The sequence below is a fragment of the Bemisia tabaci genome, chromosome 2, assembly GCF_918797505.1.
Source record: "Bemisia tabaci chromosome 2, PGI_BMITA_v3".
NCBI classification, from domain to species: domain Eukaryota; kingdom Metazoa; phylum Arthropoda; class Insecta; order Hemiptera; family Aleyrodidae; genus Bemisia; species Bemisia tabaci.
In genome coordinates this window covers 75210213-75354391 of record NC_092794.1, presented here as the reverse complement: position 1 = coordinate 75354391, position 144179 = coordinate 75210213, and the positions used below count along the sequence as shown (strand labels likewise).

Below are 144179 nucleotides of genomic sequence, written 5' to 3'. Positions count from 1 at the left end.
CTCAATAAGCTAAGCTCACCGTTACGCGAACGTGATTGTTTACGTCAGAGTTAAGAAATTTCATGAAAGATTATAAAAAGAAATTTCATTAGGAAATTTCAAGAAATTTCATGGGGAAAAAAGAAATTTCATGAAATTTAAATTTCATGGGAAGGAAAGAAATTTCATGAAATTTCTTGTGAAATTTCAAGAAATTTCATTCGATGAAATTTCTTTTAGCAACTCTGGTTTACGTTCAATTTTATAATTGAACATTTTCCAATAATTCTTTCAAACATATGCCGCGATCAGACGCTGAATTTAGCACCTGAATGTTAAAGTCAACAGTCATCGCCCAACGGCTGAAATTTAGCAAATTCGAGTTATTTTCATCCAGATGTGTAATAAATCTACTCGAATAGTTCAGACAAATTCAAAATTGGTCCAATGGTTGCTGAGAATCGTTGCTGAATTTTGCGCGTCACGCGCAAAATTCAGGCATCGGGCCGATGACTTCCACATTCAAGCCACATTCAGCTCCCACATTCAGCGTGTGATTGTGGTGACAGGTGGACAGGGAACTTCGGTTGGTGCAACAAACTCGCTGCAGTTGTTGCACCTAATTCTAGAGTCCCTTTATACCCAGAGTTAAGACAACTCGATTATCAGCTGACTGGCAGCCGGCCTTGGCTGGCCATGGAGGCCGAAATGAGTGCACCCAAACGTACGATATTGAGGATAAGGATCAGGAATCCTGCGATGTCTGAAACACAAAAACAACAACATCAACAAATTGATCAATTAAAAAGAAAATGAGATTGGTTTGTGAATAATTTCTTAATCTATTTTCATTTTGGACCAATGGAAATAACAATTTACTCTTGATAAACCACAATTAGGTAATATTTTCATTATTCTTGTTCACATTCAAGGTACCGCCATCTTGGTGCACTCGTTTCGGCCTCCATGAGCGAGAACCAATCAGAATTGGATTTTTTTTAGGCCACTTTCAGCCCAACCAAAAGTGAGTTGTCTTAACTCTGGGTATAAAGGGACTCTACCTAATTCCAGGGACCAGTTCTTTAGGACCCTGGACTCCCATAAGAGCCAATGTAAAAATTCGTGAGCAGGTACTAGTGCTGCTATCTCGCGTAGGACCCTCGCAACTCATTGCTGTTATCAGTTGTTGGACTTCATTAAAATCCGTAGGATCGCGTATAACTGCAAAAAATCGAATTTTCCGCGCTACGTACGTGTCCGTCGAGCTCCTCCCGGTCGAAAAGGGACGATTAACGCCAAAAATATACTTATTTTTCAAGAATTCAGCAGCCTTATGTAGCCTTATGTGTTATTTTTCAATCTTCGGCTTAACCTCACTTTTGGAGCGGGCGATGGATGAGTCGAGGTTCGGGGGGAAGGATCCTCTGAGTTGACTAGGGTCCTACGCGAGAATGCGCTGCAATCACCCGCTCACAACAGAACGGCGTCCTATAGAACTCGTCCCTGCTACTTCCCTCAACAGTTGAGCGAGTTGAGCCGTCGAGACAAGGCTAGAGTCCCTTTATACCCAGGGTTAAGACAACTCACTTTTGGTTGGGCCAGGGTCAGAGTTAAGAAATTTCATGAAAGATTATAAAAAGAAATTTCATTTAACACGCAGAATTCAGGATTAAACCCTTGAAACTTATGAATCTCCTTAAGTTCATTTATAGGCACGTGGTAAACTGTGAAAGGGAACTTTAGAAATGCCCAGAAAGTTGAGTAAAACAGCAAAAACATAATTTTGAATTTTTTATCTTAAATTTTGGTTGAACACACAGCCGTACCGGTTGAACACCAAAATAAATTTTACGGATAAAGTAAGACGTTAGCTTATATATTTGGAGCAAAACAAATTTCTTGACTATAAAGAATCCTACTACCCCCTAATACCCAAGTAGCAGTGATCGCGATAAATAGCGATTTTATCGTTTGATTATCGAGATTATATCGGTGGCAATTTATCGCAATATTATTGAATAAAAAATTGCGATTTATGGCGATTAATTCGCTATACATCGCAATTTTTTGTTCAATAAAATCGCGATCAATTCTCGTCGATAAAATCGAGATTAAATCGCCATATATCGCGATTTTTGTTGCGACAATATTGCAATAAATTGCCGGGTGATAAAATCGCGATTTTATTGCAACAAGATCGCGGATAATCGCTCAGATGTTGGAGATCTTAGCGATTTTATCGCCGACAAAATCGCGATAAATCGCGATTTTTCCGTTGAAAAATGCTACTTGGGTAGTATATCGTTCTTTTTTGGTACAAAAGGGAGGCATCTTGAACTATCTTTGAAACAATTTAAATGATTTTTTCATTTGCCTCTGATTTTTTCAGAAATTAACAGTTTGAAATTTGAGGTTGCCGGCCAGGTTGGCCTAGTGGTTAGCGCGTCTGACTCTAGGTCAATAGGTCCCGGGTTCGAATCCCGGTGGTGGCGACAAATTTTCATGGAACTGACGAGTGGATCTGTAAGCAGAATTCGCTCGGCCTTAATCCGTGAAAATTTGTAAGCCCGAGCATGGATGTCTACCAAACTCCCTGATGTCTTCGGACAATAAATAGTGCCTATAGATGGCTGTAGATTCCTAAAGGAATAGAAGCCACTAAACTCTCAATAAAAAAAAAAAAAAAAAAAAAAAAAAAAAAATTGAGGTTAGGGTCCCCGGTCCCCCTCCCCATGATGAGCCAGAACTGCCAGAAGAGAAAGAGTAGTAAGAGAAGACCAGAAGTGAAGAGCTGAGAGAAAGACCGCGCTCCAACTGGTCTAATTGACGAATATTATTCTCTTTGAAAATAAAAATAAATTCTGTTAGAAAAAATAAGCATTTTTGACATTTTGTCGGTCGAAAGAAATTTCATTCGATGAAATTTCTTTTAGCAACTCTGGCCAGGGTTGGGCTGAAAGTGGCCTAAAAAAAAATCCAATTCTGATTGGTTCTCGCTAATGGAGGCCGAAACGAGTGCACCAAGATGGCGGTACCTCGAAGTGAACAAGAATAATGAAAACATTACCTAATTGTGGTTTATCAAGAGTAAATTGTTATTTCCATCGGTCCAAAATGAAAATAGATTAAGAAATTATTCACAAACCAATCTCATATTCTTTTTAATTTGTTGATGTTGTTGTTTTAGTGTGACAGACATCGCAGGATTCCTGATCAGAGACAAGAGACCCTCCACTAGTTAAGCCGCAATCACACGTTGAATGTGGGAGCTGAATGAGGCTTGAATGTGGAAGTCATCGGCCCGATGCCTGAATTTTGCGCGTGACGCGCAAAATTCAGCAACGATTCTCAGCAACCATCGGACCAATTTTGAATTTGTCTGAACTATTCGAGTAGATTTGATACACATCTGGATGAAAATAACTCGAATTTGCTAAATTTCAGCCGTTGGGCGATGACTGTTGACTTCCACATTCAGGTGCTAAATTTAGAGTCCCTTTGTACCCAGAGTTAAGACAACTCACTTTTGGTTGGGCCAGGGTTGGGCTGAAAGTGGCGTAAAAAAAAATCCAATTCTGATTGGTTCTCGCTCATGGAGGCCGAAACGAGTGCACCAAGATGGCGGTACCTTGAATGTGAACAAGAATATAATGAAAATATTACCTAATTGTGGTTTATCAAGAGTAAATTGTTATTGCCATCGGTCCAAAATGAAAATAGATTAAGAAATTATTCACAAACCAATCTCATTTTCCTTTTAATTGATCAATTTGTTGATGTTGTTGTTTTTGTTTGACAGACATCGCAGGATTCCTGATCCTTATCCCTCAATATCGTTCGTTTGGGTGCACTCGTTTCGGCCTCCGTGGCCAGCTAAGGCCGGCTGCCAGTCAGCTGATAATCGAGTTGTCTTAACTCTGGGTATGAAGGGACTCTAGCTAAATTCAGCGTCTTATTGCGGCATTAGAGTACCTTAGAGTACCTGTATAGCGAGAGTATAAACAGATGTGAAACTCCGAAAATCCATCAGGCCTTCACCGATGTCTTCGCGAATAAAGTTAGGGCCCAGAAATGCAGCCAACCTATGAATCTCAATTATCCAGAGCGCTTTACTAATACAATTGTTACGAACCATCGTCTATGAAGCACGTATTTGACTTACTTGTTGCATAAATTTACTCATTTTTGCGGAAGAACGCTCATTTATGTACATTCTTAGCCTTCTTGGTTAGAATTGGAATGTGCAGACTGGCAGTGAAATTTTGTGCGCTAGAAGTTGGTTAGAAGGGTGGCTGCACTTTTGGGCCCTAAGCCCTCCATGAAGCGATCTGTCCATACTCTCGCTATATAGGTACTCTAGAGTTCCTTTATAGACAGAGTATGCGAATAGGCTGACACGATGCTCCTAGGGCCGTAAATAAACAAACAAGATGGCTGTTATCAGCAAGCAAGTTTGAGGTTATGCACATCTTACATCCTCCTGTGATATAGGCGCAAGGCGATTTAACATTGTTTTCATGTGTTTTTTATGTGTTATTCGTAGATATGCTAATTTAAATTGTTCCTGCCGTGTAATTGAAATTTTTGTCAAATTTTAGCTTCTAATCGATGTTACGGTGAGCCGCCATCTTGTTTGTTTATTTACGGCCCTAAGAGCATCATGAAGCCTAAAAACTCGTTGACCAATCAAAAAGCGGAACAGTTTTCCTGTAGTAAAAAGATACGAATGGCCATACTCTGTCTATAAAGGTACTCTACCACTAGTATCTTGGTCATGGTGGAAGCTATTACTTTCGGGACTTCAGCATTCTACTGTTGACTAGAGTACCTATATGGCCACTGGAGTTACCACCTCTGATTGGCTCAGCCATCTTAGGCTGAATGGAGCCCTTAGGACCCAAAAATGGCGGACGCCATAAAGTTAATGTAATGCAAAATGATTCAAAATGTAGTTGTCTTTGCTTAATGTAACGAGAACTTTACCCAAATGCACTACTGCGACTTTTTTTACATATATTTAAGGCTAATCGTGTGCAATTTTTGAGAAAAATGATCTTGGATGTAGTAAGGTTGGCAGCAAGTGCGGTTGGTGATAACCGTCAAAAGTTGGCAATGACCCCGCTCCCATCATCAAAAACCAAAACAAAGCACCGCCATTTTTGGGTCCTAAGCCTCTCCATGGGACCCAGTGGCCATACTCTCTCAATATAGGTACTCTACTGTTGACTTACCTACATGGTTGATGTTAAACAACGTGTTGGCAGTTTCGTTTCGCAAACAAGCCGAAAATGGCCGAAGTTTAGGAAACTTGTTTGGCTCATGACGTCACCCGAAGCTCATCATCGACCATGTAGGTAAATTGTTGAAACCCCTAAAGTAAAAGCTTCCACCTGTCGCTAGGAGGCCAGTGGAGGGTCTCTTGATTCTGTTCCTGATCCTTATCCCTCAATATCGTTCGTTCGGGTGCACTCATTTCGGCCTCCATGGCCAGTCAAGGCCGGCTGCCAGTCAGCTGATAATCGAGTTGTCTTATGTCTTAACTCTGGGTATAAAGGGACTCTAGACAAGCTAGACAAGGCCTTATGGCCTTATGCTATGCTCATGCTCAAGGCGGATAAAGAATGGTGGTCGCATTTCGTACCCTCTGGACGTCACTCTAGAGTCCCTTTATACTGAGAGGCAAGACAATTCGGCTCATGGATGTCACAAACGGGAATAAAGATTACAGAAATTGAACGTTTTTCGTAATCTTTGATCGGCCCATTCTCAAATACCTTTCTCCGTTCCTCCTCTCATTCCGTTTGTTCCTTGCCGAACCCGTAATTCCCTGGTCCATTCCAGATTATAATCTTTGCAATTGGTGAAAATGTAATTTTTATTCCCGTTTATGACACTGTGGAGGCCTAAAATACGGGAACCAATCAGAAATGGATTCAAATTGTCTTGACTCTCAGTATAAAGGGACTCTAGACGTCACACGGTATCGGGAACATCGGGTACATGGGCCGGCCGAGGCCGGGGGAGTCGGCTCAACCTCGAATTGCATGGCAAAAGCCGTACCCTCCTGACGTCACAGTGCTTCAAGATGGCAGCCAAAATCGAAATGCGACCACCTATCTTCTTCTATACTATAAGCTCTCAAGCCTCCTAATTTTGCGAAACTGGTAACGCTTAGTTCCAGCGTTCTACCAAGCCGATTTTTATGATTTTTGCGGCTATCGACGGGCAATTGTCTCTAAATAAGCCAACTCTTTTCAGATTTTCAAAATATGGCCTAGGTTTTTTTATATTAAGTGGTAAAGTTGCGAATTCTCCCATTTAAACAATGTAAATTTATATTTTTTGTCATAGTTCGTTTGAGCGTTCTACCGGGCCGATTTCTAAGTTTTTTGCGGTAATCGACGGGTAATTGGCCCTAGATGAGCCCGCTCTATTCAGATTTTGGAAATAGGACCCAGGTTTGTTTACAATCACGTTATAAAAGTGAGTGAATTTTCAGAATGCTCCGAGACTGCTACCGCTATGCGCGGGAGGATGCGCAGTGGTCGAGGAGGTTGCGCAGTAGCTGTGTAGCCTGCGCATCAGCTCTACACTTATCTACACAAGATTCGCCCCTACTTCCTCAATACGAGCTGTGGCCAAGTCGTCAAAGACGTCGGAAGCGTCCACCCAACACATGATGTGGGTTCGATCCCCGACTTATGATACCTTCATTATCGCCTGGCTATCATTATTCATTGTTTTACTGCAATATTTCATCAAGTAGCCATTCCAAAATGCGTCCTTTAGACTTCAAAAAAAAATTTTTGTTTCTTTATTCATCAAAGCCAACAATTATTTCATTCTATAAGTAAAGTATACCTCATATCGTAATTTTTTAGGGGAAAAATAAAACTAACACCGATAGGAGGGTAAAAATAGGGCCGCGAAGCGGCCCATTGATGGCGCGGAGCGCCTTCAGGGGGTTGGGCCGCGTAGCGGCCAGGGGGCGTAGCCCCCTAGTATTCTTTATCCGCCTTGGCTCATGCTCATCCTCATCTACAGCCTCATCAGGCCGTAACTACGATTTTGTGACGTCACACTAGTAGATGAAACTCGGCCGCGGTTTAACACGCGTTCTTATGGGAGAACGCTTGCCGCGCGATGATTTCTCGCCGATATCTCTTTCAGGGTTGATCTGATGCAAAATTTCATAAGAACCGTTTAGAAAGAAGATGAATTTTCACTTTAGAAAACTAACTAGTTCATTTGTGACATTGTCTAAATATCGAGGAAATGAATGCGTAATACCGAAAATCGTTACTCCACTCAGATTCAAACGGGCCGCTCGCGCAACTTCGGCCGATCGAGAGCCACTCTGATTGGTCCACGCAGCGACTGCCTCACTCATCGATGCACTGATGATCTGGAGATGCTTGTTGTTTTCGGTAAATATCTACTAGCTTGACGTCACAGAACTGACTAGTTACGGCCTAACGCCTCATCTAATCTCAAGGCGGATAAAGAATGGTGGTCGCATTACGTACCCTCTGGACGTCACACGGTATCGGGTACATGGGCTGGCCGAGGCCGGGGGGGCCGACTCAACCTCGGATTGCACCAAGGCGGATAAAGAATGGTGGTCGCATTTCGATTTTGGCTGCCATCTTGAAGCGCTGTGACGTCAGGAGGGTACGGGTTTTGCCGTGCAATCCGAGGTTGAGTCGGCCCCCCCGGCCTCGGCCAGCCCATGTACCCGAATGCACCCGATACCGTGTGACGTCCAGAGGGTACGAAATGCGACCACCATTCTTTATCCGCCTTGGGATTGCACGGCAAAACCCGTACCCTCCTGTATGGAACGCCGTTAGTGTCAAAACCCTTTTCTCGCGCGCGCGGAATTTTTTCTGGCGCGCGGAAGTTTTTTTCGACGCGCGGAAAGAAAAAACCCGTTTTCGATGAAAATCTCTGAATTTCCGGATTCCGCGCCGGTTTTCGATATATTTGCGCCGTTTGTGTCAAAACTATTTTTTCCGGCGCGGCGCTCCAAATCTGTTCCGCGCGCGGAATTTTCGATGTATCGATTCCTGCTCGCCGCCGGCGCGGCGCTCCGAAATCTGTTCCGCGCGCAGAATTTTCGATATATCGATTCCTGCTCGCCGACTGTTTTTTCCGGCGCTGCACCAGAAAATAATTCCGACCAGAATCGTCGGCATCTTTACAATTGAAATGATTCTTAGGTGTTTTTGAACAAAGGCATTTTATTAAAATTTTTGTTGGACAGGTTTGATTCACCCTGAATTCTTAAATAGAGAGAAAAAAAAATATTTTCTTCACTCTAGAAAGACATGAAACTGACCAAGCTGTTGGTGAGTAAGTAGTTTTTGATTACTTCATTCCATGAAATGTGATGAGCCTTGTTGCTGCAGGAAACACAACATACTAGCAGGAATCCTCAAATAAATTTTCTATCTTGTACAATATCTGTTGATACTTAAGTATTTGATGATACCTACGAAGTACAAAATTTCTGAAAAGACACTGGGAATACCAGCAGAGTCATCTCAAAATTTTCTCTCAGGAACAAAACTAAAAATTGTGGAAGTTTCCTAAGAATGCTCTGAAGACAAATTTACGTATTATTAATAGATGAAGTGTAGCCTGCTACATATCATGTCGTATTCCTCTTCAATTATACATGCAGGTGAGTAGATTTTGAAATTTTGAGCGCACAATTTGCTTAAGAAAGAAGCGAGCACTACCATGATTTCCACTTACGATTACCACTTCCTCATAAATTTTTATAAGTTGATGCTTTTGAAAGTTGAGTTGTGATGTCGGTTCAGCCGCAGCACTCACCAGAAAATTCCTTCTTCGATCAGACCTTTGATGATTCATTGTCGAAATAGCTTTGAACTGATTAAAGATAAATGACACCGCACGAGTGTCATTTAGTGATGAATCAGAGATCAAAGTATAAATTTGAAGCTGCTAGAGCAGTAATTTTATCAGGCAAGAGTGACCGTCTAAATGCAAAATCCACTTATAACAGATCTCAGAAACTTTGCATCACCGCAAGGAGACATTAACAGAATATCTATACACCAAATTATTTACGCAACTAGGTGAATTTCTTTGGTAAATTATTGCGCTTAAGAGAAAGTCCTGACTGTAAAAAACAAGGAATAATACCTGTACCGATAGCATAACTGTGTATATGCACTACAGTGGTCACTTATAAAGAACAGACACGAACAAACACTTATGACAAACATTGAACAAGAGAGCAGAACTGGATTAAGTAACTGTAGTCTCTGATTTAATTCTACACTGCGAATTTGAAGAGCCATGAGACTCACATCAGATGTGTAAGTAATCACTTGGTTTGGGCCAAAGAAACCTCGAACTACATGAGATCATATCGATAAAGCTTAAGAGGTCAAAAGGCTATAATACTAAATAAATCGTGAACTTCTAACTCTTGAATGAATTCAGGACCACTTACTTAAGATAAAAAAACTGCAAAACATTTGATTTGAGGCGAAAGTGAAAAGAGAATGGTTAAAAAAAAGGGAAAGAAGAAAGTCTGGGTTTGGACATTGGACTTGTAAAACTGATTTTCAGAATGCACCTTAAAATGAGCCGATAGGCCGTGGCTCCAGGTTGTAAAATACGATGAATATTATTGCCAAATGCTTGGTTGAAGTCGAAAATGGATTTAAATTAATTAAAATTAAGAGATTTCGAGTTGTTTGGATCATTTGTGTTATCAATCTGCGTTTGTTTACACGACCCACATACGGCAGGGGCACGCAGAGGATCGATAATGGAAATCGTTCAAAAGAGAGATAATATTCTCGAAAAAACAGTCGGCGAGCAGGAATCGATATATCGAAAATTCTGCGCGCGGAACAGATTTCGGAGCGCCGCGCCGGCGGCGAGCAGGAATCGATACATCGAAAATTCCGCGCGCGGAACAGATTTGGAGCGCCGCGCCGGAAAAAATAGTTTTGACACAAACGGCGCAAATATATCGAAAACCGGCGCGGAATCCGGAAATTCAGAGATTTTCATCGAAAACGGGTTTTTTCTTTCCGCGCGCCAGAAAAAATTCCGCGCGCGCAAGAAAAGGGTTTTGACACTAACGGCGTTCCATAGCAGAGGATCGATAATGGAAATCGTTCAAAAGAGAGATAATATTCTCCGCGCGCAGAAAAATCGATATATCGAAAAAGTGGCGCGCGGAATTATTTTCTGGTGCAGCGCCGGGAAAACCAGTCGGCGAGCAGGAATCGATATATCGAAAATTCTGCGCGCGGAACAGATTTCGGAGCGCCGCGCCGGCGGCGAGCAGGAATCGATATATCGAAAATTCCGCGCGCGGAACAGATTTGGAGCGCTGCGCCGGAAAAAATAGTTTTGACACAAACGGCGCAAATATATCGAAAACCGGCGCGGAATCCGGAAATTCAGAGATTTTCATCGAAAACGGGTTTTTTCTTTCCGCGCGCCAGAAAAAATTCCGCGCGCGCAAGAAAAGGGTTTTGACACTAACGGCGTTCCAGAGTTAAGAGGCTCGCATAAACATAGCTATAGTAATATTCTCTTTTATCACTGCTCCTAGAGTCCCTTTATACTGAGAATCAAAACAACACCCCTCATGGAGTCACAAACGGGAATAGACGCTATTAGTGCAACGTCACGGAAAAGCGATATTTATCGATTTTTTCGCATTGGTAGCATTGAAAGAGGTTATGCCAATGTTATTGTTTGGATCCAATTCGATATAATGGAGAATCCCCAAAGACATAAAGACGGAGGGCTAAAAGTAGAGTCCCCAGAGATGGAAAATTTCATGAAATTTATTCGAGTGAAATTTCACGCGTGAAATTTCACGAAATTTCATGAAATTTATTGAAACTTTTGAGGATACATTCAAGAGGCCAAGAAACGCCTAGAAACGGTGATTCTCGATATTGAGATTTTTCAGCCCCCCCTGACCTAACCTAACCTCACCACCCACTCTTCCAGCAGCTCAGTTTTTTATCACGAAGATTTCGGTGTCATGTCAGATGTCACTTATGTAAGTCATGGGTCCTTAATTTTCGTAAGTAATGCATCATTGACACTTGAGTGCCTCCGCTCCACCACAAGAACAATTTCCTCCACGCATCGGCATGAAAATACTAGTTTTTTTATGAGGGGGGGGGGGGACTTTTATTTGAGAAACGTTGGAGAAATTGATGCTAAAAATATCTTTACCTGTGGGAGTGGGTCCCTTTTTTATACCAAAATGAAGCCGAGCACGGCTTTTCGGCTTTTTCGCCATTATTCACATCTCTGAAAACATAAAAGTACTAAAGTAAAACGTTTCTAAAAGGGTGTGATGTTCTTATAATCTTGTCCACGGCCACGCGATTTGCTGGGTACATGTCTGTTTACATTTGGTTTGGAGGTTAGGTTAGGGCTAACTTTCTCTAAAACCCCCCTTGTGCCCCCTCCTTTGGGTGTAGCATCTCATTAGTGGGCCATATTCTGCTGCATCAGCAGGAGGATCATCTGAACCGTTTCCGAGGCTTAGTAACAATATTTCTTTGAAAAATCAACAAATTTCAATTTTTTTGAAATTTATTCGGGCCTCGTGAAATTTCATGAAATTTCACGTGAAATTTCAAAACGTGAAATTTCACTTTCCATCTCTGCCCTTTATACTGAGAGTCAAGACAATTTGAATCCATTTCTGATTGGTTCCCGTATTTTAGGCCTCCACAGTGTCACAAACGGGAATAAAGATTACATTTTTACCAATTGCAAAGATTATAGTCTGGAATGGACCAGGGAATTACGGGTTCGGCAAGGAACAAACGGAATGAGAGGAGGAACGGAGAAAGGCATTTGAGAATGGGCCGATCAAAGATTACGAAAAACGTTCAATTTCTGTAATCTTTATTCCCGTTTGTGACATCCATGAGCCGAATTGTCTTGACTCTCAGTATAAAGGGACTCTAGCTAAAAGCAAAAAATGAAGCTTCTTTTCAACCACCTCTACTATAGATCGTATTCGATACATCAAACGGCTGAGATTGTATCGATATCGATTGGTTCAAAACATAAACATAGCCTCAAAAGTAAATTCAGAAATCTGAGAGAACGGGTCTTTTGTAACAGATTTTTTATTCTTTTACGTACCAAATGCCAATCTAAAGTGAAATTGTTAGGAATTTTCTCATTTTCAGCTTTTCCAACTTAAATCCTTACAGTTTGGTTTGAGGTTATGTGCTATTGTTTTGAACCAAACGATACATCGAACCGTTATCGAATACGGTCTATTGGCTAGAGGATTGGCGGCGAAATCGGGACAAGTTTGAATTCAAATATAGGGCGGGAACTGAATAAAATAATTGCGGAAACAAAGTATTTTAGGTTGATTTTTGCCCAAATTCAGGTACAAACTCATATTTTTTTAACTCTAGGTTAGTTTCCGTCCGTCGTCGACCGATTAATTTCATTTGGGAGTAACGTTGATCTAGAACTGTAACGGCCTGTTTGAACCTGCAGAACCACCATGAGCAGAAGAAAAACTAACTTTATCTGAGATTACTGCCTGTTACCGAGCAAAAGTAGGTGTATTATGTTAGGACGCAGACCGAACTTTCTTAGTATATTCGTTTTAGGAATTTAAAATACGTTTCGAAGAAGAAATATGCAAAAATCAAGAGGACAAGTTCAAATCAAATTTCCGTTTGCCGCCATGGATTCCCGCGCTCATTTACACACTCACACAAGCGCGCAGCGCCGAACCTAGCTTCACTTTTTCCCCGTGCTTTTAGATACGAGCGCTCCGTCTTTATGTCTTTGAGAATCCCTATGATGACGTCGCCACTAATAGCGTCCATAAAGTACCTGTACCATATTAGGTACTGGCAGGGACCAGTTCTATAGGACCCTGAACTCCCGTAAAGGCCTAGATACACACGGCGATTAATCGCCGCGATTGGGTTGGTTCGGGTCGCATCGCTCAACGCAATACAATCAACAGAGGCCATCAGTGCGATCACGTATACACCTAGCGATTAATCGCCGCGATCAGCGCTAATTTTTAATGTTATTATAACCTTAAAATGATCAGTATCTTATCTAGTTGATCATATTGATAACAGGATAGTCGTAAGTACTGTGCCCAAAAGACTAGTGCCTTTTTTTAATTGAATGAAGATGAAGATTTTCAACTGAATAATGTTTCCTATTTCTGAAGTTCTGGTGCCTCTCTTGAATAATAAGTGGCTAATGAACGGACACACTTCTGCTGCAATTTTAACAATTTTCGCATCAAATGTAAAAATAAACATACTATAAAACTAATTGACGAGCACCTCGAAGACAGAAGAACGTAAACAAAAACACATGCATGTAGACCACATGTACTGGTGGATTTCGCATCCATCAAGAATAAACAGGACTCAACAAATGCATCTACTCGCCCAAAAAGTAGGATTGAATCCTACTTTGGATTCAATCGCGGCGATTGGAGAAATTCCGAGAATTTCACTCGCCCGTCGCGGCGATTGACCGAATACACCTGCGTTTAAACGCCGCGATTGCAATCGCGGCGATTAATCGCCGTGTGTATCTAGGCCTTTAGAGTCAATGTAAAAATTCGTGAGCAGGTACTAGTGCTGCTATCTCGCGTAGGATCCTCGCAACTCACTGCTGTTATCAGTTGTTGGACTTCATTAAAATCCGTAGGATCGCGTATAACTGCAAAAAATCGAATTTTTCATCGTTCCATTGCAGGCGGTAAACCATACCTTATCGAAAGGGGTCGACAAACGCCAAAAATATACTTATTTTTCAAGAATCCAGCCGCCTTATGTGTTATTTTTCAATCTCCGGCTTAACCTCACTTTTGGAGCGGGCGATGGATGAGTCGAGGTTCGGGGGAAGGATCCTCTGAGTTGACTAGGATCCTACGCGAGAATGCGCTGCAATCACCCGCTCACAACAGAACGGCGCACAGTGGATCGAGTCAATGGGAGGGGTCGGTCTATGGAACGTCGTTTGGGACTTTACTAAAACTAGAGTCCCTTTATACCCAGAGTTAAGACAACTCACTTTTGGTTGGGCTAAAGGTGGCCTAAAAAAAAATCCAATTCTGATTGGTTCTCGCTCATGGAGGCCGAAACGAGTGCACCAAGATGGCGGTACCTCGAATGTGAACAAGAATAATGAAAATATTACCTAATTGTGGTTTATCAAGAGTAAATTGTTATTTCCATTGGTCCAAAATGAAAATAGATTAAGAAATTATTCACAAACCAATCTCATTTTCTTTTTAATTGATCAATTTGTTGATGTTGTTGTTTTGGTGTGACAGACATCGCAGGATTCCTGATCCTTTTCCCTCAATATCGTTCATTCGGGTGCACTCGTTTCGGCCTCCATGGCCAGCCAAGGCCGGCTGCCAGTCAGCTGATAATCGAGTTGTCTTAACTCTGGGTATAAAGGGACTCTAACTAAAACAGCACTCTCGCTCGTAAATGTTAATATTACGTCAGGAGGGACTTTAGCCTACGTCACCCAATATCGCGTTGCCAGTTGACATCATTATAATGGAATTATAAATGAATTTGATTCTTTGCAAATTAGTTTATTGATTACATTTAATAATTCACTCATCGGATTTTGTTTCGTATACATTTTCACTCAACGCGTTTTTCCTGATTTGTTTATGTTTGTAATAATGAGAATTATGCTGTTGAAAAATGATATAACGGTATTTTAGTGATCTAAATAACAACTACCCTACTAGCAATGACCTGCTTTTAAAACATTCTTCAAAAACTCTTAAAATTAGTTTTCGGCTATTTTTTTAAATATTTAAGAGAAAAATAGGGTTAAAAAAAACCCCTCTAAATATCAGTGTAGATTTATAACATATTTTGCAAACATTTTTAGCTTTGAAAAACTACGTTGATATTTTAAGAGTTATATATAAGTTATCACATTTTTCTTTACCTAAATTTTACTGCTTGTAAATTTTGCTTAAAAATTAGCCAAGACGGGTCTCATAATAAAGAGAATTTTAACAGGTTTTTTGAGAGTGGTCATTTTTAAATTTAAGAGTTATTTTTTAAAAGTTTTTTTAACGGCCGATTGATACCAGAGTAATGCGATTTTCTGCAGAAACGATGCCTTCGCACCGATTTATCAAAATTACCATAGAATAAGAACAGTATAAACTTTTTAAAATCCCCTGAAAAATTGCTAAAAATCACCAGGAGACATTTCACTGAGGCCCCCCGTTTAACACTCACGTATAAGGCATGGCAGTATATCCAATATCTGTTGTGACTTATAATATCAGTCACAGAAGTGACAATAGTCTTGTCAGTGAGCTGTATGTTCTTTGATTTGCCTCAGAATTTTGGTGTGGATTTTTACGAAAGCTGGGTATGCTGGGTATGTACCTACACAGTCTTCGTGACTGAAATTCAATATTATACGGAGCAAAATACGCGTCCGCTTTTAGAGATTATTGAAAGATCATCAATTAAATCACCGCCCGAACCAATGACGATTATTTATCCACCGGCCGGTCGTAGAACGGAAATAATAATCTGATAGAGAAAATTACATAATACAGCTGGCAACGTAGGAAGAACTTCGAGGCGGGATCAGTAATGTCATAATAAAGTCCCAGACGACGTTCCATAGTCGGTCATCGCGCATCACGCGTCTTATTTTCTCTGATTACAGAGATTTTCCACCCTTAGAATAGAGCAAATTACTCATACCTCGTGTATTTTTCGTCGTAGATTCCATTTTTTATCATATTTCAGCCGAATAACGAGTTTTAATACGACTTTGACACTTTCATAACTATTGAAAATAGGATCCTTGATAGTTTATTTTTCACGTTACTTTCGGCGAATGGGACCGTAAGCATCTTACATAAAGATGAATTTTACAAAACTTGTCTCAAAAACATTACTTGAGGAGTGAGGGAGGGCGGCTTCACAGGCCCCTCACCACGAATGTTGCCATATTTCTTTCAATTTCTGCTAACATCGTTTTTTGTTCATGTTAATTGGTTTCTCGCAATTGCATACTGACACATATACGGAACATTCTGATAATGCTCATTTTTCTTCTCTTTTCTTCCAGCCAGTCAATAGAAGTTTTCATTTTCATGAACCCTCTACTCTTTCAGTTATTCAACAAATATGCATATTTCAAATAATAGATCAATATAGGTATTAAAGAAATAAAAAAAGAGATGTATATACTGTAGCTTCTTTTTATCGAGTCATCCTAGAAGAATATTATGGGTACTTACCACAAGATATAAAAAAAAACCGGCGCTCCGCTTCGCTCCGCGCCGGTTTTTTGGGGGGGCTTCGCCCCCCCAAGCCCCCCCAGGACGCGCGCTTAGCGCGCGCTTTTTAGTTTGAGTGTCCATTCCAGTTGTTCTGTCTTCTTAAGCGACCCGCGCGTCCACCGCGGGAAGAGTGTATTTTCCGAAGGGGGGGGGGGGATCAATCTGTAAGGGAATGAATTAAGAATTGAAACAGAAGTTGAGTTGTGAGCAGGTGAGCACGTTGTGAGCAAGAAGTTGCGTACCTTGTCGCGAGAGTGCGCGGCGAGCGGGAATCCCACTACTGCGCTGATTGACCAGAGGCGAGAGTTGCGGACGGACGATGTACGAGAAATTGCCTACGTGGAGGCGGTCCGGCAGCAACATACCCACCGGCAGTCACCAGAAAGCAATAGCACAAAATAGTAGTTGCGTGCGTTGCCAGCGAACGCGCTGCGAAAGGTTGTGACGGTTAAATGGTGAGATTTTGTTCAAGAACAGATCATTTAACCTGACCCACTGTGCGACGAACAATTTGTCCAGAATCTTCCTTCCCCTGACCCACTGTGCGACGAAAAGTTTGTCCAAAAACTTCTCTCCCCTGACCCACTGTGCGACGATCAGCTTGCCAAAAAACTTTCTCCCCCGACCCACTGTGCGGCCCTGCTCCGGCCGGCTCCCCTCATGCCGCGCACCCCTCGCCTAAAACTTTCAAAGCTCGCCATTTTTAAACGGCTCGGCCGATTTAGCTCAAATTTGATACCAAACCAGTCCTAGGGGAGAACTACCACCCGTAAAAATTTCAGCTCAAAATATTCATTTTCGCTCGAGTTATCGAGTGGACAAGATTTCACCTCCCCCCACTTTCGAGCCCCACCCCTCAAAATCTATTGCCTCAAATTTCAATTTTTTTTCGCAGAATAGTAGTCCTAATGAGTCTCTACAAAATGCAAAAAAATTGGTCAAAATATCTATCAACGTAAGAGAGATATAACCACTCAAAAATCGAAAAATCTTCAAAAGGCGGAAATACATATATACATATATACATACATACATACATACATATATATATACACATGAATTTGAATAGCATATATTTTCGTGATCTACGACCCGTGATCGGTGCTCTTCACAATGTCTCAGGTCTGGGTCCGACATCATGGGAGAATGCAATAGTGTATTTCCTTCGGAAAATACACTAAAAATTGAATGTGCAGTAAAAAAAAATAAAAAAAAATAAAAAAAATTATATCATCTTAAATTATTTCGTTTTGTTACTCGAAGGTTGGAGTGAAGTTTGAAACATTTTTATTGAAAAAATATTAAAATAGGAGGAAATTTATTTTTCATGCTTTTCAAGTTCTGATCCCTTGAACTCCTTGAGGAACCTCTGAGAAGGACCAATGTCTTTTGAAGAAATTTCTTGTATTTATTCTTTTTCAACCCACAACCGATTTTTATTTGTATGGAGCTCATGGAAGAGTTCTAGGTATGTTGAAGACATTTTGGAAAAAACGGGACTTGTGAAATATACAGTGCGCAAAACATACACCTTCAACTTTGTCGCACTGTATAACACTGATCAAGTTAGCTTCATAGACTAACAGGAGGTTAATGTCTCGTCCAAAAACATCAACAAATCAGCCAAAATCAGTAATCAGTAGAAAAATTACCGAGATTGAAGGATATCGTGTGATGCACGATTTTATTGATGACATTAGAGCAAGATCAGTTCCCAGCAGGCGCGACTTCCTATCATTCAAATGGACCGTTTTCGCAGATTAGCGGATATTAGCGGCTAATTATTACATAATATCATTCCTGATAGTGTACTGGAAGCAACCCAACAAAGGATTTTGCGGACACTTGTGGACATTTTTTATCGAGCTATCTAAACATTTTTTGGGCGTTTTTTTTAAAGCAAGTTTTGGAGGTGGTTTTGATAATCCTAAAAATATGCCAATGTACATTAATGATATACCAAAATGTTCCTTAAAGGGAGGAGAATAAGCATGTTTAATTGACATTTTGATTCATCTGCCACAGAACTCATGCAAAAGCGAAATAAAACCTTGAGAATCAGACGGCAAATTTGATACCACCTGCAATGTCAGCTTTAGGCAACCCGCACGTCAAAGCGGAAGGATTCAAAGACCCTTGAACCATGGATACATTCATTTTGGAAGCTTAACTACTAGAAAACCAAGAAAAAATATTTAAAATCCGACTTTTTTTTTGGCCCATGACCGACCTCTACCATTGACTCGATCCACCGTGCGGCGTCCTATAGAACTCGTCCCTGGTACTGGTATCAATAATTTTTCCAACTTCGTAAGTGGGATTTTTCCCTGGGACTCTACTCAGGGGCGGACTGGTAGTCGAAAAGTTAGGAGGCGACCTAAATGCGGGGGCCCCTCCTGTCGTTCGGTGGCCCTTCCCCGGAAAATTTTGAAAATTTCACACTTTTTAACGCAATTTTAAGCATTATTGGCGTTGGATTCGACAGTACTTGAACTTCAAAATATCCCATTCTCAGGATTCTTCGGGGGTCCCCTCATCACATAAGCTTTAGGCGACCTTTCATGTCTCTTAGAGACAAATTTTCAAGGAGCTCGGGCCTTTAAGTGACTGAGAAGGATAGGAAAATTACAACATTACGGGGAAAAAACGATGACTCGAAAAAAATTCGCCGCGGGGGCCCCTTCGGGACCTCCGCGGCAAATTGTTAGGAGGCGATCGCCTCCCCGCCCCCATGGCCAGTCCGACAGGTATGGAAACGGAACGCGTAGATTTGGCAGCGTCTAATGGTACGACTGCGACGCCATATTGAAAACTGGTTTTAAGAGTGGGTCTCGTCAATTTCGTGTTATTTTTTCGTGCTCTTAGTTGAGGTTTTCGTTATTTTGAGTTCTATCAATTTTTCAAAGTCATCTGATGGCTTATCGAAGCTAACGGATCTACCAGAACCTCATTTTGAACTGCGCGGCAAAGACGGTACGACTTACGATGTCACTCGATAGCCTATAATCTCAGCGCTGCCACTTCGGCACCCCGTTTGTCCATACCTAGTCATTAGTCATTGCGCATCAGAGCGGGGTGAATGTAGCTAGTACCTGGAAATCAAAGACACAAAGACGGAGTGCTCGCATAGAGAAAAAAAGGAGGTGTTTCAGGGGCGTAGCTAGGAAATTTCTCTGGGGGGGGGGGGGGCATGGGGCATGGGACCACTCTCGTGGTGAAGAGAGCGGGGGGGGGTGAGGAATGGAGGATCCCGTTTTTCTGGGGGGGGGGGGGCACGAGATTTTCTGGGGGGGCAGGCCCCCCCAGGACCCCCTGGCTACGCCTATGAGGTGTTTGCATTTCGGGCATCTTGGAAATTTTTGATGATTTGATGACGTAGGTCGGTACAGCGACGTTTATCCTGTCGGTTTTCTTGGAAATGATGTAATTTAAGGAAAAAAGTCATCCTATGAAAAGTGCTTGAAATTATATAATGAGTTGATTTAAGTGAAAAAATCGGACATTATGGTCCGGCTGGCCAGGTTGTACCGACCTACGTCACAGCGTAAAGAGACCTCAAGATGCAAACACCTCCTTTTTTTCCTCTATGGGTGGCAAGGCAGCCAGCTTGAAGATTTGTTGGGACGTAGAAAAGTACACGGACTGGCGTTAAAAAAAAAGTACACTTTTATGATGGAACAGAAGCGTATTTTATTTGTGGATGCGGCGTACCGCATCTATTTTTGGCCAAACGCATCCACCAAAGGCAGACGCGGGAAAACGTTCCGTCAAAATATCACGTGACTAGTCATGTGATACGCGGGAACCGGGAATTCCAAAAAATTGCACATGGGCGACCTGTTGTTGTGTGCCGTGTTGCAAGTGAAGTGTCGTGTAGCTAATAAAATAAAAGAGAAACAAATTTAACTTGATTCTTATACTATAAATAAACCAGCAAACAGTAATTATAGAACTATAACCTATCATTTTTTTAATAACACCATCCTATAAACCTCCCAAAAACTGTTGAACTAACCCTAGCAAAGAATAATCTTGAAATAGAAAATAAATAATATAGTAGGATCAAGGGAATTAAATTGATTAAAGTAGATAAAATAAAAAACCTTATTCATTCAAGTTTTCCAGAAATTAAAACAGACCAAAAATGGAAAGGAAATATCCCCATCTTAATTATTAACCCTAGAATTAAAATAATCCTATACAAATGACCCAAATAAAATACAGGGTGTTTCAGACCACCCGTACCAGGCCTTTTTCTCGGTTGGTTTAGGTCGTACGAAGTCGGAGACCGCGGGGTTGAATAGGGAATCGACCCCAAGGAATCCGAATTTCGTGGTCCCGAACCCCCCCCCCCCTCCCTTGGAGGGTAAGGGGGGGGGGGGGGGTCACAATGCTAAAAGTCACGGTTCCCGACCGAATTGCGGATAGATCGCATCAGAATTGAATAGCACGGAAAATTTCACGTGGAAGTGACCCCTAAAAATCCAAAATTGGACCATCCAAGGCCCAAAAATGACCCCCTAAAGAGGGAGACAGTACCCCCCTCCATAATTTTTCTTTGGTCTCAAAATTGACGTAGATTCTCCAGGAAAAGACAGTTTCCCAGGTAATCGACCTCGAGAAATCCAAATTGCATGGTCCGGAAGCTCCTCTAGCCCCCCTTGGGGGGTAAACGGGGGGGGGGGCAATTTTAAAAATCGGGGCTCCTTCCGAATCGCAAATTGATTGCATCCAAATTGAGGAGCAGAACACATACATCTTAAGTGACTCCTAAGAGTTCTAATAGACCCCCTGAACGGCAGAAAATAACTTCCTGAGGAGGGGGGCTTCGCTCCCGCCAAAAATGTCTCAAGATTCCTCTTTGGTCGCAAAATTGACGTCGATTCTCCAGAAAAGGACGGTCTCCCATGTAATCGACCCCGAGGACTCTAAAGTTCATGTTCGCTGAGCTATTCAACCCCGCGGTCTGCGACTTCGTGCGACCTAACCCAACCGAAAAAAAGGCCTGGTACGGGTGGTCTGAAACACCCTGTACATAAAATAAAATAAATACAAGTATCATTAAAGAAAATCTCACTTGAACAAGATAATATCTTGTTATTATTTCTGTAACTCTTCATCCTTTTCCTGATGTACACATGCCTAAAAATAAAATAAGACATACTTCTGTAAGATATCAAATTATTAATCAATTATTTATAGTCCAGCTTATAAAGCTAAACGTAGCTACTAGATAAATTAATAAGACTTTTATATACTTCACCATATAAGAGATTTTATTAATCTATGATTGAAATATGAATCCAATAACTTAGATTAGCTCACATATCCTTAGAAATAATTTCGAAATTACATAAATTATTATACCATAATAACCCTTTTATCAGGCATTCTAAAATATACAGCACTTAAATATTACTAACTATATTCTTCTATGTATATATTATTCTACCTCTCCTTCTCTATTGCTAATGATTAATATATACATATAACTCTGGGCGAACTGAGCGATAGCGCGATAGCCAAGAACCGAACGTGTAATGGCGTCCCCCCTGTTGACAGACCACGAGATTCTCCGCAACGTAACCAAAATTTGAATTCCCGCCTCTAATGGATGCGGGATGCGCTACTGGAAGCGGGTCTTGGGCCTGCGTGACCAGCTTCCATTTTTCGGTTGCGTATCCACTTTTACGTCATCAGCCAAACCAATTGCTAAACTCCCAAACGCATCGGCAAACTCATTACCCAACTAGGAACTGGATCCGAGAAATAAAATACGGAAAATGCCGCATTCATCACCAATTTTGGATGCGCATCCACAAATAAAATACGTCTCTGATCGACTTCAAATGCTACTTCCTGGTGGGCAATCCCCGCGATCGGCAACATGGCGGATTTGTAATCACAACGTTCGTGAACAACTGGTGCTTTTCCCACGATTTTGCTGTAATTTTGCCATTATTTAACATTATTTATAATCATAATTTTAGTAATTGTTTAAACTGTAAAAAAATTAGTAAATATCCACTGTCATTTTTCCAACTAAGTATTCCTCAGAAAGTCAGTAAAGGCTTATAGTGAAGATGAAGCCTCCGCCTATATATTGTGGAACATACACGGAATAAAAGAGTAATAATATATTATCGAATCAATTCATATTGGAAAAATGTAGTACAGCTTGTAAAAAAGGGGCAAATATGAAATTCAATTTCAATCGAAAATATGATGCGCATAAACAACGCCAAAATCGGAAAGTTTGAGTTCCCGCGAAAGTCGGGTTACAGCGCCCGCATAAACCCAACGGAAGAAACTCGCATTACGAATTCGGGTTTCGTGAAACCTCGGTTTCTAGCCTCGCATAAACGTAGCATTGAAAGTCAAAAGTATAATTGAACATTAGTGACCATGACTCTCCAATTTCTGCTTTTTTGACGCACAGAACGTACTTAATTTAACATGGTTATACATTCAAAACGGGATGCGTCGAGATAAAAGTTGTTATTATATGAAATATATATTTTTAACTTACAAATTATTTTCAGCTACAGTCGAACATTGATAGAGAAACATATAGAAACATAAAAAGTCATAGTTACGAGTTTTTAGAGCCAAAATAAGTGGGAACCTCACGACCTTTCCCGCTCCTTTTTAAATTTCAAAGAGGTCTCGGTTTTTCCGCGATCCTATTGACCAATCAGAAGGGCGGCTTCATTTTTAGCTGTAAAAGCGCAAAATTTTAAAATTCCAGATTTTGACGGATTTGGGTCCTCCGTTATCTAGGCTACTCAGAGTTGCGAAATGAAATTTCACCAGAAATAGTTTCACATGAAATTTCATTTTGGCCAGAAAGTTTCACAATTAGTGAAATATTCCTATTTTAATAGAAAAAATGTATTTAAACCTATAGAATCACTGCCAGAGCTATAATGAGACATATTTTACCTTAAATGTACTCATTCGAAGGCTTCACTCATTGCGAATTTCATTTTTTTACTGTTTCCGCTCAGGCAGGACTGTCGGGAGTACCTAAACTAAAAATTGAAAATATTTGTTGTGATGATTATGTTGGTGCTTAATTGTTTACAGTCGTCAAAAAGTGAGGGGTGTTCAAAGTTGCCCTAATCTAGGGGGTAATTTTGAACACCTCTCATTCTTTTAAAGATAGAGTGTGGCAAGAGCCTCCCTAAATTTTTGACATAAGAAGGTTCTATTTGTTTTAAAAAAAAAGAAGCAAGTTCCCGTATTGTTTGTCAACTATTTATTAATAAAATCCTTCAAATGATAGTGAAAAAAACCAATACCAACCCACACAAGTCAGTCATTATTGTCATTGCATATCTTTTTGGAATCCACCTCCCTTCTCCGGCCGACATCGGTCTTCACTCGGCCGCAGCCAAAGGAAATGCATTGCACTTGAATTTCACGCCGCAATGTGCAGTAATACGATGGGAAACACGAATTTTTAGTTAGATTGTCAAAATTCCAAAATAAAAAAGTATTCTATAGTGCTATGTCGGCTCCTCTTCCATCGCTTTTTGAGGAATTTGGAGTCGGGGGGGGGGGATGATTTTTGACAGGAGAACAGGTGTCCGTTTTCCACATTCTACTTATCTCGATTTTTAAATCTTTATACTTGAGTCTTTTTTCGGCTTCCTTCGATGTTATGTTCCTATCCGCTGGGATTGACACGTCGATAAGCAAACAAGTTTGCCCCCTCTTTCGCAGTATGATGTCAGGTCTGCTGTTTGGCACCGTCCTATCAGTTCTGACAGGAACATTCCGTATGATAGTTTATTATTATTATTATTATTATTATTATTATTTCTTTTTTTTTAACTCGGAAGAGGGGACACTTCCGGTACAAGTATTACTGACGGGCCACAGGCCAAAGTCAGAAACACATACTATCTTGCTTGAATAAAAAGTGAATGTTATTTTAAAGTAAAATTAAAAAATTAAAAAAAAAAAAAAAAAAAAAAAAAATTAAATTTTAGGTGAAATCAAAAAATTACTCGATATTAAGGAACGACCTGACAATACTTGACGTGCTTATGATGACGGACTTCTGCATTGAATGAAGCAGGTAACTATCTATTCCAAGGTCTCGAAGATGTTGAACTAAACTTTTTGGAACTATCCCCGTTACTGACATTATAAGGGGCTTGATGCAAACAATGTTCAGGTTCCATAATCGCTTCATTTCTGCAGCTAAGGGCAGATATTTTACCATCTTTTCTTGATACTTCAGTTCCAAGTTATGATAATTAGGGATGCTAATATCAATGATGTAAGCGGTGCGATCTCGCTTATCTACAAGCACTATGTCCGGCCTGTTTGCCATAATGGTTTTATCGGTTAAGATCGGGTTATCCCAATAGAGCCGGAAGCGCTGATTCTCCAGGACTGTGGCTGGGCAATATTTGTAGTAGGGTTCAGCAGTATCACATAGTTCTCGATCCTTGCCCAGCGCTAAATGTATAGTTTTTTTTATTATTATCATTATCATTATTATTATTACGAGGGGCGTTCAATAAGTAAGTATCCCCCCTCTCTAAAATCAATAGAAATGGACCAATTTTAAGAAACTTGGGCTCAAAATCTTTCTTAGGATATACTGAGTTCAACAAAACAAACCGCAACAAAATCGGACCATGTGCGGCCGAACGCGAGCCGTTTGAACGCGCCGAGGTGTACGCCGCTCCCACCAAATCCGCGGAGATTTAAAGTCCGCGACAAGAGATGAGCTTCTCTGCCAACGCTTCAGTCGTTCATCACTGACGAAAAATCAAAGAAGTTTTTGTAGAATAAGGGGCTTACCTCACCTCTCCACATAACCAGCTTGATCCGAGCAGGTCTGATACTGATTGTGAGACTAAGAGAACAGCGTTTGGATACTACGCGTGTAGAGGTCTTTCAACTGGCTGGGGATGAAAGTGTTGACGGCTTGTTTGACCTCTTCCACTGATTCAAAATGAACTCCCCCGAGTTCAAATTTTAGATACGGCAGTAAATGGCAAAAAAGACCACCATTTATTCCCCTTTTTGAAATCTGAACTCATGGGAGTTCATTTTGAATCAGTGGAAGAGGTCAAACAAGCCGTCAACACTTTCATCCCCAGCCAGTTGAAAGACTTCTACACGCGTAGTATCCAAAAGCTGTTCTCTTAGTCTCACAATCAGTATCAGACCTGCTTGGATCGAGCTGGTTATGTGGAGAGGTGAGGTAAGCCCCTTATTCTACAAAAACTTCTTTGATTTTTCGTCAGTGATGAACGACTGAAGCGTTGGCAGAGAAGCTTTTCTCTTGTCGCGGACTTTAAATCTCCGCGGATTTGGCGGGAGCGGCGTGCACCTCGGCGCGTTCAAACGGCTCGCGTTCGGCCGCACATGGTCCGATTTTGTTGCGGTTTGTTTTGTTGAACTCAGTATATCCTAAGAAAGATTTTGAGCCCAAGTTTCTTAAAATTGGTCCATTTCTATTGATTTTAGAGAGGGGGGATACTTACTTATTGAACGCCCCTCGTATTAATAGGTATGAGGGCGGCTCGCAAAGCGAGTCGCATGTTCATCGCGAAGCGAAGAACCGGGGGTCCAGGAGCACTCCCCAGCTAGGCGCGACAGGCCGCATAGGGAGCTAATCACGGCTAGTATCATGGCCTAACAACCGCCCCTCGCACAACAGACGCGTTGGTAAAGTTAAAAATTGAAGTCAGCGAAATGACGTGAGTCCGCCATTTATAGTTATCCACTCAGCGATGATGGAAACTTGTTAGTAAACAAAGACCGCCATCTTCTGAGCAAAACTGGTAAGCGCCCTGGGAACCAGGCTGAGCGCTGAGCGATTTTGCTGAGAAGATGGCGGCCTTTGATTACCTCAGCGGGTAACTCAGAAAACGTTTAACAACACTTCGGCTCACTCAGCGAATAACTCAGCGTTGCTTTTCTGACTTTAACAACGCGTCTAGCGGAGTTTTGCCGTGACGTCAGCAGGAGCCCATTCTGATTCCCGGAATGAGGATCATGGCCTAATGAGCCCTATGAGACTCCTCATGCGTTTTCAAACTTCCCGCTCGTATGGGCTCCTGCTAATGCAGAGACAAGAGACCCTCCACTAGTATCTTGGCCATGGTGGAAGCTTTTACTTTCGGGACTTCAGCATTCTACTGTTGACTTACCTACATGGTTGATGTTCAACAACGTGTTGGCAGTTTCGTTTTGCAAACAAGCCGAAAATGGCCGACGTTTGGGAAAGTTGTTTGGCTCATGACGTCATCCGAAGCTCATCATCGACCATGTAGGTAAGTCAACAGCCGAAACTAGGGTGATGACTGTTGCTCCCTAATAATTGTCCATAAGGAATTGTTGAAACCCCAAAAGTAAAAGCTTCCACCTAGACATTCCTAAAAAAAAACTATCTGATCACATTTCAATCCAAATGAACTTTAACGAATTAATGAGATTAAAATTTAGGAACTTTACCCAGTATTATACTGATGGCGCCAAGACGGCTGAATACACCACGTCAGCCTTTCTCTCTAATGAATTCTATAAAGTCTATTCTCTATCGGAATATAATTCTATATTTGAAGCCGAAACGTGGGCTATTCTCCAAGCTGTTGAACACAGTATTAGCCTTAATCTTTCCAATGTTGCAATTTGTACAGACTCTCATAGCGTATTAGTTAACCTGATTAATCAACAACCGGACCTCCACCCCCTCATTGAAGAAACTAAAGAAATCTTGTTTAGATACCGAGAAAGGAATATTTGGCTGATCTGGATCCCTAGTCACTCAGGAATATTAGGTAACGAAAGAGTTGATCAATTGACTAAATCTATTCATTTAGCTCAGCCAATTGATAATAAAATCTTTTTTAAACAATTGTTCCCCCTTATCTCCCAACAAAACTTTAACGATTGGAACTCTGATTGGATAGCTTGTACGTGGAAAGGCCAAAGACTAAAATCTCTTCTCCCTACTCTCTCTCGTAAACCTTGGTTTTATAGACTTGACTGGAAACGCTCCCTTATCACGAATCTAATTAGACTTAGAATTGGTCATGGCCTGTACCCCACTCACTTGTTTAGAATTAACTTAACAACCTCTAATTTGTGTGAATGTGGTTCCATTGGAAACCTAGAACATATCCTTTTCCAATGTGATAAACTTAAAAATAGAAATACCCTTTTTTCTGAACTTATAAATAAATTTGAAATCTTCCCACCCTATTCAACCCTATATCTTCTTTCGGTCGGCGACCTCAATACCCTTAAATCCATAGCCCTTTTTCTAGATAAAAATGATATCCACCTCTAATCTACCAAATCTTCATTCTTACACTAATAATTTCCCTATATTTTTTTTTCACTCCCACCAACCGTCTTACCCTCTGTTTTATTCAATCTACCTTTTGTCCAAACAAATCATTCTCTCTAACACATTCAATCCCTACCGTATGTTCACTTTGTTTGTTTTCCATTACCCAGTCTCTGGTCATAGGAAGTCGCTCTGCCGGGTATCAGAGCGTGAAAATGGTGAAGGGTTCTCACCCTCTCTCTACTCAACTCCTCTTTTTTTTCAATCCCTCACCTTTTTCTATGTTTTTAGTTTTTTCTTTTTCACACCTCTAAAGTCGGTAACTAGTCACCTGTAACCTTCTCTCTACACTATCACACTAGTCTAAAGTTGGCTGCAGGTGCTTAGACACAAAGCCATAAAACAACAGAAAAAAAAAAAAAAAAAAAAAAAAGCTTCCACCTGTCGCTAGGAGGCTAGTGGAGGGTCTCTTGTCTCTGTGCTAATGTCATGCGCAGTAGAGGTTATATTTTCGTTTTCGGAACGACTGACCTAGTCTCATTAGGCCATGGGCTAGGGGCCCATGGCCCTAGCCCATGGGAGGGGAGAGAGGAAGGGAGTGAGAGGGGGGTGAACATTTTTAAAAGCAGGGTGTCCACTGGTACGTATATATATATATATATATATATATATATATATATATATATACATACATACACTTACACACATATACACACACACGGGTTGGTGCGTAAAATGCGTAAAAAAATACGTATTTTTTTCCAGAAAGTATATACGTAATTTATGTATGGTGCGCATACGTCTGCGCGCGGCGGACGGAGCGTGCTCGTTTGAATTATGTAGATTTAGTTCCGCTTTACGCCGCCAGAGTGCGTTGCATGATACCGTGAGTGATGAGCTGTGATTGGTCCGCGACGATGCACGGTATGCCGCGTTGGGTGGGCTCGATGCTCGGTGAAGTGTATCATGTTCATTTGTTACCCGCGTCACAACATAACCTACTTATTCTTTTTCATGCTTCAAAAAAATCAGGGATTATATTCGCTTTCCCAACTATTTTTTCTTCTCTTTTACTAAAAGCGGGATTTGTTTGGATTTTGTAAATTTCTTAAAGTATAATCTTAAAAGTTAAGATATTTGGACCCTCCTCCCCCTATTTTTCTGCCAAAATAACTGCATTTTATCTACAACATAAGTAGTTTTTAGGGAAGCCTGTTTCTAGCCCTCATAATGAACTCATGATCAATTTGAAAAAATTAATCGTCTTAAAAGAGCGACAAGTTAGCAGTAAACGCTGAGCAATTTTGTAATCGCACGAACTTTTTTAAAAAATACATAATTCTTGATCTTATCGTACTTAAAAAAAACATAAAATGTGTATAATTTTTTTAAGTGCCAGTAGACACCCTGTAAAAGCGGAAAACACTGTTTTTTGTTGTTTCAAGACCATTTGAATGCATCCCACAAGTTTCAAAAATTTCATGGTTTTTTCCATTTCTGGCCAAGGAATCTCATTTTCTCACGTGTGATGAAAAAATGTGGGGCTCCTCACCTCTAATATTTGAATCAACGTGCAGTTCGTTGTAGTTCGGTTGGAGGATAGGTTGGTGCCGGCACGAGCTAGAGCTGTAAATTTCAAGTGAAATTTCGAGAATTCCGTGGTCCATTTTGCTGAAAACTGACATATTCCATTTTCCATGAAATTTCAATTATTTTCAGAGTGCGTGGCACATGCGGGCTGCGTATGCACCTCGCAACAATTATCCAAAAATTTGTTATGTAACTTTAAATTTTAACACTTGATGTTTCTTTTTCAAAATTACGAAACTAGGACCATACGGTTTCTACTATTTTTGAGGCATACATATTAAGTCCATTGCAAAAGTTTTAAAGCAATTGATTAAATTTACTTTTATAAAGCTTCATGCAATTTTGCATCGCTGGCCAGAACCACCAGAACTATTCCTTCTTCCTCCCTTCCCATTTTCGTACACAGCACCTCATCAGCATAGCATATAGGTACCTACCGCGGGTGTTCCAAAGCACCCGTCCACTATCTTTATCGCGGAAACAGCCGAGAATCGAGCTTCGGGACGAAAACCTTCGGGGTAAAATCAACCTCAAAGAATTCAATTAAAATATTTTCAGCCCCCCCAAAATCCCATGGGGGGGTGTGTTTAAGTGGGGTACCCCCGTTTCTCGCATATTTCAATAGGAAGGGTATGAGTTGACTTCGGATTCAGGGTTTATCGCCAAAAATAAGAACTTTTTGTTTAATGCAGTTTCTCCCTAAACCCCTATTTTTTGGAGTTACAGGGCATTTCAGAGCATTTTTTGGGAAAATTTCAATTGGATACTGTACGCGTCAAAATTATCCAATTCTCAAAATCTGAAAGTTTCCTAAGAAAAGAGATCAACACCTTTTTAAGGATGTGCCACATGACCCCTGTTGACTCAAAATTATGCAGGCCACGACTCCCTGAAAGGTTTGGGGCTTTGAAGGGCCATGAGTCGAACAGCAAGGGTATGTTTTTACTTCAAATGTGGATCCTCTGCGAAATGTTACGTAGAATTGATATGGCATATTCGCCCCAAATTACTTAGGACCCCCTTTCCCCATAAGGAGCTGCGTATTTTTGGAGGAAATAAGGGGCAAATAGACCACATGCCATATCACTTCTATGTAACATCGCATAGAACCCTTCTTATTTTTGATCACTAAATTCGAATTCGAAGTCAAACCATTCCTATTTGAAATATAAGAGAATCGGAGGGTAACTCCCCCCCCCCCCCCCCCCCCCGAAATGGGGTTTCCAGGGGCTGAAAATATTTTCATTGAATTCTTTTGGATCGATTCACCTCGTCCCGAAACTCAATTCTGGGCCATTCTCAGAAAAAGAAAATGGCCAGGTGCTCTGGATATACTGGAGTACTTCAACAAGTACGGGCAAAAATCATTAGATGTCAATATTATAATTCGACGGCATAAGTCTGCAATCACATATCTCGTTTGTGGTGTCTGAAAATCTCCGCCTCTATCTTATTTTTTTAAAGGAGAACAAATTGACATCATTCCTTGAAGTTTAGGCAGAATTTTCTTCACACAGAGAGGAAAAGTCAATGCAGTTTCAAAGAATTGCCGTTGAGTAGTTTTCTGTTTAAAATATAAAGTCTGACAGAAAGTCTGCGATGTTGCAAACCGAGTTATGTGATTGCTGACTTACACCGTCGAATTGCAGTTTTTTACTTACGGAAGTCTTTTAAGCATGGCTTCATTAGGCTGGCACCAGCTTGATAGAACCACACATGTTCTGCACTTATGTTGAAGCATGGCTCAGTGATAGTGCGAAATACGAAGCAAGGGTGTGAACTGCGCATATGTGCTTGTGATTGGAGACAAGTATTTTTTTCAAACACATATACGTGTTCTCGGTAGTGCAAGGGTTAAATGCATGTCTCTAAGTACCAGTTAAAAAGTAAAAGTACACGCATAGAATGTTGCCAAAAACGATTGTTTCTGATGCAGTTTTTTGGTCTGTTTGAATTTTGAAGGTGGTTTGAAGGAATTTAATTTCGGTAGTGAAAGTGCTTAAGAACTCATTTTAAATCTAATTTCTAAAATCTTGACTCTTGTTTCTTTTTTGATAAGGAATTCAGACCTTTATCGTTTTAAATTTTACAAAATTCTTCTTCTTTTTGCTACGAGGTATAAGCATGAGACAAGGGTGCAGATCTTGGCAAAAAAATCTACTTGCATCAAATGACCCATGGATCAGATGAAATGCTACACCAACAGATCCAATTGAAATAATAAACATAAAGTTGACAATTTTGCTTTCAGTGCTCTTTGCTTTGGAGGAAAAAGTTTGAAAACTTTGGTGCAATTCCCTAGTGCAGTGGGAAGAGGGCTTGCAGCAAAAGGAGGTCGTCTCAGTAAAATTGATATTTCGCACTGACAAGGGTCTTGACCAATTTTCGAAAATTTTGGATTATTTTAGCTGAAAGTGTGCTTAGCAAGTGCATTTATATCACTTTCATTCATTTCTTCTCACTCAAAAGTTATAAAAAGGAGAAGCTCACTTTACAGAAGAACTTACTAAATTCAGGAACTTGTAGTTCTAAAATTGTTTGGTGAGTACGTTGCAGACAATTAGCAGTCTTCAGCACTTTGCAAGCGGTTTACATGTATTTTCTATAAACCCCAATGAAGCGAATCAGCCTAATGAAGATTCTGATGGGTTAAGGCCCTCAAAAGCATGAATCCGTTTTGGAGCGCCTTCAGTTTTGTAAAAATTTATGCTTTGTTACTGAGTTAGTTCAATAGCCTATCCAATCTAAACCCAAATAAGGTCACGGATTTCACGACGCGCTCTCATGAGTTTACCAGTTCCTACCACGTTTTTCAGGAGGAAAAAATGTGTATTGATATTAAAAACAAAATAATCAGTACTGTAATCTTATTCCTATAATCTATTTATTATTCCTATCAATTTACTTATTTCACTTGATATCTTTACTTATGGCTTGCAATTGCATTGATTGGTGACAGTAAAAATAAAAAAACAACTGGATTAGTTTGTGACGTTAGTAAATTGATTAAAGTATTTATGTACAATGTGGAGAACACAAAAAATTGACAGACCAGTTGACAGAAAGAAGAAGGTATCTGCTTGTAGAAGAGAACATTCTACTTTCTTCCCCAAGCACGTAAGATTGCAAGAGCTTTGTTGAGAATATCACACCACTCAATTCTCTCTTCTTTTGTATCTGCGGACAGCAAATGTCGGACAAGGGTGTGAGTGGGGTACCTCACAAGTGCAAGGGAATCTGTGTCATCCTCTTCAGTTGGCCTGATAGTTTCCAATAAAAATGTATTTGGTCTTGCGCAAATGTCCCTGCTAACAACATTGACCGTATTTGTGGTGCAAGAGTTTAAGTCAATTGTATCAATTGGTACCTAAAACAAGAAGTTAATATAACTTGTTCTATAAATATGTAGGACAGAACTTGGATGCTTTATGGTAGCCGGACACATACATAACAAGGACAAAAAGACAAAATTCATTGGGAAACAAGGCTATGGGACGTTTCGACTTGGTTTCCAAGGCCTAAACGAACAAACCACCCCCCCCCCCCCCACCCAACTGAAAAACTAAAACATTTTAAAAAATAAAGCAAATAAGTTAAATCATGAAAACCTGTTAGTGATCAAGATGATCAAGTACATAAGAGATAAAATCGATGACCAGAAAACGTCCGTCAACTATTGGTTAGTGCCACCAATTGCCACAGATGGCAAAACCTCACGGCAAAAACTAAGAATGCATAGTCTCCATTCACAAATTCAACGACCAGTCGGGTAGTACTGCCACTTTGCCACCGATGGCAGTACCTCACAGAAAGATCGAAATAAGCAAGTGAAGCTTCCTTACGATGAATTTCCCATTGAAATGTAATGTTACAAAAACAACCCAACTCAAAAAACTGAAAGTTCCATTTTATTGTGGAAATGGTAAAACTTCCTATTACTGTTACGAGTTTCCTCTTTTTATTTTAAATTTTTGCTTCATTCATTCATTTAAGAGTTTCGAGCATAGTGTCTAGAATTTTTGACAGAGCTCATTCCCTAATTTTTCCCTCACTTTCAACTCATTCCAAAAGCATTCTCGATGTTTATATTATCTGGTCAATGAAAGCTTCATTTGGAGATTCAAATAAGTCTTTCAAGAATAACCCTTAATAACAATAGATATTTAAAATTTCTACAAAATTTGAAAACGAAACGGCTCAAAGCAGTGGAAGAAAAGATTCCTCGTTTCTGGAGCAGATTCCCTGATTTTTCCCTGAACTTTTCCATTCCCTTATGAACCCTGGGTTTCCCTGGTTATTCCCGGTTTTAGACGCCATGGTTTCAGAAGCTCGTAGTAATTTTTATGGCCTCACCTTCATCCACTCAATAACGACCTAATATGGACCCCCAAATTCCTCTAAAACATTTTATGGTTTGAGAAAATTTAAACAACATGTTGTATTTTAACAAAAAACTTTCTCTCTCACTTCTCTGAAAAGTTTGATAAAACCAAGATTCACAAAACCTGCTGTTAAATTATAACGGAATCGGGAGGATTTTTACAGGGTTGCCACAAAAATTTGGAAATGATTTTCCCTGACTTTTCCAGGTTCTCCCTGACGAAAAATGGAGAAATTCCCTGACCTTTGAGAACGCGGGCCATGATCGCACAGCCAAATTTACACCTTGCTAGCTACCATCGCACTAATAGAGCATCCCATTTGGAAACGCGCTTAAGCTACGGAGTCAGAAATTAATTGTAGAACATTTGGGAATACAAAAAGGGTTGTTAACTTTTTCTTTTAATTTTGATGCTTTTGACTTTCTTGAGCAACCCAATAATTGTTTTAGAAATGAAAACTTTTGAACGATTGTTCTTTTGAAGAAACACTCTAAAAAAATGGTCTTCCCTGGTGTTCGTTTCTCTATTTATCTCTCCCTTCCCAGGATTTTTCAAAAACCTATTTTTAAAGTGAGCTTCAAATGGTTTATTTTTTCAAGAACTTTGATGCTTTGCGTTTGCAATAATCCTAGACACTCAAATTACTTTAAAGAAGAAAATAAAACGGTTAGTGGTTAGTCATCGGTAGTAGTTGAAATTTCAAAAATACACATGGGCGTAGCTAGGTCATTTTGCTGGGGGAGGGCCTGGCCCCCCACCACCGGGGGTCTGGGGGGTATGGAATACCCCCCCAGGTCAGTGGGGGGTCCAGGGAAAATTTTGGAAATTTTAACTCTATTTGAGCGCATCTCGAGGCACTTGTGGCGCTAATCTTCCTTCAATTTCCGCCTGAAAATCACAGTTTTACGCAATTTAAGGTGAAAATACTTTGAAATTGTTACATTCAACAGGTTATTCTATTTAAAGGCATCGTCTCATGGGCCACGGCGACAAAAACTTACCGTAGAAGAAGGTGTTTTTGCAGCATCCAGAATTTCTGGGGGGGCCAGATGATACTATTTTCAATTCTGAGGGGGCCAGGCCCCCCCTGGCTCCCCCTTCCTATGCCTCTGAAAATACACACAAAAAATGGGCATTCCAATTTGCGTTGCTTGTTGCGTTGGCGACCAAATACGGCTGCATAATTTAACTCTTGAATGCATCGCGAGATATGCCACTTCATCGCAATTTATATTGCGTTCAAAACCGAAAAAAGAAAGATTTTAAGCAACTCGTGAAAATTGTCAATTTTTCCCTGACTTTTAGCTGTTTTGGGTCAAATTCCCTGACGATTCCAGGTTTTCCAGAGCACTTTTTTCCCCCTGACTTTTCCAGGTTTTCCCTGAATTCCCTGACCATGGCAACCCTGCTTTTACCAAAAATTTCCCTAGACTTATTTTAAAGTGTAAAAAAAAAGAAAGAAAAAAAATTTCCCCAAATAGAAGGAAAGAACCAAAAAGCTATTTGAGCTTCATAAATTCCTCAAATGAACCTGAAATCACCATGTCGGTCGAGCTCTACTTGCTCTGTCTCAGTCAAATTTGTCCTTCAATCATGAGTTCTAAAACAAGCAAAACTTTCATGGACCTTGCCGTACCTTATTCCAACAAAATTAAATGCCTTTCAATAAGAACGCGAACAAAAATAGTTTCCCAACATAAATATGGATAGTCACTTTCGTGTTAACAGAAACTCTCTCATCAAGGAATATGCATGAGCACTCTCAGCATAAACACTTAATTTCGTCAGAATAAAGAACAAAAAGGTCCATGCCAGTTGCGCTTGCAGCAGAAATCATGCTTGAAGGAAAGATTTGACTGATATCAGAGCAAGCAAGGCTAGATTGATACTACGATTTCAAGTTCATTTATAAGTGTATAAAGCTCAAATCGGTTTTTTGGTTTTTTCACCTCCAGTTTTCGTTCAGAACATACTTCTTTAATACTTCAGAATAAGTTTTTGGACATTTTTAGTGAATATCTTACTGAGTCTCTTAAAATTCAACAAAAGACAACGGTCCAACCCTATGGGAAAGTTGACCCGGTGAAATCAGCTGGTTTCTTGATATGTTGCAGGTCTTAACCTACTGATCAAAAGTGTCAATGGGCGTTTCTTCCTATCTCGAAGTTTTACCCTCCATTTTGGGGGTCAAAGTTCACAATTCAGCGTGTGCTTTGCTGCAGGTTCATTCGTCGCATTTGAGATTCTCTACCTGTCATTGTATAGGCGGGAGAAGGGGGGAAAAGGACGGCACACAGAGAATAACGCCAGTAAAATCGGCTTTTCATACTAACAAACTTTATTCACAAAACAGATACGTATATACAGGTAATTGTCCTCCGTCAACGCTCGCAGGCGAGGTGCATTCGGCAATATTGAAGAGTAAACATTAAACATAGAAAGGTCATTCAACACTTATCAGTTGTTGCCATATTTCATGACACCCCGACTTAATGTTTGCGCTTTAATTATACTAAGCCTAGTTTCTCTCTCAAAAAACAAAAATGTACCCTGGGTAGGCCTTTGGTTAAAATACCAGCTAACTGTTTTTTACTCTCAACATACTCAAGAGAAATTCTTCCTTTCTTCCATGAATCTGAAATATAGTTATATTTTATGTCCATATGTTTGACTCGTTTATTATTTGAAGGATTCTTAATAATATTTATACACCCTTGATTGTTTTCATGCACTCTGATTGACTCTGATTTGAAAATCTGCCAACAGTTTTTCCAACCCAATCCCTTCCTGGATCGAACTGCAAAGGGATATTATTTCAGCCTCAGTACTCGATGGGGCAACAAAATTTTGTTTTCTCGTACTCCTCCAAGACACTGTGTTCCCAAATACTTGAAATAGGTTTCCTGAAACAGATTTTCTGTCATTTATATCTCCCCCCAGTCAGAGTCCACGAAGCAATCAAGTACCTGGTCTTTACTATGATTTTGATAAATTAATTCCAGGTTCATTGTTTCCTTTAAATAACTCAGAACTCGTTTTAAATAGGCCAAAAGTTCATGCGTAGCTTTATCTTGAAATCTACTAAAGTTATTTATGACAAAACTTAAATCCGGGCGTGTTCCCAACATTAAATACATAATACGTCCTACCATTTCCCTCACCTCTTTTACAATAACATTGGATTCTGGTCGGGCTGATAAATCTAGTTTCAATTGTTCATCTATTGGAGTAAAAATTGGTTTACATTCCGACATATTATACTTTTTTCAACACCTTTAAGATATCCTCTTTTGGACTCAATTTGATTTTTTGTTGTTTAGGATCAATCTCGATTTCTAATCCGAGAAAATGTTTCAATGTTCCTAAATCTACAATATCAAAGGACCCTACAACAAAACGGCCAAATCGGCCCAAACACGGAATCGTACGATTTTCTCAGGGATGATAGAGGGTCTTCCCAGACACTCAAAACTGGTCATATTTTTTGCCTAACCCCCAAGGAAAAGGGGGGAGAGGGGATCAAAGTCAAAACCTTTAAATTAGCATAACTTCTCAACGGTTTGTCATAGAAAGATGATCTTGGTGTCAAGATTTCCAAAAAAATGAGAGCTTTCAGAATATATGTATGAAATTAATTAAATTTTAAAATTTGACCCACTTTTGGGGCATTTTACAAGGTCCCCCTTTTGTAAATTTTCGTTTTTTTGAGATTTTCGGTTGTTCGGTTCGCACGGATCAAAACAAAAACAATTTCAAATGAAAGTAGAGCGTTTAAGCTTTAAAACAAGCCCAAGATGATCTTGGGGAAACGATTAGAAGCGGAGTTATGAGTTTTCAAAGTTGACGTGGCGCGCGGGAACCTTGTCTGTTCCGAGTCTCAAGGCCACCTGCGCGCCCCGGATTGCCTGCAGGTCGCAAGTTTTGGTGTTTTTATGCTTCTGTAGGTCATTTTTAATGTAAATCATTCAATGAAGATAGTTTAATCAGAATTTTTTAATTTTACACAATGGGCCTTCGGCGAGGTACACCACATTAACGTCAAAAAATTTTAACTGCATTTCAAATAGCCCCCTCAAGAATAACTGAGACTTGTTTTGAAGCTCAAAGCTCGTCTGCTTCTACGAGAAACTATTTGGCTTTACCAAGTGAGTTCCGTCAGACGCTGTAGCTTATAGCTCAATTAAAAAATTTTAAAATTAGGGGTCCCCCAAAATTTGGCATCAATGGGTTATAATTTCTAAATGTTTCAGTTCTGTATGGAGCATATGTATATTTGAACTGAGGGTCCATGGTTTCTTCTAAATTATAAGAGCAGAATCGTCATCGTCAGCAAATGTTTAATGAGGTATGATGGACATAATGGTTGATACTCTAAGCCCCCTCTCGCTCCTCCCGTAAAATTAAAAAATTTCGTTTACTCTATCTTCATTGAATGATTTACATTAAAAATGACCTACAGAAGCATAAAAACACAGAAACTTGCGACCTGCAGGCAATCCGGGGCGCGCAGGTGACCTTGAGACTCGGAACAGACAAGGTTCCCGCGCGCCGCGTCAACTTTGAAAACTCATAACTCCGCTTCTAATCGTTTCCCCAAGATCATCTTGGGCTTGTTTTAAAGCTTAAACGCTCTACTTTCATTTGAAATTGTTTTTGTTTTGATCCGTGCGAACCGAACAACCGAAAATCTCAAAAAAACGAAAATTTACAAAAGGGGGACCTTGTAAAATGCCCCAAAAGTGGGTCAAATTTTAAAATTTAATTAATTTCATACACATATTCTGAAAGCTCTCATTTTTCTGGAAATTTTGACACCAAGATCATCTTTCTACGACAAACCGTTGAGAAGTTATGCTAATTTAAAGGTTTTGACTTTGACCCCCTCCCCCCCCCTTTTCCCTGGAGGTAAGGCAAAAAATATGACCAGTTTTGAGTGTCTGGGAAGACCCTCTATCATCCCTGAGAAAATCGTACGATTCCGTGTTTAGGCCGATTTGGCCGTTTTGTTGTAGGGTCCTTTCTTGATTAGCTCAGATTTATATCTTTTAATTAGTTCATGGCGAGGAGCACTTATAATTATGTCAACAACAAAAATCAAAATCAAAATCAATCCTTCCCCACATTCTTTTGTGTATTAACAGTAATCGTTTTCAGATTGGATAAAACCTAGTTTCATTAAAAACTCATTGAACTCTGAATTCCAGACCTTTGCTGATTGTCTTAGTCCATATAATGCCTTATTCAATTTTAATACAAATCCACTCCTACATTTTACACCTTCAGGGGGGTAAATGTACACATTTTCATTCAATTTTCCGTTCAGGAAGGCAGTTTTTATATCTAATTGAGCAAATTCATAACCATACTGGTTTCTTACGGCTAAAAGGGTTCGTATGGTAGCCATTGAAGCAACAGGAGAATATATTTCTTCATAGCAAAAACTGTCTTTTTGAACCCCGAGCTACTAAACGACTTTAGTATTTTTCTTCTGCATGAGGTTTATATGTAAAGACCCATTTTGTATCAATGATCTCGGCATTACTGGGTTTCGGCACCTCAGTCCAGACTTTCTTTTTGTTGATTGATTCTAACTCCTGATTCACTGCCTGATACCATTCTTTCTTGTCCTCTTTAGAATCCAACTCAGAAAAATTTCTTGGAATATCATCGACTAAAGCAATGGCATCGTATGCAGAATAGAGTACAAAATCCTTAAGATGTGCTGGTAATTTTACCTCACGTGTGGGCAAAACCCCTGGGTTGCTCTCCTTTCGGAAGTTTCGAAATCCGAATCAGGTTCTTCTTTTGAGCTATTGAATTGAGAATCACTTTTCTCATCGATTCACTTGAAGAGTCACTTTCAGTTTCGCTGATCACATTATCTTTAGTAAATGTATTCTCTTTATCATCTTTTTCTTTTACTGGAAATGTTCTTCAAAGTCCGGTAAAACAGCATGATTCCCGAAATACGACTCATTTTCATTGAAAATTACATCTCTTGAAACAACCACTTTTTCTTTTTCTGGACTCCATAGTCTATACCCATTGTTGCAATACCCTATCATAATGCCTTTCTCGGTCTTCGAGTCTAACTTTTTACGCAACTTTTTCGGAATATGGCGGTATGCAATCGAACCAAAAATTCTCAAATTGCTTACGACAGGTTTTTTACCATACCATACTTCCACAGGTGTCATGTCATTGAAGTTTACCATCGGACTTCTATTTATCAAATAAGCTGAACTTAAAACTGCTGCTGGCCAAAATTCTTGGGCATGTTAGAATCAATCAACATTGCCCTAGCTTTCTCTACAATTGTTTGCATAAAACGCTCTGCTTTACCACTTTGTTCTTGTGAATATAGAAAAGCATAATCGATCGTAGTCCCGTCTTCTTTACAATAAATTTTAAATTCATTTGAAATATATTCTCGTCCGTTATCACACCTGAGCACAGAAATTTTCTTTTCAAACTTGGCCTGAGCCATTTATGAGAATTCTTTGAAGCAACCAAATACTTCGATCTTGTTTTTGATTACATATACCCGAACAAAATTCGAGTAATCATCAACAAAAATCACGAAATATTTTTCGCCGTTTATGCCCTGAGGTGATATTGGCCCCCCTACGTCAGAGTGTACTATTTGTAAAACTCGTGTACTCTTACTCCGTGTTTTGAAAACTGATCTCGTTTGTTTACTAGCTACGCAAGATTCACAGAATGCGACCTTGCTGACTCGGAATTTTTCAAAGCCACTGACCGGATTGTTATGAATCAGTTTCTCGAAGTACGAGTTGCTGATATGGCCAAGTTTTTTATGCCATTTCATAGCTAATTCATTGTCAACTTCTACGACCAGAGCGTGATTTATAACAACCTCGAAATGATTTTATAAAAAATTTTCCCATATCCCCCACCAATTATCTCATTTTCACAGGATAGAGTTACTTCCTCATTTTCAAAAATTACTTTTATACTCGCCAAGTTCAGTTTTCTTGCGGATAGAAGATTTTTCTTATTGTTAGTTTTGGGACTAGCAGAACGTTTTTTATGCAGCAATCGATTTTTTTATTCCCTACTTCGCTCAAAACATTTATATTTCCAATACCCACAGCCTCAATGAACTCATTTTCTTATGCTATGGCAATATGTATAGGTTCCTTTAGTAATGTTAGTTCACTAAATAAATCCTTTTGAAACACTAGATGATCAGAACAACCAGAATCGACATAGAATTCAATGCAATTTTCATTTTCACTCACTGCGTTTTCTGTTAGAAAGCAAATGCTGCCAAGCAAACGCGTCCTTGTCTGCATGGTAGCCTGATTTTTGATCTGAATTCTTTTTGTCACCTTTTCCTTTGTTTGGTCCACTCCTTCTATTGTTGTTCTGCTGCTTGGGTGGTTTCTTACATTCTTGTTTCCAGGGTCCAGGGATGCCGCAGTTGTGACACTTTCCCTTCCGTAAGGGTGTGTCTTATTTTTGGGTTTTTCGAAATCCGAAAAGCGCTACCTCTAAAAAGTTTCTCTCTGGTGTAAAAATAAACATACTCTTTGAAAAATTCCAAAATTTTAATTTTAACCCACCTCTCACGGGGCAAAAAGGGCCTAAATGCAAAGTTTGAATTTATGAATTTTTAAAGTGTCATTCTGCGGTAGAAATGAAAGGTCACGGTCCTTTTGACGGAAATTTCGTCCGTTCGGCCGTATCGTGCATTTTAAAGGCATAAATAAATAGCCTCTGGAACATATTTGCTGCGCTCCGCGCGCAGTACCGGGCCGCGCGCTTGCGCGCAGCGCACACACCTTCACTTACCTGACACCAGAACCCGACGCGACGTCGGTCCGCGGAAACCCCTATTGGACTTTTTGTTCCTTTAATAAGTAAAACGACAGCAACTTACAGCGGTACCGCTGTAACGTTAGCCTTAAGAAAACTATCAAAACATTTATGGTCACCTGGTGAGACGCTAATTCCTTTAACTCTATTTGATATGCGACTTTTCACAGAAGAAAGAGAAACTAGCATCCTCACTTTGACGAAAAACCATGGTCTTCCTGATCCTCCGAATCGATTACCTACCAATTTATACCAAGGAATGTCCCAGCCTACCCAATCTTTTTGCAACGAATAGCAAAACACTCTTCAGTATTTTACAAATTCCTTTTTTCGGAAATTGTAAAAAGTTTGCGTGTGGTCAACGATTCCGCGGGATGGGCAGTTCGACGTATGCAAACATGAAGTCGATCGATACTACGATTCGATACGAACTTCTCAATATGTCAAAAAGAAAGTGAACTTTAAAAAGAAAATCAAAAGCCTGTAAATTTTCGAGGTGTTTGTGATACTTTCATGTATGAATAAACCCAAATATTTCGGCTAAATGTGTTTTACCTCCGTAGCATACCCTTCATTAATCTGGTTAGCATAATGGATTTTGATGTGCCTCACTTTATTTATAGGTCGTTTTACTTATTAAAGGAACAAAAAGTTCAATAGGGGTTTCCGCGAACCGACGTCGCGTCGCGTTTTGGCGTCAGGTAAGTAAGGTGTGTGCGCTGCGCGCAAGCGCGCGGCCCGGTACTGCGCGCGGGGCGCAGCAAATATGTTCCAGAGGCTATTTGTGCCTTTAAAATGCACTATACGGCCGAACGGACGAAAGGACGACGGACCGGTCTTATGGGAAAAGTGGGCCCGGTTTATTCGGCTGCGCTTTTGATATGTTGTAGGTCTTAACCTACTGATCAAAAGTGTCAATGGACGTTTCTTCCCATCTCGAAGTTTTACCCCCCATTTTGGGGGTCAAAGTTGCCAATTCGGCGTATAATTGGTAGTGTTGACACCCGGGTTTGTTGGTCGCCTATAAGATCCTTTAATGGTTTCTTGAGTCTATTGTATCCTCTGAATAGGCAAGAGACCATCCGAATTAAAAAACTGAACAATTTTGCCTTATGGGGAGGGGGGGGGGGGTATTTACGCCACCGATTTCAGCGTCGGCGAGTCGCATTAAACTGATCAATTGCTGATTCGGGGATAATCTCATTGCTGATTGTAAAATGGATCGATATGGATCAAAAAAGTGCCACCACTATACTACGTGCCAGTGCCACACTGACCTACGCTGAGAGATCCTATTGCGACGGAGGGTGCGGATTGAGAGGCCTCCTTTTTCTTACAGCGTACTCCGTGCTTCATCTCAGTCGACCTTTCGAAATTCAGTCGGCCTCATTGGGATAAGAAAGTCTCCAAAACATGACGAAACCATCGGTTCAATGCAACTCGCGGAAGCCAGTTTTATAGTCCGAGTTCGGTCGCGCACTTTCCGCCCCCCCCCCTCCAGGGGGTATGTTCTGAGCTGCATCTCAGTCGACCTTTCAAGATGCAGTCGAAATCATTTGCATAAAAAATTCTCCAAAACATGGCGAAAGAATCGGTTTAATGCGACTCTCCGACGCTGAAATCGGTGGCGTAAATACCCCCCCCCCTCCCCATAAGGCAAAATTGTTCAGTTTTTTAATTCAGATGGTCTCTAGCCTATTCAGAGGATACAATAGACTCAAGAAACCATTAAAGAATCTTATAGGCGACCAACAAACCCGGGTGTCAAAACATGGCGAAAGAATCGGTTTGATGCGACTCTCCGACGCTGAAATCGGTGGCGTAAATACCCCCCCCCCCCTCCCCATAAGGCAAAATTGTTCAGTTCACACTACCAATTATACGCCGAATTGGCAACTTTACCCCCAAAATGGGGGGTAAAACTTCGAGATGGGAAGAAACGCCCATTGACACTTTTGATCAGTAGGTTAAGACCTACAACATATCAAAAGCGCAGCCGAATTAACCGGGCCCACTTTTCCCATAAGACCGGTCCGTCGTCCTTTCCGCCAAAAGGACCGTAACCTTTCATTTCTACCGCAGAATGACACTTTAAAAATGCATACATTCAAACTTTGCACTTGGGCCCTTTTTCCCCGTGAGAGGTGGGTTAAAATTAAAATTTTGGAATTTTTCAAAAAGTATGTTTATTTTTACACCAGAGAGAAACTTTTTAGAGGTAGCGCTTTTCGGATTTCGAAAACCCAAAAATAAGACACACCCTACCTTGTTGCCTGAAATGCTGTTGTCCCAGATTCGTCCTTCGTGCCCGAAGTCTTCACGCCACCTCATGATTCTTCTGCCGCGAGTCTCGCCACCAAATTCTGAAGAGTCTTCTCCCTCGCTTCCGTTGATTCCCAAGACGTGGCAAAGTACCTGAAACTTTCCGGGAGAGATACGAGCACTTTAGAGATCAACATGTCGTCGCTAATCTTGCATTCTGTCTGAGCCAGTTGATACGCCAGGTTCTGCAGTTTCCCGATTTGATCCACCAGTTTTCCTTTCGTCATCCTGAACCCATAGAACTCCTGAAGTAGGTTGCATCTCCTTTGTGCCGTATTTCTCTCGTAAAGCTCAAGCAACTTTGTCCACATCTGGAAACTCGTTGTCGCTGTCATGATGTGCGTCAAGATTCCCGTCTCCACAGTTTGGATGAGAATCTTCTGTGCCTGCATGTCCTTAAGATCCCATTGGTGCGCTTCCTCTGCATTCGTTGATGATCTCGCTTGCCTCCCTTCTACAGTGCTGAAGGCTTCCTTATCCTTAAGCAAGATCGTCACCTGAAACTTCCATATATGTAAGTTGTCTTCACCCCTAAGTTTCTCGATTTTGATGAATGTGTTCTCCATCTTGGCTGCTATCTTGAGTTTGGCGCCCGCTCTCTGCTCCTGGACCTCACATCAGATGTCCACCTGCTAGAACCGCCCAAAACTCCCTCTGGATGCCGGCTGCCTCAGAGACGCTGTCCTGGAATGGTAGATGTAACCCTTTTGAGTTCTTGTACCTCTGCTCGTAGCCTTTTCTGAGTCCTATAGTTCAATTTGCACCGCTAAACCAAAAGTAAGCCAGTACTAGTGCGATGATCAGTCCGTACAAGATGTAGTTGTGATGGTCCACTGCAACCTCCTGCCCCACGATTTGAGTCTGAGTGTTGATGTTCTCCTTGGATTCTTCACTAGACGAGTCGAACCAGCCCATTGGATAAGTGGCTTATAATTTCGGTTCGGTGCAAACTTGAACGAAGACAAAGATACCAGCTATCTGCAGAGTTACTTACTCATGATGACTGTAGGGACTGCTGTAGTGACTGGGCCCATAACCTGTCATTATGTATAGGCGGGAGAAGGGGGAAAAGGACGGCACACAAAGAATAACGCCAGTAAAATCGGCTTTTCGTACGAACAAACTTTCTTCACAAAACAGATACTTATATACAGGTAATTGTCCTCGGTCAACACTCGCAGGCGAGGTGCATGCGCTAATATTGAAGAGAAAACATTAAACATAGAAAGGTCCTTCAACACTTATCAGTTGTTGCCATATTTCATGACAATTTTTTTTAGTCTATTCTATCCTCTGAATAGGCTAGGAACCCTCCGAATTAAAAAAATTGAACCATGTTGCCATATGCGGGAGAGGGGGGGGGGGTTGTTGACGCTACCAATTTCAGCGTTAGCAAGTCGCATTAAACCGATTCTTTCGCCATGTTTTGGAGAATATTTTATGCAAATCATTCCGACTACATCTTGGAAGGTTGACCAAGATGCACCTCAGAATATTCCCGTAGGGAGGGGGGTGGAAGCGGCGAAGCGCGCGACCGAATTTGAGCAGCGAAACTGGCTTGCATCAAACCGACACTGCTACCATGTTTTGGGGACTTTTTAAAGCAAATTATTCTAACTGCATCTTGAAAGATTGACGGAGATGCATCTTAGAATATACCCTCACAAAGAGGGGGGAGGGGGCGAAGCGCGTGACAGAACTCGCCATGTTTTTGGATACTTTTTTATGGCAATGAGGCCGACTGCATCTCGGTAGGTCGACTGAGATGCAGTAGATACAGAATATTCTGCAAGGGTAAGGAGGCCTCTCAATCCGCACGCTCCGTCGCAATGTAGGATTTCTCAGCATAAGTCAGTGTGGCACTCACATTATTATAGTGGCACTTTTACCGAGACTAGTACGACTGAAACTTAATACCATTTAATGCCTTCAATTTCAGCATTTCCTCGTGCAATTCAGAATTTTGGTAAAGGGAGGGGTTAGTTCCTTTTGGAAAGAAAACAATGTTAAAAAGAAAGAAAAAAAAATCACCGTTTGTCCCCTTAATTTTTCCGATTAAGTGAAAAATCACAACAAGCTCGCCTCACTCAATCCAATGAGAACTTCCAGGATTTGATCAATTACTCAAGGACTGCCAGTAGGAAGCATCTCGGTGGACCTACCGAGATACAGTCGGCCTTATTAGCATAAGAAAGTTTCCAAAAACGTGTATGGTGTCAGCATCAGTTTGATACGATTCGCGCAAGCGTGTTTCACTGCTCGAGTTCTGTCACACGCTTCGCCCCCCCCCCCCCTTGGAGTATTTTCTGAGCTGCATCTCAGTCGACCTCTCAAGAAGCAGCCAGAGTAATTTGCATAAAAAGTTCTTCAAAGTATGGCAGAAGCATCAGTTGGATCCGACCCCCGCAAGCCAGTTTTTCTGCTCCAGTTTGGTCGCCCCACCCTCCTCCCGGGGTATATTCTGAGCTGCATCCTAGTCAACCTTCCAAGATGCAGTCCGAATCATCCGCATAAAAATTCTCCACAACATGGCGAAAGAATCGGTTTAACGCGACTTGCTAACGCTGTAATTGGTGGCATCAACAACCCCCCCCTCCTCCCGCATGTGGCAACATGGTTCTGTTTTTTTAATTCGGAGGGTCCCTAGCCTATTCAGAGGATAGCATAGACTCAACAAAACAGTAAAGAATCTCAAATGCGACGAATGAACCTGGGTGTCATAACTACAAAGCACACGCTGAATTGTGAACTTTGACCCCCAAAATGGAGGGTAAAACTTCAAGATAGGAAGAAAAAGCCCATTGACACTTTGGATCAGTAGGTTAGGACCTACAACATATCAAGGAACCAGCTGATTTAACCGGGCCCACTTTTCCCATAAGGTTGGACCATCGTCTTTTCTTTGCATATCTTGGTTTTATCAAACTTTCTGCAGAAGTTAGAGTCCAAAATGTGACGGTCCAAACGGTGAAAGCTTTTGATTAAGATACACCATGTTTTTTGAATCGACTTTATCGGGAAAATGTTCTTGAGGGTTTTCCAGATATATCAGTGTAAGATGATACAGATAATCTCAGAGTTGAACATGCACTTTTTTCAAGTTTGAAAAATTATCATGCAAGCATGGCCTATGAATTTCCACACACTAAGCAGGAGTGCAATGCCCCAGCAATTTCAATGTCCTTCACCATAACGTCTAATTGCTCTTGAACTAGTTATGACGGATGATTAAAAAATTTCAAATATACCTTTGTAGTTTCATCATCTGGATACTTCCAATACGATATTTTATCTCCTTCCAACGCACACCATCGACGGTGCCACGCTCCAAAACCAGATACGTCTTCAAACATGGTTAAAAAACCATGATATTCGATGGAGGGTGACAGCTCACAGCTAATTTTAAGTTGTACAACTCCTTCCAGAGGACTTATATATGTGACCTTTAAAAAAACCAGATTAAAGAATAATTTAGCAAGGACTGGTAGTAAGAGTTCTGTTCCTTGACAGTCACACTAAAAACTAGGGCTTTACAACTCTCTTTCATTTTAAAAGTGTTTGAAAAGGAATCAAAAAAGACTTTGTCATATATTATGCTAATGCTCAAACAGGGTGTCCCAAAAGTCCGTCCCACCCCTGCTAACTTTTGAACGGATTCAGCTAGGGTAATGAAACTTTGGGAATGATTGAATTTGACCGTTTAAATTTCGTTTTTTTTTAACTTTTCCCGAAATTTGGGGACTTGCCATGTAATTTTGAACTGATTTTGACCTTTTTCGGCAAATCTAGGGGAAATTGGCTTATTTCGCGGGAAAATTGAATGACCTTTGAATTGACGTATTTGGGGGTCCGAGCCCCCCCCCCCCCTTAAAATTAAAACGAAGTGACTTCTGCTATTTTTACTTAAAAGCGGACACAATTTGGTAAATTTTCCCGTTTTATTTTTTTCTTTACGATAATTTGAACCGGAGTTATGATTTTTTGAAAATAGGTCAAATTTGACCTTTGACCTATCATCACTCGGTCAAAAATTAAGATATTGATCTGCGGTTTGCGCCAAAATTCTTAGTTTTTTATGTTCTTTCGAATGAGGTATCACAAGATAGGGGTTGCCGTTTGAAAAAAAAAAGTTGGGGGCCCCCTTTACGCGCCTCTACCGCGCAAGTTCTGATGCCGCGTCGCGACGACGTCGACCGCGGCCAGCCTCGGCGGCGCTCCCCGAGAGAGCGCTCGCGTCGCCAAGGTGGTTTATGTTTTATTAAGGTCCTTTTATTTTGTTTACGGAAGGAAAGTAATGATTAGTCTGGTTCCCAGAGTTGTATATAAATGTAAATAAAGCAAAGAAGGTTTCAAGGTTAAAGGTGTTTAAGTTCTTTTCTCAGTATTACTTTTTGTTCTTCAGCGTCCTATGCCGGGCGCGGGATACCGATTTACCCACGTCCTAGGTGCACGCCGATACAAGCGCTATTTCATCGCCACTCACCGAGCAGCTACCAACCGCTACACATCTCCAAGGTCCGCCCGGCATTGCAGCGTTTTTAATGTAAGGTTTCCCCGGCACGCCCGGTGTCAATGCAGGTAAATCCCCGGTACGCCCGGTGTTTTAGTTCCTAAGCCCCGGTTAGCCCGGTGTTTTAGTTCCTAAGCCCCGGTTAGCTTGGAGAGTTAAGATAGGGACCCCGGTTCGCCCGGAGAGTAGTTTAGGGACCCCGGCTAGCCCGGTGAACTGCAGCATAGGGACCCCGGCTCGAGCCGTACTCCAACTCAAACCGTGAACAAAAAACTCCAACACAATGTGTTGATAACGCGCGTCATTAACTCGCACAAATCGACCCCTTTAGTTTTCATTTACAGAGATTTCAAAATAGGCAAGCAGCACAACAAGAGAATTCATACGATCCAACACTTCAACGACGCACTTTGACGAGACCCTGTATTGTGAATGTAGAAAGCTACTCGAACGAATTTAAGTTTTTTGATCTGCCTGAAGCAAAATCTTATCAGATTCTTGAAGAAAAGTGCTGCGGGATAATTTAAGCTAAGAAAGGAAAAATTCTGTCGAACTCCTGAAAGATAAAGTCAATTTAAAGGTATTTTGGGGCTAAAATACCCAAGTCACCGGCATTATAAATCCAGTTACATTATTGAAAAGAAATTGACTCGATATAAATGCAATTGCATTAGATATGTCTTGATTTTGTTACTTTAAACGTATTTCCATGCAAAGAAGTTCAACCATGTCCATGCTTTATTCATTCATGAATTGAAAGTAAGCAATCTACATCCCGAAAATCTACCGATCTGCCGTAAAAAATTGCAGAAACTTGATGTACCAAGTCGATGCACCCACTCGTTGAATTTACCAACCAATTTCGTGAGTGCAAATATGTAAAAATCAATATGCTATAGTCATTTTGGGTGCATTTACTTTTCATGAAACAATAATAAATTCAATCCCGAAAAACCATCAATTTTCCGTATAAATTCGAAAAAATCGAAATGTGTCGACTCCCTGACGTAAACATTAGATTCTACGTGTTAAAATACTTACGTGCCGATGTGCTGAACAGAAACCATGTGTTGACACAGTTAGCAGTCCTCGGCAACATCGATTCAACAGAATAATGGCAAAAATTAGATCGGATTTTAGCCGCTTTGCCCGCCTCTCCTCGTTATTTAAAAACCGTTCCTATACTCATCTCAAAATTTTTCTCAGAGCTTTGTGTTATTATCAGCTTCCATTTAAATCCCGGTTCGATGACCGAATCGGCTGCCCAAAAAGCAAGCCATTTTTGAAAGGTTCTATGAGAAATTCGTGATATTATCGGCTCTCAGGAAATCAGCCCATGGCTAAAATTGGTGGTATAAATATTTGAGTGCTTAAAATAATCGTATTGAAGAAACTAAGGCATTAGACTATGAAGTCAATTTCGTTTTAATAATATAACGGGATTTACTACCGGTGAGTTAGCTATTATAGCCCCAGAATACTTTTAAAGCGCCTTTTCTTTCCAGAATCTTGACGGAATTTTTTTTTGGCTTAAACGACTCAAAAGACAATGTAGGTAAAAATTTAAAGAATTCTCGATTTTGACAAAAAAAATGTTCGTTCAGGCACACCGTGTATTGTATGGAGTACTGCTGCTATTCAAACCTTGTCTTCAGGTCAAAATTCTTACAAGGAAGCCCCTTGCAAAAGGCGAATTTTTTGTAATTTCTCCCAATTTTTTCTCCATTATATAATTGAATTGCTTGTCAAATTCTGAGGTCAATTATATTTAATTGTAATTTATACATTTCTTTTTTTCCCTTCATTTTATTTTTTGTCTGGAGAAGTTACATTGATTTCCTCGGATTTCGAATACTGTAACTTTTCTTCTACGAAGGGCGTTCAATAAGTAAATATCCCCCCTCTCTAAAATCCATTAGAATGGACCAATTTTAAAAAAACTTGGGCTCAAAATCTTCCTTAGGATATTTTGAGTTCAACAAAACAAACCGCAACAAAATCGGACTATATGCGGCCGAAGGCGAGCCGTTTGAACGCGCCGAGGTACTCAACGCTCCCGCCGAATCCGCGGGGATTTGAAGTTCGCTACAGGAGAAGAGCTTCTCTGCCTAAGCCTCAGTCGTTCATCACTGACGAAAAGTCAAAGAAATTTTTGTAGAATAAGGGGTTTACCTCACTTCTCCACAGAACCAGCTCGATCCAAGCAGGTCTGATACTGAGACCAAGAGAATAGCTTCTGGATGCCACGCGCGTGGAAGTCTTTCAGCTGACCGGGGATGAAAGAGTGGACGGCTTGTTTGACCTCTTCCACTGATTCAAAATTAACTCCTCCGAGTTCAGATTTCAGGAACGGGAATAAATGGTGGTCTGGTTTGCCATTTATTATCGTATCTGAAATCTGAACTCGGAGGAGTTAATGTTGAATCAGTGGAAGAGGTCAAACAAGCCGTCCACTCTTTCATCCCCGGTCAGCTGAAAGACTTCCATGCGCGTGGCATCCAGAAGCTATTCTCTTGGTCTCAGTATCAGACCTGCTTGGATCGAGCTGGTTATGTGGAGAAGTGAGGTGAACCCCTTATTCTACAAAAATTTCTTTGATTTTTCGTCAGTGATGAACGACTGAGGCTTAGGCAGAGAAGCTCTTCTCCTGTAGCGAACTTCAAATCCCCGCGGATTCGGCGGGAGCGTCGAGCACCTCGGCGCGTTCAAACGGCTCGCGTTCGGCCGCACATAGTCCGATTTTGTTGCGGTTTGTTTTGTTGAACTCAAAATATCCTAAGGAAGATTTTGAGCCCAAGTTTTTTAAAATTGGTCTATTCTAATGGATTTTTGAGAGGGGGGATACTTACTTGTTGAACGCCCCTCGTATTTGGCCGATTTTTATGAAGGAGACCTCTTTTAATTCGTCTTTTAACGGAGAGTAAGGAAAAAATTGCTAAGTACACGCGAAACAATTTTTTTGAAAATTGGACGAATCCTAGCGTGACGGTGAAATGGTTGATCAAGCGTAAAATCAAGGGTGAGGGTCCGGGTCGGGTCGCTCGGGAGGACAAAAGAAACTGCCTCGGTGTCGGGACAGAGATCCGTGTGCGGGGAGGAGAAGGGTAAGTGGATTTCTGTAGAGGCAAACTGATTTCTGTATGTGTTATGGTTAGCACATAGTCTAATGAGTTTTGAGGCTCATCACAGATTGCACTTACGGTTGTCTTGGCTGGCCCTCACTATCAGAGCAGTGGTACCAAATTTTGAAAAGCATAACAGGGGTGTAGATATCTGTCTATGCAACGTTTTAAACGAAATGAAGGAGTGAAATTCTCATTCGAAGAGGTCTACTCAGCAATCCTCGAATCAGTTCTTCTGCTTCTGCTTATATATGCATATTTTAAATCAGCGCTGAGCATTCTTAGGCTTTTTTTAAAAAAACCAAGTAATGTAGACTCTTGGTATTCATTGCACATAAACTAGAAATCCCCAGAATGAGAAACAACTTTAAATCATAATTATTGACGAATAAATAAACTTTTTACACGCTTTGGAAAATCTCAGAAGTTCGCGGTTGTCACTTTTCGGTAAGGAACTAAGGGACTCGGTTATTGTATCGAGTGGGGGGTCGAAACGATCGCAAAGGCGGTATACTATGTATACGTGCCAATACAAATACAAATAAACAAGTAGAATATTAGACTTAAAAATTTAAATTTTTTAAAATTCCCAGTATAAAAACTTAGCAATACATTTAACAATTGTCAAAATGTTGAAAAGTTAAAGGAATTTTAAATTTAAAATTATAAAAATTTCTTTGAAAAAAGAATATCTTGGTGCTCTCTAAGCTTGGAATTTCAACTTTGCAATTAAAAAATTAACGCAAAAATTAAATTCTGAAATCAAGAAGAACCTGTACTGCCACAGATGCTTACAATATTTCACTGAGCTTTTCCAATCTGCCCCCTTTAACAAGTTTATGAACTCTTCTTTATCTTTACTTAGATTCCTTTTCTGCAACCATCTAATCCTAAATTCAACCAGCACAGGACACTCAGTTACGAAGTAATATACAGCTTTTTCTCGGTTAATATTACATAGGGAGCAGGTGTTATTTTTTCCCTTTCTAAACAGGTGCTTGTTCAAATACAAAAGTTCTCCCTTCCTTTAAACCTGTTCAGCCCTGGATTAGGGCCGGCAGAGTGTGCACCCACGGCCTAGGTTAGGAAAGGGAAATCTAAGAAAATGCTATAGTCTCACTAAATTGTCTGTATCTCACTTATTTTTGCATGAAATGGCTTGAAATTTTCAGGAGTTGTACTCAAGGGATGCAGAATTGATATTCTTTCATAACTTTTTTTTAGGTGTGTTGAAAAAAGAAAAATTAGCTAAATTTTAAAAGAAAATTGAAAATGTGTGAGAAAAAAAAAATGGAAAATCGTTGTGTAGTCTTTTTGTTGACGCCCTTGCGTCTCGAAAAATATCGAACATCGATAATGCTCCGCCACCTATCGCCCTTTTTGACAATTAGCGATTTTGGTTGTCGAGTTCCCCGATAGATCGCGCATGCTTGTCAATTAGCACCTACTCATCTGTCACCCCTTCCCTTTCTCAATAATGGACTCTTCCATTTTTTGCATGCTACGATACCGCGTTGCCGGCGCTCTCTCTAAGGTTCCACCCCTTTTTTCTCAACTTGTGGAATCTTGTTGGGCTGATTCTTCTGTTCGTGTGTGTCGATACTTGTGTCTTTTTACGGTTCTCTCGAGTTTCCCTGGACCCTTTGTGGAAAAGCTTTTCCTCTCAGACTTCTGCTGCACCAGCTTCTTCGAGCTTCAGCTGACGATCTTTCACATACTTTTCTGGTTAATTCAGGTAGAATTCATGAATTACACCTCTTTAGGAATCTAGCATCTAGGACCTCAGCCCCCCTTAGGCTTTACCTCGTGGTTGCTAATTTCAACCCTGACGAATACCAATGTAATTTTCACCCTTTGTTCCCTATTTGCCCTGAATACCCTTTATTAGAGCTCAAAGTGAACGATCCCTTTCCTTTACTCCCTTAAACCCTCTCTTTAATTTCCCTAATCCTCTGGAGACCCCAAGTTCAAGGTCATGTTCGGATCTCTCATGGCCATGAAAGGCTAAAGTTTCAATTATGACTTCATGAGCAAGTCTTGTCACCCAGGAATCCCAAACACTTTTTGACATTCAAATATAGAAAGTTATGCACACAATTCAAGAGCTAATCGTATAAACTTGTTAAAAACAAAATATGAACACAATAGGAGGTAGAGAGCAAAATGTATAGCCTTTTAAAACAAAGTAAATTAAAGAGCTAAAGTTACCAACTTCTGGGCAAATGCTGTTGTTCTACTTAATTGCTTGTATCTCACTAATTAATGCATGAAATGAGTTGAAATTTTTAGGAATTTTACTTAGAGGATAAAGAATTGATAATTTGCTGGTAACATTCATTCAGCTGTGCTAGAAAAAAAATTTTGCTAAATTTAAGAATTTTTTTCAAATAATTGGAAAGGAAAAAAAGGTAAAAACCATTTTTAGGTCTTCTGGTTTTCAAATGCAGGAATTTATTAACACAATTTAAGTAGTTGACACTGACACATTTAAATTAAAGATACTAACACAAAGGCAGGACAGAATAAAATTTACAGGCTTTACAATACAATGTTTGTTGATGATAGGCAGATGCTTCCGACCGTGTTAGAACTTTTCGTTTGTGTGGTAAACTTCAAAGCAGGGTACAACACATAGGGATTTTTGGCATTGGTTGCACTCATACCTAGTCTCCTTCCTTTTGGTTGCCCTCATTTTAGTATGCGCACACACATGACACTGACGCGTAAAATTTTTTTTCTTCTCATTTTCAGGGATTAGAGAGGGAAAATGACGACCAGTTAATCGAATAGGAGATTCATTTTTACATGGTTTTCCACCCTTGCTTCTCCTAACACCTGTTTAGTTCTCTTCAATGAGTTGCTCAATTAAATTTTCTATAAAATTTTTCAGAGGCAATTTTTTACCCGTCACTTGTTTGAATAAAATATGCGAATTCAGAACTGACAAATCTAATAGATGAAAAAATACTTTTTTATACCATTTTATGGTTTTTCTAACACTCTCAGTACTACTTAGTAGCATGTCTGTAAGGTCCACTCCTCCCATATTTTTATTATGATTAAGAATTACAATGGGCTTTACATCTCCCTCTTTCCTTCCCTTCCTTTTTGGAACAGTTGCCATTCCAAACTCGTCAATAGTGGAAAGCATTATTACATCTCTTTTATCCGTATACTTTAAAACCATCATTCCATCACAAAATTGTCAAGTCATTTCCCCTTTAGCCAACTTAGGAAATGCTGGCATACCTTTCCTATTTGACTTTACTGTGCCACATACCTTTGTGCCTTTCTGTCTCAATAACATTGCAAGAGTTGGGCTCGAGTACCAGTTCTCAACAAATACATTATAACCTTTAAAAAACAAAGGGTCCATCAGAGTTATAACAACTGCTCCTGACTTGCCAATTTTATATTGATCTGGAGTCTCAGTCTTTGCCCCAAGATACAAAATTAAATCATAAACATAACCGGTAACGCTATCGCAAAGTTTAAAAAATTTAATGCCAAATCGTGCTCTTTTTGTTTTAATGTATTGACGAAATGATAGGCGTCCTTTAAACAGTAGTAAGCTTTCATCAATGCTTAAGTTTTGAAAAGGAGTAAAAATTTGTTGAAATTTAATCCTTGGACTATCAAAAACTGGTCGAATTTTGAACATTCGATCGTCTTTCTGCTGATGCTCATTAGGTGAAAAATGAAGGAATTTCAGTATCGCAAAAAATCTATCTCGAGCCATTATTTTCGAAAATTAGGGTACATGTAAAATATCCCTAGTAGACCAACAATCTTTCATTTTATTTAGACCATGAATGCCTACTAAAAGCCATGTGGCAAGGAATAAATAAAGCTCACCTGGTGAGACATTTTTCCATTTGTTGATAGCAGAAAACTCTCCGCAACGGAATAAATTATCACCAACGTACTCTTGGTAGTTATTAGTTTGTAACACTATTGAGTCCACTAAAGCACTATCAAATATATCTTTGGAGAAATCCACTTCACGATATTCAGCAGTGAGGGTTGATTGGTAGCCAGCATTTGTCACAGAAAAGGGATGCGGAGTTGGTCTCTTCCTGATGTGACTCCACTTGAGATTTCCAGGATCAAAATTAAAAACATTGTTCAAGTCAGGGTTTGAGGAATCATGATTACTATCATCCACATCCATCGGTGAAGAATTTATCGTGGTTTCGTCGTCACTATCATCGTCCATGGCATGGTTACTGGGGAAACCACTGAAGGTAGAACCGACAGTTATATCATCGTTCTCATGTTCTGAGTCCGACTCATCTTGAGTAATAATTTCGCAAATTTCGGCGTCTTTCAACACGTTTGAAGCCATTATAGAGTCACAAGATGATAATCTGATCACTAAACATTGAAGTTAGTCGAAAAAGGCGAGTTAGCAACCAAAAACTTGACAAAACCGGACGTGATTCACGAGCAGCAAACAAACAGATGGGATTTCCCGAGCACATGAAAATCATATGATCATTATGTTTACTTGTTGACAACCGATTGACACGCACTCTTGTGACAACTGGTGGAAGTTGTAGTTCATATCCTCCCCAACAGATAGCACTATCTATGTGATATGATGCGAGTTGATACGGGCGCGTTATCGCAGAAAGTATACGGCAAGGTCTGAACCCGAGAATACTCGGGAGTAGGTCCTGGAGGTGCGCGCGCGTAGCCCGAGAATACTCGGGTGTAGGGCCCAACAGGTTAAAAATCCAACTAATTTCAGTTGCTTTCAGATTTGGATCTAGAACATATATTGTCTCCTCTTTGATATTAAAACTCCTTGCACAGACCCCCGCTCTCACACATTTTTTGCCAGTATTGAAGTTTAAGTTGCCGTTTTACTTCCGTTATTATCTCCATCACATTACATTCCGTGGAGAGGAGATGAAGTTCTCAATTTGAATCCTGTATAATTTAGCCAAGTTCTGCCACTCAGAATACGGGAACACTTTCTTTTTGATGAGCTCGTTTGCCAATAATCTAAGGTATCTTGCCTCCGGTGATCTTAAGTACCAGTTTTTGAAGTCCAAATGAAGTTTAAGAAAGAAGGTTATAATAGGAAATATATTTGTTTCCGAATAGATCATATAATCTGGAGTAAATACCGGGAGTCTTAGAATCTTTTTGATAAAACCTTTGTGAAAAACTTCTAATTTCAGTTGAGAGCCTAAAAATCATGCATGAAAAAACATAATAATAATCTAATAATCAACTGCTGTACTTACTTTATTCAGAGTAAATTGGTTGCGCTGAATTTCACGTAAGGAGAATACAGCGTAGCCAACTATTGAGAAACTAGATGTTCTAACTGCTGATGGACCTGCAGGTGATTGCATTGGTGGTCGTATTAGCCTGGAATCAACTTTATGTTTTTTAGGCGTGATTCTCAACTTATGAGTTTCCTGAAAAAATGTACATAAGAGATGAGACACATGGTAAAATTCATTCATTTCAGCAGCTCACTAAATAGCTGAGTTTAAAGTTTTCATGAGGTGAATGAGGATCCCATAAAAAATAATATGAGGTTCATACCTGTTTTCTAATTTTGGCATGATTACCTTTCAGAAAATTTCCTCATGGAAATGGCATCCATCCTAGCAAAAAAAAAGAGAAAGAAAGAAAAAAATTGAACCTTCATGCAGTCCTGAGATGTTACTTAGAATAACGGATCATATTAATTTGAAACGACAAAATTCTCCTTCCTGCAACTATCCAGACGTCAGGGCATTCTTGCTTGAAAAATGTGACAGGCTGCAAAAAGAAACATCCTACACCGAGGGGTAACTCATTGCAATTTACTCATAATACAGGCATTAGAGACTTAAAAGTAGCTATTGTTGAAAAAGCACTGCGGAGTACTATTCCTCTTATTTTTGCGTCTTAGAATTCAAATTTTAAGTTTGCTGCCTTGTATCCACGAGGCATTTTCTGAAAAATTGAAAAAAACGTAGCCAAAATTTTGTTACCTAGTTTTTGGTACCAATTAAAAAAGAAACATATTTGAAGACATTTACCTTACTTGAATGTCATCATTAAGTCCTTTTAAATAGCATATACAAATTTACGCACAGTTCTACACCTTTACCCGCCTCAAAATGCCCGAAATTCAAACTTGCAGCCAATGATAAAGCCATTTAGATTTCGAAATTCAGTGATTTATAATCTACCCACAGTGCCATGTGATGTATGGATTCTTATGTAACATCCTAGATCAAACATGAAATGAAGAATAATCCTAAGTTATTTTCCACTTCATATTTAAAATCTACAATCAAAATTATATGAGTATCAATGCACGACATGCCACAGAGGGTAGATTTAAAACACTGAAGTTCTAAATGGCCAGATTATTGGCCACAATTTTGAATTTTAGGCATTGTAAAGGGGATAATGGAGTGGGACCATGAGAAACTTTTCATTCTTTGTTTATGAGGACCTAATGATGGAATGTACGAGGGGTATTCGTAAAGTAAGTTAATATGTATCATATCTTCTGGAAGCTAATGAAGATAATTTAAATAAGTAAAAAGCGTTTGAATTGTCGTACTCTCAGCTTTTTAAAACGCTTCAGTTTTTGGAATTCGGTCTTCTAAGCGGCGAGTGACATAAGTTTTCTCCCACCCATCTTCCGCCACCGCGTGTCCAAAATTTACGCGCGCTCAGGAGGTGGCAGGATGGTAGCATGCAACTTTATTCTGCAAAACTTTCAAAATGCGATTTTTTGTTCAAAATTGAATAGTTTCGTGTTTGAGAAGACTTTAGCTTACTTTCTCAAGTAATTCCTATCTCGATGAACACATTTTACATACCGAGACACGAGCCTTTTAATTCCATCGATGGAAAACTATTGATCTTGTTTTTGCAATCACTTTTGTACAGCTTCTTTCAGCTCATTGGCGTCTGCGGACGCTTTCGTCAAAACCCTTCTTTAGCTCAGGAAATAAGTGGTAAGTAATTCACTCGGGGCGAGATCCTGGGAATAAAGGGAATGGGGAGAAAAGTCCCTTTTAAAGGAGATCAACAACTAATTCAAAATTAGCGAACATTGAAATGCAATGTCTGAAGGTAGTAGCACTGAATATATTGGAGTTTGGATTGTAGCTGAACGCTAGAAATAATGTAGAATTTCTTTGAAAAACTTACATTTTATTAACAAATTTATACCGAAGCTTTTCAAAGCAAACGCTTCATCGTCAGGGTCACAAAATCAATATCACAAAGGCCATAATTTAAATTTCAAACAAGGTAACATATTTCATTGATGGTAACAATTGATAACAAGCTATTAGATCAAATCACTCTTAATAATCAAAACATTGTCAATGTATGCTTAGTACCTGATTCTCATCAGAGATGGCAGCACATTTTATGTACAGGGGATTAGTTGCCAGATCTACCTCTTTTTGTACATTTAATAATTCTTCCCCTCCTTTTACTGCCTTAGTTATTTCATATTTTTCTAGGACTCTAAGCATTTTTCTGTCCCTGTTTTTGTGTAGAATTTTAATTTCTTTCATCTGATGATTTTCTGCTTTGATGTGCTTAAATACGTTCGAGGATGGTAGTGTCATGTCTTCATTAACTCTACAGTTGATTGAGCGCTCAGTTTCTTCGATATATATTTTCTTGCATGAATTACAATATAAACGGTAAACGCCAGTTACATTCTTACTATTACCAATATTGCCTTTACCTTTTTTGATTTTGTCGGTTACCTTCCTTATATTGTCTAGTATGCTGTTTTTAGTCTTAAAAGCTGTTCTGTACTCAGTTTTTTTTAAACAATTGCTAATTTTTGAGCTAACAGGGCCAAAATAATCAATTTATACATATTTGTCATTATTTTTGGGTTTTTTAGCCTCATTGCTGTTAGCATCAGAGCACTGTTTTTCATGTCTCCTTAAAATTTTGTTGACAATATATTTAGGGAATCCATTAATTTAAGCAATACTCTGGATAATACCGATTTCCTCTTGTCTATGTTTGTGGCTAAGTGGAATGGAAAACACTCTATGTGCCATTGCATGAATTGCAGCGTGTTTATGGCTGTTAGGGTTATTAGAATGGAAGGGAATTCTACTATGGGAATAAAAATTGATTATTTTGGCCCTGTTAGCTCAAAAATTAGCGATTGTTTAAACCAAACTGAGTACAGAACAGCTTTTAAGACTAATTACAGCATACTAGACAATATAAGGAAGGTAACCGACAAAATCAAAAAAGGTAAAGGCAATATTGGTAATAGTAAGAATGTAACTGGCGTTTACCGTTTATATTGTAATTCATGCAAGAAAATATATATCGAAGAAACTGAGCGCTCAATCAACTGTAGAGTTAATGAAGACATGACACTACCATCCTCGAACGTATTTAAGCACATCAAAGCAGAAAATCATCAGATGAAAGAAATTAAAATTCTACACAAAAACAGGGACAGAAAAATGCTTAGAGTCCTAGAAAAATATGAAATAACTAAGGCAGTAAAAGGAGGGGAAGAATTATTAAATGTACAAAAAGAGGTAGATCTGGCAACTAATCCCCTGTACATAAAATGTGCTGCCATCTCTGATGAGAATCAGGTACTAAGCATACATTGACAATGTTTTGATTATTAAGAGTGATTTGATCTAATAGCTTGTTATCAATTGTTACCATCAATGAAATATGTTACCTTGTTTGAAATTTAAATTATGGCCTTTGTGATATTGATTTTGAGACCCTGACGATGAAGCGTTTGCTTTGAAAAGCTTTGGTATAAATTTGTCAATAAAATGTAAGTTTTTTAAAGAAATTCTACATTATTTCAAGCGTTCAGCTACAATCCAAACTCCAACAACTGATTGGTCACATGAGCTGTATGTGGCCTAGCGTTGTTATGAAGTAGGAACACATGACGGGACGAAAACCAGGGTGTTTTCTTTAGATTGCTGATTTGAGCCTTTTCAGGACATCACAGTTTCTGTCAGCCTCAATAGTTGTTCCTCCTTCTAAGAAATCAATGAGTAACACTCACAGAGCACCCCAAAAGACGAGCGCAAATTTTGGACACGCAGTGGCGAGAGACTGGTGTGGGAAAACTGATGTTACTCAGCACTTAGAAAACTAAATTTAAAAAATTGAAGCTTTTTAAAAGCTGAGAGTATGATAATTTAAACGTTTTTTACAGATTTTAATTACGAGGTCTGTTCCATAAGAAACCGGATTTTGGTGATAACTAGCCCAAAATGCGTCCGAATTAGGTTTTCTTGAACTTTCTTGATAGCTGAAAATACACTTAAGAACGGTACGTTCACAAATTTGAAAAATCTTAACTAGTTTAGTTGATATGTGGCTTGAAAAGAGGCAACCTCATGGGTGTTCTGCAATTTTTATGTTCGACCGAACTTGTCTCTCTCCTTTTGGGCTTGCACTGCCTTTCTCAACTCACAAGGATGATTGGAGTTTCGTCCCCATATCGTAGCCGTACACTTATGTCTTGTCACCGAAAATTATCCTATCCAAAAATGTAGGATCATTGTTAGAACGTTCAAGCTATAACGATCGGATCATGGGGCGATGGCGATTTCGGCGAGGGCGATAGCCGCGGAGCGGGGGCATTGCCCCGGCTTGCTGAAGTCCCCGGATTTCCCACGAAAACTCCGCCTGAGCATAGTGTGAACGGCCACTAACTCAAAACATCAGGCCAGCGCGCCGCGCTACCGCGCCGGATTTCGGACAAAACAGCGATTTCCAACACCCTGCAAGCGGGCAAATCTACCGTTTTGTCAGAGGTCCGGCGCGATAGCATGGTTTTCCGCTGAACGTGGAAATCCGTAAACATACAGCGCCGGAAACGAGAAACAACAGCTAAGGACTTTCAGGAGGGTCCCATGGTAAGCTCGACCGCGATTCCACCTTCAAAGTTTAGTAGTCTCCGAGGTGTCACCCAAGCTGCTCCTCACTGCGTCGAGCCCAAAACTCAGTGCGACCCTCGCCTTGTCGAGAACCCCCTCCCCCCCCTTTTGTTGAGTGATTGTTGTCGAGTTTAGAGTTGAGAGTTTAGATTAGAGTGTTGAGTAATAAGTAGTTATCAGATCATTTGAGTTGTAGAGTCTGTCAAATAAAATCATCCATTTTAGTAGTCCATCCATCGTATCTTAGTCCTTTCATCTATCCTGAGTCGTCGACCTGTGTAGGTGGTAAGACCCCCATATCTACTAAAACGAGTCCCGTGGAACTCATCCATCAATCCACGGTGGTGGAGGCAAAAGATCGCCCCAAAGGAGAGAGGTAGTTGGGAGTAGAGTGCCCTTTTGGCCCTACCCGCTGCGACCGTTATAAGTGTTGGAGGCTAGCCGGGTAGTAAGCTAAACTCCCTGGAGTGCTTTCAGTCCGGTTACCCCTTGCACTAAGCCAAGCGAGACTCTCCAAAAAAAAAATTTTTCTTTAATTTTTTAGTGTGTGTTTAGGGTAAAATTCAAAATTTAAATTTTATCACAATTGTCGAAATTTTCTTTCAAAGTGTTCAAATTTGGTTTATTGAATAACTTTAAAATTCACTTTGGTTCATTCAGTTTTTTCTTATAAAAATTTTCGCAATTTCTTTCAAAGTTTAACCATTTCTTACGAACGATTTTCATTCCATTTCTTTGAAAACCCTTTTGAAATTTTTTTTATCATTATCTTCCTTTTTCACCGATTTTAGTTTTCTCTTTAGATTTTAATTTAGTTTTTTTTTTCTCTTTCTTTCTTAGTTCTATCTTGATATTGTTCCATCGAGTAACTCCGAATTCAGTTTTGATTTTTATCGGTTCTCTCATTTCCCATTTAATCACGGTACTTAAATACCCACGGAACGCTAGAGAACAATTTTTTAAAAAAAAAGGAAGATTAAGTTTAAAGTTAAAAATTATAGTGTTGCCCGTACCCCTTTATCAATCTTGATATTAATCAATTTTTGCCTGCTCTTTTTTTGTTCCCCGTGTTAACCCTAATCAAAATTTCCACTTTCAGACTTTTTTTAAAAACTGTTTTTCAGACTTTTTTTAAAAATTAACGAAAATTTATTTATTTATTTTTTACTCATTTACAGGTCTTTTTTTAAATCTTTTTTTTGAGTGCTAAAATAAACCTCACCTCGCTAGTTGACAATTGTAATCTCGAGCCGGGCGAGCGCTTACAACCGTCAACTAGGGACGTTTAAATAATCATAGCTTAAGCGTCGTTTTTTTTTATCTAACGAGTTAAAATAATTTTTTTTTCTTTTCATTTTTTTTACTTTCCACCTTTTTCGGCCATTTGTGCAAAATTAATTTTGGTAATCACTTACCTCCCAGCATCTGCATCCTCCCGCAGTATTCCAGAATCAACTCTATTCTATGAGGAGGCATGTAGAAAATGAATAAGAATCCTCCATGCATACCTTCACCCTTGTAATCGGTGCTATCACTTTCAAACTCTCTTACGTAGAAATCCTACCATTCTTGCGGACGGAAAGAAGAGTGAAGATAGACGAGGATATACAATTTGAGGACGTACTGAAGTTCACAAAATCCTACCCAGCAGCAACTCTGCTTGAGTTCCTACGAGTCCGGCTAGGAGAGGATACCGACGAGGCATCCAGGCAACCGTTGAAGAAGCCATACGTCTACACATACGTCAGAGAGTACAAATCAGTGGAAGAATACGAAGAACGCCTGAAGGGAACGGAACCTAACTACCGTGCAATCAAGACCGACGAAAGGGGAGACCCAGCAGAAATATTCAAGCTTACAAAAGAGAGGATCGAGTGGGAACTAGCAAAGAAACACTATTGCTACAACTACGGAACCGTTGAAAAGGCCAGGGCTGCACTGAAGTGGATAATCGACAGACACCAGCACAAATCCAGCACATCAGCAGAAACCCCGAGAAGTTCAAACGACGCACAAGGATACGGCACTTCCACCCTCAGAGATTCTGGAATCTCAACAGCAAACAGCCCCGAGGGGACGCGATTCGGAGGAAACAAGCCCATATCTTCTGAAACATCCGACAGCCAGTCCGCGGATTCAAATCGCACAAACGAGCTACAAAACCCGAAAAATCTTCGAATAGCAGAAGCAGAGATCAACCACGAAGAAGCGGAAGTAAGCGAGGAAGAAGAAGAAGAAGCGGAAGTAAGCGAGGAAGAAGAGGAAGAAGAAGAAGCGGAAGTAAGCGAGGAAGAAGAGGAAGAAGAAGACGACGACATGGTGCGGATATACTTTGAAAAGTTGAAACTACCCTTCTTCAGCGGAAAATGGAATGAAGACCTTACAGACCATTTTCGTCGCCTGGAAACTGAGGGAAAAGCGTACGGATGGGATGAAGCTGACATGAAAAGAGTGCTCGCCTTCTTCTTAGCAGGAGCGGCAAGGGATTGGTATGACAGAAGAGAAGCAGAACTGGAACCCAAAACGCTAAATGAAATCAAGGAAGAATTCAAAAAAAGGTTCGAGTCGAAAAGCAACCAATCTCCGTACGCAACCCTCTCGGCGAGAAAACAGAAGTGGAGTGAAAGGCCGATGGACTACTTCGACGCGATGGCGCACTTGCGAAAGAAAATACCACGTAGGCGCATACCGTGAAGGCGCGCAATGAACGCGGCAAACTATACCAAGTAAATTCGCACAACCCGTTCCGAGGGAACCCATGGGGATCCCGCATGAGTATACCACGACACAGTCACCTCAAAAGTTCACAAGTTCCAAAAGTTAAAGCCGGACGCACAGCGCGACAGTTCGAGACGAGCGACCGCGAGATGAAAAAGCGAACTGGGACCCCGTTCACTTGGGAAAAATCTTCAAGATCACGGCAGACAGCAGGAAATCAAAGTCAGCGCTTTCATCCGCGCTGCAGGGCAGACCGACTGCACCCCGCTTCCCCGCTCCTCTCTGCCACAGGAGCCAGGGAGATCTGGAACATGAGACCAAAAAACGCAGGCGAAGCAAAAGACGCGGAAGCCGTGAGAACGCTCAGCAGCCGGAGCGATGCAGCCAGCCACGAACCCCCCCCCCCCCCCCCCCAAGAGGAGAATAAAATATATGATAAATTATATAATAAAAATGATCATCTTTCTGTGCGCAGGGTGAAAAGGAGAACCTGGACTAAACGGCAAATCCCGAATCGCAGAAGGAAAATCTAATTCATAGTACAGCGCAAGCCACGCAGTAACCAAAGCACGATGAAAGCACCAGGGTTGCCAATTCTCGCAGCCGTAATGGCACTGTGGCAGGGCGGACTGGCATGCACTACGATCAAGAACTCAACGGTAATATCCTTTAATAGCACCAAACAAGCGCTCTTTAAAAACGGAGTAGTAACAATACCACTGGTCATTGACCTCATATACCCCTACAAGGTATGCAACGAGGTATACCACAGCTCAGTACTCGCCGGGATGTTTAGATCTGCGGGAACCCCACCTCCAAGCAGAAATTACGAGGCGAAAAGCCGCCAAAAACGCGCACTTCCCTTACTAATAACAGGCGCGGTGGCAACGTCATCATCAGTGGCGACCCTTGCTACCATGCTTTGGGCAAAGTTAAAATATGCGGAGCTGAACGGAGAAATCGAAAAATTGCGACAAGATCTCGGAAGAAGGACCAGCTACCTCGAAAAACTAACGGTCGAAAACAAAGAGGCAAATATCAAAAATTACATAGCGATAAGAAGGGATCTGAAGCAAATAACAACCTTGATGTCCGAAAATTTATGTAAACTAGAAAATTATACCAGGATCATTCTATTAGAGTCTCAAATGCTGAACGAATTCGACGAAATTATGGCAGCCCTCCGGACTAAAACTCTCAGCGCAAAACTCCTACCTCCGTCGCAATTACACGCATTCATCGAGAACTCCCCTCCCTTGCACAACACCCTGTATACCCAAGCACCCTACCTGCTGTATTTGCTCGCCGAAGTAAGTTTCGACCTAGAAGAAATCAAGATGTCCGATGGCTCCATCCTCCGTGGAGTTATCACGGTGCCATTGATCGTCAGAAACGAAAAGGTAACTACTGAGATTGCAGCCAAACGATACGATGACACTATTAAAGTATTCAGGCCAGTGCAAGTAGCGCAAGAGTCACTGCGCTCAGTAGAACACTGTGACGAACAACCGGACTTTTTTGTGTGCACAGAAGCCGACCTGACGGATGTCCTCTTCAAGGAAGTAACAGACAAAATGATATTTGACAAGGGAATTGTAGTAGTGACACAGAACAACACAGCAATGGTGAATAAAGAGGAAAACGGCGCTAAAACTCAGATACTTGGACCAGCGATTTGCTCCCAAGAAAATGCACACTCGGTGACGTTCGAAAACAAGTTGATCTTCACGCATTCAAACATGTTCCACGTGAAACACATTGAATACGAGTTACATCAAGTACCATACGATGTTACCCTCCAACTGAATGACGACGAATTGAAGGAATTGAAAGAGAAGCTCGAAACTCTAGCGGACAACTCCGAGCCACAAAAACTGGCACATTACACGGTCACGATCATACTAGCTATCACAACAACTTTAGCACTAGCATACATCTGTAAGAAGCAACGGAGTCAAACAAGGGTCGTCAAGCAGTTGGAGCAGAGAGGACTCGAACTGAACGAGATTCTGGTCGTGCAGGAGGGGAACGAGGGAAGTAGAAGAGGGCGCCTAGTCAGAGCCTAGCGCCGATCAACCCCGAAAAGCCGAATGCACCCGGAACTTCACAGGACAAAAAGCTTAAAAAGCCATAGAAATCCTACCTTACACAAAAAATATGGATTGCATTTTGCGGAAGGGGGAGCCGCTGGCGTTGCGGTTATGCAGGGATTGTGCAACCTCATCCTTCGCAATAAAATTTCGAAAATTGTGAAAAACTCCGAAATTTAGTTGGTAAATTTTGTCTAAAAATTACAATGTTTTGCGAGAAAAATAGCAGCTATTAATGATTAATGGTATTTTCTTTTCACCCAAGGCAAAAGAAGTCGCGCAATCGCGGCAGCATTGCGGCGCTAGTGGGCCCCTTCTTTGCGAAATGCAATCCATATTGCCCTCCATTGCTGTGTTAAAATTCCCTTTCTCGAAGCCACCTTAGTTTTTAATAAAATTCCGCGGTAATATGTCAGTTCAACTCTCCAGATAACCACACGGCCGAAACGCGGCTCTTGTGAGACTAGCGGACGAAACGGTGGGAGTCGAAAATCCCGGATTCTGAATTTTGCAGGGCCCGGCGAAAGACGGGGGCTGAACGGCCATAGGACCCCGGAATTAGTGTTGGCGATATCAAATCGATTGTTTCGGTAAATCGATTTTTTTTTAAAAAAAAAATAATCGGTAAAATCGAATCAATTTTTTCTGTTGCCAAATTTAAATCGAAATTTTCCACGTTAAATTCTGTTAAACCCGAAGTTCATTTCAAGATTCAGATTTGTTTTTGGCGTTGAAGGTGGATTTTTAAGTGTTTTGGAATCGGATGGGAAAAAATCGATTTTACCTTAAATCGGTTTTTTCCCATCCGATTTTAGAATCGAATCGATATTCTGCCGAAAAGCAAATCGATTTCCCGAAATCCATTTATTCGAAAACATCGCCAACCCTACCCGGAATGTAAATGTAAATGTAATGTTGATGTAGCCCCTGTCTGTTAACGGGGATATGTAAATGATATGTTCGGGGATATGGTCCCTTTAATCAGAAAATTTTAGAGAAAAATTTAAAGTTATGTTTCAATCGTATCAATGTAGGAGATCAATTGTAAATATGCGCGAAATCGCACAGCCAGTATAGATTTAAGTTATCGCAAGAATGCGAGAAGCAGTCAAATTTTGACGGCCTACAAAGGTTTAGGGATTTATGGCGAAGAGCCCTCGATTTCCCCCAAATTTTGGTAGAATAATTAATCAAATTTCAAACTTACGAAGTCCTTTTGTCCATCCCTCATTGCTCCTTATATTTTTAAATGTTGAAATGTTATGTGTTTTTTTTTTTTTTTTTTTTTTTTTTTTTTATGTTGAATGAAATGCCTCTTCAGGGCAACAAAACTTGACCAAAATACTATTGTGGGAGCAAATTTATACTGGAATTTTTTGTTGCAGGAGCAATAAATTATTTTGTCTAAAATTAGGGACAAAATCAGGCATTAAAAAATAATTAAACAATAAAAACATCTATTTATATTAGACTAGTTGCCTAGTCATGTGGCAAGATGCCTGATTTCGCTAATTGCCTACGGCATATCCATTAAATATTTCACGAAACCTGAAAAAGGCATTGCAGAAATACTGCCGCGTCAGGCAAAAACGCCGTACGGCCAGTCGAGAGTTGCCGTCGCCGAGAAACTCATGCTCATTTTTTTTTTTAACAAGCTCCCCGGTAAATTCGTTACTAATTGACGAAGATAGCTGGCAACGACGGGGGAACCGTGCGACGTTCTTCCTTAGCACGGCAGAATAAGAAGCACAGAATTCAGTATTGACGTGGTAAATTTTTTTTGCAAATGGGCTAGCTTATAAGTAAAAAATTGTGGCACTCTAGTCCGAAAATCTGCTTAACTGATAAGTCAACTGTATGACTACCGAAGCGAATAACAGTATGAGAGTTACGCGATTTGGCGATAAATGGACTGCATTCTGCAATAGGAAGTGTAAATTCTGGCCCTTCAGGAAAAACACCTATGTGCATAGGTAATATACCGACAGACATGTTGTTTATAATCCAGGCTAGAATCTGTAGTTCTAACTTGCAGGGTGAAGTCCAATTACACCTCACGCAGAGAGCGGTACAAGTAATTGTAAATAAAATTAATTTAATGTATTGTAAGGTAATGTGTGGTATTGTGTAAATAGTAAGTTCCACGCATCAATGTGAGCCGCAGACGGGCAGTATAGCGCGGCCGAGGATTGCACTATAGACAGGATCCAGGTCTCTCGAGCATCGCGGAACAGAGAGAGACGCACTTATGGGACATTACCGAGTGCAACAGCAGCGTCCAATTGGATGCAGAATTCGCTGATCCACCAGTTTGTCCACTCGCAGCGGAGACCACGCTGGGAGCCACACCTCGCCTCCCCCCCTGCCAAGCCCTGTCGGCCCTGTCAGTGCAAGCCGCAGTTGAACAGTATAGCTAATCCAAAATCTCTATATGACAGCTCAAACCATTAATAGCCTAAATTTAGGCAATTAACAGTTTTTTAGGCAAAAAAACATAGTTGTTTTTTTTCTTTTTGACAATTTAGGTTTAATGTATTACCACCGCATTCACATCCATGCAATAGACCGCCGATCTCGCCGCACACTGGTCAAAGAAAGCAGGAGGAGTCCACCAATACTATTAATTATTTTTTAGATTAGTATTAAATGATATTGAAGACAATGATAGATGATATTATTACGTACTTCTACAATCACTACTGCTAATAATAGTAACCAATTAAAAATTACTCAACCAGCAATGTAGTAACCGACCTTTCCCGCTCGCTCCCACCACTGTGCGACGAATATCGTGGTCCGCGTGAGTGGAGAGATGCGAGAAACAGACTCTTGATTTTAACCCATGTTGGTCTCACAGCCTAGCAGACAACTGTGAAAACGCGTATCAGCGCATTCCGCGCGACAGCACCTGCACAGGCGCGCTAAAGTACGCGGAATAGCCTCTTTCTGGAAGCACAATTCGTCATAAATTTGTTGCAAGACGCACTAACTTGGATACTTGTAACTCTCACCAGAATACGAGGTCTGTTAGATTAGAAACCGGATTTTGGTCATAACTAGCCCACAATGCGTTCGAATTAAGTTTTCTTGAGCTTTTCTGATAGCTGAAAATAAACTTAAGAACGCTACGTTCACAGATTTTGTTTGTTTTGATCAGTGTTTATTCTGTGTCATCTTGAATACGAGTAAGTCAGGTGCGTTTTGCGATTTTCATCATGCGATCACTGATAGAGCAAAGATTCAACATTAAATTTTGTTTTAAACTCGGTATACCTTGTACCGAAAATTTTGGTATATGCTAGGTAAAGTTTAACATGATCATTGTATGAGATGTTCCCACTGTTTTGAATCGGTTTAAACGATTCAAAACTGGTCAGGAGTTCGTCAAAGATGAGGAGCATGGGAATCGACCCTCAACGGCAACTGACATTTGTCACGTGGAAGAAGTGCGGGCAAAAGTGCTCGAAAATGGTCGTTTCGAGCTTGTTGAACAGAGTAATATTTCTGAAGGCTCTGTACATACAATTTTGATAGGATATGTAGACACGCATCGAGTTTCAGGTACACTTGCACCTTGTTTGTTGTCCGTTGAACGAAAATCCAGCCAAATGTCAATTTCCCTTTGATGTTCCCTATTCAGCTGCTTGAACGTTCTAACAATGATCCTACATTTTTTGATAGGATAATTTTCGGTGACAATACTTTAGTGTACGGCTACGATATGGAGACGAAACTCCAATCGTCCTTGTGGGTTGAAAAATGTAGTGCAAGACCGAAAAAAGAAAGACAAGTTCGGTCAAACATAAAAATCGCAAAACACCCTTGAGGTTGCCTTACTTCAAGCCACATACCAACGGCGCTAATTAGGATTTGTCACATTTGTGAACGTAGCGTTCTTAAATATATTTTCAGCTATCAGAAAAGCTCAAGAAAACATAATTTGGACGCATTGTGGGCTACCTATGACCAAAATCCGGTTTCTAATCTAACAGACCTCGTATAGCACTATTGCTTCTCGAATCTGGTGCGATATTTTTCTTTGTAAATAATGCTACTCTTAATCGAAATTTTCCCATTTCAGTGTATTTTCTCCCTTGGTAAATCATACTTTCAATTTTAGCTAATTTAATTTGCTAGTTTTACTTACTAATTTTAAATTAATTTCATTTACTAGTACTCCATGCTCATGGACCCAATAATCCTGTAGGGATAATTACGTGTCATGATAAAATCCCGCAACCTTCATGTGACAAACCAAATGACAAATTTTTTGATCCTGTTTTATTTCATTCGTGACGTCATTGCAATTCATTGCTTACGCTGCTTATGCGAATTCATATGAATTCCAGCAATTAAAATGTGTAAATTTTCGTAAAAAAAAAAAAAAAATTTTTGGATCGAACTCCCCATTAAATGGTAGAAAGCACGACTTAACAAGCTTCTTTCTTATGTTACATGCACAATGATAATTCGAGAGGACGACCAAATCCGTGAAACCAGGGCAGCTCCAGGCGCAAGTGAATCCTTCAGCGGGACACGCAGTCAGCTCCAAATCCCTATCCAGCCACGACGGGCACACAGGCGCCATAACTACTCGCAGGCCGCCGACGACAACCTGGCCAAGCGGCAACACAGCTCACAGGTCCGGCCCCATAACCGACACCGTCTCTGTTGGTGCAACACTGTCATTCTGGCCGACTTATCACGCGAGATGTCCGCGTCTCACGCATGTCACAGTCTACAGAGCCCAGTTCACACCGCCGGCTAGCGACGCCGTCCAACGATGTCATTCCAACGCCGACCGCGCGGTCTGCGCCACCCTCTCCAATTTGCGCAGCACCGGTCGATGACCACCCGTTGACGGCAAGCGGCAGCATCCACTACGAGCAAGCACACGTCCGCACGCCCAGCCTGGTGTTGACAGACCGACGGCCATAAACCACAGGAACGAGCCACCCACAGCGGAAGCGGTGCCACCCTAGCCCTTGGCTCTCAAGTCGACGACATCACCAAGAAGACCTATGCCCTAGCTGACTGCAACCCCAAGGAGGACCACAAGCGCCGAGAGCAGCCCCCGCACACGGACGAGGAAGTCCGATCACGAGCAGAAAACTTAATTTTTTTTTGCAAAAATCAACCGCCCAATCAATGTAACCCCCCCCCCCCCTCTTCAATGACCCCTTTTAGAATAAGCAGAGAACTACGAGCAGACAACGGAGGGAGGGTTCTCGACAGGGCGAAAGTGAAGTAAGAGAGTAAACAGAGCCCCAACACCTAGCGGGCGAGCGGACCACGGGGACCGCCATGCCACCGGCGCGCGGCACCCGTGCCGCGCCCGTCGCCTTCGCCGAAAGTTGCCATCCCCCTTTTACGAGCGCCGCAAGCGCCGCTCTGGTTAAGGCGGGCGGGGTATAACGATCGGATCATGGGGCGATGGCGATTTCGGCGAGGGCGATAGCCGCGGAGCGGGGGCATTGCCCCGGCTTGCTGAAGTCCCCGGATTTCCCACGAAAACTCCGCCTGAGCATAGTGTGAACGGCCACTAACTCAAAACATCAGGCCAGCGCGCCGCGCTACCGCGCCGGATTTCGGACAAAACAGCGATTTCCAACACCCTGCAAGCGGGCAAATCTACCGTTTTGTCAGAGGTCCGGCGCGATAGCATGGTTTTCCGCTGAACGTGGAAATCCGTAAACATACAGCGCCGGAAACGAGAAACAACAGCTAAGGACTTTCAGGAGGGTCCCATGGTAAGCTCGACCGCGATTCCACCTTCAAAGTTTAGTAGTCTCCGAGGTGTCACCCAAGCTGCTCCTCACTGCGTCGAGCCCAAAACTCAGTGCGACCCTCGCCTTGTCGAGAACCCCTCCCCCCCCTTTTGTTGAGTGATTGTTGTCGAGTTTAGAGTTGAGAGTTTAGATTAGAGTGTTGAGTAATAAGTAGTTATCAGATCATTTGAGTTGTAGAGTCTGTCAAATAAAATCATCCATTTTAGTAGTCCATCCATCGTATCTTAGTCCTTTCATCTATCCTGAGTCGTCGACCTGTGTAGGTGGTAAGACCCCCATATCTACTAAAACGAGTCCCGTGGAACTCATCCATCAATCCACGGTGGTGGAGGCAAAAGATCGCCCCAAAGGAGAGAGGTAGTTGGGAGTAGAGTGCCCTTTTGGCCCTACCCGCTGCGACCGTTATACAAGCAGCTAAAGGGAAATTGGCATTCGGTTGAATTTTTATTCACCGGACAACAATCACAGGACAAGTTTACCAGAAACTCGATGCATGTCGACATATTCTATCAAAATTGTATGTACAGAGCCTTCAGAAGTATCACGCTGTTCAGCAAGCTCGAAACGACCATTTTCGAGCACTTAAGCCTGCGTTTTATCCACGTGACAAATGTCAGTTGCTGTTGATGGTCGTTTTCCGTGTTCCTCATTTTCGACAAACTTCTGACCAGTTTTGAATCGTTTAACCCACTCAAAACAGTGAGAACAACTCATAAAATGATCTTGTTAGACTTTTCTTAGCACACCAAAAGTTTCGGTACAAGGTATACCGAGTTCAGAACAAAATTTAATGTTAAATCTTTGATCTATCAGTGATCCCATAATGAAAATCGCTTAACGCACTTGACTTACTCGTATTAAAGATGACACATAATAAACACTGATCAAAATAAACAAAATCTGTGAATCTAGCGTTCTTCAGCATGTTATCAGCTATCAGGAAAGTCCAAGAAAACCTAATTTGGACGCATGGTGGGTTAGTTATCACCAAAATCCGGTTTCTTATTGAACAGACCTCGTATCTTCATTGGTTTAGAAGATATGACAAATATTAACTTACTTTACGAATGCCCCTCGTAAGTAAGGTAATAGGAGTAAAGCACGTTTGTTTTCTAATCAGATGAGAGGTTATTATCAAACAACTGGAAAACGGAAATTTGATAACGTTTTACAATTTTGCCTAAAGCGCCTCATAGATACAAGGCAGCAAACTTCAAATTTAGATTTCATGATCCCAAAAATAGGGGGAAGAGCACTCGTGGCTAGTCTACGAGGTTTGTTAGTTTAGAAACCGGATTTTGGTGATACCTAGCCCAGTGTGCGTCCGAACTAGGTTTCCTTGGACTTTCCTGATAGCTGATAACATACTGAAGAACACTAGATTCACAGATTTTGTTTATTTTGATCAGTGTTTATTCTGTGTCATCTTTAATACGAGTAAGTCAAGTGCGTTAAGCGATTTTCATCATGCGATCACTGAAAGATCAAAGATTTAACATTAAATTTTGTTCTAAACTCGGTATACCTTGTACCGAAACTTTTGGTATGCTAAGAAAAGTTTAACAAGATCATTTTATGAGTTGTTCTCACTATTTTGAGTGGGTTTAAACGATTCAAAACTGGTCAGAAGTTCGTCGAAGATGAGGAGCACGGGAATCAACCATCAACGGCAACTGACATTTGTCATGTGGATAAAACGCAGGCAAAAGTGCTCGAAAATGGTCATTTCAAGCTTGCTGAACAGTGTAATATTTCTGAAGGCTCTGTACATACAATTTTGATAGAATATGTCGACATGCATCGAGTTTCAGGTACACTTGCCCCTTCATCGTTGTCCGTTGAACATAAATCCAACCGAATGTCAATTTTCCGTTAGCTGCTTCAACATTCTAACAATGATCCTACATTTTGGATGGGATAATTATTTTCGGTGACAATACTTGAGTGTACGGCTACGATATGGAGACGAAACTTCAATCATCCTTATGGGTTGAAAAATGTAGCGCAAGACTGAAGAAAGAGAGACAAGTTCGGTCAAACATAAAAATCACAAAACACCTATGAGGTTGCCTTACTTCAAGCCACGTATCAACTAAACTAGTTAAGATTTTTCAAATTTGTGAACGCAGCATTCTTAAGGATATTTTCAGCTATCAGTAAAAATCAAGGAAACCTAATTTGGACGCATTGTGGGCTAGTTATCACCAAAATCCGGTTTCTAATCTAACAGACCTTGTATCACGTTAACCTTTCAAGTCTGAAACGCCAATGTGATGAGTAAATTTTAAAAAGTTCCTACTAGGTATAAGATAGATCTTTTTTTTTCAAAGCCTTGACGAATTCCTAATAATGTTTCAGCATCATTAAGTTTAAAAATTAAAATTTCATAGTTCGGAATGAAATGAATATCGAGATGCAGCCAGAATGCAGCCTTGGGCTCTATTTTTCTTTAAATGCAAAAAAATTATAATATCAGAATACATGAAGAGAAGTTGCCACGCAATTTAAAGTTGCGATAATTGACACCATGCAACATATTCCCTGGCTAAAAACTGGAGAGCAAAATACACACAAATCATTTCTTGACACGGAAGAAGAGAATTTTTAGCATACCTTCTTGTTTGAAATATGATACTTGATATCGTGTGGTAAAACTTCCTTGCTCCTGGCAATTAAATCATATACTTCCAGGGTTATTTTAAAATCCGAGTACAGCTCCGGAAATGTGAGTTTGTCGGGAAACCGAAGATACATGGCTCCTCTGGAGTTTTGCAGCAGACTTTTACCAGCAGCTGTGACCAAAGACGTCCCCAATACATGCTCATCACATTTGAGTAGACAAACAAAATTATGACATTTCTCCTCTGAAAAAAGGATAAAAACAGAAAATGAAAAAAACTTTTAATTAACAATTCTGAAAAGATTTTTGCATGTTTGGCTTTAAAATCAGACAACAGACAATGAGAAATACAAACGAGCAAATGATCAGAGTGACAAGAAATGTTAAAATTACAGGGTTCCCAGCATTATTTTTAATTTCACAATGAGAAAAAAAAAATTAAAAAAGTGAGTTGGTAAGAAATTGAGAGGTGAAACAGAGACAGGTGAGTGGTGAGGTGACAGTGTACGCTTCAATTTTAACCAGATCATTGCCATCAACAAGTGATAAAACATCCATCACTTAGCTAAATGATCACTGTGTATGGTTTTCTCAAATCAGATGTAAAATTTCAGTGAAGGCATTCTTGAACTTTAATGAGTACTTACATTATTTCAATGATAATGATAGTGATCAGAGCATCCTTTGCAGGTGAATAATAACCCACTGAATGTGATGGGACTTGAAAAAATAATTTGTCGGCTGTTCCACACCCAGCCTTCATCAAATTAATAAGCCGTTGAAGCATTTGGTAACTTGACATTGAATAACACTGGTGATAGGAGTGTCAAATTACACTGATAAAATGAGTCAGGGCATCGGTCTTTCCTCATGGGAAAAGTGGTCCCGGTAGAATCAGTTGATTTTTTGATAAGTTGCAGGTCTTGATCTACTAATCAAATGTGTCAGTGATTGTTTTCCCATATCTTTTACAAATTCCATCCGCAAGGGAGATTGTAAGTTGCTCAATTGGGACAACACAAGTCCACAAAAAACATTTTTTACACACACACTGAGGATAAGATGGTGGATTCTCACATAATTTTGTGCGCTGAGTCCGAAAGTGATTTTAGTTCCTTGCTCTTTAATGCACCTATTTTCTAAAGTGCCTGAGATTTTCCTTCAAAACGTACCTCTCCCGGAAAATTCACTTCTTTGGGAAATTGGTGCAAGACAGAGAAAAACCAAGGCCATGTACACACAGCATTTGACAATGTGTGTATTAGTCCCATTTCGCCTGATAAAGTCATGTAACCAAGTTCCCCAGAAGTAACCCCAAAGGACCCCGCACACCTTTCATGGGAAGCTGCATCATGAAGGAACCTTAACTTATTTATGTCATTTGATTCTCCTCAAGATGCTGATCAAAAGTTATAATTGCGCCAACTTTCTACGATGCACCCTTTTTCGCAAAAAACGGCCGAGAAGATTCAATTATTGGACGATAAAAGGCCAGAAAGATTCCTCATTTCAGTACTCGATTGAAAAGCAGCTGTGTGTCGACAAGGAAATAAGGGGAACTTCGACGAACGCGTCGAGAGCGGGAGGAGGGGGGTAGCCCCAGAGTCGGCAAGTACAGATTAGAAGATGGACACTCGCTGCGTTTTTTCCTAATTTACATCGGGCCTATACTCAAATGCTTTGTTCTTTTTTATTCATTGTCGCCGAATAATTGAACCTTCTTGGCCGTTTTTTGAGAAAACGGTGCTTCGTAGAAAGTTGGTGCAATTATATCTTTAGATCAGCATCTTGAGGAGAATCGAATGACATAGATAAATTAACGTTCCTTCATGGTGCAGCTTCCCAGAAGGGGTGTGTGGGGTCCTTTCAAGCCCAAAAAACGGCGGAGGCTGAGTTTTTTTTATTATTTGTTTATTAATTTTTTTTGTTTAAAGACTTTCAGATTTTTAACATGAGTGGAACTTTGGCACATATCCAGAAATAATAAAAAGATTCAACAAAATTTGGATCAGTGCTTTATGTTGACCTTTTTTCAAAACACCGCAGATTGCAGAAAATTGCTGAGGCCTAAAACAATCTGCGCGCCTGCTAGAGGTTAGGGTATCTCGATAATGAATAGATCCCTGTAATTACAGTATGCAAGAGGAGCGTTTTGAAATGTATAAAACAAATTTAAATTATAATTCTTCGACAGAACCGGTATTTTCATACTTTAGTTTTGTCAATGATAGGCAAGTTCAATGCAAGATAATGGAACAGCTTTGACATTGTTTTTGAGCTTCCGTCATTCAGTAATTCACTTTTTGAGTTTAAATAACAGTATTTTCTGTAACATCAAAGCTGAAATGAGCAACCCATATGATGACAATGGAGAATTTGCACGCAATTTTTTTATTTTTTCATCTGAGAGAGCTTAAAGAGCTAATTTCCCAGTATTTTTCTCTTTTCTGATATGGAAAATAGTAATGAAGTAGATTTTAAAGTGAAGAAATGCACCGCTTAGTGACATCCCTGGCGGCATTTCCAACTCGTAGAACAACTGTGGCGGCATTTCCAACTCGTAGAACAACTATGGCGGCCAATCATTGCTCACCTCTGGCGATGCATCTCACGCTCACTCCTGATTGGTTGACGCAGCCTCAACCACGGCTATAATAGCCGTGGGCTCACCATCTCAAGTCACTCCGCACCCGTCAGTCACGCGGGACCTATCTCACATCCAGCACGCGAACTTCATGCAGCCGGCCGACTTGCCCCCTTCCAACGGCCCTGTTTCGGGCCACCACAATAGGCACCTGTTCTAGTCTTTGGCCATACAACCATGTCCAAAAAGAGAAAAATGGATTCAAATGCCAACGAGTGCATGCGAAAGAGAGCGTACCTATTTATCTCTGATTGCAAAGTTTATGCACATTTTTTACATCTCATTTTTAATCAATGTTTTAAAAAGCTACCCACAATTTATTTGAGGAGTTTCCAGCTAGCGGCAATACGCTTACACCCATTGTTGAATATTTATCTCTTAACACTTGCCGTGAATGAATTTAAACATAGACGGCTGCACTTACGGATTATTTCCCAACTCACGATTCAGTTGCATTTGTTTTGTTTTGTTTTTTTTTCATTTTTTTACAATTTGCTACCGTTGAGAGACAGGTCGATGGCGGAAGGCCTACATTACATGCTAAAGAAACAGAAAATCTTTTCCACCACAAGCACCACTGGCAAGAGCAAGATGGCCCAGACTCAGTTGGAACGTATCTGTGTTCCTGGCACATAGTCTCGTTCTACATCGGTCCGGCTCATTCCTGGTCTCTGTCCATTTCTTGCTGCCTCTCCTTGTCCTCTCTCCGCTTGAAAATCTGCTGGACCACCTGCCTTAGTAGGGACCAGCCCGCCTCCTCTAACGCACAGAGCTCAATCAGATTCTCCGGTGTGATTTCGAAGCCCAGTTTGTAAGCAAGCTCGCACGCTCCTCTCTCGCTTTGGAGCAGTGAAAGAGCGTGTGCTCCGCGTCGTCCATTAGCTGTTCCCCGCAAAGAATGGAAAGCTCGCTCGTACATTTGCCGATTCTCTTACGGAATGCCCTGAAAGAGCCGTGGCCAGTCAGCATTTGTGTCAGGTGGTAGTTGACTTCCAAACCCTTTCTTCTTATCCACTTCTCCACCCGTGGGATCAACCATTTGGTCCAGTTGGCTTTTCCGCTGTCAGCTTCCTACTTACGTTGCCATTCGGCCGAGGATCGTGCTCGCTCCTCGTTGGCAATTCTGCGGTATAACTGCTTGGTCTCCGTGTCCGTTCTTAGCCCACCCTTTTTTGCAGCCTGTTTTCTTGGATAAATTTTTGTTCTTTCCTTGAGAGGCAGATCGATCGGTAACGATCTGGAAATAACCTACATCGCCTCCGTTAACACAGTGCAATAGCCACTGATGGCCTGCAGTGCTTTCTTGAGCTCTTCCATCACAGTAACTTTACTGGTAGCTTCGGTCGCCCACACTGGAGCAGCGTATGTAACGTGTTCACGCTTTGCAGTAGTTTCCTCTTGGCAGCTTTTGGTCCATTTAAGTTGGGCATCAGACCAGCTAGACTTCTATTGGTTCTCGCCGTTTTCTCCACTACATTTTTGATGTGTACCGTGAAGCTAGTTGCATTTCCTCATCACAAACATCGACCTGACGCCGCTCGATGCGCCGCGCGGAGGGGTCGCGAAAAACATGCCAATGCCTTGCCGGACGCCCAAGCTTTACACACAGATTCTCCATGAATGAAAACATCCAAATCACGCCAAGACAACGACGATGCACTACGCTTCCGCCGTTCAGCTCAAGTTCGTCATGCGAATTTCGGCGGGCGAAATTCGTGAGCGATTTCTACGCCGACGCAAGGAATTTCAAGGACGTGGCGAATTCGTCAAGACCGTTGCCACTGAAAACACCTCGTCGCGGACGAAACGACGGAAGCTTTATGCTTAGGGGTCTCATGTTAAAAACTTTGTATACAAAGCATAGTCAAAAGTTGCTAAGCTGACTTCAAAACAATAAGAAAGACAAACAAATTGTTGAAATGTACAGTAGTACAATACTTCTCCAACTTTTCAGATACTGTACGCCAGGCGACTTCACGTTAAATGTTGATCTTGTGCTTCGAAAAACCGGCATTGTAGATGATTCTGTACTTGTGTATCTCATTGATCAGAACTTCTACCTCGAGAAGTGTATAGTATCAAGAGCATTAGCCATAATGATAGTATAAACACAAAACAAGTACCAAGGTCAGAGCGCCCATGACGCATGCGAGCATGCTGAGCATTTTGCATTTCAAGCGAGAAATCTTCATTTGAAGTTGATGCTTTATTCCCGTGTATCTCTTATGGACCAGTGATTCTCGACCCATTTTCTGCCCACATTCTACCTAAATTTGAACTAGTTATGGGCAAAAATTCGAAAATGAACCATCATTGTGAGTCAGGGATATCATGAAGATGACAAATATCCGAAAAAAATATTTAAATGTAGAGTTTAGAATCTTGGATTTTTGTCCACAGAGGGCTGCACTGTGCGGCGATCCCCGCTGAATTTTGACCCGAAGGATTGGGCTTACTAGAATACCTGTATACGGGAGAGTATTGCCATCTCTGTGCCGCAACCTGATTGGTTAATCAGTTATAGGCTATCATGGAGCTCCAAAGTTGGCCCAAAGTAAACAAACCCGACTCAGAGGAACACGCATTATCGGCTGAGAAATGAATGATAATCACACTCAAAAGTTCATTTTCGGCAAAAATATTTATCTACGTTCGATCCAGACTCAATTCAGAAGTTGGATGTAAAAAAATTCTATCACACCAAAAATCACGTCTAGAACTTTGTAGAACTTTGTAGAACTTTTTCGTCATCTTGTTTGTTTACATTCAGCCAAACTAGGAACGGAGGCTGGGGTTTGTTACATTGGGCCAACTTTGGGGCTCCATGATAGTCAACCAATCAGAAAGCGGTACACTTTTTCTGTAGTATAAAGATTGAGATGGCAATACTCTCCCGTATACAGGTCCTCTAGGGCTTACAGCATTATATATTATAATGATAGATCACCTCGAGCTGCACTCTTGATGGCGTCCATCTTGATCGGCAATGTGATCTCGGAAACAGTCAAAGAGCCTCGTTCTTTCAAGTAACATGAGTCAACTACATTAGGGCGTAGTGAGCGTTCAATTTTCAGCCTTTGTAATTCGTTCAGGGCAGCCTGCCTCCTGTGCGCTGTAAAAATGAGAAGCAAGTAGTTAATGCAGGTGAAGAAACCAGGAAAATTTTGTCGACATAGATGCCGCCAATAGAGAGGTAAATATGGGACTGTAGAATCATAAGTCTAATTATTCATTCGTTATTATGACTTCATACTTCCACAAAACATCTAGAGAATATATTTTTCAGTTCTAGTATACATCACTTCTAACTCCACTTCCAAATTTAGTCTGTCATTCCATTCCAAATCAACCAAAAAAATGACAAAAGTTCACCATTCATCTCTGATTAGCAAGATATCTGTTTTTACTAATTTGGTAGGTCAAAGTAAAAAAAAGTCCAACTTTTTAGCCCAAAATACCCAGTAAGTCTTAAGAAAAAATTATCAAAATTTTGATAAATGCATGAAAAAATGCATTTCTAGGATCACTAATAAAGCTGTGCCTGTCCTTCGAAAAATCTCAGTAAAAATTTGAGTTTTAAAGGTATCTGGCTAAAAATTTGTTCACAGGTCGCCGAGAGTATGAATAATATGAGAAAAAATGTTTCGTGGACCCAAACTATGAGTGAGTGGAACAGCGGTCAAATATATATTTATTTTATTCATTTGTCAAGTTCAAAGTTCATTTTATTGATTTTCCATTTTTGCGGTAATAACTAGGTTCAGTAAAATGAGAGTAGCAAAGAAGGCGCGGAGGATGTACAATTTTTTTCTTATAATAATCCTTAAAGTATAATCTTAACGGCTACGAATAAAATTGATGACTGTCCGGCATTTTGTGGGTTCAAATGTCAATTTTCAGTGGAAATTGCTTGAAAAAGCCGGAAAAATCAAACTTTTTGACTATTTTCCATCGGAGCGGATGGGAGGGTCGGTCGGACAGTAAAAATTTCCTGAACCTCTTTCAAAGATCATTCAATGTTGCATCTTTTTGACGTGGCTCAACTATCTCAAGTCGTTTGTGAGGGCCTGCAACGGTATCTTGACTTCAGAAAACTCAAGTTGCATGCATTTTTTCAAAAATCATCAAAACTTTGATAATTTTTTTCTTAAGACCTCCTGGGTATTATGGGCTAAAAATTTGAACTTTTTCTTACGTTGACCTACTGAATGAGAAAAAAAAAAAAAAATCGTACAATTCCGAGACGGGTGGTGAACTGGTCCGGTTGATCTGGCATGGAATGACTCCCATAACACCTTGACTTGGCATCTGACAGTTCCACATTGTTTGTTGGAACATACCCATGTTATAAATATGTTAGTCATATAGGATGTAAGAAGGATGGTGAGTATTCTCTTTAAAGTAATGAACCAGGAGTTTGACAATGTCGCAAATCGTGCACATCCTGAGATAGAATAGGTCAAGAAAAACACAAGCAGTTGCAGAAGGAATAGCTTTTGGGAGAAAACGAATTTTTCCGTTCTGAACCTCCCCCTCCCCTTTTTTAAACACTCGATTTTCCAACCGTGTTGAAAAAAGTTGGGGTAATTTTCAGCTTCAGCAGCAAAACCTAGATGAACAAGGGCATGGATTCTTCAGAAAGGTAAGGCAATTATTCTTCTCCAAAAAACATTCAGATGAGCTTCATATGTTGGTAAATACTATTAGGGTGTTCCGTTTTTAGACAACCATCTCAAAACCTTGCTCCCCGGGCTTTTTCCCATTCCTTTTGGTCCCCAAAAGACAATTCTGAAGTTTCAGAACCATAGCTGAAGTCTACACTTTCCCCCAAAGCGATGAAAATTTTGGGAGCAATTACATTGGTTTAAATGGGGAGAAAATAGGCCGATTCGCGGAACTACGTTTCTCGGTCGTAAAATGCGCCAAAATGATTTCAAACCTGACCATCTCTTGAGAAGTCGTCCAGAGGCCTATTTTGAATGAGAAAATTCCACTTTTGACCCAGAGATGGGGGAGGGGGGGTCACGGTGCAGTTAGTTTGGAGGCGCTGCGCGCAGCAAAATGATAGCATTTGACAGTTTTTGATCAACCTCAAAACAGGCCCTCCGAAGCTGAGGAGGCTAATATATCTCATAAATTGTAATAAAATAATGTACAAGAGTTGTTTTCATCCCTTCAGAACTATTTTCGACCATTTACACTGTTGCCAAAATTTACTCGAAACTGGAAGGAAATTAGTGTATATCATGTTCTGCACTTGAGTGATTTTGGCAACAAAGTAAATGGTCGAAAATAGTTCTGAAGGGATGAAAACAACTCTTGTACATTATTTTATTACAATTTATGAGATACATAGGCTGTTCCAAAACAACTGAGAGTAAGTCTGTATTTCAAAAACAATAATAGTTATTGAAACGCGGTTTACGGGAGGTTGTAGCTCATATTCTTAGCTATCTAACGAGCCCAAGATTTGCTATTTTGGTCAAAATTTCGCTGAGTTACAACAATTTTTTGGAGCCGTGTAAAATATAACCCTACAGGATTTTTGAGTATTTTTTTCCTTGTCTGAACTGTTGTTCCGAGATCGCAACTTTGCGGATCACGTTGGCACTGGTCTAGATGCAAGTTCTAACATGTTTGCATGTGCTTTCATTGCATATCAGAGTTTTCTTCAACTTCCCAGCTCAGGGAAGCCAACATTGTCCAGCGTTAATGACACTTTCTTCCTCCGCCGCAGAAGTTGACGGCCGGCCGCCATGCGGAAACAAAGCTGCCGACTCGCGACCCTCGGAAAAAGCTGCATGCCACCGATAAATGGTGCTCTCCCCAAGTCGATTTTCTCCATAAGCAACTAATATCTCTTTCACGGTATCAGAGACAGTTAAACCTTGGTAAACACAGTAACGGATGGCATAGCGTTGCTCTTGTTTCAGCTCCGCGGGCGAACTCATTGCACCAAACGAGAACACGTGTCATTAACGCTAGACAATGTTGGCTTCACTGAGCCGGGAAGTTGAAGAAAACTCTGATATGCAATGAAAGCAAATGCAAACATGTTAGAACTTGCATCTAGACCAGTGCCAACGTGATCCGCAAAGTTGCGATCTCGACCAAGAAACGTAGTTCCGCGAATCAGCCTATTTTCTCCCCATTTAAACCAATGTAATTGCTCCCAAAATTTTCATAGCTTTGGGGGAAACTGTAGACTTCAGCTATGGTGCTGAAACTTCAGGATTGTCTTTTGGGGACCAGAAGGAATGGGAAAAAGCCCGGGAGTAAGGTTTTGAGATGGTTGTCTAAAAACGAAACACCCTAATATACTACGTAGGCAAACGGGGCTACTTGACCAAAAAATTTTGATCCTTGGAACAGAGTGGATAAGAGGTTAGTTGTTCCTTTCATCTGCCATTAAAACTGGGCCTGGAATGAAATTGCCTCATCTTTTCAGGCATCGAACGGCATGGTCTGAGTCACCCAAAAATTATTTAATTTTTTTTAAAATTTCCCCCTCTGGAGATAGTACAGGCAAATGTTCATTTGTAGGGTCCCGTGGCACTAATAGTGATAGAAGTGTGGGAGATGTCTTAATCTCTTTCTCTTGATGTACAGAAACAGAATTCCGATGTTGTCATTCTCAATTTTCAAAAAGTCGCCCCCTATCCAGGATGGCGACCAAAATAATCCCTGTGGGGATAACCCTATTGGCCGACTGAGGTGACGATTGTATTTTTGGTCGTAGAACTCAAACCTGCAGTCATAGATTCACTTAGACCATTTTCGAGACCCCAAATTCCATGATGGCGGCCTTTGGGCCAAAAACGGTGTAAGGGACAAGTGCTCCTCTAAGTGCCGAGTAGGGTGTCTACCTTTATAGTATTTGGGTCGTAAAATCCGAAAATGAAGTTAAATTTACATTATTGGGGCACGGAGGGGCTCCAGGCCCAAAAATGGCGGCAAAAATGGCCAACACTGAGGGTCAACAACTTGTAATAATCAAGTTACGTCATGATAGGTATCGACTTCCATGTACTTTTGGTTGTAGAATTCAGAGTCATGTTGTTCAAAATTATCTGTGATCTCTTAGGGAGCCCGAAATCCAAGATGGCGTGTTAGGTATCTTTTCCTAGGTTTACTGGGTCAAAAAAGCGAAATATGAGGATAAAATAACTGTTCCTACTCCATGAAAGACATCTAGGTACAATAAGGCGGCTGAAATAGCGGAACGATGTGACAAACATTTAAAAAACGCGCGGTATAGTAAGTCAAGTATCGATTTATACAGGGTGTCTCACGAAAAACGAGCCACCTTGGATATCTGCCGAACGCGTCGGAATTTCGAAAAACGGTAAAAGACGTGTTTGTTTATATCGAAGGGGACACCTTTTGGCGTATTCGACATTTTCCCAAACCGCGGGAGGGGCGCGGGGCGGGGGGTGCCCCACCCGTAAGTAGAACTTTTCAAATTGCACCCCTACTTTTTTATTCAGGAATCAATTCTACGCAAAAAAACAAGCCACCCTGTCCAAACCGAATGTAAATCGGACAATTTTTCAGTGATTGACAGAGTTTGAAACATTTTTTTCATGCTCTTTTCAAAAATTTTCCACGCCCAATGGAATTGCTGTATCAAACCAAACTCTCCGCCAAAAAAATTCTTAAACATCGCACTTTCGATAAAAAAATAAAAAAAAATATGCTGCACTCGAAATCTGGAGCACGCGGAGCCCTTCTTTGCGACATTAAAATTCGTTATACCGAACATTTCCGAGGATCGCTCATCGGGAGGGAGTAGTAAGTTTTAGGCAAGAAATATTAATCTTCTTTCTGAAGCATAACAAACCGTGTCCACGAAGAAGCAGATAAGTGGGGAAAAAAAAATGGATTAGCTTTTTTTTTTTGGGGGGGGGGGGGGGGCATTGATTTGAGCCGGACCTTAATACTTCTGAGGACGCTATTTTTCCGCGGTGCGTTGTTTTTCTACTTAACTGCTTCTTCATGGACACGGTTTCTTATGCTTCAGAAAAAAAAAAAGGTCAGTCGCGTAATCGGCGTGATCCGTGACGGTCGTTCCTGCGCTCGTCTGCTCTCTCTAATCTCAACTCCTATCTAATCTAGTACTGAGTGTATCCTAAAATCATTGTGCCAAATCGTGCTCCAAGCAACTTTAGGACATGTGATAAGTGTATTGTGACCAACTCCCTGGTGCCCACGTCGGTGTGGCACCATGGACAAACACGTGATAAGGCTACAATCAGGTGAAATTCCTCAGCCTCACCTTGAAAACATCACAAGTGAACAAACTTTAAATCAAATTCCATCTACTAACTCTAATTGTAAAAACTATAATGAGGTACTTTTAGAAGCAAACAAAGCTATTGCTACCCTTATACCTACAGATAACTTAGGAAATGACACTGTAAAAGCACTTCTTGATTATAAAAATCTCACAAACAAACTATCTAATGCTCTTCAGAAATCAATTGATGAGACAAATAATTTTAGACACGAACTTATATCAGTTAAAGCTGATCAAGCTAAAAAAGATGAAGAAACAGATGCTAAATTTAGAATTCTGGAAGAAAAAATTAACCTACTTCAAACTAATCTCAACTCAAATATTAATGCTAATAATTCCAATAATAGCAATCCTATGAACAGTGAATCAACCTTAAAACCTACGTTAAATGATGAGGAGAATATGGACACAACTACATTTGTATTACCCGATTCGGATGAGGAAGAACGCATAGTTGACATTGAAACTCTGGCCTGGAAAACCAAGGTGAAAAGGAACAAAGGCGCCTCCAACCAGTCCAGGAAGGACAAACGTAAGAGGGAAGATTCCGCATCCCCTAACTCTAAACCTATCACCAACAATAATTCTACCCCTGGTAAGAAAGTCAAAATTATTACCCAGCATGATTCAGAACCGAACAAGAAGAAACAGTCAACTTTAATTCCTGGCTCAACACCTAAGGACGCACAAGCAGCTTTAAAGGAAAACCCGCCTCCGCCCATTAAAATCTGTAATGTCGAGGATGTCAACAATTTACGTACTTTAATTCAAAATGTAATTAAGGATGACTCACAGTTTTCGCTGAAGGCGATTACAACTGTGGGTACTAAAGCTGTATGGAAAGTGAATGTTATGAAAGAAGAACATTATCGTGTATTAACTAAAGAATTAAATAATAACAAAGAAATTTATTGGTATACTCACGAAAATAAAAATACACGTGACTTTAGAGTTATGTGCAAAGGCATGTCTCCTCAGACTTCGGAGGAGGATATTTTAGATTCACTTAAGGGAAAAAATTTCAATGTTATCAGTGTAGTCAATATTTTTAAGAAAATCCAACCCGAAAATGGCAAGGGAGGTCCCGTAAAAAAAGAACCTTTATTTTTACATCAAATCACCTTTGCTCAAGGGGAAGACCCCGAAAGAGTATTTAACTTAAAAACTATATGTAATCAAGTGGTTAAAATTGAAGCTTGTAAATCCAAACCTAAGTTAATTATGCAGTGCTACAGATGTCAGGGATTTTCGCATTCGAAAAGCTACTGTCATAAGCCCTGGGCTTGCGTCAAATGCGCAGGTAATCATCCATCCTCTCAATGCACTATTCCTGGATATAACTCGAACCCAAAATGCGCTAACTGCAACGCTGGCCACGTAGCCAGTTTTAGGGATTGCCCTGCTAGGAAAGCTGCTCTTGAGGAGAGATTCCAGAAAAAAACTGAAATAACTTCACAAGAGAATGCTAAACCTATTAATAAACCCACTGGCGCCAATAACGCCAACAATTCTTATAAATCTCCAAAGAATTGTAACTTAAAATCCTATGCATCAGTTGCTTCCACCCCTCAAAATGACTTAACACAGGTCATGGACTTATTAAATCAAATTTTTAGTCGTATGACCACTCTTGAAACCAAATTAAATGCTCATGATATTGCTTTGGGCGGATCCTCAACTTCGCACACAAGATGACAAATCCGACTCAGATTTCCTGTAAAGCCAGTAAAAATTTCTTTTTAGATGTTTCAAATGTATCTTTATTAAATAATGCATCTACACTCCGAATAGTTGCGTGGAATGCTAATGGCATTATAAATCATAGAGCACAGATCATACAATTTCTTAATGATTATAATGTTGACGTCATGCTTATCTCTGAAACAAGGCTCACAAAAGAATCGTATGTCTCTATTCCTAATTACATTTTTTATCATGCATTGCACCCTGACAGCACAGCGCACGCTGGCGCAGGCGTGCTGATAAAACGTAGAATTAAGCATTTCTTAAACGACTCAATTGTAAAGGAAATGTTTCAGTCCGTATCAATCACCATTAGTTTACAACAACAGGATCTAACAATCGCAGTTATATATTCTCCACCTCATCATAATCCCCAAGAGATAGATTACGCTAATCTTATTGATCGACTAGGCACGCGTTTCCTGATAGCCGGAGACTGGAATGCGAAGCACTTTGCCTGGGGATCAAAATCTGTGTATACCAAAGGCAGACATTTATTGAAAGCAATTGACTCGCTTCACGCGAGCATTGCATCACAAGGACGCCCTACGCATTACCCTACAGACCCACTTAAGAACCCCGATGTATTAGATTTTGGAATTTATAGAGGCTTTTCCAAGCAAAATATACATACGTCATTAATAGAAGATGAACTTTCGTCTGACCACATCCCCGTCCACTTTCATTTAGCAGCCTCTCCAATTTTTACAACACCTCCTACTGGACTTATAAATAAAGCCACTGATTGGGAATGTTTTAAGGATTACATTAATGAAAGAATTAAACTTTATGCAGACCCTAAATTAGACACTCCGCAAAAAATCGACTCTGAACTAGAAAATCTTGTTAAAATCATACAGGATGCGGCGAAAAATGCCACCCCTCCCCCTATTCAACACATTAAAGCCGGATATAAACCCCCCCCCTACATCCTCAAAATCATAAAGGAAAAAAGAAAAGCTAGGAAAAGATGGCTGCGCTCCAGAGACCCCGAAGATAAAGCCTATTTTAACTCCATCTCAAAAGAACTAACAAATGAGCTTTGGACTATTAGAAATAATCAACTTGAAAAATTTATTAAAACATTAGATGCCTCACCTGCAACCGACTACTCCCTTTGGAGAGCGATCAGTTACATAAAACGTCCACCACTACATAATGCCCCTTTATTTAATGATAATACAAGGAAATGGGCCAAAACTGACCTCCATAAAGCAAATTTACACGCAACCCACCTCGAAAAAGTATTTAAACCCAATTCACTACCCAATGCTACGAAACGCGATATTCTCCTGCATCTAAATGAAACAGATCTGATAGAAACAGAGCACGAAATACCCCATTTCTCTTTTGGGGAAGTTACCAAATTAATAAGCAAATGCAAAACAAAAAAAGCCCCAGGAAAAGACCAACTTACTGGCCTCATCCTTAAAAAATTACCTGATAAAGCAATTCATAAATTAGTCCAAATTTTTAATGCAATAATCAATCTACAATATGTCCCTAGCAAATTTAAAGAAGCAATAATAATAGTTTTTCATAAAAAAGGCAAACCCGAAAGAAATCCCTCTTCTTATCGTCCAATATCTTTGCTCTCATCCATAGCAAAACTATGGGAAAGACTTTATCTTCCTAGACTATTAAAAGTAATCAATATTAAAAACATACTGCCAGATATTCAATTCGGTTTTAGAGCTAAACACTCTACCATTGAACAAATACAAAGAGTAACCAATTTTATTGAAAAAGCCCTTGAAAAAGGAGAATATTGCGTCTCTGCATTCTTAGACGTTGCACAAGCATTTGATAAAGTCTCTCATAAACTCCTTATTAAAATGTTAGCAAATCTTCTCCCTGCTTGTCATGTTAGATTAATCCAATCGTATCTCTCTGACAGAACTTTCCGAGTTAGAGTAGGTGAGGCACTGTCGGACGAAAAACCAATTCTGGCAGGAGTCCCGCAAGGCTCAGTTCTAGGCCCATTGCTATATTTACTGTTTACCTCAGATATTCCCGCTCCAACCAGAAAATCCCTCTTAGGAAAGTATGCTGATGATACTACGTATTTGTCTAGCAATAAAAGTCAGGAATTAGCTACACTTGAACTTGAAGATAACCTTCAAAATTTCTATAACTAGACGAGTGAAAAAGACATCAAACTTAATTGTGCAAAAACTATTTATAAGATATTCTCTAACCGTAGTATCAAGGACATTAACATTATATTCAATAAAGTCCTATTAAAACCTTCAGAGGTGGCCAAGTATTTAGGTATACACCTAGATACTAAGTTAAAGTGGAAGGAACACATAAAAATCAAAAGAGAAGAATGCTTGTTCAAACTTAAAAAATTGTATTGGTTAATAGGTAAAAAATCTAAGTTAAGTATTAGTAATAAGCTTCTATTATATAAACAAATTGTACGACCCACATGGGCATATGGAGCTCAAATCTGGGGGTGTGCAGCACGGTCCAATATAGAAATTTTACAAAGAGTCCAAAATCGTGCTCTGAGACAGATAGTCGGAGCATGATGGTATGAACGTAACTCTGATATCCATAGAGACCTGGGGATGGAGACCGTCTCGCAATTTATAACTAAAGTTGCAACCAACTATGAGAGACGGCTCCATCACCATCCTAACACCGAGGCTTTACTATTACTTGACAACTCAAATGAGTTTAGACGCCTCAAACGGGTGAAACCGTGGGAACTGGCCAGCCCCTTGGTTTGAACCATTAATTTTAGTAACCAATTATTTCTAACCATTTAGATAAGTTACAGACTACCCGGTCGTTTGTACTCACACATTTATTTTGAATTTAGAAACAAAGTGTATAATTTCATTGTGAAAGTTCGCTTAACACTAATAAAAAAAAAAAAAAAAAAAAGAAAAAAGATTAATAATTCTTGCCTAAAACTTACTACTCCCTCCCGATGAGCGCCTCTCGGAAATGTTCGGTGTAACGAATTTTGATGTCGCAAAGAAGGGCTCCGCGTGCTCCAGATTTCGAGTGCAGCATATTTTTTTTTTTTTTTTTATCGAAAAAGCAATGTTTAAGAATTTTTTTTGGCGGAGAGTTTGGTTTGATACAGCAATTCCATTGGGCGTGGGAAATTTTTGAAAAGAGCATGAAAAAAATGTTTCAAACTCTGTCAATCACTGAAAAATTGTCCGATTTACATTCCGTTTGGACAGGGTGGCTTGTTTTTTTGCGTAGAATTGATTTCTGAATAAAAAAGTAGGGGTGCTATTTGAAAAGTTCTACTTACGGGTGGGGCATCCCCCGCCCCGCGCTCCTCCCGCGATTTGGGAAAATGTCGAATACGCCAAAAGGTGTCCCCTCGATATAAACGAACACGTCTTTAACCGTTTTTCGAAATTCCGACGCGTTCGGCAGATATTTAAGGTGGCTCGTTTTTCGTGAGACACCCTGTATAATACTTGGGTCTCAGGTAATTCACCTCCGAGCTTCAAAACTTACCATTCTCTACACTTTAACAAACTACAAGGATTGACCGTTACCACTTCATGAGGGACCTCCAACCCTAAAGTGACCAATACAAACAAGAAAAAATGTGACCAACACTAAATATGGATCTATTTTTTCTATCAACTCTGTAAAATAAAATATTTTTTTAATCATAATCCCATGATCTTCTTTAGCTTGTATCATATCAATCTTATCATCAACCAATTCCAGCACTTTTTAAATTATTCTCTATACAATGAATGCCTTCGTATGCATATGAATACAAAAGGTGTCCCAAAGAAACGGAGAGTCGTCAGCCTGCTGTGAATGGATCATTGAAGATATTGAAGTACGGTTTGCAGAATTTTGTAGCTTTATTCTTTAGCTTTTTATCAAGATCTTATTAAGTTGTTGAGTTCATCGAGTGAAAAATTCACATTTTTACAGCAATTTATCGGTGGCATATTAAAAAAAAAACCTCCGAAATTTGTGAAGCAACTGTCATTCTACAGCTACACTCTGGACATACAAATGAACATTGGAAATAAAGTTTGCAACCTTTTTGTTCAAAGATAAGACTAATCGATCTCAGTTCTCATGAATGAAAGTCAAAGTTTATGGACTCAAAAGCGTAGCCTATTAAAGATTGCCATCCACACCAGTACGTGTTTGCAGATGGGAGTTTTCTCCAATGAGTTTCCCTTGAAATTTTAAACTGCGGCCGGTATTTCTGTTTTACCCTCAGTCTAATGTGCCATAGTATACCTACCTCTTATATGTTGAGATGGATGATAGTTAGTAGGTGGATAATATGGATTAGGTAGCGTAAGCACATTTCGGGTGATTCTGGGGTACAGAATGATTTTGATCACGTGATCATGATCGCGTAGCCGCTCTCGTGAGAATTGCGGGGAGGGCTGTTAAAATTTGTAAAAATTAGGGAAGATTCCTCCTCCCTACCCTTGTTTTCGGGGAACAAACAGGGAAGCGCACTTTCATTTGTGCTAGATGTCGCTCAAGCGTTTGGGGAAGGAAACTATCAAGCAAGTTGTTTTATTTTCTGGAAGTCTTTCAAACGCGCCACTTTTGGAGAAGGAAGCTGTTATGCGCATTGTATTACGTAGAGGCGCAATTGTAGCAAAACAGCAAATTTTGGGAAAGGCTAAGAACTTTCTGCACCCCTTGGTGGTCCAAAGACTTCAAAGAGGCACAAAAAGTCAGCTTGTAAGCAACTTTGCGCTTTAAAGATCGGGCTTGGCCGTCAATTTCTCGACGATACTGTATTTACTGAGCGCCTAATGGAAGAAAATGTTAATTTTTCATGAACACTGGAGAAGATTAGGCTCGTAAAAGGCTCTAGACCATCTGGAACTTGTGTTTTGACATAATAAATGTTATCTAAAACTATTATCCTTCCCAACACTTTTAAGGTGAGTATTCCATGGCATATAGGGTTGAGGGTTAAACAGTATACACCGCAGTTTAAATTTTCAAGGGAAGCTCATTGGGGGAAACACTAATCTGTAAAATTTTAAGGTGCAATGGAACACCTACCTTAAAATAATGGTAGTAGTTGTAGAAAAATTGAGGTCACGAGACTCTCACAAGACTAATCTTTTTGAATTATCATTGGAACTTAACATTTCCTTCCATTAGGCGCTCAGAAAATACAATGTTGCCAAGAAAATGACGGCCAAGTGAGATATTCTCAGCTCGAAGATGCTGACAAGCTTATTTTCTGGACCTCTTAGAAGACTTCGGACCACCTGGAAGTTGTGCTTACACTACCTAATCAATATTATCCACCTAAAATCTATCATCTCTCTCAACACTTTAGAGGTAGGTATTCTAGGGCACATGGGGTTAAGGTTAAAACAGTAATGTGCCTTCCACAGGATTTTTTAAATTTTTGAGGAAAAATCACTAGAAAAAACACAAATCTGAAAACGCAGTGTGGATGTTGCAATAAAGTTAAAAGTGTTTCTAAGAAAATATCCTCGATTAGAACAGCTTCCATATTCTATATATCCGTTTTATTAATTTCAAGAGATTACCTTCCTTGTTCACGACCGAAACAAACACAGAACAGTCCTGTTTCCTACCAGCTTTCCCTTTAAAAAGTCTCTTTGATGATCCATGATCCAAGATCAATAATTTCTTGTTGGTTAAGATACAGAGAATGGTAAGTTTTGAAGCTCGTATATGAATTACCAGAGGTCCAAGTATTATATAAATCGATACTTGACTTACTATACCGTGCGTATTTTAAATTTTTGTTACATTGTTCCGCTATTTCAGCCGCCATATTGTACCTAGATGTCTTTCATGGAGTACGAACTGTTATTTTAGTCTCATATTTCGCTTTTTTGACCCAGTAACTAGGAAAAGATACCCAACACGCCATTGTGACTACTTTATGCCTTTCCATCCTCAAATATAGAGCCAAAGGGCGCCATCTTGGATTTCAGGCTCCCTAAGAGATCAGGGATGATTTCGAACAACATATTTGAATTCTACAACCAAAAGTACATGAAAATCGATACCTATCATGACATAACTTGACTATTCATTGCTCTTACGCTACGCCCTACCCCAAAAGTCAGTGAGATGCCACTCTTTATTATATTAACAAGTTTAATCACACTTATACATCATAATAGCGCATGTTTGGTGTATTTATTTATTCAAATGATCATCAAAGGAAGTCTTTCTCCGTTAAGGTCGCGTAGCATGGCGGGAGAGGGGGGGGTTGCGAGTGGACTCCCGTATTTCAGAGCGATGCCCCGCAAAAGCGGACCCCGCCGCGCCAACTTTGAAAAATCATAACTCAGAGACAAATCGTTCCCCCAAGATGATCTTGGCCTGGTGGGTACAAGAATCGTCAACACACGTCGATCGAAAAATGAAAACGCAATTCAATCGACATAGGTTCGATCGACATTGATTCGTTCAAAAATTTCAATTTAAAATCCTTGAAAAAAAAAATTTTTATGTCCACATCGTTTTGTTCGACGTCCGCTCACTCGACACAGTTCAGTCATCACAGTTCAGACATAGATTCGATCGACACTCTTTCGATCGACATAGTTTCGATCGACATGTATGCCATTAACATTGTTTATATCGACACTTTTTTGCTAGAAAAATGCTCATTGAAAAAGAACCATCATTTCGACGACACTTTTTCAATCAAAAATTGCATGTAATAATCTCGCAGGAAGCTTATGTGAGTCAATCGAATTCATCAACATCTGTTCGATCGACAAATGAATTTGTATGCCTCACGGGAATGCCTAATAGCTGTCTTCAAATTTAGAATGGGAATATCCGGGGGGGGGGGGGGGGTGCGTTTTGCATAACTCCCAGGCGCATTTGCTGATTTCATGCTAGGTAACTGTTGCAGACTGCACTTAGACCATGTGCCATAGAAGGGAATCAAATTAGCGTCTTAACTTAAATCTTACGGAGTCGTAGGTATCCAGAATCCTTAACGGCATTGCCAGCCTTATTTGTTCCAGTTATGATTCGTCTACTGCCCAACGAAACGGGCCGAAAGGTTAAAATGGTGTGAACACATGGTAGTAATGTGAGAATGCTGCGTCTACAGATCCGGCGATCTTATAGCGCGGGATCTTTAAATGGAAAATTGGCCCTGATCGTTTTTGAGCTGTTGGGCTTTGGTGAGCGCCACATTGGTAATAGTAATGCTGCTGATGGTTCCCATCAATTATCATGTGTTTAGCTCAATGAATAGACTTGATGCGCATTTGAATTCCCGATTACAATTTATCTTAAAAGTTATTTTAAAAGTGCCAGAACATTTCAGCGTTCAGGCATCCCAAACGTTTATTTCTCTATAAAAGTCATTAAATCACCACTGAAAAGGTGCATTACTGGCTTTTCAGCGTTTTTTATTCTTCGTTGCATAAACAAAGACAAATACTCAATTTAATTTGAATTGGGCCGAGTATTCCGATTCCAAGTATGCATTACTGTTGGAGGGTTTTTACTATCCCTTGGCTAATTTAATTTTTTAAGCAAAAAACAGTAATTATTCTAATATTTGTGAGGAAAATTTAAAATAATATTTTTGAGCATCAAAATTAAAAAGCAAACATTTCAAGTATGCATGAGTTTCTCATGAGGCCTCATCAGACTACTGTTCAACTAATAATTTCCCTGGGCACAATTGGGTTCAATTTCTTTGAATTTTTGAAGTCTTCTTGTTATTTGATGCAAACTCTTTGAAATTTTTAGGGTATGCCTTGTCAATTTATAAAGAAATACACTGTCCAGTAAAGTTTGAACCGTTGCAATGCAATGTAACCCCTGGATCTCACCTTCTTAGGTATCCAATTCCTCTCTAAGAGGGGGGGTGGGTGCACGCCGCATTGGCTCCCATCTCATAATGGACCACTAGACAAGGTACGAATTTCAGCATTCTGATACATGATTCGTAACGAAAATTTCACGTAGAATACGACGCGCACAACGAAAATTACCGAATTCAACTCCTTCCAAAGATATTTAACGATTCTTGATACGTGAATTCAAACCACCCGCTCATGAAAACTCAATTCTCTACGTGATTCACATCACGCGCTGAATGTTATTATGACAGTCTCTGCTGTATAAAAATCTGGCAACCTCAATCTTGACGCTTTGGCTCAGCTATAGCAAATTGCTTACCTATAGTTTGAACAACACATGGTGGAAAATGAACATTGCTCGATTGAGAAGCTTTCTGAAACCGTTGTAGTGAGCGATTTGACTCACGTAGAGCTTTGAGTTTCTTGAGAGCGGGCAGTTCAAATTCCTCGTAACCAATGTGAAATAAAAACGATAATATCTTCGTTAGGAGTTAGTATCAGTAATTTTCGTAGCGCGAATCGTGTTTTACGTGAAATTCCGGTTAAGAAACATGTATCAGATTGCTTAAATTTGTACCTTGTCTAGTGGTCCATTCGAATCATATGAATATATTTCTTCAATGTGACGGGTTAAAATGTGCAAGACAAATTTTTTAAGAAAGCAAGGAGGTTGTTATCCATTGTGTAGGTCGATACCGCTTCAGCTATGAACTGTTTCTTATTTTGCTGCCGTTTGTCTAGGGGACGAGGTATTGTGAAGTTAAGTCTGACATACTCATCTGATTGTAACGGCGTTGCCAGTTCATTCTTTAGGCGGTAGCCAACTCGGCACACAATCAAAGTCACGACGCTACTTGAGTCAACTTGGCACACCTAAAAAATCACGACGGGAGCCAAATGCGCAGGTTTGGGAGGCAACTCGATTTTTACCCTAGGAGGACCCTTTCATGAAGAAAAAAATAAATAAATAAAAACTGCGAATACACTGTGCCGATGTATTTAAATCGACGCGAAAATTGTCTTCTTCTTCTGAGTTTATTCATTTATTTATCTATTGCGTAATGGGGTTTATTTACATATTTATTTGCTTGTAGACTTCAAGAATATGAGTAATTCCTGAGAGGATAAATGAAAGGGCATAGTACAGACTGTGCCCCATTAGAGGAGCTTCTGGGGATGACAGGACCCTCAAATTCAGATTCCTTTTGGTCAACTACCAATGTATACGTACTTTTCTCGAGTCTCTACGTCAATTTGACAAAATTGAATTTTTATCAGGGGTTACGATCTCCACCTTTAGAGGTCAGTATTTTCGATAAGGATGGGTTGATTTTGGATATCTTGGTGGCGATTTTAGTTGAACAATTCTGAACTTTCTGATTCTGATGAAATAACTTCAAAATTTTGACAAAAACCCCAACTTCTGAAGTACGGACCCCCCCCCCCTTTTTAACGCCCCAAGGGCGACCAAGGGGCTCATGAAATTTGGACTCCTGGGGGTCGATTGTATTATCTATACGCCCTCAGGGTCCCAGGCTTTGTCCCACCTAAATTAACTGAAAAAAGGCCTGATAGGTACGGTGAGCTTCCCTGTGTGTTGCAGACAAATCTGGACAGATCGCAAAGTGTCTACTTAAATCGCGATGTATCCAACGCCTATTTAACAAATCCAAAATGAAAATGAAATTTGGGATTTGTCTAACATCATTTTGGACAAATCTCAAAAAAAATTTAAATTAAATTTAATGAAAAGTTAAAATTATTCCTCATCTTAGAGAATGGCATGAGATAGGCGTCGGGCTACAAATCGTTGCTAGTTCAATACATTCCTTTGGATTTCAAGAACTTAATTTGAAGATTTGACTAATTACTATAACTAATTCACTAATTTAATTTAGTGGTATACTATTTTAATTTCATGAATTTAATATGACTAAGAAAATAAGTTATTCAATTAATTTTTTTTGATAATTACTTTTCACATTAAATTAAGTTAAAATAAAACAGATAACGCGTCACTTATTTTTGCAAGGGAGGGAGGCATGACACTTTGAATTGCAAAGATCTCCAGCGGCTTTACATTTGTATTTTTTGGACACACTTAGTTTTGCAGTTACACTTAAAAAATCCCTGTCCACCTGTAATGGAGATTGGAAGAGGGGATATTTATTTCTTTTCCTTCTGGAACATCCTCTGCCTGTAAAAATATTTTCTTGCGCTTGAAAATTTGATTTCGTGAGAAAATTGACATACCAACAACTGGTAGGCATTGCCGCGATAGGCAGTTCGAATTAATAACTTATTTTCCTGGTCATATTATATTCATGTAAATAAATTAGCGTACTGTTAAAATTAAATTAGTGATTTAGTTACAGGTATTGAATAAATAAATAAATCGCGATTTGCTTGGACAAGTCAACCCAGAAATAATTTATTTCGAGATTTGTCCAAATCAGTGTTGGTCAAGGCGCCATTTGTCTAGACAAATCCAGAATTTTATTTTCATGTTGGGATTTGTTAAAGAGGCGTTGGACACATTCCGATTTGTCTAGACACTTCGCTATTTGTCCAGATTTCAGGATTAGTCTATAACATACGGCTTGTTGCATATTTTTCTAAATTCGGTTCGAATAAAACAATTCAAACAAGATGATTGTAGTAGTTCTTCAACTAATGTTTGTGTTCGCATTACGAAATAGCTTCTGAACCATCTTTAGTATAGGTGTATGAATACATAACAGCAGGTTTTAATTAATTACTAGTTCAATATCTTCATTCCGCCATTAAATATGAATAGAATAGTCTTATTTGAATGGCACAAATATATTGTTGCTCAGTTTGCTACAGTAAAAGGTGGAAGGACATACTGCTTCAATGATTACCTTCAAAATCATAGAACGAATCACGCAGAGTTCAACCACTGCGCCACCAAATAAAGCAGTTCGAATCACAAGGCAGGAATGCAACCATCATAAAGTAACTGCGTTGCATTTTAGGAGGAGTGGATGAAACAGCTATCGAAACTATGTCGACTGCACCGCTGTCGACCGAAACAACATATGTCAGCCAAATCAATGTCGATTGGAATAATGTCGAATGAATCGCTGTAAAGATACTAACTTTGTCGTTTGAAACTTTGTTGATAGAAATGACGTTGACTGTATTGCATTTCTATTTTTTGATTGAACTGTGCCGAGTAAACCAACGTTGATCGAAATTATGTCGACGTACAAATAGTTTTATTTCAAGGATTTCAAATTTATATTTTCAAGCGAAAATGTGTCAATGTAAACATTGTCGATCGAATATATATGCCGATCAAAAATATATCAATAAAAACTATGCCAATGAAAAAATTTTCCACGGAAAGTATGTTGATGAAAAACATGTCCATCTATTTGTGTCGATTGAATCTATGTTGTTTATCGACATACGATCCGGACTGCTGTAAACTACAAAAATCTAATTTTTGGACTCATGGAAAATTTTTAATAGGCCATAAATTGGTCTAAAATTGACCAAACTATTAATCATTATAAACCAAAACAAAGCTTTTTTGACGACCTTTAATTTAAGAAAAGTTCAAATCGATATCTTAATCGTTCAATAGTTATAAGCAAAAAAAACTGTTTTTCGTTTGACCCCCCTTCCCCCCTCCAGAAGGGGGGATTTGAAAAAGTTCAACCATTTTTGAGTGTTTCAGACCATGCTCTTCAATGCCTGAAAAGATGAGGAGCTTTCATTCTGGGCCCGGTTTCAATGGCAGATGGAACGACCTCTATGATTGACATGCAATGTAACTCCCTCTGCACTTTTGGTTGATATATCAAAAAATGACTTTCTCTGTTCTTCACATATTTTCCAGAAAATTGAATTTTATCTGAAAATGTTTCATTTTGAGAGAAAATTCAAATTTTTCAAGAAGAACAGAACTGGCTCCGAAAAACTAGGGCCATTGTGGTAAAAATGCTAAAAATCGGCCTCTAATTAGTTTTAAAATTTTTGGCAATTTTAAAAACAAAATTTTCATTGACCGGTGCGATTAGAAAATTAAAATTTAGAAGACACATTGGGAACCAGAGTCAGTTAAAACACAAGAAGGATAAATATCAGTTTTGGTAAATCTGATGGACTTTAGATGAGTCTCTAAGTAAGAGGATTACTGGAGAGTGCTTTTCGCAAATATTCAAAGGACGGACGTACTTGCAAAAAGTAGGAGACGCTCTGCTTCAACCTGCTCTGCAGAGTCAGAGAACTCAACAGTGTGAAAACATAGATTTAAGGCTTGAGTTGCCTGAGAGATCACTGTTTGTTGGGTTGATATCCTTTGCTGCAGCTCAATTATTTTTTTTTCCACATGTCCTCTTTCTGCCTCAGCATCACTTCTTCCGCTGCTTGGAAAATCAGAGCTAGTACTTTGATGAACAAACTTCTTGACGGGTGTTTCAGACAAACTCTGAAAATGATGAATGAAAACTTTAGTGCTGATTATTCAAAAAAATTTTCAGGCTGTAAGATTATTGCTAGTAATTGGTAAAATCATAAGCAGTGTCAGATTTTAGGTATTAGCATTCTTGGTATTTTGATAAAAAATTAGCATTTACAGTAATACAGAGACTTGATATTACGGCCTTGAACACAACAACTATTTTCATTAGAATTAACGTTAATAACGCTACCAATGAAAGCCTTGATTCTTGATAGTAATTTTGTACTGGAGATAGAAAGAGTAAGTTAGCAGACTTTAGAAAAAATTCCAGATCCCATGTTGTTATAATAATGATAGGATTCAAACAAGGTGTTATACTTTAATTACTCATAGAATTCAAAATTAAACTCACCAGACTCCAGTACAGAGCATAGATCGAAAAAATGTATAATTAATTGTTTGGCAATTAAAAATATTTAGACAATGGTCAAGCCACTTAAAATAACCTTACAAGTAATAATTTTGAAACAAAAACAAAACCCACGAAAATAAGTTAGTGAGATGACAATTCCTGTTGCAAAAAGTATAAATGCCAAGTAAGCAGTAAAATACATTATCAACAAATGCAAAAAGAATTTTCAACACAATTTAAATTAAAATAAAAATAGTATTAGAACAGAAATTTAAAGGGGTCAATATTTTGACACTGATAATGATTGACTGGCATTGTTCATGGATTAAAATTTAAAGTCTAGACAAACTGATAATTTTCAAATTTCAATTAGGAGGTTCAGCCACTTTCTCTTAAATCTACAGTTTAGTCCTTTTATCAGATTATTGAAATTTTTACTTTAACAGGCTGCGAACCATTCCAAAATGATTACCTTAGTCGCGATCAGATGTTTATGCCTCACAGTCAAATTTCAGTTTCCTTCATGGAAAAATGTTTGATATATTGCAAAATGTCCGATTTCAAAGTAAATTGTCCAATTTTCCAAACTTTTTTTTGTAGGTTAAAAAATGAGAAATTTCGAACACAGATTTTTTCAAGGTTGGATGAGACCCAACAATAATCATTTAGACTTGAAATGGAGATGTTGCATGTTAGTCCAGGCATTATAGGAAAAATAGAAAAAAAAAATTTTTATATATGGTTTTGTGTGCCCAAGTTGCTCATTGGGGTGACTCCCAGCAAAAAGTCCCCAAGAATCCCACGTACGCTCGACCCCCCGCCCCCCCCCCCAAAACCCCCGAAAAATCGACCTTTCCTCGGTTTTTCGTAAATATCTCAAAAAGAATTGGTTTTAGCGAAAAATGAGTTACGTAGTGAATAAAAGTTCATAAAATTTCCAATAAAAATGACTTCTATGAATTTTTTTGAAAAACGACTTTGAACCCCTCAAAATGGCCGCTGAAAAAACGGGCATTTACGGAAATTTCAGTTTTTTCCCGTAAATGCCCATTTTTCTTGGAAACGGCTGCTCTTTCGTAAAAGTTAATGGCGGATTCTAAAAGAGCGTTGAATTTCACATCAGAACTGATTAACATCGATCATTTTAGACGCACGGTCGATCAACGGAAATACGATGTATCGAAGCTCTTCCACCCGGGCCTAACAAATCAAGTGCTGGTTAGTTACTCATTTAAGTTTACGGTTCTGCTGGAGCAAGGAAGCGTTCAATTATCACGTAATGCATCTGAAGAGGGAGGAGAGGCGAGATTCTTCCATCCAGAAAACACAAATTGTGCATTGAGAGTTGGGAGGGGGGGGCGGCTGAAAGGTAGAAATAGAGCATTACTTTATAATTGAATGATCCCTATTTTTCACTTCGATTCGTCTCTAGTAAAGCAATAAAACACATTTTTTAATGTTCACTTTTTCACTTCCATACCTCCAGCTCCAGTACAGGTGGTTGTAAGCGGGGAGGGGGGGGACTCAGATTTTTTGAATGATTATCTTTTCAAGTGTAAGGTGTTCAGGTACTACTTTGAGCTTGAATAGAGTCAATTATAAAACCGTGCTAAAGAACAAATGATCAGTATATTAATCACAAATAATATTTTCAATTTGTTTCACTTAATAATCATTGTAAAGCACTAAATTCTAATTAACTACAATTACTTATTCGATAGCAAGTGGTTGCCCAATAACTTTTTTGAAGGAATGTCCAGCTGTAAAACTTAGAGAATAGTCTTAGAATAATCGTCGTCTTTTTGGCCTAAGTGCGTAATTGCTTACAACTTTTTCTCTCTTCTTCTTGTTTATCTTCTTCTCCTTCTTCTTCCGCCTCATTGCCGCTCAATTCTGGTGTTGCCCTCGCGTCATCCATATCCATATTGGCTTCTTCTTCTTCTCACTCGTCTGTATTAAGCACAAGCGAGTTATCACATGAGATGCCGTTGCAATGCAAGCAAACGTTTGAACATTTCAGGCCTGTTTTTCTACAACCGCACAATTTTCTGCAACCCTTAACACAGCCACAGAAAATTGCGTCCAAAACTTGTTTAGGTGCAGGCCCTAAAGTGGTTTGTTCAGGAGTAAGCTGCGGATCCAATTTCCATCCCCAATTTAAAGGCGAGAGTGCATTACCGAGCCACGTTTGAATTTGAAGGCATACTCTAAAACAGTGCAATTTGGCAGCATCTTCCGTCAGCGGTAGAATTTCGAGACTACTTTTTTTAGCCGTGACTGCACCTTTTTTAAACCTGATGAAACGATGTTCGTTCAAACTTTCGATATTTTTATTTGCATGATGATAAAGTCCGATATATATTAATCGGACGCTGCATATTAATAATATGATAATAAATATGCAGAAATATATAATATGCTTGGAATAAGAATGACACAGCCACAACGCGGATCGAGGGTGGAAGTCCGTGCAACTGCTTGAGATCAGTTCTCGAACTAATCGCAAATCGCAAAACATAGGAAGGAGCCCCACGGGATAAATTCGATGGGGGCAACGAGAGGCGAGAGGGGAATTTTTATCAAACCGAAGCCCCTAAACGAGCTACATAAGCCCCCCGAGTTCTAGATAAGAAGGGCTCGTCCAGCCTTGCTAGGTATAATGTCCCTCCACTCTTTGGGCCATGTATTTCAGCATTCATCATTTTTCTGTCATTTGGCAACTACGATTCCTCCAAAATGCGAAAATGCGAAGACAAAACAAAAAACGTGGCCTCATCTTTTCACATCGACTTCTTCGCGGGCATGGACCATGCTTATCGTTCCGGTATGTTAAACCGTTGCGCGGCTAAGCGGAGGAAGGGTAATGGGAGCCCCCCCCCCCACAATCACTACTCCCTTCCCTCCAATGATGGCCTTAAGAGGGAGTAAAAGGCTAATATACAAATGACCCCAGAGTGAAAAAAGTATGATTTTAGTGTCATTAGATCCCCGGCCGCAAATGTTTAACTACTCAGCACTTGATTTGTTACGCTCGTGCGGAAGAGCTTCGATATATGGTATTTCCGTTGATCGACCGTGAGTCTAAAATGATCGATGTTAATCATTTTTTATGTGAAATTCAACGCTCTTTTAGAATCCGCCATTAACTTTTACGAAAGAGCAGCCGTTTCAAAGAAAAATGGGCATTTTCGGGAGAAACTGAAATTTCCGTAAATGCCCGTTTTTTCAGCGGCCATTTTGAGGGGTTCCGAGTCGTTTTACAAAAAATTCATAGTAGTCATTTTTATTGGAAATTTTATGAACTTTTATTCACTAAATAACTCATTTTTCGCTAAAACCAATTCTTTTTGAGATATTTACGAAAAACCGAGGAAAGGTCGATTTTTGGGGGGTTTTGGGGGGGGGGGGGGCGGGGGGTCGAGCGTACAAGGGATTCTTGGGGACTTTTTGCTGGGAGTTCCTGACACCCCGATGAACAACTTGGGCACATAAAACCTTATATATAAATTTTTTTTTCTAATCGCCGATTTTTGATCTAATATGCCTGGACTTTGTGTGAGGAATTTGCGATTTGACTAATGATTCCTACGTAAAAGTTCACGAGCAACACGATGGTGCCACTGGTTTTCTCTGAAATCAAATCTCAAGCTCAAAAAAAGCTCTCTAGTTGAGGCCAAAATGGAGGGGATATCCCACGTTATCCTGAGAGTCCACCTCAACACCAAGACAAACTCTCCATGCAAAGATAGGGAGCAAATACATTGACAGGGCTGCCACTTTATTTGAGGACTCTAAAACTGAAAACACAGCATCACTGCTAATGTATTTGCTCCCTATCTTTTCATGGAGAGTTTATCTTGATGTAGACGTGGACCCTCGAGATAGCGTGAGATATACCCTCCATTTTGGCCTCAACTTGAGAGCTCTTCATGAGCTTGGGAGTTGATTTCAGAGAAAACCAGTGGCACAATCGTGTTTCTCGCGAACTTTTACATTAGATTCAATAGTCAAAACGCAAATTCCTCACACATGCAAAATCCCCATTGGGCTCTGTGTGTTGGGTCAAATATTTCATAAGTATAATAAGGGGTGTTGGCCTAATTTTTTTTTTTTTTTTTTGACAGTTCATTCTGATATAAACACTTCTTCACTTCTTCTATTACAGACATTACACAGTATCTATAATAAGTTTAAGTATTCAGATAATATAAAAAACTGCTCTCATTCCTGATTTCATTGAAGAACTTATCCAATGAAGCCAATGAAACTTGAGTTTGTTTGAGCAAAATATTGGTGTACTTACTGAATTCTGATTCTGCAATTTTCTGTAAAAGCTAACAGTGTGAAGAAGAGGCAAGCAAACAGGATTTTTCTCCTCCTTTGAGAAACGAATGTGAGAAGCTGGGGAGGAATCCAACTGAGCCATCGCATGACCGTTACGTGGTTGTTTTGTTGGCGATGGACATGAAGACTCATCGGACAAAGCTTCTTCCAGGAAGTTGTCCACAGAGTTGACAGCCTTCTGATCATAACCTGATATATCACTACTGCTACTGCTCCTCTATGAGAGAAACAAACCAAAAAATGATAGGGCATTATTTTTGTCTTTCACTATTAACAGAATGTTCTGTCAATGGGCCTGTTGCAAACTTCAGCTAGAGTAAAAAAGAGGAGTCCTCATAGAAATTAGCTTGGAAATCACGATGAACGCATCAAGAGGGTCTGAAAAGCACTTAAAAAAAAGAAAAAGAAAAAAATCCGACTTAATTTTAAAGATTTCCGCAAATTAGGCTGCATAAACGCAAAAAAGAAATATCCAACCTTGTTTGAGTCTTTCCCCGCAAGTAAACCAAATTGAGGCAAATTTTTTATTTTAAAAAAACTGACCTCAAATTTTGCGCTATTGCTGTAAAAAATCTGATATTTCGACCAACCGGATAGCTTGCTTTACCGGATTTGCCGGCGGTTCCCCGCGAATTCGGTGAAACAAACTTTTACTATCTTTTACATCATTTCATTTTAATGCAACCTACGCACAGCTTGTCTGAATTAACTTTAGATGAAAAGTCGATGACACCAAAAAGTCTCATCGGGAGCTTGAAGCAGGATGTAAGTGCTGTCGTTTAAGCCAAAAACGAGAATAATCTGTCGGACTCTTCGATAATAAAAGGGATTTTTATGTTGACAAACGTGGTTTTTTTCAAAAATTTAAGTTTCTCTAATTTTCGGGGAGGATAACAGCAACAATAAAGTTAATATTACAACATCATATTGTTTTACAAAATTGTAGCTTTCTAACGAGCTATAGATTTTTATTTTTGGACCACTGGTTTGGGAGATAATCGATTTTTACTGAGACAACTTCATTCCGTTGTGGGTCCACCGACATCAGTGGACCCTAGGGTGTCCCACTTTGAGGGTCACCTCCGAATTTTGATGACGGTACCCTCTAAACTAAATTGTTGACCCCACTTATAAAAATAAGATCTCACTGAAGGAAAACAATTCTAAAAAGTTATTTAAGGGTTGCACAAGGCCAAAAATCCCGCCCCGCCTTGGGCAAAATTCTGCATTTTGCCAACTTTGCCGAATTTTTTTCACAACATTACAATTGAGCTAGAGCCTCAAATATTTCACAGAGAGAGCATATGTTAGAGTGCTTTAAAGAAAAATTATTGTTGACGTCATCATAAGTTTCAGTTTTTTGCTATGAACCCTCAAAATTGGCTAAAAAATGCAAAAATTTCAAGATTTTGTATTTGTCTTGTTACGATTTTTTCAGCTGACATATTTGAATGAAACGTACCATTAATTGCATCTTGATACTCATTTTGACCAAAATTCAGACTTCACTTTATTTCCCCCCCCCCCCCCCCCCCCGGGGCCTTATTTTTAACCGTAAATTCAGCAGTTCCTAAGTTGCGATAGGTGTATGGGATTTTGTTTTATTTTTTCCATTAAAGGTTATATTTTTATTCATATTCTTACATTTTAAATGTCGATGTAATGTTTCATTAAAGTTGTACTAACTTATGAAAAATTGGAGAATATGAATAAAAACATAACCTTTAACAGAAAAATCGATTATCTCGCAAACCAGTGGTCCAAAAATAAAAATCTTTAGCTCGTTAGAAAGCTACAATTTTGTAGAACAATATGATGTTGTAATATTAACTTTTTTGTCGCTGTTATCCTCCCTGAAAATTAGAGAAACTTAATTTTCAAAAAAAACCACGTAAGTCAACATAAAAATCCCTTTTATTTTCGAAGAGCCCGACAGTTTATTTTCGTTTTTGGCTTAAATGACAGCACTTACATCCTACTTCAAGCTCCCTATGAGACTTTTTGGTGTCATCGACTTTTCATGTAAAGTAGTTCAGACAAGCCGTGTACGGATCCTTCATCGTACAGCTCTATCTTTGGTATATCCAAGTTAATTCACCTTCAAAATGTTAAAACTGAAGATGAGACCAAAGTCTTTCACAATACCTTACGATTGGAGCCTATTAGAATTTTTTCATTGGCCATGTGTATAATTTCACGCCCAAAACTGGTAGTGCCATCGCTGGAGGATACAGTGTAATCAGAATCATTCTGCCCTTGACTGTCCATGGAAGCATCATTCTTTTCATCCGCTACTTCAGACCCTGTCTTTGCCTCAATATCTGATAGACTTGGATATAGCTGTCCAGGTTTTGGAGGTGATACAACAATCGGTGACACATTAGGCATCGCTGAAATTTCATAAAACATGTAAGAATGAATAAAAATTTCACTATGAAAAGCTGTAAGAGGAAACAGTAAGATATACTACTGTACTTTAAAGTGAATTTTATAGCTATCAGGATACCCTGAATTTGTTGATTCCTCAGGAAAACTGCTGGTTTTAGCTATCCATTAGGGTACAAAGCATTTATCACAATCTAAAACGCAAAAGTATTGCACTTTCGCTCAGTTTTTCACTTTGGCCATCATTATTTTCCTCTAAAATTGAGAATTTTACTTCATAAAATGAAGCCTTTAAAAGTTAAAGATCCACCTCTGTTATTCTCTGCATGATCCTTCAGGAAAATTCACAAATTACGACAATTTTATTAAAATTTGATATTTGGTTTGTTAAACGCAATCCACAAAGCAACAAGTCAGCATTTTATATCCAAAAGACTTTAAAACTATTTCAATCTTTGATTTGACGGGTCATGATTTCCCTTTTCCAACAAGATCTCAATGATTTTTTTGGCTGATATGACTGCAACAGCATAATATTTTTAGAGGTTCTTCCATAATTTTCACAAGAAAATAAAACCAAGTAACTACGGTTAAAAAGCAGGTGAATAAGGCAAGAGCATCAATTTAAATTGCACACCACAGCATCACCATACATCACTTACATGAGAGTTGCCAGATGATTGTGAAATTGGCATCTGCATTGCTGAGGGGTATTATTTGATCACAAGCAGAGCGCGATCAAGTATCTATGTAACTGTGTGAATAAGGTAATGCAGATAATAATGACCCCCCCTCCCTCTCTTTCTATACACGTGGTAAATAATACCAATTAGAACGAGCTTTGTTCGTTAGAAATATGAGAAGAAAGAATACTCACAAACTCTAGGTTTAATTTCTTTTCCTTCCTTAACCTCATTTTCAGGCGATATAGGACAGCGAACAGGGGACTGTGAGTTAGGTGGCTGCTCAGGCGTTGAAGGAGAGTCACTTATGGGTAAGCTTGGTCGTTTCTTTGGATGTACTGTTGTAACAAAACATTTGTTCACTTTTGGTGAGACTACTTTCTCTTTGACAGTGCTGCCTTTGATGTATTTAAACTTTTCCCATCGATTGCAGAGCATTTCCAATTCTTTTCCTCTTTCATCGTCATATTTCTTTTCACACAGAATTTTTTCTTTCGATTCAAAAACTGTTAATCTGGACTGAAGCTTGCTTACTTTTCCAGGCTCTGAAGTAAAAATTAGAGCATAGTTGCATGTTAAAATATTTAATTCACAAATAAAGAAATTCCATCCAAAACATATACATGTAAGCTGCCGTGCTAAGGAAAAACGCCATATGAGCAAAAAAAATTTTTTTGGTTTAGATACGAAATTATACTGAGTAAAGCATGCTCTATTCAATGGTGAAGTCAACAAAGGCGTATCTTCATTGGTTTCAGAGATATGGAGGGGGTGCCTGCAGTATGTCCCGCATAGAGGCGAGGTTGCAACAATAGACTGCCGTATTTTATTTTTTATTGGAATCAGGAAACTACTAACCACTAAGATTGTTTTTTCTGCGCAGAACTTACTTTTTTCCTTTATGGCCAACTTTCGATGTAACATGCACCCTATTCAGATAAGAAACATACAAATAAAACAAAAAAATATGAAGCTTTCAATTCATTTGCAGTTACTTTCGTAATGATTATTCTTCCTTATTAGTTTTTACTTGAAATTTAAAATAGTTCTACCTTAGAAACACGCAAGGTCAATGATTTTCGTTATAGGTGAAATGATTCCTGCTAAAATGAATCCAACAGAAACGAAAAGAGGTGAGACCCTTAAACCAGCCGGCGGCTTTGGAAGCTCGTCCTCGGTGCTAGGATAGAAACACAGCAAAATCGGTACAGTGAAAGGACCCTGTCTGCACGGGCAGTTTGCCGTAAGTCCGACATACCCTCATTCTTTTGTGATTTTCCGGGATGTCAGTATCTTATTGCAAATTATCTAAGCGCTAGTGAACAGCCAAGGGATTAAGCTGTTAATGGGAGAAAACGAAAACTTAAAATTTGCAAATCTCGCAGAGAGGCATGCCTTAGACTTTGAACATAAACATCTCAGTTTGAATCTGATGGTTCGTACAGCACGGCACTTCTTCCTACTTCCTTAGCACGACAGTACGATTGTGCCACCAAGTTAGAAATATGAGAGATGATTTGTGATATGGGGCCGGTATTGGCTTATTGGCTGGAGCCCAGCAAAGTTACGGCCCGATTACAACATCATAACTGTTGGCTTTTGGTTGGTCAAATTATGATTAGTTTATTCTTCCCTCATCAAACTTTTTGACAAATTTTTGGTTTTTTAAAGAGGGCCTTCCCTAAGGAATGGGAGCGGGGGATTCTTGACCAAGTTTTTTAATGTAACGAACCGAAAGTAACAAAAACTAAACAAAACAAACGGGAAATCAAGATAACAAACTGTGAGCTAAATAATGAAAATAAAGAAAGCCGAAACTAAAAAATTCAAACTCACAAAAATTAATTAAAATTGCTGACGCGTTTCGGAGCTACAGGGCAGCCCTGAAACACATCGGCAATTTTAATTAATTTTTGTGAGTTTGAGTTTTTTAGTTTCGGCTTTCTTTTTTTCAAGCTTTTTAATACCTGAAAAGATGAGAAGATTTCATTCTGGGCTCAGTTCCAATGGCAGATGAAACAACCTTTTCCACATAAAGACAGGCTAGTAAATATTCTGCTAAAATGATATGCCACCAATATTGCACTGACCCATTTGCATGTTTTTTAAACCTTGTATCCCTTTTGGTAGTTTTTGCAAAAACATCTGCCACCAAGAAAGCACACCCTTTAAACTAAAGGAGTTATCGCACCAAACTTCAACTTGGTCATGTACGTAATTTTCTGCTACAGGTGGTCAAACATTGAAATGCCGTATAAAACACTAAAATTGGTCCATTTTAGTATCTTAAAACGTTCTGTCTCCTATCATAGATGACACTGCTGGGCTTTTCATCAATAAGGACTTCAAACAGGTTATAAAAATTGGACTTTACTGTTCGAAAATACTATCCTTTACATAATTGCTCCTTCAAAATTGTGCTATTAATGGATTGAAGGTGATGGTAGGAAAAATATATTTTTACTTGTGATTAAGATACAATGAATTAAGTACGTACCCATGAATCTGGAAGTAAAAAACGAACAAATTTTCAGGCTCATACTTTTAAAAGACTATTTTGGAAGAAAAAATATCAATAAAATTGGCTGTCTGTTTAGTTACCAAAAATCAGATTATAATCCTTCAAGAATCGGTCTTTAAGTTCATGGCTTCAGCTTTCTCTTGGAACAGAGCTAGATTGAAGTGCAAAAAAGAAATTAACAGATCCTGGCGATTGCTAAAATTGCAGCGGATAAATAATTTTGTGAGTACTTAATTATCGATTGGATAAATCGTTTTTCCAAGTTAAATGAGAAGTTCACAAGACAAATATTTTGTTGAGTCTATTACCTGCCGAGTGCACTGGATTCTTCTTGGATGAGTTAGACGAATCATCAGTTTCCATAGTCATATTTGCCGGCAATTTGTCCTTGATTGGAGAGTAAGGTAAATTATTTCCTTTTTTTGTTGAATTTACTATGACTTCTTGCTTGAGAGACCAAGGTAAATTATTTACCTTCATTGTTGAAGTTGCGCAAGCTTCCATAATGTGAGTATTTGTTCGCTTATTATTGACGGGAAGTGGTTGACCAAAAGGTACCTTAGGGAGAATAGGTTTGCTGTTATTTTTTTCGAAGAGTGCCTTTCTCTCCGCTAAAGACAATTCAGCAGGGTCCTGAACAATATTTTTGGTGGGACTTACAGCTTGTTCATATGCGATGGCTTTTTGAAGGACGAAGCCTGGGTTAGGAGTGTTCTTTGATGGTCTTTTTGGACTTAAAAGATTGATTCGGCGAGGTGAGGCTGACTTGAGAGGGCTAGTATGAGAAGTAACTGGGCAGGATTCACTTGGATTTGTGGAACTTAGCTGACTGAATGGTTGTAGCCACGTGGTTTTTTGAGGATTGATCTGTTTCATAGGCGATGTCTTGTTTGGAGAATATGAGGCTGACTTGGAAGGGCTGGTGTGGGAAGTAACTGGGGAAAATTGACTTGGGTTTTTCAAACGTGGTGAACTAAATGGTTGTGGCCATGCTGTTTTTTGAGGACTTAACTGTTTTGTGGGCGATGTCCTGTTTGGAGAATATGTCTGTAATGGATTTTTCCGAATTTCAGGCGTGGCTGGAGATCTCTGAAAATAGAGAATTTGAGCTATTAAAAAATGCTTTTCATAGAATAAATTATTAATTTTTTATGGTAACAACTTTGAAAATTTTATCTAATTTTAAGTCAGGTCACAATCTTCCCTTTCTGGCGAGACCTCAATCTTTTTTGTGACTTAAATGTTTGCGGCAGAACACTCTTGGGAGTGACTCCTTTGGTTTTTAGCAGAAAATGAGCCTGTACAGTCACTGTCAAATGGTAAATGATACAAGAGTACCAATTCGAATTGCACACCATGTCAACACCAACCATCGTTAACGTAGCACTTCTTTGGTCTTAACGTAGCCAGATGATAAACCAGTCTCAGCATAATAGGGTTACCTCAAGAAAAAGCATAATTGAGGCGGTGGCTGCAATAATGGCATATGCGGGAAAAACACGTGGAGAACGAATGCAATGTTTACAGGGGTGATACTTCTCAAGTGGTCCATTTAATTTAGCTATTGGGCATTAAAACTACATGTATGCGCACATACCATTATTACTGCGGCTTCCTTCATTTAGTCAGAAGGCTTGACCTTTTTCTTGTATTTCTTCATCCCCGTTTCCGCAGTTATAACCCCTATCTAAGCAGGTACCAATAGGCATACAAGAACTTTGTGATGAGATGCGAAAGTTTCCATGATCAGGATCGGTCATGATCGGAAATGACCGGTCAAGTTCGCTGGATGACGATTACAGCGTCGAATCAGAGCGGCCAGGGAGTGCGCACGCGCAATCGAATCGAATTTCAATACGAAGCCTCAGGAAGTGAAGAAAACGAAGAAACCGCAGCTATGACGAATACGGTAGAAGAAGGACCCACGAGAGCCAAAAACTCAAATGAAGCTAATTCAAAATCAAGCTCAGAAAAAACTCGCCTCTCTGAAATCGAATGTAACAAGGAACTAAGTAAGATACAAAAAGACCAACTGGAAAACCTCATTCTGAAATATCAAGATGTTTTTGCCTGGTCCGATACACAATTTATCGGAGGGCAAGCAAACTTTGAACCTCAAAAATTAATTTTGAAAGATTCGACGCCGGTCCACAAACCCCCTTTTAGAACCGGGAAACAACAACGCGTTTTGATTAAGAAATACATCGACGAAATGCTACGTGCGCAAATCATCCGTCCGTCAACCTCAGCATATGCATCACCTCTTATGCTGGTTTCAAAACGAGAGGTCGGGAAATACAGACCAGTGGTTGATTTGCGTAAACTCAACGAGAAAATCCACGCGGAGACTTTTCCTCTGGTGTGGGTCGATGATGTATTAAGCTGCCTAAATGGGGCATAATACATCAGCTGCTTCGACTTGGAGCAAGGATACTCCCAAATTAAACTTGATAAGGAGTCATCATCTTATTGCGCGTTCAGCACCTTTGACAATCATTACGAATTCTGCGTTCTACCACAGGGTCTGTCCATCTCTCCGCTTCGATTCGGCCAGCTGATGGCAAAAGCTTTCAGTCCAATGTTGTACAGGGGTGTTTTGAATTACATGGACGACTTTTACGTCTACAACACCGAAGGAGGTTTTGCGGGTCATCTACAAAAATTGGAGGAATTTTTCGAATTTTGTAGACAAGCTAAACTTTTACTAAAACTAAAAAAAAGTCGCCTGGCCATGAGAGAATGTGACGCACTCGGTTTTCACATTAGTCAAAACGGAATATCTGTTTCAAAGGAGAAGACCCTGGCAATAGCAAATGCTCCACCTCCGAAAGACGTGAAAGGAGTTCGATCATTTCTAGCCGCCGCAAGCTATTATCGAACTCATATTCCTAGAATGGCTTTTTATGCAGAACCTTTAGTACAGCTAACGCGCAAAAATGCCAAGTTTCATTGGGACGCCGAAAAACAAACAGCTTTTGACAACATAAAACAAGCTTTAGTTTCATCTGAAGTGTTGGCTTTTTACGAACCAGAAAATACGACCCTGCAGCTCCACGAAGACGTATCAAAAGTAGCAATAGGAAGTTGCCTGAATCAACGTTACGCAGATGGATCGGTGCGACCTTTAGGATATTTCTCGCGAGTGCTACCGAACAACGAATCACACTGGGGAAGCCGCGAGAGAGAAATCCTGGCAATCACTTTCGGAATTGAGAAAAATAAACATTATCTGTGGAACATGCCGTTCAAAATAGACACGGACAATCAAGCTCTGGTATACGTCAAAAATATGGAAACTTCATCAGCACGCATGCTAAAACTAATTCTCAAACTGTCAGAATACAATTACACATTGAATGGAGGAAAGGCTCGAAAAACGTAATACCAGACTATCTGTCTCGCTACCCTCCCAATACCGAAACCATTGCTCAAGTACATGCTGTAACACGGTCAAAAGCTCAAGAAGAGACCGGAAAAGTGGAACCAAAACGACTAAAGGCAGAACAGAAAAAGGATTATAAACTAAACACCCTGTATGAAGCTATCAAGAAACCCAAAAATACAGATGCAAAAACAAAAAAGGAAACGGAGGCATTTTACATCGAAGAAGGCATTCTGTGGAAAAAATGCTACATCAATAGTAAAGTGGCTGTGATTCCATCACACATGAAAAAAGAAGTACTCCAGAGTATTCACGACGATCCTTTCTCAGGCCACTCCGGCATATTTAAGACCATTGAATGCGCCAGGAAAAGATTCTATTGGAAAGGAATGCATGCCGATATTAGAAAGTAAGTGCTATCTTGCAAAAAATGCCAGTTCGCGAAAAAACTTCAGAACCACGAAAAATATGGGAAAATCAAATCACACAAGATTCCAAATAGTGTGATGACAAAACTTGGCATCGATGCGTGGGGTCCGGTCACGAAGGGATTTGACGCAGAAGGCAACGAGAAAAGATATATAATCGGCATCTGTGACTATTTTTCCAAATTTCTATGGCTGAAAAGTGTCAAAAACATAACAGCAAAATCGCTGGAAGCAGTTTTGACCGAATTTTTTGGACTTTTTGGCATACCAGTAGAGCTGGTGATGGATAATGGTAAAAATTTAGCATCGGACCTAAATAATGAATTCCTTGACCAATATGAAGTCAAAAAATCATTTACACTACCCTATTCTCCAAGAGCTAACGGGTTAATAGAAAACACTTGGAAACGTGTTAGAAATTACTTGAGAAGTTTCACACAGGAAAATCAGCAAAGTTGGCCAGAATATTTACCTGCCATCGCCGCTGCGCACAACTCGAGCACACACAAAACAACTAATCAGAGCCCTTTTTTCCTTCTCACGGGCCAAGAATTCCAGTTACCCATCGACGCAAAAATACGCCCGCAATGTGAAAATACAGAATTATTAAAGCGCCTAAGAAAGCTGGATGAAATACGAGATGAAACTCTCAAAAAACTCCCAGACATCCTACAAAATCAACGTGATCAATCAAACAAAAACAGATTGGAGCCACCATTTGGAGTCGGAGACCTAGTTCTAGTTTACATGCCAGCACGGACAAAGGAATTATCGGAAAAACTGCGTATTAAATATGATTGTCCGTATGAAGTTGTTGAAAAAATATCGCGCGGCAGCTACAAATTAGACACCAAAAAGAGAGGTAAAAACAGATATTTAGTTATCCAAGCGGATCGACTTAAAAAGTTCACACCGCGGTGAGCTTAGCAGCATCTCCATTTTTTTTAATTTTTCATCTTTGGTCCGTTTTTCTTCCTTTTTTTTTCTCCTCTTGCCTCTAATCGTATCGGATTTTTTCTTAAGACGTCTGACAACATCTCAACTGATTCTAATTAGCAATTTCTTTTTCCTGTTTTTTCATCATGTGTCGATAGTGATAAGATTAGGTAGATAAAAATCGAGTTTTTTATCTATTAGGATGAGTAAAGGACCGGTTAAGGCGTCACTGCGACCGCGGACGACGCGGCGCGGACGTGACTCCAGTCAACTTTGGGCAGCACAAGAGTCACGAGCTCAGAACATCAAGATAATCTATTTCTAGCACGTCAACTAGTAGCAGTGGAAAACATGGACGAACCCTAGAGCGACCCTGTACGGCGAAAAATGCGCGGGGACGAGGACGTCGATTGGTCCGCCTTCGATCAATACGTCGAACCCCAAAGCCAGCCGCAACACAAATTCCAAAGCCGGCCAAAAAGGGTGTCCCTTCAGGAATATAAGAAACTCAGGGAGGACTACAACAACAGCATCGTTTATGAGGAGGACGTAATGGGAATGATGAGCGGATGGGAGAACATCGCCGACCTGAGAGACGACGCCGAAACGCGCCCGAGCTCGAGCGGCAAAACCCCAAACGCCCACGAGTGAGTCCAGCGAAATGCCTCCGCCGTGGAAACTCATCCTGATTGACGTCAGCGGGGACAGAGCTTCGTACCGTCACCTGCTAACAACCCAGAAAAAGAGTGGTCAGAACAATGGTTTCCCAAACTATTTCACATCAACGGAACTTAACGAGGTGACAAGCCAAGAGACCACCCGCCCCCCCAACGACAGGCCCATCAACGAGCGTAATCACAGAAGGAGCAGATAGGGAGAACACCACCAAGAAAAGAAGGAACCCGAAATGGCATGCAAAACCGGGAAAAGGACACCAACAGCGGAAGAGAGCGAAGCAACAACAGAAAAAAGACGAGGATAGAATGAAGCAAAATGGAGAGTGGCTGTGAGGTTGAGATTCTTGAAGCCTAACTTTTGTTAATATTTTGTGACTATTGTTACATCTAACGAGAAAAAATCATAGTTTAATTTTTTTTCTTCAAATTTAATCTCTCTCAAAAATTGTTTTTCGACCCCTCTCGCTCTATTCCATTCTTAGTCTCATTTTTTTTGTTTTTTTTTCTCTCTTTTTTCTTTCTTTCTAAACTTCTAATCATAACTTACACATGAATGCTCTCATTCGCTTTTTTCCTAAATTTTTCCACTTCAATTTATTTTTCTCTCTCTTTTTCCTTTTAATCTTATTTTTTTTTCTTCTCTCTCATTTTTTTTTAATTCCAATTTTATTTCTTTATATATATCTTCTATTTCTATATATTATCTTCTATTTTATATACTTTCTTGATTTTTTATTGATCTATTCTTTTTTTTCTCTTTTGTTCTTTCTTCTACTTAATCTAAATTTTCTCTTGTTTTCCTCTATATTTCATTGATTGTTAACCGGCTGCGCGCACGCGTCCTGTCTATTTTTTTTTGTTTAGACGCCTGTGGTTGTTTCCGGCGGAACTATCCCTGATTGTGGAGGCATGTTACCTTTCCTTTCGCCTTTTCCCTTCGAATTAAAATACAATCTTGTTCAAGATTGTATTTTTCCCCGGAGAGAGGAATGTGAGGAGATGCGAAAGTTTCCATGATCAGGATCGGTCATGATCGGAAATGACCGGTCAAGTTCGCTGGATGACGATTGCAGCGTCGAATCAGAGCGGCCAGGAAGTGCGCACGCGCAGAGGAGAGGAAAGCGCGAGAGAGCTTCAGAGCAGAGCGCGAGGAGTCGCGAGTTTCAGTATCGTTTCGGCTGTCACTTGGTGCGTGGACGTAACAACGTGCCACGCTCAAACCCAAGTCAAATCGCCTCGACAGATATTCTATGATTTTTGATCGTTAGATGCTTATGTGCTAATTGCTGTTAGCTGCGAGATCAAAGTGCAGATCTTCTGTAAAGAAAAGCATTACAATTTCTACGCGAGTCAGAACGAGTATTTTCTCTCTTTGACCCCCCCCCCTTTTTGTTTCCTTTTTCCTACTCCCGGATCTCGCGAAGGTGACTTGATCCGAGGGATTTTTATCCCTCGCTATCGCCACCTTCCCCGAGGTCCCCTTTTTGCTCTCGCGTCGGAGGTTTGATCCGAGGGACATATCCCTCGCCATCGCCTCCTTCCTCGAGGGCCTTCCCCTTTTTTTTATTTCAGGATATCTCAGAACGATGCTGGACCATCACAACTTCAATGATTTGAATAATTCAAAGATTTAAATTATCAATTACGATGAGGACCTTTGGCGTGTCGAGGATCCATGCATTGCCTGTTAGTTGGATCCCTTGCATGTCATTTATCCACGGATATTTGGGATACTGTTGACAAATGAAAAATTTACCTTATGAAGGATAAAATGAGAAGGATAAATGACATGCCTAGGATCTATGAGCAATGGAAAAATGAATTGTTACCCAAATAATGTTATGCTATTGCCAATAATAATTGTTGAAGTTGACATGTTTCGGAAATGCTGAGACACGGGGATGGTATCTGATGCACAATATACTCTCTTTAAAAGACCCTTCCTCCCAAATGATTATTATAAATGAATGGAAATACATTTTAAAAAAAGAATTGCTCTGATGAAACATTCAAGAGTACATTACATGTTCCAAACATTGAATTAATCATAGAATACAAAGCAGAGAGTATCCCTGGCCCATCGATCTGTAAGTATAGATTGAGCATTGAAAAGAAAATCAATTGACTATTACGAACCAACAAGCATGCACTCAAAATGGGTATCTCATGCTAGTGAGACATCGGATTTCCACCCCACTTAACATAATAAGACTTTATGACCATACCAAAAAAACTGTCAGATGAGCGAATTTTTAACTAAACAGACATTTGACATTCCAACTTATGTTGCAATTGAATCCACTATTCACATGACACAATTGACGCGACCAGAAAGGAAATCTGACTTGGTCAAAACTACAACTTAGGGGATGGAAACTCAACTTATGGAAATTAAAATTCCAAATTCTACTCCACATGCATCAGAAACCGTATGTTCTAAAACCAATAAATATGTACATACTGAGCACAAATTACGCAGGGGTCATTGGTCATTCCATATGGGACCTACCAACCATGCAACAGCCCGACTCGGATTTTGCTGATAAATTTATTCCTAATCACACCACTAAATAATGAACTTCTGCAAAATATTAGGTCTCAAATCGAAAAACTCATAGAGTTATGAATTTTAGAAAATTTAAGAATTTTCAAGAAACCAATGTTTCCAGTCATTTTCCCTAAAAAATTCACCCCAGGCCATTTTTCATCGGATGGAAGTGAAAATTTGACATAATGTCTATGTAAGTATGCAGATTTAAGAGATGAATGCGTAAAATGTTCGAGTTCACTCATTGATGTGCTGCAGTTGATTGTTCGTTACACTTTTAGTCTGATTTCAAGGACAAAACTCTCCCTTCTTCAAATGCCCATAACTTTTAAACTGCAAGTTATTTTTTGCTCCAAATTTTATTAAAAATGCTCCCTAGAGTATCAGGAAGACGCTTACAGAACAATTTTGATGATATTTTTGGTTTCAGTACTGTTTTTTTTTTACTTTTGTCCAAAAGAGGCCTAAAAAACTGAAAAACACAGAAAGTATGCCATGGAGCAGCAACTCAAAAATTGCTCAATTTTTGAATGAATGGTCCTTACTGTATGTGCAATACGTTTGAAAAATAAAATTAATGGTATTTTGGGATTAAAAATCTTTTACTTCAAGTTTTTGCCAAAAAAAGGCCTGCCAAACTGAAAAACAATGAAATTTTGCCAATTATTGGCCCTAACTTTGGAGCAGCGACTCAAAAATTGCTCAGATTTTTACTGACTGGTTCTTACTGTATAATTGGCCGTTTGTTTCTTTAATAAAAATACCCTGAGAAATATTTTTTCCCTTGAGGGACTTTTTTTCTCTTGTGAGGGATTTTTTTCTTTCGTGGTGCTTGAGTTATTTTTATTCTGATTCTCCGTGTGGGATTTTTTTTTTCGTGGGAAAGATTTTTCTCTCATGTTGTTCCACATATTGCCAAGTCTATCAATGTTTTCCTGGATTTCAAAGTAGGCGTTCCCCGATTCCCCCAAAATCGATATTCGATACCTATGAAGTGATGCGCAGAGATAGAAAATTTCATGAAATTTATTAAAGTGAAATTTCAGGAAATTTCATGAAATTTATTGAAACTTATGGGGATGCATTCAGGAGGCTAAGAAACGCCTAGAGACAGTGATTTTAAATGTTTTGAAATTTTTTAATTTTTTTTCGCGCGTTGCAAATGTTTTTGTTTAGTTTAGAGGTTAGGTTGGGGTTTTTCGCTATAAACTCCCCTTTTTGCCCCCTCTTTTTGTCTGGCACCAGCAGTGGAGCAGCATAATACGGCAGCATTGACAGGAAGACCATCTGAAACGCTTTCAGACCTCCAAAGGTTTAATAAATAAAGAGAAAAAAAATAAATAAATTTCAACTTTGATGAGATTTATTCGAGCCTTATAAAGTTTCAAAACGTTAAATTTCACTTTCCATCTCTGGTGATGCGAACAATCGATTGTCCGATGGGTGAATCCTCACCGCACGTAAACACTTCTAATTTCGCTCTGTTCATGACTTCACGAGGCGGAATCCTCGTCATTTTAACATTCCTTTCCACTATGGAAATAGGGCTTATAGTAAAATGTATCCCATCCCAGGCATACAGAATGTAATCATAACCTCACTTTCGTGACATGCTTTGATTTATCGGAAATACCTAAATCATCAGATGCGATTTTTAAGTTTCTGGGGATGTTCTTATAAACTAAAGAGTACAGGGGACATTAGTTACTTTTATACGAGGCTCAAAACCGAGGTTTCACAAAACCTGAGTTTGTAATGCAAGTATCCTCTGTCGGGTTTATGCGGGTGCTGTGACCCGACTTTCGCGGGAAATCAACGATTTTGACGCATTTTCACAAGCTATACTTCATTTTTTCACTATGAATAATTGATTCAATAAAATATTATTACTCTTTAATCCTGTGTAAGTTCCACAATTATTCCACAATATACATATAAGCGGAGGCTCATCTTCACTAGAAAAGCCTTTGCTGACTTTCTGAGGAACAGTTGGAAAAATGACAGTGGATGTTTAATCATTTTACGTTCATCTTTAAAAATTGAATGAATACCTAATCTCAACAACCCTCCAAATCATGCTTGAGCATATATTCTGAGTCCAGAAAAGTTGCCATAGGTAATTTTAGTGATGTTAAAAATAATTATGGCAGGCGCAGAAATTCATCATGTTGTTGATTGAGCTTCTAATGATCTTCGGTAGGATCTAATGACATTAGGTAGGCATTGAAAGTGTAGGAGTGCTAATCCAGTAAAGCACCGCACCATCACTCCATGGTGTCATAAAGATTGTATGTCTGCCATTATTATAGTGCAACAAATAAAATAAATGCGCATTGTTGAGATGTTTGTGGGTGAAGTTCCACGTAAAAAGAGGTTTTGTTAAAAATGTAAGGACGTGCACGACAAATCATGTCACATTCACTCACGCTACCGCGAAACATAGATTGGATGGAAGCCGGGGTCGGCACATGACTCTCGATTATGTTAATACATACTCGAAAGTCGAAACCCGAAAGTAGTGAAATCTGGTACCAGAAATTGCTTTTTTTTAAATTTGGCAACATAGATATATGCCTGCAACCAAATGACGGAAAAAATAGAATTAATTTTTTGTAAGTTTTGCAACAAGGCCAGAAAAATATCACTCATGCAAAAAAAAAATAACTCACGTACGAAAAAAATCCCTCAAGAGAAGAAAAAAATCCATCACAGGAAAAAATATTTCCCAGGGTAATTTCTTATTAAAGACACGGACGGCCAACCATATTATTGCATGTGAAATGCGTCTGGAAAATAAAAGTGATGGTATTTTGGGTTTCCATAATCCTTCTCCTAGTATTTTTGTGCAAGAGAGGCTCGCTTTACTGCAAAAAGTGCGAGGAAAATCTCATTAACCGACCATTACATTATAAAAGCAAATGATTAATGACCCAGTTCACCAAAGGACTCTTTGTATGGAAAGCACACTAACTTGAGGAATGAATATAGTGTATTTTTTGGTTGTAGTAGTTTTCCTCTTCACTCCGATCCGTCAGATTGCCTTTACAATAAGAAAATAAAATTGCAGGTATCCCTAAACTGATGTGCATCACTATTAGCATTTAAATGTGATTTACTGACTCTTGGATGGCATCGTTATGAGGTTAAAATCTTACAAATGTATTCTGATATTAAAAATCTAAGGACAAGATAAAAAGTGCTGATAGTGTCCACACATTACACTGTGTTTAAAATTGAGGAAAGTTATTCTTGTTGACCAGAGTTGAAGTATTGTAACTATTAGTTTTGAAAAAATTGAGTTATATATTTTCTGAACATCTCAAGCAAGGGGTACATTCTTAAAGAGAAGGAATAAATACGTACAAAAATCATGTAATTGGATATTTTGCAGTAAAAAAGTAGAATGTTATCAATGAAGAGCAGTAAGGTTTGATCTTGATTCACTCAATTCAGAGCTTAGTTGCTTCTTCAACTCTAAGCAACTCTAACATTCGAGAGTTATCTTCACTTTGAAAAAAATGAATTAAAAGATTGACAATGGTTGGATCAAACACATTATTACCACTTATTGACTCTGGCACAGCTAAGGTACCCTTTCCTTTTAGAATTTTTCTAGACTGTTAACTGACTAACAATGTACTGACCAACGGCAAATTCATCTATTCTCCTTGGTCTACCCCAGGAGGGTGGTGCAAGTGCTGGTAATTGTATTCGCTGATTGCGAGTCAACTTTTCATTGCTCAATTTACTTATCAACTGACCTACTAGAGCATCCAAATCACAAATTTTGTGTTGAGCATCGCTGGATAAATGCAAAAAATCTTCTGTATTTCCAACAACGATACAAATTTTTTTTTCAGTGGAGCTGACCACAGATTCAGCCTTGCGTTTAACATAACGACGGTGTAAGTCGGCAATCACATAGCTCGATTTGCGACGTCGCAGACTTCCTATCATACTTTACTTTTTAAACGGAAAACTACTCAACGGCTATTATTTAAAACTTCAGTGATTTTTCTTCTCTATGCGAAGAAAATTCTGCAAAAATTTCAAGGAATCATGTCAATTTGTTCTCTTCTAAAAAAATAACGTAGAGGCGGAGATTTTCAGACACCGTAAACGAGTTATGAGATTGCCGACTTACACCGTCGATAAGCTGTTTTGTTGTGAGCAGTTGAGCTGTTCAGTTGCAGCTTAGGAGGGGACTGGTCAAGATGCATTAGGACTGTATTCAGTTCTTCCTGTGCTTTTTCCTGTGTTTCACTTTCTACATCAGCAAGACCTCCACTACTTCGACTGCCACTAGGAACAGATGATGGTGTTAGCTGAAAGTCTGGCGAACTGTTAATCACATCCTACTGATCAAGTTGTCCAACTTTCTTAGACGTCCTATGCAAATTGCAAGTCCTGGTGATGGTTTCTAAGGGTTCTTGACTTCGTCAATCTTCTTTAAGTATTCCTCCGAGATAACTCTGAGAGTGGCTCTGGACACTTTTTTAGGGTACTTGAATGGATCAAAACACTTTCTGCTATCCTTAAATGACATCACTTTCAAGTTTTAAAACAGACACTTGCGTGATAAAAATAAATACTCAAAAAACTCTTTTACACAAAAGCAGTCTCAAATCTAAAACTTCGTAAATATTGCTGGCCGGGAGGAGAAAAACATGTTTCCCGCTTTGGTGATTTTGCGCCAAATTCCTGACTACACAATGTTGATAGTTTGCTTAAAATTTATTGTTAAGACAGCAGATAACCAATTGACGGTCAGAAAGAGAGCGATCAAAAACAGTGGAGTGAGATGAATTGAAGATTGCCTCGATAATTAATCCCAAAATACCATTAATTTTATTTTTCAAGCATATTGTACATACACTAAGGACCAATCATTAAAAAATTGAGCAATTTTTGAGTCGCTGCTCCAAACTTAGGGCCAATAATTGGACTACATTTTGCAATTAGGACCTGTAAATTCCGACCTGGTTTAAAAACAACGTATGTGCCATTAGTTTCCCTATGCACATAAGTGTTTTTTCAGATGAGCCATAATTCATAGGTCCAAATTGCAAAATGCAGTCCAATTGGCATACTTTCAGTATTTTTCAGTTTTTTAGGCCTTTTATGGACAAAAGTAAAAAAAAAACAGTACTGAAACCAAAAATATCATCAAAATTGTTCTGTAAGCGTCTTCCTGATACTCTAGGGAGCATTTTTAAAAAAAAATTGGAGCAAAAAATAACTTGCAGCTTAAAAGTTATGGGCATTTGAAGAGGGGAAAGTTTTGTCCTTGAAATCAGACCAAAAGTGTTACGAACAATCAACTGCAGCACATCAATGAGTGAACTCGAACATTTTATGCATTTATCTCTTAAATCTGCATACTTACATAGACATTATGTCAAATTTTCACTTCCATCCGATGAAAAATGGCCTGGGGTGAATTTTTTAGGAAAAATGACCGGGAAACATTGGTTTCTTGAAAATTCTTAAAACCCCTAAAATTCATATCTCAATGAGTTTTTCGATTTGAGACCTAATATTTTGCAGAAGTTCATTATTTGGTGGTGTGATTAGGAATAAATTTATCAGCAAAATCCGAGTTGGATGGTTGCATGGCTGGTAGGTTCTACATGGGATGACCCACAGATACAAAATTGGATTTGATTTTTACCGAAAATATTGATAAATATCCAATAAGTTAAAGTTGATAAGCTGGTAATAACTATTTGATAAAATGGAAAAGCAAAGAAAAATTATCAGAGACCAAAACTTAAGATTTTACTAACAAAGAAGAGAAAACAGCCCAAAGAACAAAACAAGATGAGAGGAGAAAAAAAGTTTAAGGAGTACCTTATCAGAATCTCAGTGCGCACAAAAATTTGAAAAGGTGTACGCATCGCTTAATAGAAAAACTCACTCCACACTCAGGATGCAGATGCAAAAAAAAAAAAAAAATCATAAACCAATTACCGCTTGGCTGAGGGAAGGTTCCCCTGGAATCTCTTCCACAGGAGATTTAAATTCAACATCCCACCTCACAGGTACACTTCCGTCAGAAGAGAAAAACCCATCGACTAAAAGTTCTTCGGCAGGTTTGTTTTTCAAAACTGACTTTTGAGCTCGAGCCATCATTGAAATGCCACCACTTTGATAATTAGATTTTATAAACTGATGAGGAGCGATAGAAGAAAATCTTGCTTTGTGAGATAAGCCAGCTTTCTTAGGAGATTGGAAGGTAACAGAGTGTTGAAATCGTGGTGTTTCGTCTTTACCTTTTCTTGACACCTTAAATCACATTACATAAAATGTAACCAACTGTATAGGTTATTACTTACTTTTTTTCATACCCCGTAACTATTTTTTTTTAAAAAAAAAAAAAAAAAAAAAAACCCCAGTGAGGATTATGTTGAAATTCAATAATAATAAACAAACAAATAAAATAATTTGCAAGTTCTATAATAAATGAGGAAATTTTCTCAGCCTATAAATAAATGTAAAGAATTGCATGATGCTCCTGATATTTTTGATGCAGCAATCCTGACCCTAGACTAATATTTTTTGGAATGTTATTTGGATAAATATTTTCCTAAGTTTAATGATGAAAAGCATGTGCAATCTCATAGTTTATGAAGTCAAGAAATTGAACACACATTCGTCAGTGGATCATTAGTGCTTAAAAACTCACCTGGATATCAAAGGGAAATTAGGTTTAAAAGCCAAATTTAAGTATCCTCGAAGGCAAATTCATTACTTTTAGTAATGGTTCAATGACTCACCAAATAATCAGAATACACGTAGGACAATATTAAAAAAAAATTCATTGCATGGACAAAATTTTTCTCTTTGATGAAGAAATTAAAAGTTGTCTGCAGAGAGATTATACTGCCTGCTGCTGAGTCTTTATTTCCCTAACCAACTTGCGACTACTTACTGACCTTAATATAAGTATATAAGCAATATTCGTGTCTTCTGTATATTATATACTTCTTAGGATACATTTATGGACACATGAAAAATGTCTGAAACCCATTTCAGTGAAAGACTAGAAGTAATGAAGGAGCATCAGGTGTACTTTGATGTTAATTAAAACCATCAGTTTTACCAACAATGATAGGAGAAGAGGGGTAAAAATACTTACCACTTTTACTGAACTAGTGGGTACATTTTTGACATCATCCTCCCACTGATTGATTTGACTCGCCAGAGCAGCCAGCCTGGCAGATCGAGCTATTGATTTACCGCTAGTTTTCTTAACTTCTTCTGCAGCAAATAATTCTTCTGTTTGTTGTATAGGAGAGGACACTCGACTTGGCCGATCTAGTAATTGAAACATTCAAAAATTATAATTCATTTAAAATTGATGAGACCTACGCTAGAAAAGCCACCTGAAGCTTTTAAGGAGTCCACTTCCACAGCCCCCCCCCCCCACCTACTTTAGAATTATTAGAAAAAGATTAAGTCATTAAGCTGCACTATGGTGTACCGCAGAAACACAGTTTTGTGGGCAAAAAGGAGAGAGCAGAGTAAAAAGAAATTAAGCCTGAACTAGGGCTGTCCCCGAACCGATGAAATCGCTCGTTGGTTCGTACGAAACGATCGAGCGATCATTTCGTAATCGTTCACTTCGAAAAAATCGTTTCGAAAGCCTGTTTCGATCGGAATCTGTTTCGATCGAGCCTGCTCGATCGAAATCTGCTCGATCGAAATCCGTTTTGAATTATTTTTTTTTTTTATTTATTTTTTTTTTATTTCATTTTTATTAAGTAAAAATGCACTACTGGCCCTTACGGGGCATTAATTATGGGGAGTTAATGTTCGAATAAAGCTAATCTTAAAAGTAATGTTATAATTTTTTTTTTTTAATTTTTTTTTTTTTTATTTTGAACCAATTACATTTTTTCGATTCGAGCAATCTCAAAAGGATTCCCGTGGGAGTTTCATGCACCGCTGATGAAAGCTTTAAAACGTCTTCCGAAGAAAATTCACGGGATAAGGGATCCCTGGCTAAAGTCTTCCCAGTAAAAATTTTTTGGAAGGAACAAGACCAGGTTCCACATATTTTTAAGCGGTGATTACCTACTTATACTTGTATATTAAAAAAGCCAAAACGGGTGATGCTCGAAAAAAAAAACAGGAGCCCTCCTACCCGTTTTGTAACTTTCTCGGGAATCTTTGATCCCTTATCGGGTGAAAGTACTTTCGATGGATGTAAGATGCTTTGGATTGCATATCAATGCCATACTCCGTTGCGTATCGCTGCGCTGCTTCGCGCCGGCCGTCGACCGCGTTTTTCATCTCCCTCCGGCTTCCCTTCCCGGAGGCTGCCTCACATTCAGCCCGCGCACATTTTAGACCTTTTTGACCGTTTGCTTTCAATCGGTCGTGTTATGACTTATGAGTAACAGCAGCCTCCTCGCGTCAACTGAAACCTAAGTGACGCCTCATTCACTTCTTATCTTTCGGGCAAGGCATTTTGTGACCCATTCTCCGTTCTCGCTCGTTCCCTCGCACCTGATCCTCCGCTCTGCTCCCGGTCCACGCCTCCACGTTCGCCGGCATCTCTTTACTCACTTTTCCCCCTCGTATTGCTCTTGTTTTTCCTCGATCTCGGATACCTCTTCGATCGAATGTCACCTGTTTCTCAGCCGTCGCCTTTGCCTGTCGATCGCCAACACTGCAGCTGCGTTACGTGCAACGTGCCTATCTGCTTCGCTTGGCGTGGCGCTGCATCACCGGTCGCCGCAGTCGCCGCCCGTCGGCCGAGTTTCTTCTCTCTCCTCTCTCTCTGACTTCCCTCCTCGGGGTTCACCTCACTTTCGGTCCAGCGTACATTTTGACTATTATTTGCTTGAAACTGGTTATCGCGTCAACCAAAACCTAATTGGCAAACATCACACATCTTTTTCAGGCAAGGAATTCTACGGCGCGCTCAGCCCCCATCCGCCCCCCTCCCCCGCTCATCGGTATCTCTTCATTTACCTAGTTTTCCTTGTTGTCGATTGTCTATCTAGGTCTTCACTGTCGCCTTTGTCTTTGTCCGCCGATCGCCAATTTGCCATCGCCACACTATTCACCGGTCTCCACTCAGATTTTTATTCACTATCACTTTTTTCCATTCCTTCCGTCTCTCTCATACAAATGAACTCGTCGCGTTGGCTGCTCCAGCATGTTTTGATTACCTTACCCGCTTTTGCTATTTCGTCCAATGATGCCGAAGCTTTGCTAATAATATTTTTCAGCACTTTAGTTTTCATTTTTTTAATATTACATTCTCTACAGCAAGAGGGGTATCCTTCATTGGCGTATCATGTCTGGAACCCCGTAGCCCCCTCCCCCCTCCGTATGGTATCATTGAAAAGTCGTCTTGCAGAAAAGACTCCAACAATCAGATCAATCTCCAACGCACCTTATGGACGGGTTTTCAATACACGCAGCAATGCACTTTCTTCTAGAGACTAAAATTTATTTTTGGTAAAGAAATATGGACTCAAAAAATTCATTTATATCAGAATTGAGACAGAATAATGCTAGAGAACGAAAAATCTATAAATATTGAGTTCCAAAAACAAACAAACGAAAAACCTCATTTCGTTCTGCCGCGACTACACCTCTCCGCTCTAAACTTATTGTTTTAGAGATTAGCCCCCCCTCCCCCCGAAAAAAATTATGAATCTGCGTGCATTAAACGTGTCTGCCAAGAATTCATGCGAAGTCACGTACAAGAGTTTTCAGATATTTATATATTTTCATTTTTAAATTTTAAAGGATTTTAAAGTTTCAACATTGGAACTTTTTCTGCATATCAGCATTTAAAATGAAAAAGGTTTTCAACAGTGAGCCAACATACTGAATTAGGAAACGCAAACGCCTACATTTTTTTGCGGAGTGTCATACGCTTTCATGGTGCAACACTCACTTCGCATTCATTTCATTCGGGGTTTTTGGGCGCTATGTAGACGCCAACACCGAATTTCACTCCTCAATTTTTAACAGTGTGTACCGGCCTTTTCCCCGAAACACGTAATTTGATCATGTGTTTGATTTCGTGAAAATATTTTTTATTTTACTCAATCTGGCGGTCTGGTACTTACATCTACATCGTGAATGAAGCTGTAAGTCGATGAAGGAGGGGGAGGGATGATGGGATTCTTATATGGGACTCCAGCTGGCGCAATGGACGGCCGACGCGGGCACGCGTGGAATCGCCGTCCCTAGCCTGCCTGAAACCTAGCGATCTACGATTTTCGCATTTTTCCCCCCCTAATTTCCTTATCATTCCCCTCTCTATCTAACCCAGCTGAAATGCGGCATCTATTTCAGCCTATGCTCCCTTTTTTAACACCTAACCTATTTCGACACGTGACACGTGCGTAGTTCAGCCATCGTCTGAAGCGCTGATTTTGTGCACTTTCTTGTACTTAAGAAACGTCTTCCCTAATTTATTAAAGAAAAATTGAAAATGAAAATTGGTAAATTTTACGAGTACACAAGATGCACGTAGAAGATCCCGTAAAAAATCAGAGTCGGAGAGCTCAACGTAAAAAAATTTTGATTAAAGATGTAAAAAAAACTTGAGAGATTAAATTGAAATCTTGACGTCAAAAATTCGCGATTTTTTGCGCAAAAAAATCCGAAAAAAATTTGGAAGAACAAAGTTTTTACGTGAAAAATCTTACTTTCCGTACATTAAAAGGAGGTCAGAAAGAAATGCAAAGAAGGCAGATTGAACTACGATTTTTTACGTAAAAAATTGACGTCTCTGAATTTTTTCTCTGACTTTTTCACGTAAAAAATCACGATTTTTCTTTTTTACCTCCTCGAACATTTATTTTTTATGTCAAATTTTTGATTGCGAAAACCAAAAAATTGAGGAAGAATATCTGTACTGAAAATTCGCTTAATCGGCTAAATAGGAAATACTTTTGGAGTATCTATTACTAGAATGATACGCTAAAAATTCGAATGTCCCCTAAATTTTTTTTGTAAAAAGAGTAAGCCCGAAAACTGGATACAAAATTGTTTCGAAACCAGAGTTTTTAAAAATCTGAGAAGATTTTAAGAACTTATCTTTATTAGATTGGTTTTAAACATTCTTAAAAAAATTGATGCATTTTATAATAAAATTTAAGAAAAGGAGAATGTCATTTCACTTTTGGTTTATTTTACATCTTGTTTTACGATTTTTTTTCTTTTCTTGTACATTTTAAGTCTTTGTGCTAGTAGGAGAAGAATGATTATAATTTCTCTTTGGTGTCCAAAAGATTAAGGTCAACCAACATCCGTGGAAAGTTCTGAAATAACTAATTCCTTGGGAACAATTTAGTATACTTTCTTTTTACTGGAAATTATGGACTTGCATAATTTTCCAAGTACTAAGTGAATAAACGTACAGCCGATATGCATGTGCCAGCCTCTGATTACAATTTACACCTTACTTTCTTTTTACTGGAAATTATGGACTTGCATAATTTTCCAAGTACTAAGTGAATAAACGTACAGCCGATATGCATGTGCCAGCCTCTGATTACAATTTACACCTGCTGGGGATCAAAAATCGCGCATAAGCTCCTTCTAGTGATGTGTAAATAAATTGTAAAAGAGGGACGCAAGACCAGCAGCTAAACAGTGGTGTCACACCCCCCTCCCCCCACCCCAGGTACTTGACGAGGTTCCCCTATTTCATTAATTGGGTGTGTGCGGACTCCTTCTAGGAGATGTGAGAGGGAAGGGGGCCGGGGGCCTCCCCCGAACTATTTTGACACTTTGATGTTCCACATATAGAGGCAATTTGAGGCTATAACCAGCAGTTTTGTCTCCTTTGCCACTGCAGAAACTTGCTTAGGTTTTATGGGTAAATATGTCTTCTTTTTTTTTCCTTTTCTTTTAATAAATTAAACGAAACTTTTTTACAGAAAAACGGAGGGAGGAGAAGAAATATGTGGGAGGGGGGGAATGAAGGATTGGAGAGAAAAGAAAAAGGGGAGAGAATAGAAGAAACGGGGTCGGAGGAGAATATAACCGAGCGAAAACAGATGACACTTTGGCGGATTTACGCAAACTGCCCATAAAAAAAGAAAAAAAAAACTTCACACACCCCTCCCCCCATTTCAAACTTGATGAGTTGCTTGTCTGTAAACATGGCTACTGACATCACTGCAGCTAAATGATGGAGTAGGTGAGCAAAAGTCCGAATGAATTGTAAGTCGTCCCAGACAAGAAGCGAGGGCTGAAGGATAACAGACAGGACGGAGAGTCGCATTAGGTTACTAGTTACTTCCTAAAAGTTCGATCCATTCGATTTTATAAAGAGAAGTTGATGAAGAGCTTCAGTTGAACGGTGGCGTATATGTATAAAGATAATGAAAGAGGAAGGAGACGCGGATCACGCGAACGACAAAGGTGAGGAAGGGAAGAGAGTGGGCAGTAGCGGCACCGATAAGAGCTTCAGTCAAACGGGAGCTAGGATCGAGATCTTGAAAGAGGAAGGAGTCACAGTCACAGTCATGGGCGGCAAGGGGAAACAGAGATAGTCAGCGGTGCCGTCACCGAAAGGAGAGGTGCATGGTGCATGAAACAAAAGCTATGCGAGGTGTGAGGAGCACTGGAGCAGGTCAGGCGCCAGGGGTCAAACCAAATACCGAACCGAAGAAGAGTAATTGTGTGATATGAGGAAAACGAACGGGGACGAGATAAAGACGATTCGATGTAGGATGATGAGGGCGTGTGTGTGAGGGTGTGTGTGTGTGTGTGCGTGCAGTACGGGCCGACATAATATGTATACTGAGCGGATGCAAAATTCGAAAGAAATGGTCAAAACTGTCTAAATGCAGCTAGTATCATTATCATTGTCGCGGCACGCGCAGCGCTGGCGAGCGCCGAGCCATACTACCAAGGTCCATTGGATCATTATTGTTATTGGTAATGGGCATTTGGGCTAGGAGCTAAAGGAGCATTGAGATCGGGAGGTAGGGTAGCGTAGCGGACCTCTGATACTTTACAAATAAATGGTTAGTAAAAAATGGAGTGAATGCGATAAGCGCATATATTTTGAATAAAAATTGATCTGGTAAAGTAACTTTAGTAAATAGACGAGAATCGAGACCTGGTATTTTCATGGTTTGTGTGGTTAAATTAATTCGTTTTGTTGTGGGAGGGGGAGGGGGAGGGGAGAAGATTAAGCACATGGAATGATTTTCGGTAATTCTATGTATACAGAACACATGGTAATAATATGATTTGCGGACAGAACTGCTACGATACTTAACGCTGATGCTGTTATTTCAATCGAATTCGAAACGAAGAAAAAAATTAGAGGAAGAGGAATTCTTGACAACAATATGAAAATTCTGCAATTATTTGCTAAACATGGTAAATCTTATTTCAACATTACAAAATAACATTTCGATCGAAACGGCTTTCAAACACGGTGCCCCTGAACTCACTTTAAATGCGACTTTGTTGTACATCAAAAATTCAAGTTGGAAGTTGTAGTGGGGTACTCCCTGATGGGTTTTTGGGCAATTTCGAAATAGGTTGTCGGAGCTCCTCGAAAAATAATCGCATTTTTGTGGTTTTTTAGGGGTAAAATAGCAAAATTGGCCTCCGGGCGACTAATTAAACCCCCTCTCCCTCATCCTTGCCTTGACCGATCTGAATTTTTAGTATGTTTTTACCTGGTACAAGATGGGACTTTTCTGAAATTTTCATGCCCATACAAATTTTTTTGCTCCCGCGGCAGCGTTGCCAAGTTGCGGACTCCAAAATATCGAATTTAATGATAAAATGAAGGTTTCGGAGTGTGATTTCCATTCAAAATCAAAAATTCAAATTGTAAGTTGTAGTAGGGTACTGCCTGATGGGGTTTTGGCCAATTTCGAAGTAGAGTGTTTGAGATTTTTGAAAAGTAATCGAATTTTTGGGGTTTTTTAAGGGTAAAATAGCACACTGAGCACGGGGCGGCAAGTAGAACCTTTTCTCCCTCATCCTTGCCGTGACCGATCTGAACTTTTAGTATGTATTAACCTGGTATAAGATATGACTTTTCTGAAATTTTCATGCCCATACAAAACTTTTTGCCCCCCGCGGCAGCGTTGCCAATTTGCGGACTCAAAAATATCGAATTTGATGATAAAATGAAGGTTTCGAGGTGTGATTTCCTCCAAAATTTCACGAAAAATGTGCAATCTGAGAGTTTTCGATAAGAAAAGGCATATTTGAACAATTTAGAGTTGCAGTGTTGCCAGCTTTTGATTTAAAATTCGTCAAAATGACCCAAATCGCGTTGCAACCTCGAGCGCTGGATTTTCATTTCGTTCAGAATTGGTTATTACGGTTCTTCTGTACTCTATGCATTTAGGTACCATGAAAATTATGCCATTACTTACTTGATGGGTGCAGCTAACTCAAAAAGAGAGGCCGGATAAAGCGATGAGTCGGGGGAAAACGAGCGGTTCGGGTTGACAGAAAGTTCTTAAATCTACTCCATCACCAGAAAATAGAATTTGAGAACTTTCTCCCACCCCCCCAAACCTTATCCCTGTTGCAGTCAATCCTTCGAACATCTGATCTGAAATTTTGCCCCCGAATTTTTACCAAAAACATGAAAAATAAAAACACGTTTTTGTGCAAAAACACATCATGTTTTTGGTAAAAATTCGGGGGCAAAATTTCAGATCAGATGTTCGAAGGATTGACTGCAACAGGGATAAGGTTTGGGGGGGTGGGAGAAAGTTCTCAAATTCTATTTTCTGGTGATGGAGTAGATTTAAGAACTTTCTGTCAACCCGAACCGCTCGTTTTCCCCCGACTCATCGCTTTATCCGGCCTCTCTTTTTGAGTTAGCTGCACCCATCAAGTAAGTAATGGCATAATTTTCATGGTTGCAACGCGATTTGGGTCATTTTGACGAATTTTAAATCAAAAGCTGGCAACACTGCAACTCTAAATTGTTCAAATATGCCTTTTCTTATCGAAAACTCTCAGATTCCACATTTTTCGTGAAATTTTGGAGGAAATCACACCTCGAAACCTTCATTTTATCATCAAATTCGATATTTTTGAGTCCGCAAATTGGCAACGCTGCCGCGGGGGGCAAAAAGTTTTGTATGGGCATGAAAATTTCAGAAAAGTCATATCTTATACCAGGTTAATACATACTAAAAGTTCAGATCGGTCACGGCAAGGATGAGAGAGAAAAGGTTCAACTTGCCGCCCCGTGCTCAGTGTGCTATTTTACCCTTAAAAAACCCCAAAAATTCGATTACTTTTCAAAAATCTCAAACACTCTACTTCGAAATTGGCCAAAACCCCATCAGACAGTACCCTACTACAACTTACAATTTGAATTTTTGATTTTGAATGGAAATCACACTCCGAAACCTTCATTTTATCATTAAATTCGATATTTTGGAGTCCGCAACTTGGCAACGCTGCCGCGGGAGCAAAAAAATTTGTATGGGCATGAAAATTTCAGAAAAGTCCCATCTTGTACCAGGTAAAAACATACTAAAAATTCAGATCGGTCAAGGCAAGGATGAGGGAGAGGGGGTTTAATTAGTCGCCCGGAGGCCAATTTTGCTATTTTACCCCTAAAAAACCACAAAAATGCGATTATTTTTCGAGGAGCTCCGACAACCTATTTCGAAATTGCCCAAAAACCCATCAGGGAGTACCCCACTACAACTTCCAACTTGAATTTTTGATGTACAACAAAGTCGCATTTAAAGTGAGTTCAGGGGCACCGGGCAAAACAAACGTTTCGATCGGGCATGCCGATCGAGCACTTCGATCGAGCATTTCGATCGAACATTTCGATCGAGCAGTTTCGATCGAAACAGGTTTTCGAACGATCATCGAAATAATCGATCGATCGATCGATCGGTTCGGGGACAGGCCTAGCCTGAACCTACCTTCCAAACACAATGAAAATGTCCACATGTCGTCATTCTTCTGAGACCTTGTGTTCCCTTTTTTGGATATTTTTCTTTACTTCAACACGTTCCTAGAGGGTAGATTTTATGGCTAGAAAGCCAAATGGCAGGGCATAGCAACATTTGGTCGATACCCCCCCCCCCCCCCTCCTCGTAAGCTTGCGCTTCATGGCTAAAATACCAAACAAGAAGATGCGGCCACATTCGATCACCTTCCCAGTGATCTTTTTAGCCTCCCCCTTTTCTTTTCAAAAATTTTCGGGTTACCAAGTTGTTTCATCGTAAAGCAGGGGTGCAAACTTTTCTAGGCTTCTGCAATTTTCTGCAGCGCGCAAGGTTTTTGCCAAAAGGTCAGGACGACACCCTGATCAAAATTTTGTAAAAGCTTTGGAAGAAAGTTCAGTTTCAGAGGGTTGCCACAGAATTTAGAAAATAAAATTCCCTGACATTCCCTTAATTTCCCTGACACATTTTGGCGAAATTCCCTGACAACTGAAGATGTGATGGATGGTTAAAAAGGCATAATTGAAAATAGTTTTCAGGTAAAATTTGTTCAAAACCTCAAACCTATTCTAGAAAGCATATGAGGGTGATTTAATAAATTTACCCTGACATTTTCGTAATTTTCCCTAACATTTCCGGGTTTTCCCTGACATTTCTCAGTTTACCTTGCCCGTGGCAACCCTGGCTTTCAGCAGAAAGCAAGTCAACACAACGCGCTGACGGATCATTCCATGCATAATCAGACCAGTGATTTGACCTGACCCCTTCAGAACTGAATGAAATTTGGCACTCTCATTCTGTTCACTGAGCTGAGTTAAAAAACATAAATTTTACTTTTTTTTGATGCCTCGTTCACTTTTTGTTGAGCTTCAGAGTTCTGGCAAGTTAACAGGCATCAGCACCTTTAAGAGTCTGTAACTTTAGAACAATTGATTCGAGCTGAACTGTCTTGGTATCAATGAAAAGCCCCTTAAATGAACTTTTAATTTATATATATCACAATTTGACATAACCTCAAATTTTTTTGTTAACAAATTGTAAAGTCGAAAATTGAAATATCTGAAAAAGGGGCAAATTAAATCGCACGAAATTTTGAATGGAGGTTGGTTATACCGCGGGGAATTTGGATGCAAAAATTCAGGGTGGAGACTTAATAGAGTCAAAAGTAATGAGCCAAAAAAGTTCGTTTTTCTCGAAAGCGAAGGCGCGGTGGGTGACGCGAGCGGCCCCGAGCCGCAGCGTTCCCGGAACCGGCTCGCCTGGATCACGACGTCCGTCGGCAACGCAAAAGGCGGCCTGAGATATTCCAGGAAAGCCGCGGGTTGGGGGCAGCTCGCGTTGACCGCCGCGCTTTTGCACTTGGGAAAATCGGACTTCTTTTGCTATAACTTTTGACTCTATCAAGTCTCCAATCTGAATTTTTGCATCAGGATTCAAAATTTCGTACAATTTGATTTACCCAATTTCGAGATATTTCAATTTTCGAATTTACAATTTTTTAACAAAAAATTTTGAAGTTATTTCAAATAGTGTTATGTATGAGTAAAAAGTGCATTAAAGGGGCTTTTCATTGATTTCAGAACAGTTTAGCTCGGATCAACCGTTCTAAAGTTACAGACTCTTAACAGTGCTGATGTCTGTTAACTTACCCGAACTCTGAAGCTCAACAAAAATTGAACGAGGCATCAAAAAAAAAAAAAAAAATTAAAATTCATGTCTTTCAACTCAGCTCAGGGAACAGAATGAGTGCATCAAACTTTCAATTCTGGAGGGGTTAGGTCAAAAAGTGCCAATTTTTGGTCTGATTTGACATGGAATGACCCTGACTTAACCTGAACCCCCCCCCCTCCAAAAAAAAAACCCATCAGCCTCTGTAATTTTTAGGGCATGTCCACAATGTGGTCGCAACTGCACAGTTTAGAACAATTTGCATCCCTCTCGTACGACATACCAATAAAGACATTGCACTCTTTGTTCAATTCAATCAAAAAATAAGTGCCACCCTACTACCACTTTGCTGCAGCAAAGGTTCTCCCCAAAGATATCACTAGCACCGTTCACACTTAGCTGCTACTTTGCCAAACATCTAAAAATTGTTTTAATCTTTGGTGGCCTCTTTGATGGGGATAAAAGGGCATTTTAAACTGAGCGATGTAAATTTCATTATTTTTCTCGTAAAGTACTCAAACAGTGTATGACCTATAAAAATTTCAAAGCCGTAGGAACATTTTAAAGGGAGGAAAAAAATTCGCGAAATGACGAAAAAACGCGTCTTCGCACGCCACGCTCGGAACTTTAGGCTCTTTGAGGCGCGTTTTAAAACAATTTTTTCTCAATTTTTAGTTTTTTCCCTTTATTTTCTCATCAAATGAAACCACTTGCAGAGTTCCGCACTTTAAACTCCGTAAATGTAAAAATAAGGGCCACCCTACGCGAGTAACCTCTTCTGAAATAGCAATGTTGACCATTTCAGCGCCAAAATCCGGTACTTTACGTGGGGCTTAAGGACTCGATCGACTTGAAACCTTTTCTGACGATGCTAGGGCATGCCTTTTGAAACACTGAAAACAAAAACTAGAGAATTTAGTGTTACAATCTTGATGGCGTGCGAGTAAACCGTTGCCAAAAGAGCCATTTTAACCGTTTCAGCGCCAAAAAAACCATTTTTTCCGTGGGACGCACCACGCGTGAAGGCTTGACATTTTTTTGGGTAACAACTGGATATATTATCTACATTTAAAGGAAAAAACAAAAAATGTATGTGTCCTTATTTTTTTTAAAACCGCTAAAATCTGAAAAAATTGGAAATTGACGATTTTTACGAATTTTTTTAGGGGTCTAAATAAGGTACAATAAATTTGATTTTCTTTACCCAAGAATCTGACTGGTCTGATGAGTAATTGGTGAAATTTTGGTGCATTTTTATCGAAAATTGCGGGAGATGTGAAATAAAACGTGAAAATACCCTAAAATTCCCTGAAAAATGGGGTTTTCGGGGCTGGAGGGAGGGGGGGTGGTTGGGGTAAGGAGGGTAAAATTGCCCAAAACCATGTTTTCAGGACCTCCTGAAAGGGTTTAGACCTTTCAATTCAAATTCCGTGAGGAGGGGCATTTTGGTGCCCTTACCCAGGGATACCCTTTCTGAGGAAAAAGGGTTTTTTAAAATGGGAAGGTCAATTGGGAATATCGGAAGGCTAAGAGCGTTCGACACCCCTGCATCCTTTACTTAATTAGCTTTGAAAGGAAATATTACAAGTATCCTTGAAATACTTATTTTCAGGGCTAATAGAAGATAATTTTTTTAGGTTATAACAACAAACATTTTTGAAATCAGGATACTGTCATCCTCTGGGGCAAGCGCCATTTATGCTGAGCTACCATGTTGCCAAAGTTCCTGAATTTGCCCAATTTTTTATGGAAAAACTAACCTACAGAATCACTTGAAAATTTCACCCGATATTGCTTTTGTCATCAAGATTGATCCTTGAAATTTTCATAAATGGTTAAGTGCAAAAGTTTACATCAAAGATTAAAACAATTTTTAGATGTTTGGCAACGTAGCAGCTAAGTGTGAACGGTGCTAGTGATACCTTTGGGGAGAACCTTTGCCGCAGCAAAGGGGTAGTAGGGTGGCACTTATTTTTTTATTGAATTGAACAAAGAATGCAATGTCTTTACTGGTATGTCGAACGAGAGGGGTGGAAATTGTTCTAAACTGTGCAGTTGCGACCACATTGTGGACATGCCCTAAAAATTACAGAGACTGATGGGTTTTTTTTCTTTGGAGGGGAAGGGGGGTTCAGGTTAAGTCAGGGTCATTCCATGTCAAATCAGACCAAAAATTGGCACTTTTTGACCTAACCCCTCCAGAATTGAAAGTTTGGTGCACTCATTCTGTTCCCTGAGCTGAGTTGAAAAACATAAATTTTAATTTTTTTTTAAAGTGAGAAGGGGCATCTTGGTGCCATTACCCAGGGATACCCTTTCCAGAAGATGACTCTTATACGACTCTGTGCAAGATAACAGCTGCAGAATTGCAAAAAATCTCTTGATTTTGGCGATTTCCTCATTTTTGAACTCAGTTTTTGGGACGTTCCTGTTTTTACAAGCAATTAATAGGGACCCGCCCGCTCATGTGGTCGAAAAGTTTTTGCATCCCTGGATCTAACTCTGATTAGAAAAGTCAGATTTTAGGCTCAGTCCTATGGCATGTTATAAGTGTACCCTACCATTCCCCAATTCATGAAATGTCTAGATTGCAGCTATTGAATCCCACCCGCCAAATAACATTAATTAATTCTTACCTACCCCTTCATTCTCTTGAAACCAAGCAGTGGAACTAAAAACTAATGGAACTAAATTATACCTCCGTAAAGGGCACCAAGCTTCTTCAGTCTCATCTTTGCATCTTGCCTGGTCAAATCTGAATGAGTGGTCTCTGCCTCTTCAATATCTTGGGGGTCCGCTTCGATTGTGACTTCCTCTCCGGGTCGAATGATGCCTACGCAAGAAAAAAAATAAAATCAAGATTAAGTAAAAGACACATCTTTCACAGAAAAGCATTTGACTTGAAAGCTGGATATGTAGAAGAATTGCTCGGATTTTTAGCTTGAGCTGAAACAAAAGTTGTGCAGCTTGTTCTATACACAGATAGGTCTTCCGGTATGCAAAGATCTTGAGGTATGAAGAGGGACCCCAGGCCCCCCAGGGGTTTCCTCTGAAAATTTCTCAAAAAATGTTATCCAGGGTCCACAAAAGTTTTGAACTTTAAAATTTCTTGACATTCCCAGACTCTTCAATGACCCTTCGTAGAAAATTCTATGACTTTTAGACAGAGCCAAAATTTTTCGATTTTTCAAGTCCCAAACTTCCTCCTGGCCCTTGTACTGCTCACAGTCCACTGATAGACGTGAAAATAGTAGAGTTCAGACTGTCAAAGAGACAATTAACAATAATAGCAATGTAAAGCATTACCAACATTAGTTTTAATGTTTACCGCATTCGTGATCACATTCAAATTCCTAGACTTTCCATTTACTTACAATATCTCTTGTCACAACCTCATCATTTTTGCGCCTTACTATATTACATTTTCAACTCTTTGAATTATTATTAGACAGCATCTTTCATACAGTTCACAAAAGGAGATTAAAGCCTGAACATTTGCTGACCCGGGACTGCACAAGTGTCATTAACCTGATCATTCATGTAACACGCTCACATTCGGAGCAGTACCGATTACCTGCTTTCTAAAACATTACTCAAAAAACAAACATGGTCGACATGTTTCTTCACTTTTCCTTGAATCCTGGGGATAAGCAGTTCAGTACCGAATGAAATACACAATAAATGCTAATTCTCCAGCTCTCTGTCCCTGTATAACTATTTAAAATTCAGATTGAAAAAGGAAGACAAATCCTAGGAAATTCTTGATTTGCATTAGTAAGTTTTGCACTTTTCAACTCCTCACTTAGAGGAAACCATGACTGAATGAAGCCTCATTCAACAGCGGCCCGATTATTGAAACTATGTCAGCCCGATACGACAAGACATAGCCCTATCTTAACCATGCAATATATCGCAATTCGATGTCTTATCGGGCTGCTTTAAACTTTCAATAATCGGCCCGCAGGAGAGACTCATTTGCATCAAATTACAACGTTGCAGCCATATATTTTTCAAGACAGAAAGCTCAAATATGTGCTAATTTTGCGAAAGGTTACGGATAATAATGTTTAGACACATTGCGATGGTGAAGCTGCAAAAACATGCATCTCATTTTGGTCTTTTAAAATCTCTGCTCCCATTTTATCTTGTCAAAGTAGAACAATGCAGCACTATTGCTAGTTTTCACAGAGTATTCCTCACTCCAAGAAGAAAATTTGGGGAAGTTTTCGCTGTAGTCCGCTGAGTGCTTATTTTCAAATTTGGAAAATAAATTATCGCAGGAAGTCTGAAGCATTACAAATTGGGATACGCATTTTTGCAATTTCAATGTTGATTGTTAACTAATTACAGACAAATATGAAGGAATTGCACGAACAGATGAAAGCTACTTACAATGTGTCTCAGGATCTGCAGCTGTCATATCAGAGGAAAGAGCAGAAGTTTTTTGAGGAGATTGTACACTGACATCGACATTAAAAGTGGACTTTCCTCCTTGTCTGCTGAAAAAATACTTTGAATCAGGTTTCTGAATATCAGTTGCAGTAAAATCCACTTGTGCTCTGAATGGTGATCGTTCCTTCAATCGATTTTTTGATGAAACTAAATTTACTCCTGTTGACAAGGATGAACTTTCTTCAGTTTTTTTGCTGCCTAAAAATGGTGCGTTTTCATCTACTCCATCAACCGCTGCATCTGAACTTGATGAGGTATCATGTGAATGCACATAATGTGGAGATTTAGTGTCATTCATAAACTTCCTTGTACAAGGTTCTGAGTCAACAGCATTTGTGAAGTTTGGTTCCTTCAACGGTGAGACATTTGGCTGGATGCCGATTCTCAGACCGTCTGTGATTTTCAATTGATTTTTGAGGCGATCCTTTCGTGCTTTAGCCCGTTCCATCATCCGCTAAAAAATGGGGGGGAAAAAACAAAAGTGAAAAACTGAAGCAACTCTTTAAAAAACCATTTAAATTGATTACAGATAGATAATATGTTGTGACTAAAGGGGACGAAAACCAAAAAAACAAGTAGAGCTTAAAATTGAAAGCTCAAAGCACCTGATGAACAGTACTGAAAGTTGCACCTTTAAACTCCACTCTGTTTGGCCGCTATGATATGCGGTTACTTGCCACCTGCTTTCAGTTTTTTTTAGGTATTCAGTTTAAGAGGATGTAAGTACAACTGTGTCAGGAGGTTGACTAGGAGCAAAAGCAGTTCCCTACTGACAGAATTGACATCTTATCCAGTCATCCCCTGTGTAATGATGGTTATTCTTGTGGATTTTCTGTTGAGGAGCTCTGCAGTTATGTTTTCAACGTTCAATTTGGTTCGGTGAAGTTCAGTACAAGTAATTGGAATTCACACCAAATAAGTTTACGCACTTTCAGACTGAGACAGAAGATCCGCCAGCTTGATTCTTACTTTTACTTTCCATGCCAAAATTTGGGCAGACTATCTTCATTTCACATGGATGCCAGCTTCAATTCTTTGTATCAATAGGGAGATAGAATAGGGGATTGTAGAATAGGGGGATGGGTAGATTCTCCATGTGTGTTCGTTTCTTTGGATTTTCTTAACGTCTCCGATAGACAGTACTATCTACCACTTATGTGAATTCATGCCCTCTCCTACCTTCAACCTTTATTAGTCTCTCTGTACCAGCTGCCGATTCGTATGGAACCGCAGCCAAAAATGTAGCGGTCCAATTATGTACCAGACCTAAAAGAGGCTCGATAGTAAAAATGGTAGGAGAGGGAAAGGGGTCACCTACCACTTGTCTGAAAATTTCTTCATCAGGAGTGGTGTAATAAGTGCAACAACATATATGGGTCTCTTGCAATGAACCACAAAATTTGATTCCTGAAAAATAATCTTTGAGTAATGACTGATATGGTACGACAACCCAAGGAACAGTACTAGAACCTGCGAGCTGATTAGGGAAAATTTAAAGCAGCACGATACGACATCATAATACAATTTGTATGGTTAAAATAGGTCTGTGTTTTGTCTCATCCCATCGACGTACATTCAATGATCCAGCTCTTGACCGATCAAGACAGATTTGTCGTAGTATCAAGAGTGAGGTTATGGTGTTTAAGCATGGAAATCTTTTGTTTAAATGATTTCTAAAAAGCACAAATGTTTAGACTTGTTCCTTACCCCCTGAGTAGTTTGGAGGGGTTTTGAATAAGAGATGGAGAAAACGAATACAGACCTCAGTGAATGAATCCATTGTGAAGAAATTTGATTCACAAAATTAAGATAAGTGTGCCTGGAAAAGCGGATATGGATAAATTATGTTTGCCTTTGGCATTAACACTAATTAAAAACAGTCTGTAATCAATCTGAGATCTGAGAACCTTCGAATTGTAACCGTTGACGTATAACGTATAATACAATCGTGTTATAAGTCAATGATTGACACCAAGGCGGATAAAGAATGGTGGTCGCATTTCGATTTTGGCTGCCATCTTGAAGCGTTGTGACGTCAGAAGGGTACGGGTTATGCCGTGCAATCCGAGGTTGAGTCGGCCCCCCCGGCCTCGGCCAGCTCATGTACCCGATGTACCCGATACCGTGTGACGTCCAGAGGGTACGAAATGCGACCACCATTCTTTATCCGCCTTGGATTGACACATTGAGATTATAACGGCCGGTAACGAACCAAAGACATAAAGACGGAGTGCTCGTATCTAAAAGCACGGGGAAAAAGTGAAGCTAGGTTCGGCGCTGCGCATTTGTGTGAGTGTGTAAATGAGCGCGGGAATCCATGGCGGCAAACGGAAATTTGATTTGAACTTGTCCTCTTGATTTTCCTTATTTCTTCTTCGAAACGTGTTTTAAATGCTTAAAACGATTATATTAAGAAAGTTCGGTCTGCGTCCTAATATATTACACCTACTTTTGCTCGGTAACAGGCAGTAATCTCAGATAAAGTTAGTTTTTCTTCTGCTTATGGTGGTTCTGCAGGTTCAAACAGGCCGTTACAGTTCTAGATCTACGTTACTCCCAAATGAAATTAATCGGTCGACGACGGACCGAAACTAACCTAAAGTTAAAAAAATATGAGTGTGTACCTGAATTTGGGCAAAAATCAACCTAAAATACTTTGTTTCCGCAATTTTATTTATTAGTTCCCGCCCTACATTTGAATTCAAACTTGTCCCGATTTCGCCGCCAATCCTCTAGCCAATAGTAGAGGTGATTGAAAAGAAGCTCTAGAAGCTTCATTTTTTGCTTTTAGTGCTCCGTCTTCATGTCTTTGTAACGAACGGTTGAAATTGTTGAAATTCGATACATCAAACGGCTGAGATTGTATCGATATCGATTGGTTCAGTTCAAAACATAAACATAGCCTCAAAAGTAAATTCAGAAATCTGAGAGAACGGGTCTTTTAAAACATATTTTTTATTCTTTTGAGTACCAAATGCCAATTCAAAGTGAATTGTCAGGAAATTTCTCATTTTCAGCTTTTCCATCGGTTTGAGGTTATGTTCTATTGTCTTGAACCAAACGATACATCGAACCGTTATCGATTACGGTCTATCAGACGCTCAATTGGGGGGGGCGGGACATTACCTACAACGGCATTACCTCCAAAAATCCAACATGGTCGAGCGAGAGATCGAAACTTTGGCATTGTGCCCAAATCGATCGGTCGATGTTTCGAGATGTAAGGCTGTCTCGAATTTTACGATGTTGCCAAACCAAAAAGTAAGCATGAGATTTCTTTATAGGTGTTTCTGACTAGAGTCCCTTTATACCCAGAGTTACGACAACTCGATTATCAGCTGACTGACAGCCGGCCTTGGCTGGCCATGGAAGCCGAAACGAGTGCACCCAAACGAACGATATTGAGGGATAAGGATCAGGAATCCTGCGATGTCTGTCACACAAAAACAACAACATCAATAAATTGATCAGTTAAAAAGAAAATGAGATTGGTTTGTGAATAATTTCTTGATCTATTTTCATTTTGGACCGATGGAAATAACAATTTACTCTTGATAAACCACAATTAGGTAATATTTTCATTATTCTTGTTCACATACGAGGTACCGCCATCTTGGTGCACTCGTTTCGGCCTCCATGAGCGAGAACCAATCAGAATTGGATTTTTTTTTAGGCCACTTTCAGCCCAACCCTGGCCCAACCAAAAGTGAGTTGTCGTAACTCTGGGTATAATAGTCAGTGTGAAATTGTGAGACAATCTGATAATCGCTGATAACTCTCGAAACATGATCATGAGCGTGAATTAAGAGTTAGAGGAGGTTAGAATCCATTAAGTGAAATTATCAATTAGTATCTCATAGACTTTTCCTAGAGTCCCTTTATACCCAGAGTTACGACAACTCGATTATCAGCTGACTGACAGCCGGCCTTGGCTGGCCATGGAGGCCGAAACGAGTGCACCCAAACGAACGATATTGGGGGATAAGGATCAGGAATCCTGCGATGTCTGTCACACAGAAACAACAACATCAACAAATTGATCAATTAAAAAGAAAATGAGATTGGTTTGTGAATAATTTCTTAATCTATTTTCATTTTGGACCGATGGCAATAACAATTTACTCTTGATAAACCACAATTAGGTATAGGTAATATTTTCATTATTCTTGTTCACATACGAGGTACCGCCATCTCGGTGCACTCGTTTCGGCCTCCATGAGCGAGAACCAATCAGAATTGGATTTTTTTTAGGCCACTTTCAGCCCAACCCTGGCCCTACCAAAAGTGAGTTGTCGTAACT

The 144179-nt window shown here is 39.7% G+C and overlaps 2 protein-coding genes across 3 annotated transcripts; both read right to left on the bottom strand.

Annotated features, from left to right (window-relative positions):
* Window positions 1-24344: 24344 nt before the first annotated feature.
* On the bottom strand, window positions 24345-24836 carry LOC140223930 (uncharacterized). The gene has a single exon (XM_072296454.1). It carries the CDS (start codon window positions 24834-24836, stop codon window positions 24345-24347), a length of 492 nt encoding a protein of 163 aa, XP_072152555.1.
* A 7388-nt stretch (window positions 24837-32224) lies between these two features.
* On the bottom strand, window positions 32225-141859 carry LOC109040333 (uncharacterized). Of its 2 annotated transcripts, XM_072296266.1 has the most exons (15): window positions 141642-141859; window positions 139820-140333; window positions 138126-138260; window positions 124966-125144; window positions 123798-124112; window positions 110165-110945; window positions 107530-107880; window positions 106413-106657; window positions 104227-104484; window positions 99286-99538; window positions 80147-80311; window positions 74549-74799; window positions 56671-56847; window positions 47035-47229; window positions 32225-32610 (listed from the first exon to the last, which is right to left on the bottom strand). In XM_072296266.1, the coding sequence occupies exons 1-15, from the start codon at window positions 141657-141659 to the stop codon at window positions 32341-32343; spliced, it is 4107 nt and encodes a 1368-aa protein (XP_072152367.1). In that variant the 5' UTR covers window positions 141660-141859; the 3' UTR covers window positions 32225-32340. The 2 variants fall into 2 exon arrangements, with proteins under 2 accessions (XP_072152367.1, XP_072152368.1); XM_072296267.1 differs by lacking the exon at window positions 123798-124112 and having other exon boundaries at window positions 141642-141858.
* Between the last annotated feature and the right edge of the window lie 2320 nt (window positions 141860-144179).

Excerpts from the sequence above, each read along its gene's own strand:
- LOC140223930 (XM_072296454.1), bottom strand. The coding sequence starts at position 24,836 with ATGATAATAATAAAAAAAACTATACATTTAGCGCTGGGCAAGGATCGA.
- LOC109040333 (XM_072296266.1), bottom strand. Across the intron at positions 106,658-107,529 it reads AGAAATTAAACCTAGAGTTT|CGATGCCTAATGTGTCACCG; the intron begins GTGAGTATTCTT and ends ATGAAATTTCAG. Across the intron at positions 47,230-56,670 it reads ACCAATTTACTCTGAATAAA|GTCACATATATAAGTCCTCT; the intron begins GTAAGTACAGCA and ends GTTTTTTTAAAG.